The 121,896-nt window shown below is 39.0% G+C and overlaps 2 protein-coding genes across 2 annotated transcripts; both read right to left on the reverse strand.

Annotated features, from left to right (window-relative positions):
• Nucleotides 1–37,411: 37,411 nt before the first annotated feature.
• ZDHHC21 (zinc finger DHHC-type palmitoyltransferase 21) lies at nucleotides 37,412–99,051 on the reverse strand. Its single transcript, XM_056117068.1, has 9 exons — nucleotides 98,909–99,051; nucleotides 92,261–92,391; nucleotides 87,081–87,272; nucleotides 85,002–85,100; nucleotides 73,956–74,067; nucleotides 68,539–68,677; nucleotides 50,032–50,148; nucleotides 40,366–40,409; nucleotides 37,412–39,829 (listed from the first exon to the last, which is right to left on the reverse strand). Exons 3-9 carry the CDS (start codon nucleotides 87,232–87,234, stop codon nucleotides 39,697–39,699), a joined length of 798 nt encoding a protein of 265 aa, XP_055973043.1. The 5' UTR covers nucleotides 87,235–87,272; nucleotides 92,261–92,391; nucleotides 98,909–99,051; the 3' UTR covers nucleotides 37,412–39,696.
• A 19,934-nt stretch (nucleotides 99,052–118,985) lies between these two features.
• CER1 (cerberus 1, DAN family BMP antagonist) lies at nucleotides 118,986–121,543 on the reverse strand. The gene is made up of 2 exons (XM_056117402.1): nucleotides 121,037–121,543; nucleotides 118,986–119,300 (listed from the first exon to the last, which is right to left on the reverse strand). Exons 1-2 carry the CDS (start codon nucleotides 121,541–121,543, stop codon nucleotides 118,986–118,988), a joined length of 822 nt encoding a protein of 273 aa, XP_055973377.1.
• Nucleotides 121,544–121,896: the final 353 nt, after the last annotated feature.

Here is a 121,896-nt window from a genome sequence, read left to right on the forward strand (position 1 = left end):
CTATTTTGAGGTCTCTTGCCATTGTTTGTTGTTGCCTGTTGGCTTGGTGCAGCTGATCTTCCAGCTCACTGATTCTGTCTTCAGTTGTGGCCATTCTACTGTTGAGGGCACAGACTGAGTTTTTTATTTCATCTACGAAATTTTTTATTCATGACATTTCTGTGCTGTTTCTGCTCTCCTTTCTTCTCATAATTTTTCGATTGTTTCTTTCATGTCCTCCTTTAATTTACTGGATATCTGTCTCACTGTTTCATTGAGTTCATTGAATATCTTCATTCCTTCATATCTAAATTCTTACTCAGAGAGGTCCCTTGGAGTAGCACCTACTGAGGCTTCTGTACTCTTTTCATTGTCCTCCCCTCATGGTGGGGATTTGTAATGCTTCTTCATGTTGGTGTGGAGGTATGGAAACTGTGATGTTACAAAAGATTGCTGGGTATGGGTAAAGTACCCGAGGCGGTGTGAGTATTGGCCGACCCAAAATTAGACCACACACACTTCTACATAAGCCACACCCACCTCTGAAGAGGCCACGCCTCTATGGGTACCTGGTGTGTGTGTGGGGGGGGTATAACATGGGGGAGGAAGAAGACCGCCTTACCACAGCGTTGGGGGCAAACAGGAAGAGACTCAGGAATCTCTTTGTTTTTTTTCTAATGCCATGTTTTACAACACTGCAGCAGAATATACTACTCTGAACATACAGGACAAAATAATGCAAGTCCCATCAATTGTTTCTTCTTCTAGAGCACTGGCTGCGTTTTAATCTCAAAAAAAACTAAAAAAAAATTTTCATTTTTAATAGGATTGGGCATAAAATGTTTGCTTTTAAGTAAGTCCTTTTGTGGTTCACATATAAAAAGAAACTTGAAAATCACTTACATGGTACATCTTCTGGACATTTTTAATTTACTGGCAGCAAGGATGAGGTTAAGTGATTTGATATACAACTAGCTGGTAGCAAAGGAAAAATAAGAATCTGATGCAGTAATTTTAACTATTCTTCTCTGACTTGCCCCACAGTAACTCTTCAAAGTTCTGTGTTATGCTATATTTGCTAGCTCTGAGTAACACAGAGCCCAAGCACGGTCACTTAAAACAACCACCACAAGGCTCAAATTTGTTGTGTTGACAACTTAGATAGGTTTCAGTTGGATATTTGTTTTGTTTTGCTTTTTCTGATCTCAACTAAGCTCCCTTGTCGGTGTGGTCATCTGTAACTCAATTGGTGAATGTTTTTAGGAATTCATGCACTCTCAGCAAGGCAACAAGGTGGGAGTGTGTGTTTGGGGAGGGGTGACAGAAAGAGAGAGAGAGAGACAGAGTGACAGAGACAGTGACAGAGACAGAGACACAGAGAGAAAGAGAGACAGACAGAGAGTCAGAGAGACAGAGACAAAGAAACAGGCTTTTCTGTCACTCACACTCCCAGGCTGAGTCTCTTCTCAAACCACTTGGGATAAGAGAAGGAACACATGGAGGGTGCGGGATCCCGGAGGAAAAAAAAAAGAAAAAACAGGTTCCAAAAAGAGCCGAGATCACCCGCAAGTTCCAGATGGAATAGGTGCCGCATCCCGCCTCCCCCAGATGGAACCCCGGTGACCAGAAGCCTCTACAAACACAGCTCGAGTATGCGGGAACGAGGACTTTTTCTCAAAACCGCGCGGCCGCATAAGCGGCCGCGCGACATCTCTCTATATACAAAGTGATCAATGAGAAGTAAACCACCCAATCTTTCTCCCTGAAAGTCAGAGTTAAGTTGGGAGCACGGCCACAGCCCCAGAAACACAAGGACTTAATGCAGAACCCAGCAGCTTAGAGCAGAAAAGTGAACGGACGATGAGTTAACCCAGGCCATCATTTCTGCCCAATGGGGAAAGGGTGTTGCCCCATTCGCCCTCTCTTCTCTGGAAAGAAGGATGGCGGCCGCATGGGAGCCTTGTGGATAGCAGGTATGAGCCGGGGGTGTGGGGGGCGACTAAAACCTCACGAGAAGGGGGGCGTTCCAGTCCGTCCTTCACGCCCTACCGAGGTCAACAGTTGCCCCCCACGAGCGGCTCCCCAGCACGACCACAGTCCCAGAAGCACAAGGACTTAATGCAGAACCCGGCAGCTTGGAGCAGAAAAGTGAAAGGACTATGCGTTAATCCAGGCCATCAAGTCTGCCGGAGGGGAAAGGGTGTTGCCCCATTCGTCCTCTCTTCTCTGGAAAGAAGGATGGCGGCCGCATGGGAGCCTTGTGGACAGCAGGTATGAGCCGGGGGTGTGGGGGCGACTAAAACCTCATGGGAAGGGGGGCGTTCCGGTCCGTCCTTCACGCCCTACCGAGGTCACCAGTCACCCCCCACGAGCGGCTCTCCAGCACAGCCACGGCCCCAGAAGCACAAGGACTTAATGCAGAACCCAGCAGCTTGGAGCAGAAAAGTGAACGGACTATGCATTGATCCAGGCCATCAAGTCTGCCGGAGGGGAAAGGGTGTTGTCCCATTCGCCCTCTCCTCTCTGGAAAGAAAGATGGCGGCCACATGGGAGCCTTGTGGACAGCAGGTATGAGCCGGGAGTGTGGGGGCGACTAAAACCTCATGGGAAAGGGGGCGTTTCGCTCCGCCCTTCACGCCCTACCGAGGCCACCGGTTGCCCCCCGCGAGCGGCTCTCCAGCACGGCCACGACTCCAGAACACAGAAACCAATTTCTTAACTATCTGACTTTCAGTAGAAATACTTCCAGGGTCAATAGGTAAAATAGCAGAAATCCAAAACCAACATTTAATTCTTGAACCCAGCTGTAGAAAGTAAATCACTTCACAATGCTTTTTCAGCATGTCTGATTTGGGGGGGGGGGTAAACTCTAAATAATAGTGGTGAATCTTTTACTGAAACAATGAATCCAATCAAAGCAGATAGAGTGTTAACTAGAATTCATCTGCCTCACAGGGACGGGGAGGGGTGGGGGGTGGGGTTTTATTGGGGTTCTTCATGGTAAAAAATAAGTATTGGTAAAGGGAAATGTGTTTGATATTTGCATGACTGAGACATAAACCTGAAAGCTTTGTAACCTTTCCCACAGTGATTCAATAAATAAATAAAAATAAATAAATAAATTAAAAAAAAACCACTTGGGAAGGTTCCAAAACAATGAGCTGAAAATACAAGATTATTTATGGCCTAGTAAGGACTCTACATCATCACTTTTATCACAATCTGTTAACTAAAGCCATCATAAGGAAGCCCAGATTCTAGGGACTGGAGGAATGACTATATTGAAGGAGGAAGTTGCAAAGTCACATTTCAAGGAGTGTGCATATCTCAAGAGTGCAATACTTTGACTCAGTTTTGCTGTCAGGCTAACCCTGAGTCTATGTCTACTTTCCTTAGTTCCTCTATCTCCCTCACATCCAATCTTACTATAACCTATGCCTCTAAACAAATTATTATTCCCATTTACCATTCCTTCATAAATCTATTTGGGGAACCAGAGAGATATGAGAGTGCATCAACAAAGCACTTACCTTGCATACAATTCACCCCTGTTCAATTCCCAGCACCACATCATGGCCCCCAACACTGTACGGGTCACTCGTGAGTTCAGAACCAGGAAATAGTCCCTGAGTACACTGCTAGGTAGGAGCACAGTTGTTAGGTCGGTTGCTTTGCACGTGGCCAATATGGCTGACCCGAGTTTGATTCCTCTGCCCCTCTCGGAGAGCCTGGCAAGCTACCGAGAGTATCTCGCCCACACAGCAGAGCCTGGCAATCTATCTGTTACATATTCAATATGCCAAACACAATAACAATGATCACAATGGAGACGTTACTGGGCCTGCTTGAGCAAATTGATGAACAACGGGAGAACAGGACAGTGACTGCTAGGTGTGGTCCCAAACAATTTCCATACAAAAAAAGGAGGTGAAAAAAGATATTTGAATTAAAAATTCATTAATATTAACATTTTCCCTTTCCCTTCTCTTTTGCTGTTCTTGCAATGACTGAACTTTGCACAGGATCAGTTGTTGTATTCATACATGCTTAGTGACATTGTGCCAGAGATTGCACACTTTGTTATAGGGTATAACTTTGTTGTGTTGGCTATATACTTCGTTGTTTGTGAGATCCAAAACAGCAGTGCAGAGGGGCCGAAGCCAAATTCAGTGGGTAAGGTGTTTGCCTTGCATGCGGCCGACCCAGGCTTGATCCCTAGCATCCCATCTGGTTCCCTGGGCAATTCTAGAAGTAATTCCTGAGTGCAAAGACAGGAATAACCCCTGAACTTTAGAGTGTGTGGCACCCAAGCAAGAAACAAACAAACAAATGCAGCAATGCAGCTGAGATTGCACTTGGCATGTACTTGGGGAGCTAGGGGTTGAACTCTTGGCCTCATGCCTACAAAACAGAGACTCTACCACTGAGTCAACCCAGAAGTCTGTTTTTGGATTTGCCTTTTCCTTGTCCTAAAATGCCTCTTCAATTCTTGGGGAACTTCAATGCAAAGTGTATAACTTCAAGTTACAACTTCAAATTAAAAGGGACAGATATTTTAAATTAATTTTTATGAGATACCACAGTCTACAATACTATTGAAATTTCTGATTTACAGCTGTAGAATTTCTAGAGAAATCCCTCCAACAGTGTGTCAAGATGCTTCCACCATTATCCCATGGTTCCCCAATGTCCCCATCCCCACCCTCCAGCTGCAGGTTTCAACACAAAACAATTTCAAAATTTACATATAGACCAGCCCCGACCTCTGCCTTCGTTTGGGCATTTGTTGGCTTACCCTATGTGAGTTTTGCAGATCTCTCACCATTCCGACCTTCAGGCTATGTCCATCTATTATCAGGATAGCTGTGGCTCACAGCAGCAACATCATTAAAGGGGTCAGATGGAAAGAATCCCAGAGATACTGGATACCCACCTTGATAAGGCCCCTGTACAAATGTCCCCAGGCTAACAGCTCATCATGAAGCCACATGACTTGAAAGATTGCATGGCTCTCAAGGCATCCAGGGTGAGGATTCTTGTCTGCCAGCTCCTTAAAAAAATAAAAGCTCATTCATGAAAATCAGATTCTTCCTGGGTATCAACAACATCAGTGCTGCGGTACCAGGGATCAGGCTGAAAAGAGAGGACTGTCTCAATGAGGCAGATCAAAGATGCAAAAATCCGCTGCTCTGTCATGAGTAAAAGGATATAAGAGGATTTAAAAAGAAAAGATGCATAATTCCGCAAGGTCACCCAAAAGAGAAAATATAGGGAATAAAGATTGAAATTCAACTTCAGGATGTAAAATGCAAATGTACAGTGCTCAGCTCAGTAGAACTGAAAAGACTGAGCACCAAGACTGAGGGATGGAAGAGGCAGGCACCAGAGAGCATCTCACTACAAAACCCAGAGGTCTCAGGAACAAACCGTTGGATGCCTCAGATGGCAAGTTTAGAGGGAGCTGAAACATTTGTTGGACATACAAGTAACCGCCAACCCCTGGATCTACTTACTTGCTCCACACAGATGAGTAACTATCCTAGCTTGTCTGTTTAGTCCTGGAGAAGCTAAGCCTGAGGAATTGCGCAGTTAATGGAGCCGTGTAGCTCACCGCAGGAGAGCTTGTCTGAAAGGCAGGGATTTAGGAAAGTCAACGTTCCTGAAGATAAAGTTCAGCTGCAGGATCAGCTTCTGCGGAAGTTGGCAACTACATTTACACACCCCAAGAAAAAGACTGAAGGATTCTTCTTAAGAGAAATTGGCCTGTCCAAAAGAGAAGTAGAAATATTGACATTTGTGAGGAGCTCAGTAAAATGTCAAGATACTTGCCTGATTCCCCCGTAGAGAAGTCTCCAGCCACAGCGCTTTCAAACAGATTGCTCCAGGCAGTTTCATTCAAGAACAATCTGTCAAGGTCAAGAGACTGTTAAACCAAACCTCTAATATGATTTACAGCAGCAAAACCCGTTGATCGTCGATTTTGCTCGAGCGGGCCCAGTAATGTCTCCATTGGAGACTTTGTTGTTACTGTGTCTGGCATATCAAATACTCTCGGTAGCTTGCCGGGCTCTCGGAGAGGGGCGGGGGAATCGAACTCGGGTTGGCCATGTTGGCCACTTGTAAGGCGAACGCCCTACCACTGTGCTATCACTCCAGCCCCAAAACCCAAAGACATTCAAAGAGAAGGGAGAGAGAGGTGGGCGGTGGAGGTAAGGAAGTCAAGTCTGCGTTTCCATACACACAATCCTAATGGCTGGGTGGGGGATGGGGAGAAATAGTATCATATGCATTTTTTGAACGCTAAGCATTCTTAGAAATATATGAAGTATGCTTATGCATTTATTAGAATTATGTAAAGAATTTTATTTAGAAATATATTGGGGCTGCCTCTGCGTCCGGAGCGAAGCTGAGGGGCTGTCGTGGCCCTGAGCGCCCCTACCATCTTTCGGCTCCCTGTGCAGGGACACTGGGCACCTTTTCATGTGAAGATGGAGATTTTGATTGGGATATGGAACATTTTCTTCAGAATGCAGAAATGGCTGTGTGACAGACTCCTCAGGTGGCTTTGGAGGCTGAGCCTGCACCTCCTGCTGGACAGAAGGTTCATCCTCATTACTAAACTCTGTAGATATGGACAATGTCACACCCATAGCAGTGATATGGGGAAAATTTAAGCTTGGAACTTCATTCTAACTTGGAGACGGAATATTTTCTTTGGGACGCAGAGTGGTTGAGTGACAGATTCCTCAGGTGGCTCAGAAGGTTGATCCAGGATCTCCTGTGGCACTTGAGAAGGTTCAACCTCATTACTGTGTTCTGAAAGTATGGAAAATGACACACGCAAAGATTTAGCAATGACAAGAGGCAAGTTTAAATATGAAGCATCATTCTGACTTGGAAATGCAATGTTTTCCTCAAGATGCAGAAATGGTTGCGCTTCCAACTCCATAGAGGATTCAGGAGACTGAGCTAGGGATTCCTGCTGGACTGAAGATTCAGTCACCTCAGAGATCTTTGGAGCTTGAGCCACTGCCTCCAGCAGTATGGCAGAACCACCCTCAGGGCTCTCTATAGGCTGAAATTGGGCCTGAGTTTGGGCTTGAGATTGCTCATTCTCTTCAAGGCTCTCTGTAGTGTGAATTAGATTTAGGGTTTCTGCCTGGGTTGAAGTTTCACACTTATTGGTGACCCTTGGAGTTCCAGTAATCTGCAGTTGGCAGGTTTGGTGGTGAGAGTAGATGCATTTGAAAGATGGGCTTTTTTTCTGGATTGGAAACAGTTCATTTTCCTGATGATGCAGTAAAAACTTATAGTAAAAATTCACAGACCTGACTCTGAAGGCTGAACTTCCACGACCTGAGGCACTGAAGATCCCCTTTCCTCAGCAGCCAATGTGGGCTGAACTAGGGTTTCTGGCAGAACTGAAGCAGTATGACCCTCTTCAGGAGTACTTGACAGCAAATCTGAGTCTTGAACTAAAGAAGATTTCGATTCCTGGGGTGATCCTGAAGTGCAGCTGGGCTCTGTTGTGGGCTTGCTGAAACTTGAGCTTCCAGGGTCTTAAAGGGAACTTGTTCGGGGGACTGGGGCAATAGCACAGCGGGTAGGGCATTTACCTTGCATGTGACTGACCTGGGTTCAATTCCCAGCATCTCATATGGTCCCCTGAGCACCACCAGGAGTAATTTCTGAGTGCAGAGCCCTGTGCATCGCCAAGTGTGACCCAAAAGGAAAAAAAGGGGGGAAGCTTGTTCTATCTCTTCAAAGGGTTCTGGATGCTGAGGCTGGGGTGAAAAGGATTCAATCTCATGAGGGATCTGTGGATGCTGCTCTGAATCTTCCACTAAATCCAAAGGTTCACTCCCCTCGGGATAAAAGATTTGCATACTGGAATCTAATCATCCTGCATCTGTTGCAGTAGACGATGAGGTCTCAGATTTTCTGGGAGTTCCAACAACTTTAGCAATATGGTGACAGCCAACTAGACTCTTCCTCCGGTTTTCAGGTGAAATAATGAACTTTCATTAAATTTTGGAATCTGTCCACCTAGATGTGGAGTAGACACTTCAAATGAGTGATCTTCAGGTTGATCTAGAACTAGTTGGAATTGTACTTGACCCTCTAGGAGGCAAAGCTAGAGACGGACTCTGATCCTGAGTCCAATGTATCATTGGATCAACTGGGAGCCTCTGATGTGTTGCTGGCTTGTCATTCAAACCCTGTTGTTGAATGGGAAATCTATGTGGCCCAGAAGGCACTCTTTACCTGAATCCTCATCGAGAACAGATTCTTAGACAACCAAATTCTTAGACAACTTCTGAGGCGGGAACAACATCTGGGCAGCAGTCAAGGTATGCAGGTGATGAATGAAACAGGGTTGGCCTGGGGTTTAAGGGCAAGGGGTGATTCAGGTGGAAGATCAGAGGAATTTGAAGGTCAGGGCTTGGGGGGCCCTGGGGTAAGAAGGAGGACAGCAGGACTGGGTGCAGCACCCACTCCGGGGGCTAAGCTCCCTGCATAGCAGCCACATTGGTCACACCTGAAGAAACGTAGAGTCCAGAGTAGCAGCCAAGACATGACATTCGGAGGCTCCGAGGTGCTGCAATCCAGGCCCATAGGGCGCCGGTGCTCTGAGGGGAGCCGAGCCAAGCCTGAGCCGTTATGGCAGTACCATTATTGAAGCCTGCGCACCCTTCCCCCGCAGCACGTTTATGACCTTTAAGCCACCTTTATTGGGTCCCAGCTGGCACATCACAACTAGCAGGAACTAGGCTTTCCTTCATCCAGTGAAGGCACCAAAGTCATCCAGTCAGGTCCTCTTCTTCCCGCCCCTGCTCCCAGATTCCCCCCTGCCAGCCAAACAGGACTGGGACTGCAGACTAGTGTGGGCTGAGCCCTGGGGTGGGTGGGGGTGGGGAGTGGGTGTGGGGGGGAGGAACAGCGTGTCCCTGGGCTTGGGATGCTGGCGAATTCAACAGTACAAGTCCAGTTGTGACGGTCTAGGTGCTTCCTTCTCACTACTGAAATCCGAGAGACATTCTTCTCCCCTTGGCCATCCTGCTTCCAAGAAAGATAGCTGATCTGCAAAAGGACCACTACTTAGGGTAGATGGGGGTTCCCAAATGTTGTCATTTCCTTTAAACTCTTAGTTTCTCTGATTATTTATCATGCTCCTAGAGAGGGGATAGCATGGAATCACTCACCCAAAATTTTCTGAAGGAGGGCTCTGGGGCCATAAACAGTTTATTCTGGGAGACCGTTCTTAAACTGAATGAATAGCCATATGCATTCCTTTACACTGGCCTGGGGAAAATCCCACTCCTGGAGAGACCACTTAAGAGTTGAACTCAGAATGTAACAAAGCTCTTTTGCAGTACTGTAACTAGCACCCATTTTACTTTCTTCACAATCCTTCTCATCAATATCAGTTCTTATTGTCTCACTCTTCTAGAATATAAATTCCATGAGAAGGGGCTTCCTCCCACTGTCTACTTGAGTAGAGAGCTTTGAATGGAGTTGGTTCCAAGAGTGGCCTCATTTAGGGATGGATGTTAGTTTTCTTTGGCATTAATACTAAATGTCTTCTCACATTTCATAGCAAGGTGGACATTTTTGTTTGTTTGGGGGCCACACCTGAAGGTGTTTGACGTTGCATCTGGCAGTGCTCAGGAGGCCATGAAAGTGGCAGGTATCAAACCTAGGTCTCCCTCAGCTCAGTCCATGCTCCAGCCTGATGAACTATGTCTCAGGATCCTAAGCTAGTCTTGTTAAGACCCAATTGTGGATGTTCGAAATTTTCTTGGTGTGTTTGAGTTAAAATATTTTAAAAATTATTTTGCAGAACTAGATCAATAGTTCAAAAGATTGAGCCCATGCTTTGCATAAGAAAGGTTTGAATTTGATCCCTACCATCCCTTGAGCACTTCGACAAGTGATTATAACAAAGAGCCAGGCTGGGTAATTCCTGAGTACTGCCAAGTGTGAACCACGCTACCTTACCCACAAATAAAATTTATTTTACAAAGGAAAAAAAAAGATTTTCAAGAAGAGGAACAGAATCACCTTTTCTCTCTCTTTCTTGCCCTAACTCCCTAAATTTGAAAACAAATTTTCTGACTTTGGGCCAAGTTCACTATCACTATCACTATCATCCCATTGTTCATCGATTTGCTCGAGCAGGCGGCAGAAACATCTCCATTCGTCCCTTTCAGGTGCTAGTGTAGCCTGATGACATATTGGGGGCTTTTTCAGAGTCAGGGGAATGAAGACCATCATTGTTACTATTTTTGGCATAGCGAGTATGCCACAGGTTGTTTGTCAGGCTCTGCCATGCGGGCAGGATATGCTCGGTAGCTTGCCGGGCTCTCCAAGAGGGATGGACGCTTCTGGAGCAGCCTGTAATCACTTTTACAGGTGATCTCAGTCAGGCATATATGCAGGCATGATACTCTCAGTAGCATGCCAGGTTCTCTGAGAGCAAGAACTAGAGAATAAGAGGTTCGTGGCCGTGAGCTTCCAGGAGTTTGGTTTTAGAGTCTCTGGATCCTGGCCGTTGATGGGGGTTACATGGCAGTTGGTGGATGTAACTGTCTAGCTACTGGAAGATGGGGGATCAGGGTGGAGGAGGCCCAGTCCTGAACCAGTCTGCCTTGGAGATCTCAGCCTCAGGTCCCGCACACCTGGGTTCCTCTGCTGGTTCCTTCATGCATGAGGCACATTCAAGCATGTGGAAAGTGGCCTCAGCATGGCTGTGGCTAGGTTCCAGAGGTCTTCAGCTGCCGGGGCTCTGCTCGGGGCGGAGAGGGAAACTCAACCCGCCCTCCTCTATGGGGCCCCGGTGAGGACAGCCAGGTGCCAGGGCAGGAGACTCAGCCTTGTTCTGTTCCGGAATCTTGGTTTTATAGTCTCTGGATCCTGGCCGTTGACGGGGTTACAGGGTTACATGGAAGTTGCTAGGTGTAACTCTAGCTACTGGAGATGGGGGATCTGGGTAGAGGAGACCTAGTCCCGAATTGAGCAGGCTTGGAGGTCTCAGCCCCAGGTCCCGCACACCTGGGTTCCTTTGCCGGTTTCTTTATGTGTGAATCACATCCAAGCATGTGGAGAGTGGCCTCAGCATGGCTGTGGCTGGGTCCCGAGGTCTTCAGCTGCCAGGGCTCTGCTTGGGTCGGAGAGGGAAACTCAACCCGCCCTCCTCCATGGGGCCCCAGTGAGGACAGCCAGGCACGGGGGCAGGAGACTCTGCCTTGTTCTCTTCCGGGAATTTGGTTTTCTAATCTCTGGATCCTGGCCATTGATGGGGTTACATGGAAGTTGGGGGTGTAACTGTCTAGCTACTGGAAGATGGAAGATTTGGGTGATGGAGACCCAGTCCCGAACCGAGCTGGCTTGGAGATCTCATCCTCTGGGTCCCGCATACCTGGGTTCCTCTGCTGGTTCCTTCATGCTTGAGGCTTGTCCAAGCGTGTGGAAAGTGGCCTCAGCATGGCTGTGGCTGGGTACTGGAGGTCTTCAGCTGCCGGGGCTCTGCTTGGGGCGGAGAGGGAAACTCAATCCACCCTCCTCCAAGGGGCCCCGTGAGGACAGTCAGGTGTGGGGGAAGGAGACTGTGTCTTGTTCTCTTCCAGGAGCTTGGTATTATAGTCTCTGGATCCTGGCTGTTGAGGGGGTTACATGGCAGTTGTAATGTCTAGGGTGTAATGTCTAGCTACTGGAAGATGGGGGATTGGGGTGGAGGAGACCCAGTTCCGAACTAAGCAGGTTTGGAGATCTCAGCCCCGGGTACAACGTACCTGGGTTCCTCTGCCAGTTACTTCATGTGTAGGCTTGCCCAAACGTGTGAAGAGTGGCCTCAGCATGGCTGTGGCTAGGTCCCGGAGGTCTTCAGCTGCCAGGTCTCTGCTCGGGGCGGCGAGATAAACTCTACCTGCCCTCCTCCAAGGGGACCAGGTGATTACAGCCAGGTTCGAGGACAGGAGACTCTGTCTTGTTCTTGGGCAAGTTAATTACATATATCCAACTCCAAATTTGTTCCCAATGATATGAAACACATTTTGCCACCCCCCCCGCCCCGTGCCCGCTATCTCTAGAACACACATATTTAAATAGTGTATTCATATGTTCTCCTGGAAATTAGCAAATGAATTCCTAACTTGGAATACTGTGCAACTGTTGAACAGAAAGCTTCTTTCACAAACTATTTCATACGAGATATATGTGAGATCTGAGCTTTGAGTATTATATCATACTTGAAAAAAATGTAACTTTTCAAATGCTGTAACATAATCACGTTTAAGGCCCCAAATCCCTAGATCCTGTTTAAGGAGAGTTCAAAAAGTTATTTCTCTGAATCTGGACCCTGAACTAGGTTACTGATGCTGGCAAAGGGTGCTTTCCCTCCTCCTGCTTCCCCTAGGTGGCTTGTTGGCTTGTTGTCCACAGGCCTTTGGACAGTCAGGTTTGGGCCCTCAGTGACGAGATATGTGGGGCCCCATGGGGTGGGGGTAGAGCTGGCCCTTTCCTCCCCACCCCAACAAGACCCCGAGTCACCTCCCACAAATGTCCTCTCTGGCTTCTGATTAAGCTGCTTAATGGCCATGATCGCAGAGACTCAGAAACAAATCTCGGAACCCAACAGGTTTTGGAAGAAATCCCTCTAGATTTAATTGTTAAAATTTTTGAATTTCAAAATTGCATGGCGACTACTGCGGCTGCACGACATCATGTTATTCATAACCAGCAATAGAAAACAAATTGTCTATGGTTGCCTTTTCGGCAGATCTGAGTGTTGGGGTAAAATTCCAAATAATAATAGTAGGTCTGGTGTCGAAATATTGAATGTAATCAAAGTAGAGAGAGAGTAATGTAGAAATCATCTGCCCCACAGATAGGGGGAGGGCATGGGATGGGGCTATGCTGGGGTTTTTGGTGGTGGAGAATGGGCACTTGTAAAGGTATGGGTGTTTCATTATATGATCAAGACTTAAACCCGAAAGCTTTGTAATTGCTCTCATGGTGATTCAATAAATAAAATTTTGAAAAATTAAAAGAAATTAAGATGGGTTTTATGCCCAATTCAACCAGCGTAATCAGTGGATGAACAGACAGCACTACTCCTACATTTTAAAAAAAAGGTATTTATCTGATAGAACTCTGAGGGCACTCAGAACTCTCCAAATTTCAAATAAGGGTTTAGAACCAACTTCAAATAAAGTTTTAGAATTTCAAATTTTTCTGGGGATGGTAGAATTGCCTACACATGCTAAAAACTTCTAAAATCTGCTCATTATTTTGAATTACAGCCATCCTGTGTATGTAATCCTTGAGTTTTTCTCTTCACATCACTGTCACTGTCCTCCTGTTGCTCATCAATTTGCTCAAGCAGGCCCAGTATCATCTCCATTGTGAGATTTGTTGTTACTGTGTTTGACATATCGAATACATCATGGGTAGCTTGCCAGGCTCTCCGAGAGGGCAGAGGAATTGAACCTGGATCGGTCGGGTCTGCCACGTGCAAGGCAAACACCCTACCGCTGCGCTATCGCTCCAGCCTTCTCTTCACGTACTTGAATTAAATCATACAGTTCTTCGGTTCTGGCATCAGTCAGCTCCTTAAAAGGCCGATATTCCAAGTTAACAAGGATCAATTAAAAAAAATAGAAATATATTGGTAAACCAAAACCTGGATACAACTCAAGTGCCCGAGAACAGACGACCTGTTAAAAAAACTTGGTACATCTATACAGTGGAATACTATGCAGCTGTTAGGAGAGATGAAGTCATGAAATTTTCTTATAAGTGGATAGACAGGGAGAGTAATGCTAAGTGAAATAAGTCAGAAGGTGAGGGACAGATATAGAAGGACTGCACTCATTTGTGGAGTATAAAATAACATAACACGAGTCTAACACCCAAGGACAGTAGATACAAGGGCCAGGAAGATTGCTCTATAGCTGGAAGCCTCCCTCATGAGCAGGATGTGGGGGGGATGGGGAGAAGGCAGCTGGAATCGAGAAGAGATCACCAAGAAAATGATGGTTGGCGGAATCTATAAGGATGGGAGATGTGTGCTGAAAGTAGATGAAGGAGCAAGCATGATAACCTCTCAGTATCTGCACTGCAAACCATAATGCCCAAAAGAAGAGAGAGAGTATGGGGAATATTGTCTGACATGCAGGTGCCGGGGGAGGTGGTGGGAAAGTTGGGGTATACTGGGGATATTTGTGGTGGGGAATGTGCACTGGTGGAGGGATGGGTGTTCAATCATTGTGTGATTGTAACTCAAACATGAAAGCTTATAACTATATCTCATGGTGATTCAATCAAATAAAATATACATGAGTAAAAGATAAATATATTGGTAGCAGAACTAAAACCCCCAAATGCTAGAAATTGTTGTTTCAAAAAGTAGGACTCTTGGACAGAGAGAGCAGGTTTTGGCTGATGTCATAAAATGCCTTGTTAAACAAGAACACTAAACTAGGTTCTATAGAGACAGTATATAACTACATATATTTGTATATACATATATACACTGCTTCATAAAATAAGCATGTATTATTTTTAAATAAGCAAAAGCTACTTAAGAATGATTGTGTAGAGTGGATCAGATGCCAAAACATTTATGATTTAACTCAGTCATGATAATGTAGTCATGACTCCAATCACATCATATCTGCAATGTATCTGTTGAATTGTGTTTATTTCTGGGTCTCTGCTCAAAATTGTCCTGGTAGTGATCAGGGGACCATATATGGTGCCAAGGATTAGAACCAGGTAGAATGCAAGGCAAGTGTACTATCTGTCCTGTACTATCTGTCCAGCCCTCTTTGTGCTCTAAGGTCATAAGTAGAATTTAATGTGGTTCTAGGAATTCAGGAGACTACCTCTACATGTCTTTGGATGAATAAATTACAGCCAATTCATAAGGCTAAATTTCCTCTTTTTCATGATTTAATTCATCTATTTGTAATTAGCCTTTTATATAAGTTGATTTATAAAAGCACATCGAATTATGAAAGTAGGGCAAATGGAAACTTGAATTTGAAATGTTACACAAACAAATTATTTAAAGAAAGCAAGAAAAAAGTGAGAAAAGGAAAGGCAAAGAAAAGAAGAGAGGAAATAAGGGAAAGACAGAGTAAAGGAGGAAAAATATTTTTGTATTCTGAGTCACACCCAGAGGTGGTCGGGGACTCTTCCTGTACTTGTGCTCAGGAGTGAGTCCTAGTGGTCTTTGAGGGACCATACATGGTGCTGGGTATTGAACTTGGGTCAGCCAAGTGTAAGGCAAGCACTTTAACCCCTGTACTAGATCTCCAGCCTCAAAGTAGAAAATTAAAACTGTATTACACTACAATAAACTAGCACAGTTTCCTATTTTCTTTTCTCAAATGAACCATTTAAGATATTTTCATAATACCATGATAAAATTTTAGATTGTGCTTCATAATTGTATTTAGGGACAATACTTACAGGATGTCCTATTGATATGCCTTATTTTGGTGACTTATATTTTATTATTGGACTTCATTTGACAATGTTATAATGGTATTCTATTACTAATTTTATATTATTTTTCCACTTTCTAAAAATTAGCTCATAATAAAAAGCACTCAGTTAGGCAGCCATATAATTATTGGAGATTGAACAAGATCACCATGTGCAAGGTAAATGCCTCCAAACCTTCATACTGAGACCCCTTCTAATTAATTCTTCTTTCTTCCTTTTCTAGTTTCATTTATGGTAACACAACTCTTTTTAGAGATTCAGATACAGAGAACTATATTTAACACTTTGCTCCCCATGGTTTTGAACATCTGTGTAGTTATGAGGTTCTGTCAACTCTACCTAACAATGTTTTTCAGATTTCTCCCCATTCACTCTTCAGAGAGTGGTTCAATTACTCTTTATATCCCAAGAACCACTGCAAAGGCCTCCTCCTAGTCTGTGTTGTCTGCCACAATGATTTCCCTTAAAGTGTAACTTTCACTCTGACACATTCATCCCAACATTCTGCGGCTCTCTATTCTCCAGTATGTAAAGGAACACCCTTAAAATCTGCATTCATGCACCCTTGGCTTTGAGCCTTGTCTCCTAATGTTCTCTATATAGCACTGTATAGCACTGTCCTCCCGCTGTTTATCAATTTGCTCGAGCAGGCCCAGTAACGTCTTCATGGTGAGACTTGTTACTCTGTTTGGCATATTGGGTGAGATACTCTCGATAGCTTGCCAGGCCCTATATAGACTTCACTATTGCAGCAGCTTCACCAGTACTGCAGTTGCTGTCTGAACTCTCCATGTCTTTAAGCTCATTCTCTTGCAGTCATCTGAATATTCTCTCTGGTTATCTCTGTGTCTAGAAATCTTATTTATCCTTTCTTCATGAGCCTCTCAATTCTACCTGATACTTTTTTCCATCTTCTTTTCCTATTCTGCTTGTTAGTGTACATATCTTTTTTTTGTTTATACCCTTTTATTAGGTTGATCAGAAATATGCCACCAGAAAAAAATGGATGGCTTTTTAGTCTGTCTACGATACCAAGAGTAAGTTCACAATCCTTTTCGGCTTTAGTTTCCTTATTAAAAAATGCAGATGATGTTATAATACAACAAATATTAAGATTTTGGACTGCTCTGAAGGTAAAGTAACCTAAATGAGAGGAGGAAATATTCACTTGAGTGGTCTTATCTATCAAACACTTGTGTAAATAGTATAGGTATTTGAAAAGTACATATAGGTTCTATCAAGTCATAAATGAAAAGATGTGGACACTAGGGCATAAGAGACAGAACACGAATTAAGGCACTTGGATCCCTGGTACCCCATCTGGTCACCCAAACCTGGCAGGTTCCCTGAGTGCAGAGAAAAGACCGAACCCTGAGCACAGCCAGGTGGAGCAAACGGGGGAAAAAAGTAGAAACCTCATAGCAAAGACAAAAATATTTTATATGCTTCCCACATTATGATTGTTAATTTCTTCATAAGATTGCTAATGATAATCACAATGAGAAAAACACACGAAAACACTCTGTTACCATCAAGGACACCCCATATGGGTACTTATCAGTCCTGGAAGCAATATCTCACATTGCTCTGAGAACTAATGTAGAATGTGGTCATAAAAACATAAATTGCTATAAAATTTGTAGTTCGATTCTGTTGACAGTTATGCAACTATAAAGCATAATTGTTCTTAGCCTTTAAGGGTCAGATCCTGTTTCATCTTCATCTTTGTATTTTTCGAGGCAGTATGACAAAGTGGAAAGAGTAGAGCCCAAGATTTTATGAAATGCAAGGATTTGTCTATATCCATTTGTCTGTAAAAACACAGTAAATTGTATCAATCACAGATACTAAATAAGGTGAATATAAAAGTACTTTATGCCAAATATGTAGTTTAAGATAACTGAACTTAAAAAGCATGAATAGTGTGTGACTGAAATGTATGGATCACCACAGGATTGGAAATTTGTCTAGCTGGCAAGATTGACTCATGGGGAAGCCAGATATAGTCCCTTCAGAGACGGTAAACTTAATTCCTTATTAATACTGTGATCTGTAAGAATCAAAAATATGTAAGAGAGTTATGGATAAAAGCAAGCAGATGGGGCTGGAGAGGTAGTACAGTACATCAGGCAAGATAATTGCCTTGCATGCAGCTGACCTGGGTTTTTCTTTTTTTTCTTTTTTTTTTTTGCTTTTTGGGTCACACCAGGCGATGCACAAAGGTTACTCCTGGCTCATGCACTCAGGAATTACTCCTGGCAGTCTTTAGGGGACCATATGAGATGCTGGGAATTGAACCCAGGTCGACCACATGCAAGGAAAATGCTTTGAGCATTAAAGAGGAGTAAACTTTGAGCATCACCTGATGTGGTTCAAAACAATCAAACAAACAACAACAAAAAAGCAGAAATTAAAGAACAAGTCTTAGACACATCAGGTTCTTTCTATTCTTAAATATTATAATGGCTAGACAAATACAAGATAATTCTTATTCTACTAGATGCAAACAAGACAAACATCAAAAGGAATACATGGCTCTTCCCTTCCTTTCCCTTTAATTTTTTTCTTTTAAAACAACAGTGATTTACAATATTGCTAATATTGATGCTTAAGATATGCATCAGTTTCCTATTAGGAAAATAGGAAACTGAACCATACCTTAGCAATGTGTCTGCACCACACCCACTTCTGGAGTGTCACCACTGTCTCTGGGTCCCTTCTGGTCTTCCCCCATTAGCCTCGGGTTGGTGAGTAGTCACAAGCCAACACAGTTCTGTTGGCAGAATCTCAAGTCTCAATAATCAGTGGCCATTGTCTATTCCCTTGGTATGCTTTTTCATACTCTACATGAGAGAGACCATTTGGTAGTTGTCCTTCTGACTTTGCCCAGCATGGCACCTTTCATTCCGTCCGAGTAGTGGTAAACTGAAAGATTTCATACGGCCATTTAGGGGTGTGCTCTGCATACTAATTCAGCTAATCTATGTGTGCTCGGTGCCACGGTTAACCCCACATTAGAGACTATGAAAATTAAGGCATTAGAGAGTAAATGCCCAAGATGACACAGTCAATATATGGAAAAGCCAGGATTGGAATCCTGTTCTTTAAAACTTTCTTGTAACTAGTACAAAGAGTTCATTTGTATCCCCTTTGAGAAAGTTCTAAGGTTTAAACCGAGTTTTACAATGGAATCATATATGGATTGATAAAAGAATGTAGACTGCCACGCCTCATGAAGACCTTCTGACTAGAACTTTGAAAGAGGAACTATAGAGTTTTAAAGGTTATCCCTAGAAATACTTTAAGGATGAAACAGAATGGTACTAAATTTTGGCACTTGTGTCGGGGGGCGAGGGGGAGCTGGCTGGAGCGATAGTACAGCGGTAGGGCGTTTGCCTTGCATGCAGCCAGCCTGGCCGAGTCGGGTTCAATTCCTCCGCCCCTCTCGGAGAGCCTGGCAAGCTACCGAGAGTATTCAATATGCCAAACACAGTAACAAGAAGTCTCACAATGGAGACGTTACTGGGCCCACTCGAGCAAATCGACGAACAACGGGAGGACAGTGTGACAGTGTGTGTGTGTGGGGGGGAGGGTGTCTGAAAAAGTAATTATCATAGAGGTGACTGAGTTTTAGTTCCTGTTGCAGAGCAAGCCCTAAAATACTCATTATGTATTAACCCATATTTTTAAACATGCAAATGACAGAAGTTCCTGCACACAGAGGGAAAGGTTATGGTGTGCCCTTGCTGTGTCTACAGGAACCTCAGGAGAGCTGTACCAGACAGAGGTAAAGCCGGATCTCTTCGTAATGCCCCCAATGCAGAAATGGATCACTCCAGGTGCTATGGGACATGGTGCTAGGAAACTCTGTCATCCTCTTTCTCTTGACTGCATTTCCAGTTATAATATGTGAGTGCTTTTCTCTTGGTTGGGTTTGTTTCTTGGGGGTGGAGAGCAGGATGGCAAAGGATACTCATTTCTATAGAAACCTGTTGCTATAAAAAAAAGACAAAGTTGAGATCACTGCCAACAGCTTCTTTCTCTTTTCAATCATTTGATCTGTCTGGACCAATACATTCAGAAGAAAAGGCAAACAAAATGGCCCTCCGGAAGTTATGCTCTGTGTCAAAACTGATAAAGGATGTGTTTCCCACTGCTCAGGAGAGAACTATATTACAATGTGTCTGAATAATTAAATAAATGTTATTTGCAAACATCTGCCATCCAGGGCCTATGTTCAAACAAAGCCTCACAGTGTCTTTGGCAAACCTGAGTGCGAAAAGCTGGGTGCCATTTGCTAAATGAACTCTTCCAGATTACAATCCTGTAGCCTAAGGGAATCGATTTAAATCCACATGGGGAAATTAATTGGCAAAGTAGTGATTTCCTAAGGGAACCAAAGAAACTAGGACCAAGTATAAAGTGGGCAGTGAGTCAATGTGTGTCTTATTAACTTCTGCAAACTAGATTATCTATGTCACAATCACAGGATCCTAAAGTGACCAAGGCTCCCAGGGAAAACATGGCTTTCGGATACCTGACCTCCAAGATCTAGCTGATACTTAGGAAGACTTCCCTGGGATCAAAGCTCTCAGAAATACTGCAAAGGTGCTGAAAGATCAACTGCACAATCTAGAAAGAAAATTGCCTAATTCCTAAAAGTTATAAACTTGAGGCCTGAGATTTGGCTTCACTATTTTACAGTCAAATCACCTTAATTGTTTTACCCATAAAGTGGAGTTTTTAATAGGAACAGTTTTATGGACTTGTCCTGAGCATTGGAGAAGACAGAGCCCGCAAAGATCTTGGCAATAAGTTTAAATGCTCATGCTGAATTAATCTGGGCAGATTTGTGACTCGTCAAGTCCAGTTCAGCAAAGGTGACAGAGCTTCTGCATAGCTATCTTGGGTCATTCTCACCCGGAACCAGTTGCCTTGCTGGAGTGAAGTCTAACAGTCACAGAAAGATGTTACTGTAGGGGTTCTGATGACAGCCAGCTCTGATATCCATGCTAAAGTCGGGCTCAACCCTCAGACCTCTGAGAAGATGAGGTTTTAGTAATTGCAGTACAATTAACAAACTCTCAAAGTTTAGGGATTTTAAGACTTTCTAGCTGACCTTTCTTTCACATACCATGGCATGGAGAAAAAGTAATGTGCCCCTTCTGCATTACTTATTTATAGGTTCTGTGATCATTACAAAAGAAGTGTATTTTTCACTAGGTTTGGGCTGAACTCTTACCTGAACACTGCTCACCAGAAAAATGAACAATAAAAACTGATTAAATTTTATAAAAACATTTAATAAATTTTTTTAAGTTCAAGAAACACTGTGCTACCAACATTCAATGAGAAATAATTCACATGCCATAAACAAGAAATTTGGAAATGAGAAAGTATTTTGATTTGAAAAATTAGAAGAATTAGAAAACGAATAGTGTTATATGAAGTTATATATAAATGAAATGATATTGGAAAATTATTTGGTAAAACAATGAGGTCCCAGAGAACTCATTTTGTCATCTTGAAATGATTTTCATTCAAAATAAACATAAAAGGGGTTCTCATTTTTTATTCAATCACTGTGAGATACACTTATAAAGCTTTCATGTCTGAATTTCAGCAATACAATGATTGGACACCCATCCCTCCACCAGTGTACATTTTCCACCACCAATGTCCCCAGTATCCCTCCCTGCCCCTGCCCACCTCTCCTGCCTCTATAGCAGACAATTTTCCTCTTACTCTCTCTCTACTTATGGGCATTTATGGTTTGCAATACAGATACTGAGAGGCCCTCTTTAAGGGTTTAAGGCCTTTGCTTTCCATACAGCTAGGACCCATATGCATATTGGTCCCTGTGTCCCACCAGGGGTCATTTCTAAGCTCAGACTCAGGAAGAGCTCCTGCATACTGCCTGAATGCATATTAAAATTATGCACAGCACTTAATTTATCAGTTTTACATCTAGAACACTACCTCACTGAGATATTAGTAAATGAGCAGAAAGTTTTTAAAAAATTTTTATTAGTGAAACACCATGAGGTACAGTTACAGACTTACAAATTTTTGTGCTTGGGTTTCAGTTATACAATGATCAAGTACCCATCCCTCCACCAGTGCTCATTTTCTACCATCATGGGTCCCCAGTATCCCTCCCACCCCCCATCCCACCCTGTCTCTGTGGCAAGGTGTTCCCTTTTGTTCTCTCTCTCCTTTTGGGTGTTGTGGTTTGCGAAAGAGGCATTGAGTGGCAATCATGTTTGGTCTATAGTCTACTTTCAGCATGCTTCTCCCATCCTGGGAGGATCCTCCCAACATCCTTCATTTGGTGCTCCCTTCTCTATCCGAGCTCCCTTCTCCCCTAGCATGTGTGGCTGGCCTCCAAGCCATGGAGCAAAATTCCTGGTACTAATCTCAGCCACTCCTCGGTGTTAGTCTCCCATTTTTTTGCTTTATGTTCCCCAGATGAATGCAATCTTTCTGTGTCTATCCCACTCTTTCTGACTCATTTCGTTTAACATGATACTTTCCATGTAGTACCACTTGTATGTAAATTTCAAGACTTCATCTTTTCTAACAGCTACATAGTACTTCATTGTGTAAATGTACCAAAGTTTCTTTAACCAGTCATCTGTTCTCAGGCACTCAGGTTTTTTCCAGATTCTGCCTATTGTAAACAGTGCATGAGCAGAAAGATTTTTGCACCAGAGTATTTACTGTAGCATTACTACTAATAGCAAAATGAAAAAGAAAAATAGAGGCAGAAGAATCTATTTGCTACCCACTACAGAGACGTAAATTATAAGATAGTAGCCAGAAACAAAATACAGTGTGTAGGGCACTTGTCTTGCATGCAGTCAACCATAAAGTAACAAAATAGGAGACTAACACCCAAGAGTGGCCGAGATTAGTACCAGGAATTTTGCTCCATGGCTTGGAGGCCAGCCACACATGCTAGGGGAAAAGGGAGCTTGAATAGAGAAGGGAGCACCAAATAAAGGATGTTGGGAGTACAATCCCCAAGACTTCATGTGGTCACCAAAGCCCTGCCAGGAGTGATCCCTGCAAGAGTAAGCCCTTGGTGTAGTCCCTAAGACAAAATAAACTCTTGAAAAATATTAAATGTATAAAAAGTTTGAAAGAAATCAATTATTATGTCTTGGTATGAATAATCTATATTGAGTTAAAAATTTAAAAGCACAGTTTCATGCATGTTATATATATATACTTATGTGTATTATATATATGCAGATATTTCTTTTTTATCATGTGAAGACAGGGGTAGAATGAGGCACAATAAATTACTGGAAATAGCTAATTTGGGGGAGGACAGTATGAGTGGGGATTTTTCATTTTTAGATGGTGATAAGTGCTATGAAGAGAAAAAACAGTAGAGATGATATACAAGTGATTACTGCGAAGGTTTATGTACACCTAAAAAAATTGGACCAAGGAAAGCTGGAGAGAGTTCAGAGGGTAAGTCACTTGCCTTGCACGTGGCCAATCCATTTGAATCTGGGCACTGCATGTTTACCCAGAGGACCAGAAGTGATCCCTGAGCACTGAGCCAGGAGTAAGTGCTGAGCAATGGTGGGTATTTCCCCTCTCCAAGAAAAAAAAATTGGACCAAGGAAATAGTTTGAAAGGTTGGAGGGCATGCTTTGCATGCATGAGACCTGGGTTCAGTACTCAGAACATCTGGTATGCCAGGCACTGCCAGGAGCAGCCTCTGAAAACAACTGACTGTTGCTATCCACTCCAACAAAAAGCTTATCAAAATAGTTCTATGTACTCCAAAACATTTATTACAGTATTTTCTATTTTGTTTAAAACAAATTGTATGCAAATGATACACTCCAAATTTAGAATAGTGACCCTTTTATTTAATTTTTTTTGGCCACACTTAGCTATGCTCAGGGTTTATTCCTGGCTCTGAGCTCAAGGGTCACTCCTGGCAGTGTTCAGGGAGACCTAAATGGGGGCCAGGGATCAAACTCAGGTCAGCAACATGCAAGGCAAGTGCCTTGCCCACTGTTTTATCTCTCTGGCCCCAACAGTGCCTATTTTTGATGGGAGAAAAGGAGAAAATATTATAAAGGCTTGAATAACAGGAGGCAGGGATCTCTGATGATTTACTTAGTGGTTATCAATCACAGTGATCACGGTCACGGCCCACGGTCCTCCCGTTGTTCATCGATTTGCTCGAGCAGGCCCAGTAACGTCTCCATCATGAGACTTGTTGTTACTGTGTTTGGCATATCAAATACGTCACAGGTAGCTTGCCAGGCTCTGCTGTGTGGGCGAGATACTCTCGGTAACTTGCTGGGCTCTCCGAGAGGGGCGGAGGAATCGAACTTGGGTCGGCCATGTTGGCCACTTGTAAGGCGAACGCCCTACCGCTGTGCTATCGCTCCAGTCCACAGTGATCATTCAAGTTAAAATTATTTTCAAATATAAAAAAACAATTAAAAATGCAAGCAAAATATAGAAAGCAAAGAGCATCTTCACAGTCATATATGTATTTTAGTGAAACAAATAGTTTTATTTAATAAATGTGAGAAAGGAGATTGAGAAAGAGCACAAACATATATGGATGAATTAGAATTTTCTACATTCTGCATTTGGTAACACTCATAATTCTCTAAATCAGTCATCGACATTACAAGTGTGCATCACACACAAAAAAACCCTCTCCAATATTATTTACTTCCAATTTTCATTAAGATATGAATCTCTTCAAAAGAATGCATGTGGTTGGCTGCAGCTACATTTTATGTAACTTATAAAACAGACTTTATTAACTTGATGATTAATACTCACCAGGGATTCTCAAAGTTATCCATAGTTTCAGTGTAGAAATATAAAATCTCCACACCACACTAAATCTTCAATCATCCAGTTTTTACTAAAAATTATGACATTTTAATAATTAGGTGATTCTAATAAGTTGGTAAATTATAGTACTAAGGATAAATATCATCTAGACCATGCCACTGTAAAATAACTAATAATACATTTATGAGCTTATCTACAGTAGCAGAATGTTTGGATTTCTACATTCTCAATTCCTTGTTTCTGTAATTATGACTTTTTCAAACACGCAAAACACAATGCTATTTTGGTGTTTGATCTTTAGGCAGAGGCATATTTTTGTTTGGAGGGCTAATTTGAAAAAAACTAGGCAACCAGAGAAATATAAAGAATGTGCTGTGACTGATACAAATATTTTTTTAAGTAAGCTTAGATGTTTTCTTTTTAAAACCAACACACATCCTCTATCCTTCCTTAGTCCTGTTTGCTCAGCTGGATGTCCACAGGGTCCAATTTTCCCTCCAATTGCCCTTGCACGGTAATATAATTGCTGCTCATATGGTTAATTGGTCAGCCTAGAGCAGCATCTGTATACATTTGTTCATCTACATTATATGGAAGCTTCTCGAGTGATTTTGCAGGATTATAATGTAATCATGTATTTTTATTTTTTGTTTCTATATAATAAAATTATATAGATGATTCTTCAAGGAAGCTACATGTTTAATGCTCCAAACACAGAAATAAACATACAATTCTTGTTTAGCAATTAAGATTTCTTTTTTACTTATTAAATATAGAGTAATGAAGTTAACGGACTTGTGGCAAATACATAAATCTTGTCCTATTTCCCCTATTGTTTTTTTCCCCAAACCTAAAATATACCTTGACAAACTTAAGGTAAAATAGGCCAAGTATAGCACTAAACAATGCCTGTGATGAGCCAGTAAAATGGTTAAAAAAACATGGCCTATGAGTCCATTGTAAATATGGACAAGATAGGAAGTAAACTTACATCTTTACTTCATCTGCATTTCGAAGTATGATTTTTAATTCTTTAGGAAATGTACTTTTGTGACTGCTTGAGTTGCAAGCTGAACTAGCCACTAGTTTTTATGTGCTTTTTAAAGGGAACTTTCTTTTTTTCTTCTTCTTCTTTTTATAGGAATATTGCTTTTTACATGAAAGAATAACTGAAGGAAGTCAGGGAACTGAAGGAGTCTTAGAAAAATCTGGGCTCTTCCTTTTCTCTTCCCAATGAGCAATTTCATTTGGATTTGTCTGTTATATTGAATTTAATGTACTTCTTGGATTTTTTAAAGACTCTGCTGCTATATTAAAAAAATAAACAAAAAACAAAACCCTAAAACTTATTAGGACTTGAGTTGTAGTACAAGAAGTAGGACGATTGCCTTACACACAACTGGATTTGATCTGCCAAGTCCTGCCAGAAAAATTCCTGAACACAGAGTCACTTGCAAACCCTGAGCACCGTGGAATGTGGTCCCAAAACCAAAACCCCAAACCAAAAACTTCTAAAATTAAAAAATAAAATAAATTTAAAATAAACTATGGTTTTTGAATGGGGTGTTTGGCAAACATCTTCAGAAAAATGAAACTGTCATTTCAAAGTGAGATAGTTTGTGGTTACCAGTGATAAAATTTGAAATTCAAGCTGTTGAATGAAAATTATAATTAGAAAGTAGTCATTAAAAACTTTCAAGATTATGTGTCACATTGAAAGATTAGTGGTAATATTTTATGTTTAGTTCTATAGAATAAATATGTCAATACTTTGAAGAACTGATTACCATAATATTTTTCACTGACCAAATGAATAATGTCACAAAATCATATGTGGAATAAAAAACTTTTCAAAATGAAAAAAAAAGAGACAAACAGATTTCAACATGAATACAAAAGTTCTTTGATGTTTTTGTTTACATATTGGGACCAAACTCTAGAAAGTTATCATTTGTTGAGTTTTATTTATTTTAAGAATATCCGAATGACTTGAAAGGCCAGTGGTTCCTCAAAAAATACCTTCTAATCTCACAATTATATATCTAAGTATCAATCCAAGGAAGAAATTAAGATCTCACTATTCGCAGATTATATGATACTATACTTAGAAAACCCTAAAACCTCTACCAAGAAACTCCTAGAAACAATAGAATTGTATAGTAAAGTTGCAGGCAATAAAATCAATACCCAAAAGTCCACGGCTTACCTATATGCAAATAGTGAAAGAGAAGAAAGTGATATGAAGAAAACAATCCCGTTCACAATTATGCCCCATAAAATCAAGTACCTAGGAATCAGCTTAACTGAGGAAGTGAAGGACCTGTACAAAGAAAACTACAAAATGCTACTTCAGGAAATAAAAGAGGACATGAGGAAATGGAAAAATATCCCCTGTTCATGGATGGGGAGAATTAACACTGTCAAAATGGCAGTACTTCCCAAACCACTGTACAAATTCAATGTGATCCCTATTAGGACACCCATGACATTCTTCAAAGAAATGGAGCAAACACTCCTGAAATTTATATGGAACAATAAGCCCCCACGAATAGCTAAAGCCATTCTTGGGAAAAAGAAAATGGGAGGAATCAACCTCCCTCACTTCAAACTGTACTACAAGGGAGTAATAATTAAAGCAGCATGGTACTGGAACCAAGGCAGAGCTGTAGACCAATGGCACAGGGTTGAATATACCGACATCTCCACCCAAGCATACAAACATCTAATCTTCGATAAGGGGGCAAGAAAAGTGAAGTGGAGCAGGGAAAGTCTCTTTAACAAATTATGCTGGCAAAACTGGACGGCTACATGCAAAAAAAATGGGCTCAGATCTCTGCCTAACTCCATGTACAAAAGTAAGATCAAAGTGAATTAAAGACCTCAACATCAGATTGGAATCTATAAGGTACATTGAGGAAAACGTTGGCAAAACCCTGCATGACATAGACGCTAATGGTGTCTTCAAAAATGTCACACTGCTGGCCAAACAAGTGAAAACAGAGATAGACAAATGGGACTATCTTAAACTAAGAAGCTTCTGCACCTCAAAAGAAACAGTGACCAAAATACAAAGACAGTCTACAGAATGGGAAAGAATATTCGCCAAATACACATCCAACAAGGTGTTGATATCCAGGATATACAAAGTACTGGTTGAACTCCACAAGAAGAAAACAACCAACCCCATCAAAAAATGGGGCAATGAAACGAACAGAAACTTTCTCAAAGAAGAAATCTGAATGGCTAAAAGGCACACGAGAAAATGCTCCACATCACTAATCATCAGGGAGATGCAGATCAAAACAATGAGATATCATTTCACACCACAGAGACTGGTCCACATCCACAAGAACAAAAGCAACCGGTGCTGGCGCGGATGTGGCGAGAAAGGGACCCTCCTTCACGCTGGTGGGAATGCCGACTGATTCAGCCCTTTTGGAAAATAGTATGGACGATTCTCAAAAAATTAGAAATTGAGCTCCCACTTGACCCAGCAATACCACTCCTGGGAATATATCCCAGAAAAGCAAAAAAGTATAGTCGAAGTGACATCTGCACTTGTTTGTTCATTGCAGCACTCTTTACAATAGCCAGAATCTGAAAAAAACCTGAGTGCCTGAGACCAGATGACTGGTACATTTATACAATGGAGTACTATGTAGCGGTTAGAAAAGATGAAGTCATGAAATTTACATACAAGTGGTACCACATAGAAAGTATCATGTTAAGTGAAATGAGTCAGAATGAGAGGGATAGACATAGAAAGATGCATTCATATAGGGAACATAAAGTAAAAAAATAGGAGACTAACACTCAAGAATGGCCTGGTACTAATGTACCAGGAATTTTGCTCCATGGCTTGGAGGCCAGCCACACATGCTAGGGGAAAAGGGAGCTCATATAGAGAAGGGAGCACCAAATAAAGGGTGTTGGGAGGATCCTTCCAGGATGGGAGAAGCATGCTGAAAGTAGACTATAGACCAAACATGATTGCCACTCAATGCCCCTTTTGCAAACCACAACACCCAAAAGGAGAGAGATAACAAAGGGGAATGTCCTGCCACAGAAGCAGGGTGGGATGGGGGAATGGGGGGTGGGAGGGATACTGGGATCCGTGGTGGTGGGAAATGGGCACTGGTGGAGGGATGGGTATTTGATCATTGTATAATTGAAACCCAGGCACAAAATTTGTAAGTGTACAACTGTACCTCATGGTGTCTCACTAATAAAAATTTCAAAAAAATTTCCTTAAAAAAATGAAGACACTAAAAAAGATATAAGCACCCCTATGTTCACTGCAGCATATTTGCAATTTTGCTATTGTCAAGTTAAAGCAAATCAAAATACATATATGTCTATATATACATATATGTACTCATACAATATAATATTTACAAATCCATAAGAGGATAAAATCTTGATGTCTGCAATGACATGGATAAAACTGGAACAAATTATGCTAAGTAAAATAAAAGGCAAAGACAATACCAGATGATCTCATTTATGTGGAATATAAAAGCAAAGGATCAGACAAAACAAAATAAAAATTCTTAGATTCTGGCAAATGGTAAGAGGGGCTCAATGGACCATTAGAACTTTGTGGTGGGAGTGGTGTGGTAACATATACTTGAAATGTGGACTATATGCTAAAACATACAGTATTGTTTGCCAATGTTACTTTTTAAAAAACTGCTCTTTTCCCACATCCATCAAATGCTGCCAAGTCAACTTACTCATTGGCCTTCTTCCACAGATTCAAGATGCAAAACAAACTGCTAAAAGTCATGTTTACACCGGTCTCGCAGCTGAAAATCTCTGAGGTGCCTTTGGGAGTGGGACAGGTCAAGTCCTTTCCCTGCTGAAGCCCCAGGAGTTGCACCCATACCCCACAGCTGCTGGCCATACCAATGGTCCAAATTCCATTGCTTCAGAACGAATTCTGCAGACACCAAAGCAAGAAAATTCCAAATACCAGCAGATACACCCACATCACACATCCACCATCATGTCAACTCATCGACCCAGTTCTACAGATTCTGATGTTTCTGGAGCAAGACCTTCAAATTCCACAATACTGGCATCTCAGTAAGAACACACCAAATTAAATAAGTGAAACAGAAGCCAACTAAACTCAACAAACCAAAACAATAACATAGAAGGACCAACTTGCAAGAAAAAGCTTAGTTGGGGGCCAGAGTGATAGTACAGCGGATAGGGTGTTTGCCTTGCACGCGGCCGACCCGGGTTTGATCCCCGGCATCCATATGGTCCCCCAGCACTTCCAGGAGTGATTCCTGAGTGCAGCGCCAGGAGTAACCCCTGAGCATCACTGGATGTGACCCAAAAAGCAAAACAAAACAAAAAAATACCCCAGCTTAGTAAATAGTCAAACACCAACTTAAAGACTCCATGGTAAGATATTATAATTTTCACACAAAAGCTATCCAAGATACTCAATTAAAATATAGCTTTATAAGAGAAAAGGCTTCAAGCAATTCAGTATTCCTGGATCTCAAATCGTTTCTAGTTATACTTAAGCTCTGCATATTTTATGAAATTTACTCCCCCAAAGATAAAAATTTCCCATTAAGTAGGATGTGGTCAATACATTAAACAAATTAGGTAAACTATATGATGGAATTAGCCATTACCATCATCTCTAAAATTATGCTGAACTATGAGATCTGTTTGTCAGTTTAATTTCTAGTACATATACCTGATTATGAATATGTAATGAATTCTTGAGATTATGGTAGAACAGCCCAGGGAGCTGTTCTCACCGGGGCCCCTTGGAGGGTGGAGGGTTGAGTTTCTCCCCCCCCCCCCCGCCCCGAGCAGAGCCCCAGCAGCTGAGGACCTCCAGAGCCAGCCACAGCCATGCTGGGACCACTCTCCACATGTCCGGATGGGCCTCATGCATGAAAGAACCGGCAGAGGAACCCAGGCATGCGGGTCCCGGGGCTGAGGTCTCCAAGCCTACTCGGATTGGGACTGGGCCTTCTCCACCCAGACCCCCCATCTTCCAGTAGATAGGCATCACACCCACCAGCTGCCACCAGTGCCAGGTTGGTCCCATCAACGGCCAAGATGCAGAGACTATAAAACCTAGCTCCTGGAAGCGTGCGGCCGCATTTGCGGCCGCACGACATCTTCTTATCTTTTTTTCCTTTGGAGAACCTGGCGGGCTACCAAAAGTATCCTGCCCACACGGTAGAGTCTAGCAAACTTCCCGTGTCATATTCAATATGCCAAATACCAGTAACAATGATGGGTCTCATTTTCCTAATCCTAAGAGAACATTGAAATGGCTCTTTTAAAATCTCAGGGCTAGGAAGAAGGAGACGTTACTGGTGCCTGCTCGAGGAATCGACAAACAACAGGATGATCGTGATCATGATGGTAGAACAAACAATACCTTAGTCAGCTGAGGGCGAATGCCCAAATTCTGCAAAACTAAAACAAGTGATCTGTCATATTGGTGATGATGAAATCTAAAGTTCAAATTGATTTAAGTAAAGAAGAGAAAAGCCGTCCTGTTTTTAAAAAATATTTATTTAAAAATAAAATTTCTAAAAATACAGTACATAATACATTTCAGGTGAAGTAAAAATTCAACAATTTAAATTAAAAACAATCTCCAAATAAAAATAGCAATATTACATGAATAAAACTAAATCACTAAAATAAATTAAAAAACAACAACAGTGTTCTTAAGGTTGATAATGTTTTTCTTTTTTTTCTCACTTTAAGAACCAGTGTAGACTTTGTATCTTAGTAAGTTCATCTCAGATGTATGGCTCCCAGCTGTCGTTTTCCTTCTTCTTCTTCTTCTCATTCTACCTTCAATCTTTAAACTACTTTCCTGTTTAGTTTAAAGTTAAACACTAGAAATGTTTGTAAGGATTTACTTTACATGCTCTCAGTGGAATAGACAAGACAATATAAAAGACAATGTAAGAAAACACAGATTTAAACATATGTACTGAATGCAAAAAAAAGGTCTGATAAAACAGGATCTTCGTATGGCATTCAGAGCATGCCATTATTAAAATACTTTTACTTTGGAAGTATAATATTAGACAGAATTTGAAGCTGACACAAAAATTAAGGAGTCTCAAAATAACAGATTTTGCTTAGTCATTAAACTTGCCTATCAGATGTTTTTAAAAGACTAATGCTACAAACACAAATACAATATGATCGTCACAGTCTTCCCAAAAGTCCCTGTTCCCTCCCATGCTAGAGTTATAACACATCTGTCTGAATAATTCTGAATGGGTAAAAATTATTTCTATCATATCATTTATTTTTTAAATCTAAGAGAGAGTATACGTTTGTTTTTACTATTCATCACTTGGGGACAAAGGACAGTGGAGAGCTCTCTACTAACCAATAATTTGAGCAAATAATTACAATCAGACAACTTAATTTAACACACCAATAAGTCAAACAATCAGAATCAGTATGTGGCCACAAACTCTTAAGAAATATTTTGATGACAGATTAGAGGCATAAACTTGCTTTGTCCCATTTTGCTTTCAAATAAATTTTGCTTTTACTACTGATGACATATATACACGGCAGACTCTGGCAAACTCCCCGTGGCGTATTCAATATGCCAAAAACCAGTAACAATGATGGGTCTCATTCTCCTGACCCTGAAAGAGCCTTGGATATGGCACTTTTTGAAATCTCAGGGCTAGGACGAAGGAGACGTTACTGGGGCCTGCTCAAGGCAATCAATGAACAACAGGATGACAGTGACAATGACATATATAGCTGTATTTCTATATAACTTTCTAATGATATGGGAGTCACATTTCATGGAAATTTCAGGCTTGATTTTTTTTCCCTTTGGAATACACAGCAAAACTATGTACTCTATCTATATTTAAGGAGAGATTGATTTTTAATTAACTAAAAAGATGCAATTAATTCCTAAATATTATTGTCTACTTTTCTAATAATGTACACATCTATCTTTTTGCCGAAATTTTTAGCCATTTCAGCTATTGTGTGAAATAATAAATGAATGTTTTGAAAGTTTGTGGGAAAAAAATAAGGAACCAGAATAGTATGGATATCAATACAGTATCCGGATAATTACAAGTGTTTTTACTAAGGGTATTTTCTTATTGTCTTCTTTTTTGTTAAATGAATCACTCACAGAATTGTTTGTAAAATAACCTTACTCTAATTTTTATGTGGAAAAAATACTTTTGAAAGAACAAAAACAAGTTCAATTTTCTATTAGCAGTTTTGCTTAAATCAATGTGTATTTGTATTTTACCTTGGGAAAGTTTACATATACACATGTGTATTTTGGGTTCTTATATTTTATCTTTATTTGCAAAATAGACAAATGGTAATAATCTTTAATGCCACTGAGAGTTAAATACACATACACACAGAGATGCAGAATTCTTTTGCAATCAGAACAGGCCTTTACCTTTTCCTTTTAGAACTTTGTTTTAATATTCATAAATAGGGATCAATAAATGAGACAATTCACATTTAAAAATAAAGGTAGTTACTATTCTTACAACAATCAAACAAGACAAAATTCTTCCAAAAAGTGCTTCAATAATCTTTTATAAATTCAACCCATTAAACTATTCTTTAAAGTAGCCAATTTATCTTAAAATATAAAATGAAAAACCATGCTAATTTGCTTAAATAAAAATATCTAAATGAGAGATAATTTAAACCAATAAAACTGAGGCAGCAGTGTGCAAAAACTAAGACCTGTTAATAAAAAAAAAAACTGTCTTAGTAACATTAGATTCTACTTTTAAAAACTCAAGTATGTGAGAAAAAAACTCTCAGCCAACCAAAAAGAAAATTAACTCTTTGGTACCAGAATTTAAAATGTCACTCAATGCTAAAGTGAGCAGCACCAGGATATTCTAGTTTTTGAGGTTGTAAAACACTAACTTCAGGCACCAGAAGGTTAAAATATCTTCCAATGCACACTGGTAAGAACACAGAGCTTTGCATTACGCAGACAAGCTTTCCTTTTAGTGTACAGCCAACTCAGCTAAACCCTGTACTTAAATGGCAGGCAAAAGCCACAAAAGGAAACATACCTTTTGTTCTTATTCTGTCCATATTTTTGTTAATATATAAAGCTATCAATACCAAAAAGATCAGAGTGTTGAACTGTAAGCATTATATTACAGGTTACAGGTATTCAGGACACCAAAAGACATGGAAATCTTCAAGGAAACAGTACTCCAAAATAGTCCAAAAGTTAATGTTAACTCATCTTTTCTATACAAATAGATTTTTTCCTTTAGTGACAATACTTGCTATAATATGAAACACAGTCTTTCTTTGCACTAGGAGATATAAAAAACTGTCTCAGAGTTTTCAAACTTTGGACAACCTATCCATTTCTCCTTGGCATTAAATAGCTACACCCTTCACATTATTCTTAGCACTTCAAATTAGAATGCTCCACAACTACAATATTTAAATTTTAAAATAATTTCCCAAAGGCATCTGACCAGCTTAAAAAAAACTGGCAACACAAATTCCTTGAATAAAGTAACTCAACCAAATGCTTACATGCATTAACAACTTTTACAGTAGAATGGTACAAACAAGAGACGAGGCTTAAACATTAGGAAGCTTTTCTGGTATAACAGAAAACCTTCCAGTCTACCTTGTTTTGCTAAAATGCTATGTTACTCGTACTCTATTTCGTACTCTGTTTAGCTTTCTCTTCACCTTAGTAAGATTCCCTATTCTCTTTATCTTTATTTTTTTTTTATATGAGGATGCTTCTCATTTCAACCTGATCTCTATGGTGGGCAAGAGGAAAAGAACGTAACAATTGCAAAAGTTATAGTAATAATGAGAAACACTGGCAATAGCAATAACATACAGATTTTAAATAATGTTTTGTTATTTCTGCTTTAAATGAGCACTGGTAGACAGATTTGCAAAATCTGAAGAAGAAATATGCAGCAAAAATTCTGTTAAAATTGAACAAAAATAATGAAACAGTACAAAAAAATGAAACAGTATGTCTGAGACAGTTAACTACTTTCCTGAAGTTAAATCACCATCAAAGATACAAAAATGCTAATACTGTGTGATATTTAGAAGAACAACATTGGTTCAAAAATACCTTAAGCAAATTGATTCTATTACTTTCCTACATTTTACTGAAGGACACTCTAGAAGTCAATCAAGAAAGACTAAAAGAGAATAATGAAATCAGTGATTTACAGGAAATTTCAAAGGGCTATAACAGAAAATATATGTGGGCTTTAAAAAATGTACTCTCTCTGGGCTAGAGCGATAGCACAGCGGGTAGGGCGTTTGCCTTGTACGTAGCTGACCCGGGTTCCATTCCCAGCATCCCATATGGTCCCCCTGGCACCACCAGGAGTGACTCCTGAGTGCAGAGCCAGGAGTAACCCCATGTGCATCACCAGGTATGATCCCAAAAGCAAAAAATTTAAAAAAATTTTAAAAAGTACTCTCTCATAAATTAAATATGTGGTTAATAATACTAACAAGTTAAAACACACTAAATATATCTAACCCACTACAACACTTGCAAATACTTAAGTTTTTAAAAGGAATGCTAGCAGGGCTGGACAGCTCAACAGCTAAGTATGTGCAAAGCATGCTTTGCATGTGGGAGGCCCAGGTTCGATCCAAAGCACCACATGGTCCCCTGAGCACTGCTAGGAGAGATCCTGAGCAGAGAGCCAGGAGCAGCCCCTGAGCACCACCAGGTCTGGTCCTCCCCAAAGAAAATAATAATAATAGAGCAATGATATTGGAATGAACAAAAAAAGTCTTATTCCTTGTACTATTAATAATTTTGTATGTGTAAACTTTACCGAAAAAATTCTAGAAACATCTATGTATACTGAAGGTCATGTCAAGCTTTAATAAAGAAACTAGGTCAATAAACTTGAGCTACGTAATATATTCACACATGAAGCACAGGGAAGTAGAGAACAAAGTTCAAAGAGATTAACATAGTCATCTTAATGACTACTGATGTCCTTGTGAACTGGGGATAAAGACAATGAAACTCCAAAGCAAGACATATAAAAACACTTGAATAGGCCCTGATCTAACACACAGAAAACTGAGTATAGTCTCAACTAACTTCTTAAACTGTGGGTCAAAAGCCCAGTGGACTTATATAACTGAATGTGAGGGTTGAGAAAATTAAAAATTTGTTTTAAAACTAATTTATTTATTATAGTAAATCTTTGATTTGTATAGCCAGTTTATAAATCTATATACCTAGGTTTACATAAATTTTTTCAAGCAAAATGGGTTGCAAGTAGAAACAGTTTAAGTGGTATGGCCTAAATTACTTTATGATCCCATTTGAAAGTATTGTCCAAACATAAGTTTTCAGGATTATCCATTCAGAATTAATATAGCCTTTTGAGTAAAACATTCATCTTGTGTATATGTTAGCTAATTACTTGTGTGGAAGTGAATTGAAAAACTCTAATAAAGAATAGTTAAAATTAGCTGCTATTCTTGGACAATATCATTAAGCACTAGAAGAAATTCACTGAAAATTACGTTCGAAAAAGTGTTGTCAATTATTAAGCTATACTCTAGGCTTATAGTTCTCTACTATTACTATTATAGGTATATAATGCTTTCTTTTGTTCAAAGAGGTTAATACATTAATGATAATTTTTAATATAACTACTGCCTGTGTTAATCACAAATATTTTTAGTACAACTCTTAAGTGAAATATTGATTTTTTTTACTATGGAATAGCACTTAATGTAAATAAACTGTTTAATGGTTACAAAAAACAAAAGTTCTTTAACTGAATGTCTACTGTCTGAAGGATTCTGAATTCTGTCAATTTTTGCCTGTAATCATTAGCTTATAAACAGTTTTGTTCACAAAAAAAAAAAAAGAATATACCTATTCAAGATGTAGAAGTTACAAATTTCTAAGTGAAAATTTTTAACTTCCAGGGGCTGGGGAGATAGCGGGGAAGAGCTGGCGCACAAACTTTGCATGCAGGAGACATTCACGCTCCCCTAAACACCTCCAGGCTTCCCAGACACAGAGCCAGGTATAGCCCTTAAACACTGCTAGATGCCGTTCCCCATGTCCCCCACCCCCCTACGCCCACCAAATAACTCTCACTTCAAGAAGCCCAATAAACGACTGATGTAAAACATCCTTGAACCTAAAATTTGCTCATAATAAAAATGGAATATTTACAAAGAAACACTTCATCCAATATGAAGTTCGTATCGGAACTCTCATTGCTCAGACTTATTTGCTAATACCCAACATCAGTTACCCAGAATACATAATAAACTGGATGCTAAAGCTACAGCTATAACCCTGTCTAGGAAAATTTAAAAAAGAAAAAGCCGTGGGAAGAATTTTTACTCCCTAATTTATTATTATTTTAATGCAATAATCAGTTTTTAAAACTGAGAATTATAAAACTAAGTTATTTGGGGGGATATACAAGAAAGAGGTTAATGTGCTTACCATTATAACTACAAAGCATTTTTCTGAATTTTAATAAGTGGGCAATTTTAATGTAGTATCTTTTCTAATTTATAGAGCTTAATCTTTCAAAATAAGTTTTGAAATAAAATTCAAACTATGGTTTACATTTGCTACCCTTCCATGATATAAATTTATACTCAATACTAAAAACAGTACGAATAGCTACAAAGTATAGTGATTATATTTGCATGAATCTGACAATGACACAGAAAAAAGAAAGCATCAATTTTCAAAAAGTTTACACTTTTTCATATTTTCTTTGTACCTCGGACACAACTCAGAATTTAGTTATACAATAGTTATACAATATACAATTTCGTATAACTAAATTCTGGGGAAGTAAATCTCTAAAATCACTATAATTGCATCAATTAGCCAAAAGAGGGCGTAGAGGGAACACTAGTTTATGCATCCCTAGGAAACTACCAGTTGATTTCTCTCAAGTTGTCTAACAAGAAATCCGAAACCCAGATAAGCTAACTGGGGAACACTGAAAATCATAGCACAAGTTAATGGAGACTCTTATATAAGTATGTTGATAGGCAGCAGTTCTGCCATTCAAACAAATTAAATGCATTATCTAGCGTAATGTTTATACCCTAGTAATTTAGAGGAATCAGGTACACAGGGATCAGTTTGCGGTTGGGTAAAGAAAAAGGGGCAAAGAAAATGTGCCCTGAAAGCAGCAAATTCAAGGAACAGAAAAACCAAAGTCCTCAAAGAGGGAAAGGGACAACTTCTGGCTTTCATCGCTGAAGCAGAGGTTAATACTGAGTACTTTCCTAGTACTTTTTAAGGTACTAATGACTATGATACAAAATATAAACTTGCCCATAATGTTCCTTACGGGGTCTTTTTCACTTGGCTCTGATATTGTGCCAAGTTCTTCATCTGAAAGGAATGCAAACATCATAAGGCATTCAACTGATCTATCTACAGTATCTACATATTACTTCCCCATAGCATTTCTGACACAAGGCCCCATTTAGCCCGCATTAGCTCACACTAAACCCAACCCATAACCTGACACAAACATACTAATTTTCTGGTTCCTTAAGCTTTATAAACAGATTTCTTGTATTAAACTTACTATGCATCTTATCAGCACCAATAAATATCTTCATCTGCTACATCTAAATAGATTTTATTTGGGGAAGGGAGGATCGGGGGAGTCAGGGATTAGAACCCTGGACTTCATATATGCAAAGCATGCGCTCTCTCACCGAACTACAGCCCTGAACCTAAGCTTTTAAATAATAAAGTGTTCTGACCAAACATGAAAACATAGTACTTATGTCTCTAAGAGATCAATTATTTTAAAAGATATTTACAACTTCTGAAAGCACTAATCACAGTATTATTAACTGGTTGACAATGGTAACCATCCATTTCATGATTTCACAGGTATAAGTCAAAATTAACTAAAAGAATAACACTAATATGCTCAAGATAGCAGACCTCTTCAGCCTTCCTCTCAAGGGAAACTAGTATATATTTTTTTCAAAGACCAATACATTTTAGTATTCTAATGGAAAAATACGTAAAAGCTGAATTATTTTCAAAGCATGCTACATGTCTTTTCACACAAATGGTCTATGCTTTCCAAGAGACCGTCACTATTAGCAATTTAATCTGTATAAGGCAAGTGATAAATATATCAGTATATTTTCTATTTCAAGATCATTTCCTAACATTAGCTCATAGCAAATAAATCGATCAAACTAAATTATAGTTGGCCAACTCCAATTTAATTTCAATTTCGATGATTACAAGAATACAAAAGTTGCTTACTTTTACTAGTAATCCTTATAAATAAAATTTAAATATAATTGGCCAATATTTGCTATATATAAACCTTCATTGTATAATTTTTGACCTACTAATAGGTAAATAAAAGTGAAAGTATATATATTTTTCAAAAGCACAATACTCCTCTTTATACTGTACATTATATTCTATCTAGTTATACTAGCACTTTTAAAACATATGCGTTCTAATATAACTGCACTAGAAAAGATATCTATGTATTATTGCAAATTCTCTGCCCTTCTTATTCATCAAAATCTTAGGATAAAATAGGTATACATGCCCACTGGTCACAATTTTCTCCTTGAAGTCTATAACTTAACAATGATCACTTGTATCAATGTTGTAGCAGTAGGAGAAAAAGAGCTAATGGGAAAAATTAATTGTTCCTTTAAAATAAGGTAGGTAGTTGGTATTTTAATTTTGTTTTCATTGAAGAGGAATGAAGAACTAGTAGAAAGCTACTTTTAATAAAACACTGTCCTTTTTGTTATTATTTTTGTTCTTCAATTCTATGCTGCATTTAAAAAATCTTGCAGCACATATGAAAGCAAGTGTTATATACTTTCAAGTTGCAACTCAGAAAAGAAAAATCTATATTTAAGGTATGTAAACTTCTGTAGAAACTTAAAAATTAATTTAGATTTGGTTAGCACTACTTAAGAGTGAAAAAATTAAATGAACATCTTAAATTTCCCACAAATTGAAATCTGTAATATTGTCAGTACTAAAAGAAATTATGTACAATTATTTTATCCCAATCACTGCCTTTTGAATTTAATAACAAAAGCATTTAAAAAAAATCCCCGTGGAAACCTAATTTGAAAGTAAACATGCTTTAAAACTTAAATATAGATCTTGTATTAGTCCCACAACAGGATCAAGATCACTATTAAAATAAAGCCTGGGGCACATTATGATGTCTAAGATTGGTGGGTGGATTTTAATTGACTTGAAGACTGTCATAGTTCTATTATCAGAAAACCTGTAACGCATTTCCAGCATGGAGGACCCATCTGTGCCCACCATCCATCTGTTTAGACATGATTGGCAAAGTGGTAGGGAACTCGCAGTGGTTGCCTCTGCCTGAAAGGAATAAACCACAGGATCTTCCAACGAGTGCCAAAAACTTCTGAGAAGGTCTGCTGCCATGGCTTTCGGGGCCTCGATCTACAGAAGACAGCATTATTAGTGAGAGACAGCACTCCCATGGTGTACTTCAGTCAGCTGAAACAATACATTTTGGCTGGGGATCCATTACTGGACTCTGATGAATTGTGTCCCAGCATCACAAATACAGCTTTGCTTTCATTATGGCACGCAGCTGAGTTTTAACTCTGGATAGCAGATATTGTATCTGTGTCGTCAATCAAGCAAGGCCAACATGTGAAGCAGAAGAGAATCTCGGGATTAACAGAATGTGTGTCAACTCCACAGTTGCAACCTCTTTTGATGGACTTTCAAGACAAATAATTTAACTTACTTTAGTCAGACAAGAAACAAGAATGATCAGTACTTATTTTGTCTGAAAACCCATCATGGCCTGAAGAACCCCTCTGTAAGCCTGACAATGCCTCCCTAGTTCAGACCCTAGATAAGGCACCAAGCAAAAATTACCAAATTGTCTCTCCGTTAGATACCCAAAGGTTCAAATGTGGCCAGTTTTTTCATTTTAATATAAGAGCACTAAACACTTTTATACTTACATTTCTTCACAACAGTTTGACATCTTTTCAATAGATGTTGTATCCTATCAAAAATTAAAAATAAATACTTTGTAACAAAATTCTCAAGGTTTATTTCCATATTTGTGATAGTGTAAATCAAGTTCCCAGCTTCTTCTGAAGACTTAAACACAGAGTTTATATATGGCAACTGGAAAGTCTAAATTATCAATACAGATTGCTAAGACTCCCTTGGAGAGGGGGAAATGGAGCTACATAAAAAATGCCAATTTTTAAAAATACTTAATCTAAAAACTTTTAGCAGTCACCTCATTAAAATAGAACATTTCATTATGCTTACCTTTGCAAAAAGTTTGAAAGTCCACTTTATTTTTAATTACTTGACTATGCAATAAAAATTATGGAAAAGACAAATTAAAGACATAAAATTCTAAGACCCAAAGAATGCTGATGGTCATGGACTTCTGTACACAAGCCGCAATTAATTATTTGGCAGGATATACCCCCATATATATAAAACACTTCAATATCTACTACCCTAAAAAGTAAAGTTAAATGAAGTGTTCTTTATTAATAACTATTTACTTTTTGTTCAATAGAAAAACCAGTCATCACACACTCAACATTATGTATGTATACGTTTACAATGTATCAATTAGAAATGATTTTATTTCCATGTCTGAATTGCTTCAGTTCTATCAAATTGCCTCATAATATAATTGTTTTTCATAAAGGCTCTATTTGCACAAATATATAAGAGAAAAAAATTTAACAATCACAAGATAGCTTATAGACACACTGATTAGTATCACAGAAAATCTATCATTAAATTGAAAGAAACTGTGATTGATCTGACTCCAAGAAATAAACTTTCCAGTTCAGTCTAGGAAACATATTTGATCGTGCAAGAAAGTTTTAACTAGCAGAGATAAAACTGGAATGAGAAAATAAAACTAAGGAACAGAAAGAGAAAAGGAAGTATTTGTTATCTATGAGGAAAAAATGGGTGGAGGAGGGCAAAAAGCAAAAATTTAACAGACTCGTGCTTTGTTAACAGGTCTGAGAATCTAGGCCTTCGGCAGACTGATGGATCAACACATCCAGTTTTGAGTTCTTACTCACCAAGCACTCGGCCATATACACTGCTGTATGAGAAGGAAAAAATGTACTGAAAAGCGCTCTGGCACACCTGACAACTGTACATAAAGGAAGGGAAAGTGTGGTTTTGAAACATTTTCCACTTGAGGCCCCTTTTTACCTGAGAAATTCTTATGCAACTCCAGGTATGGAGGCATAAAAAATAGGTACATAAATCAAACATTTACATAAAATCATTAAAAAACCATTTTAAAACAAAATTTTAAGATTTTTCATAACCTCACAACTGGTTTTATAACCCCATAAAAGGTTATGATCCACAGCTAGGGTTCATCATCACTGCATTTATATGTCTACTGCATTTGAGTCTTGATTTAGCTGTTATTGACAATGGCCTGATCAACCCTGGGGTAAAGCAAGTCAAATATAACTTTTCTAGAGTTTCTAAGATCTGACCAACTGAAGACAAAAAAGGGTAAAGGTAAAGGTAAAGGCCCTCCCGTTGATTGTCGATTTGCTCGAGCGGGCCCAGTAACGTCTCCATTGGAGACTTTGTTGTTACTGTGTCTGGCATATCCAATACTCTCGGTAGCTTGCCGGGCTCTCCGAGAGGGGCGGAGGAATCGAACTCGGGTGGGCCATGTTGGCCGCTTGTAAGGCGAACGCCCTACCGCTGTGCTATCGCTCCAGCCCATTTCACTAATAAAAGATCCCTGAAGACTGTTCAATTTAATAATAATCATCAGATTGCCTGCACTCTTTATTTTTATCATATAGCGAGGCATACGTTCACATTCAATCCAATAACTGTTGATTTAATCTCGAGTAAAAACTACTGTTTGGGTAAATTTTCCACAACTAGATTATGCCTGTTTTATTTATCAAAATTTCTTTTATATCCGGTGCATGGAAGTTTGACATTCTAAGCACTTCAGATCAGGAGCCATGGCTCATTTTAACTCTGAGATACAGAGTAAGATAAAGCCCTGGTGGCTGTGAGCACTACTGGGTTGCCCTGGTAGCTCCCAGTGTTCCCAAGATGTATTTTATACTAAGCAAAGTGAGATTTTTCACATAGGAATATGTGAATATGTTAAAGAGAAATCCAATTTCATACTTCTGTATTTTTGTTTATTTATTTATTTTGGTTTTGGGTTAACACCTGGCAGTGTTCAAGGCTTTTTACCGTCTCTTTGCACAGGAAACACTTAATGGGTTTTGGGGATCGCATGGGGTGTCAAGGATCAAACCTGGGTCTACCACATGTAAGGACACCTTACCTGCTGTGTTATTTTTCCAGCTCCCCATCAAAGTTTTGAAGTTAGCAAGAAATTTAAGTATAATTTAGCATGCACATAAGCTAAATTCCTTGGCAAGAAGAGCCTAGTTTCTATGAAATTCACTACTATACTCAAGTTCAGAGAAGTATTATAGCCAATATTAGTGTATAATAAAGCACATAAAAGACATTATTTTAAATCTTAATGACCTCCATAGGGCTTAAATGCTGACAAGATATTTTATATAACACAACATAAATACTTAAAAGGAAATATATTTTGTCTTTATAAAAAACATAATTCAGAAAGGATACAATGCTGAAAAGCTTCCATTAAAAATATGAAGTGGGGGTGTAAATATATTGTCCAGCATGTAAGGTGCTTGCCATGCACATAGCTGACCCCAGTTCAATTCCTCCATGGAGTCCCTGAGCACTGCCAGGAATGATCCCTTAGCACAGAGCCACACTGAGTTCCTGAGCCCAGTCAGGTGTGGCCCAGTCACCACCCTCCCCACCTCCACCCCCCTCAAAAAAAAAAAAAAGAAAAAAAGTGTGAGTGAACTGGATTAATACTATATTTAGCAATGATGTTCATATTGGCAAAGCTGATTTAAGGTAAAGAAGGTCAAATATAATTTATATTGAGCTGAATGCTGCTGACACTGAATCGATAGGATATGAGAAAAAACATACTAAGGATTAACAATCTAAAGACTACATTTTGGGGTATGCATTAAAAACCAATTAAGTCCAATAACTGAATAATAAGAATGTTATTTAATAATAACATTTTAAAAGAATTTAACAAACTGAAAATATGATTTCTTTCACTGAATAAAATAACCAAGTTAAAATCAAATCATCTCTATATGAATTTGAACTCTTTATGAATTTGTTTTAACATCCATAAGGCAGTATTATAGAGGCAAAAACTTTCTTCTTTTAATTGGAAAAGCTTTGCTTTAAGCTATCTTATTCATTCATGTACAGTCCCAACAATAGCATCTATGGAGCTGATGCAAAAATCTTTGAGAATTTAAAGCTGCTCTGAAATACATCATTCCCCCCTATCTCTCAATCTCACCACAACTGAGAAAAGCACTAAGCTCCAGAGACACCATCAAAAGCTTACACTATTATACAAACTCCACGGTGTCCAGAAAACAAAAATGCTTGTATACAAATTTAGATAAACTGTCAAGAGCAGTGTCATGGTATACAATAGCTCACTGTCAGAACCTCACCAGAAGGCACTGTACCAGCTGTTACAACACTTCTTGATTAAGTCTCTCCAAGCTTACTCACTGAAAACATGACTAATACAATCAACCAGAACTATTAGTATTGGTGCTCATCAGAATGGACATCATTTTGCGCTATGTGCGAACTTCTGCACAATAAGAAATTCTTGACATCAATTACATTAATAACAACATCACTATCCATTTCATTCAGAAAGAAACAAACAAACCAAAAAAAGGCTTAGTAGACTACAGAATACTTAGAATAATCTGTTTCCCTAAATAACGAATGCTCTCCAAGCGAACTGCTTTGAAAACATTTTAATATTAATGCTAATAAAAATGCACCTATCACTTAAATCCTGTTTAAAAGTTAATCTAAAAATAATCAAATATGATCCTTATAAAAATGGGTCTTAGAATAGTTTATTCCACATAAACATCTGGTTGTTTCTCAAAACATCTCAATGCTGAGATCGCTTAACCATGAAAATGAGATTACAAATCCACTATTTTTAAGTTTAAGCAATTTCTAATTATTTTATTTGGGTCAGAGATAATCTGGTCTTGCTAGGTCTAAAACATCATCAGATTATCACTACCATGATTAATTACCCTGTTACCTCCTTGTAACAATAGGAACTTGAAATAGGAATTTTCCTTGAAAAAGTGATTTAAAATCATATGGGGCCTGCTCAAAATCTTCAACTAAACCTAAAAAGAAGTAACACTTGCTTCGCATGTTTGTTATCTACTAGGCCTATATTCAATCTGTGTAAATAACTCAATTGTATAATGAAATGATACTCCTGAAAGTAGTCTGCCAAAACGCTTCTTGGTCTTTGTGGTACGGGGATAAAGGAAAAAGGAAGACAGGGAAGAATGAAATTTACTATGATTTCTCTCCCCCTTTTTCACCTTCCTCTTATTATTTTCCCCTGACCAATCTATCATTTCTTTCACACTGAATAGACAGCCATGAATTTAAATTATGACATAATCTACTCCAGGTATGAAATTTCCTACAGGTAGTCGTTTTTTCCACAAAACGAAAAAGAAAGAATATCATATAAAGTAAAATATGTATTTTAATTTTTAAAATACAAGACAATTTAAATATTATTAGTTAATTAGAATAAAAAAATTCAATACCAATGCATGACAACTTTAAGCCTTAATTTTTTTTAATCCAGAAAGGGTGGTGTTGGTACAGAATTTAAGAGAGCCTAACAGAATATACTCTTTACTCTCTCCTCAATACTTGCATTATTTTTAAATGTCTCCACAAATGGATAGCAGTATTCTGAGGGTACTTATGTTTACAAAAGAGATCAAACTTTTGGAGAGCACATTATTTAACAAACATGGTTTCTACTCCGTTTTAGGAATATAACATAATACCATATCTTAATACAATGAAAAGTTCAATATTTAGCAAAAAAATAATGTTTAAAACATTATATTTAAAAACATTATGTTGGTAGCCTGTCATTGAATTGGTATGTAACCTCATATAATAAATCATTTGAAAAACAACAAATATGATAAATAACTTAAGTCTGATTCAAAACTGAAAGTTAAAATTTTTGAGGAGGGCTATTAAAAGATTTTGCATTAAAGTTTTGCTGCCAAATCCCTTTCTCTGAATCTACTAGAGCTGCTAGGTCAAAAGGAGATCATTACTTGTTCGGTATAAAATCAATGGCTTTTACAAATAACTTGAATTGTTAGGAGCAATATTCATAATGCTAATTTTACTTTCAGGGTTTAGGAGAAAATCTAAGAAATCTTGTCCCAGGGGATATACATATGTACCAAATATTTTGGTAAATTCAAAATGCAAGCATAGTCTGATAATTTTGACTTGACTTACAAACAAATGATACAATAATTAGCAACAATTACAGAAGCAGAAAAATGGGTTTTAGAAGAAAACCTATTTGTACTATTGGCATTATTATCAATATTATCTGACATAATTATCAGAGAAACCAGAAGAGATACAAGGTTTGCTAAGCTGAATAATAGAAAATGTTTATTTTAAACATTTTTGTTTGTGGGCCATGCATGTGGTACTTGGGGATGGTACTCCTAGGTCAGTGCTCAGGATGGTTCCCTGCAATGCTCAGTGTCTAAACCCAGGGCTTCTACATGCAAACAAAGCATGCACTCCAGCTCTTTAAGGTATTTCCCCGTAGACACACTTAGACACTTAAATAAAAACTAATATTAGCTTTTTGTTACTTATGACTTTATTATGATATCATTCATAAATATATAATTCATATTTTGGGGGGAAGGAAGCACAACCCAGGGGTGCTCAGGGCTTACTCCTAGGTCCGTGCTCAGGGATCATATCTGGCAGGCTTAGGGGACCATATCGACCGCTGGGATCAAGCTCACGGTTGCTGCATGCAAGGCAAGCACCTGAACTGCTATGCTATAAATCCAGTCCCAATTCACAAATTTATGTGTGCATACCCATAGACACATTCAAAGTGAAGGGTTAGATAAATTAGTAGCATATTAACAGAGCTTTTATCTATATAATAAATTATGGATATGTTCATCACCTCACATAAGAAGTCATTTAATACCTTTGACTATTATCACCTGCTTCCAAACTGGTAATTAAGCACTGTGAACTTTTTTTTTTTTTGGTCCACATCTGACAATGCTCAGGGGTTACTCCTGGCTCTGCACTCAAGAATTACTCTGGTGGAGCTTGGGGAAACATATGAGATGCAGGGGATTGAACCATGTCGGCCACACGCAAGGCAAACTCCGTATCCGCTGTACTGTCCCTACAGCCCCAGCACCGTAAACTTTTTATCTCTAAACACTAGCATACCTACCATGCTGCAGCATGTGTCAGCACTTCAGTTCTTTGTATGGTCAAGTAAGATGCCCGTTATTAACAGATATAACATATTGCATGTATCTATTAACAATTGATGAACAAGTTTGACTGCACTCAGTTTGGGGCTGTAATGCATTATGGTACCATAAATATCTATGTGCAAAGTTTTGTGTAGAGGCAAGTTTTTGGAGAACAGCCAGAATGCTTTATAAAAGAGCTGCACCATTTTTCATTCCCTTTAACAGTGCATAATGAATGTTGTGATTTATTGTTTGTTATAGTCTGTGTTTTTTATTAAGCTATCCAAGTGAGAATGAAGTGATACCTCATTATGATCTTGATTTGTATTTCCATAATAACTAACAATGTTCAGCGTCTTTCCAAGTACTAATTATCCACTTGTATCTCTTGTTTTTTGTTGCTATTGTTTTATTTTGCACTGTTGGGAACTGAACCCAGGCCCTCACAAAAGAATGACCAGAATAAAAAGAAAACTCACAGACTGGCAGAAAAAAAATTGCCAACCACTCACTGAATAAAGGGTTAATATACAAGATATATATAATACTTAGTAAAACTGAATAAAAAACAAAAACAATCGATTCCATCAAAAAATGGGGAAAAGAAATAAACAGAAACTTGCTTAAAGAAGACATACAGAAGGCCAAGGAAATATATGTAAAATGCTCCGCATCACTGGATTATCAGGGAAATGCAAATCAAAACAAGAATGAGATATCACCTCACATAACTGAGACTGGCACACATCACAAAGAAAAACAACAACAATAACAACAAAAACCAGTGCTGGTGAGGATGTGTGGAAAAAAAAAACCTTTCAACCACTGCTGCTGGGAATGTTAACTGGTTCCACATTTTTTGTGAACAATATGGACACTTGTCAAAAATGTAAGAACTGAGCTTCCACTTGACCCAGAAATACCACTTCTGGAATCAACCCCAAAAAGTCCAAAAACTCTACTTAGAAAAGGCATTTGTGCTCCTATGTTCACTGCAGCATTACTCACAATAACCAAAATCTAGAAACAACCTTTGACCATGTTTTAAAGAGAGCGTCTTTTTATTACTAAAGCTTTTTTTTTCTTTAGTGTTTGAAGATTTTGGGGTTTATTTTGGATTTTGCTGTGCCATGAAATAAAACCAGGATCTTACACAGCAAGGCAGGCACTCTAAACTAAGAAACATTCCTAATTTATAAGCTCTTTATATATTCTGGATTCAAGTCTCATATCAGCTGTAGGATTTGCAAATATTCTCTCCCATCCTGGGAGTTGTCTTTTGGCTTTCTTGATAAAAGTCCTGAAGCACAAAAATGCATAATTTAGTGGTGAGGTGACAGATCAATGAGCTGGAGAGCATTCTTTGCATGCTACAGGCCTGAGCTCAATCCTTGGCACCACACATTCCTATGAACATAGGGGCAACAAGAGCATGGCCAATTGTGGTCCCCAAATAACAAAAAAAATCACAGATTTTTAAGTCCAATGTACTTATTTTTAATTTGTCTGTGCTTTTATATTTATATCTAAGATACCCCTATATCATATACATATATATATATATCCTATGTCCAATATCTACTCCTTTGCTTTTTGTAAGCATCTTATCATTTTATATATTATATGTAGGACAATGATCTATATTGAATTAATTTATATATATAGTATGTAGTACTGGTCCAAATTTATTCTTTTGTTTGCTGTCATTTTTTTCTCCCAGGTGGAAAGATTATTCTATCCCTTAGTGAATAGTTTCATTGAAAAATGACTGTCCATGGGTCCAGGAGATAATATAGTGGTTAGGGTACATGCTAGGTGAACCTAGGTTTGATTCTTGGCATCACAAGTATCTCCTACACATAACCAGGTGCAGTTCTGGAGTTTCCTTGCACTGAGGGGGTGGCCCAGGTATCCCGGGCACCTCAGGCCTGAGCAACACTGCGTCCTCTCTCCCTTGCATTGAACTGACAGCCCATTTGTGTGACCCCAGAGCTCCCTGGGCACAGCCTGGGAGGTTCTCCTCCAAAATAAGAAAAATGAAAGGAAAAATCACTAATCGTTCATAGATATAAGTAATACTTGTAAATGCTCAACCCTAATTCATTTTATATGTCTATCTTTTTATATCAGTATCACATGTTTTTTGACAAATGTTGTTCTATAGTAATTCTTGACTATACTTTTTTCTTACTATATTTTTTTCTACTGAGTAGGGTAAAGGTAAAGGTAAAGGCCCTCCCGTTGTTCATCGATTTGCTCGAGCGGGCCCAGTAACGTCTCCATTGGAGATTTTGTTGTTACTGTGTTTGGCATATCGAATACATCACGGGTGGCTTGCCAGGCTCTGCTCAATATTCTACTGATTATATTCTGATAATACAATATACCTGTCCTACTATAAAAGCAGACTTGATGTGATAAATAATAATTTTGTAATGATAGGTCAAAGTAAGTGCACATTTATAATTTTTCATATACAATGATATTGACAACCTGTCCTTCAAAAAAGATTAAACCTGATAATTGGCACTTACAACCTACCAATCTGTTTACTCCACAATTATGCAATGCAGTGTATTTAAATTAAGGATTTATTATATATGCAGTGTACTTTTAAATTAAGTATCAAACTTTTAAGTCCAAATCAAAGTAAAGTGACATTTCTCACATCTTGATGTTTTTAAGGTCAAAATTCCACTTGGCTAATAGATATATGCAAAACCAATTTAATCACTAGTATTATAATGTTTCTACCAGCAACTCTATTTAGATGAATTTACCCTAAACAATTTAAATAGGAAAAGGAGATGCACAAAATGTTATTTTTAATATAGAGAAAATTATTGCTACTAGAGGCCTGATCAACAGGAACATGCTTAATTAAAAATTCAATGAACAAAGTACATGCATACATTAAAAGCTAAAGTGTAGTCATAAAAACACTTTATGTTAACACTTTATGCTAATTTTTAAAGCAGGAAATAAAACTATATATAAACTTTATACTCAGATTATAACTAATTTAAAATTAGACTGGCATATGAAAATGGGAATATATAAATAACTAAGAAGTAATTTTCTCCTTTAATTTCTAAACTTCCTGTAACTTTTTAAAATTACGTTTAGAGTTAGGGATTTATATTCATTTAAAAAAAGTATATTACTTTATATTACAAATATACTTACTGTGATGATGCCAATAAGTTGCGTATAAAAAAGTCCAGTGATTCCAATCAACATAGTGATGCCCATAAATGCAGCTAGTCGCATTATGGCCAACTCATGTCTAACAACGAAGAGGTCCTACAGAGAGAAAATGTAATGGTCTTTAGAACAACCCCAAGAGTTACTTATAGCTGTCACAATAATTGAAACTGTCTGATATGATAACCTCTAAATTATTTTAAAAGAACTACTCCGTAGCTAGACACAAGCTTTACTTGAGTCTTTACACACATGCTTTACTTAAGATGACTAAGTCTTACAGATACCCACGTGCTTTATTTAATACAAATGACTAAGTCTTACAGGTAGCATGACAATAAAACCCAAAACCCAAAGGTCACTGAACATATGCAATTGCTTGAAACAAAAGAACTTGTGCTCTTCTGTGTAGCACAGTGATTACCAAACTCAAACAAGTGTCTGACTGCACACCCCTAAATCACTCATTCAGTTGCCTAGAAAAATTCAGCAAGACAGTTAAGATGTTAGAGTGCAATCAAGTGTCACACTGTTATTCAGAACTTCAGCTAAAAAAAGGTCTGATTCAGAATCTGTATAAAACATGCAAAGATAGGGCAGTGAATGACATGTAAAAATTAAGTACAGTAAGTACTCTTATGCCATTTATAAACACAGTCTGTTCTAACATGATTGATGCATTAAGCAAAAAACTGAGCATAGCAATAATATTATGTGCACTTGCACATGATTTATTCTGCAAGAAACTCTAAAGTAATTAACACAGAAAACTGTATTTAGCTAAACCAAACTATATAGGAATACACAAATCACATAAGGAGCCATGGGACAAGATGGAGGAACTCTGCCACTGGGGGTTAGTTTGGAGTGGGAACATTGTATTCTTGAAGCTCTATTATGAACAGTTTTGTAGATCATTGTGATTAAATGAAAAATGTGGGGGCTGGAGCGATAGCACAGCGACAGGGCGTTTGTCTTGAACGCAGCTTACCCCGCCGGCCCGAGTTCAATTCCTCCACCCCTCTCGGAGAGCCCGGCAAGCTACCAAGAGTATCTCGCCTGCACGGCAAAGGCTGGCAAGCTATCCGTGCCATATTCGATATGCCAAACACAGTAACAAGAAGTCTCACACATGCTTTACTTACAGATACCCACATGCTTTATTTAATACAAATGACTAAGTCTTACAGGTAGCATGACAATAAAACCCAAAACCCAAAGGTCACTGAACATATGCAATTGCTTGAAACAAAAGAACTTGTGCTCTTCTGTGTAGCACAGTGATTACCAAACTCAAACAAGTGTCTGACTGCACACCCCTAAATCACTCATTCAGTTGCCTAGAAAAATGGAGACATTACTGGGGCCGCTCGAGCAAATCGATGAACAACGGGAGGACAGTGCTACAGTGTAGAAAAATGGGGAAGGGTGCCAACAGGGGTAAAAAAAACCACCCTGAAGAACATCTGAAATAGCACCGAACTACTGACATTGTTTTCTTATTAAAGATTTCTGATTCATCCTTCATTCATTCTGAATACTACCATTTTTCAAATGCATACTGCAAAAATCTCTTCTGAGTCAGGGTTTGATTGCTGGCAGCCTGTGCTCCACCAAGAGTGGGTCCTGAGTACAGGGCCGGAAGACCTGAGCACTGCTGGGTGTGGCCTCCCAAAACAGAACAAAAATCTCTGCTGAGTCTATACCTTTATACTGTCGTCATAAATTTTTTTTTTATTAACTGTGCATTCAGTGTTGTCCAACTCTACCAAATCTTCCTTTAGTGCTTTTTATAAGCTGTTTAAGAAGTAATTTCCAACTCTGAGGAATTGATATTCTCCGAAGTCTTTTCTAAAGCCTTTAAAATCTTTATAGTTTGCCATTTACATTTAAGTTTTTAATTCTGGAGTAGAGGCTTATTTTTTGTCCAAGTAAAACACAGGGGTCTGGATTTACTTTTACTAAATGAACTCCGACTGTTTCAAGATCGTTTATTTTAAAAGCTCAGTGGTCAGAAATTAAGTACACATCCATGTTTAAATCTGAGATGGGCTCTCTAGTCTGTTTCCCTGGTCTAATTATTTATCCTGATACCAGTCACACATCTTAGTATATACGGCTTTATACCTGGTACCAGGAAGGCCAAGTCATCCAATCTTGTTATAATTTTTCTTTTGTTTTTGGGTCAGAGGGCTTACTCCTGGCACAGTGCTCAGGACCACTCCTCGCAGGCTTGGGAGATCATATAGGGTTCAGGGGATCAAACCCAGGTCCACAGTGTGTAAGGCACCTTACATGCTGTTCTATCTCGTTAGACCCAATCATGTTTTTAAGAATGCCTGTGGTATTCTAGATTATTTTACTTTTTTTAAATTTTTTTTGCTTTTTGGGTGACACCCGGCGATTCTCAGGTATTTACTCCTGACTGCACTCAGAAATTACTCCTGGTGGTGCTCGGGAGACGATATGGGATGTTGGGAATCGAACCCGGGTCGGCCGCATGCCAAGCAAATGCCCTACCCACTGTGCTGTTGCTCCAGCTCCCTTAAAAAAAATTTTAAATTAGATGGGGTCAGAGAAAGTACTGTGGGTAAGGAGCTTTCTTTGTATGTGGCTGACCTGAGTTTAACCTGTGGAACCTCCATCTGGTTTCCCTGACCTCACCAGGAATGATCGCTGAGCATAGAGCAGGAGCAAGCCCTAAATACCACCCAGTTTAGCCCAAAACACAAAAAGTAAATAAATTAATTTTTCAATTTATAATACACAGTCACTCATACTATACATGCAACATAGTTTCCTCAGTATGACTCCCAATTCCCCCAGTCCCTAGCGGTCTTCCATTTTCTAGGTCAGATTTAATTCAGGAAATTCCAGGTTTTTAATTCTATTCTCAGTTCTGTAAATTGCTTGGCAATACATGTCACTGTCTGAAACCAAAATATTGGTTTTTACTCCAAATTATTGAAATTTTAAATTTTAAAATATTGCAAAATTTTAGAATTTTAAAATTTTAAATAATTTTTTTTAAATTTTCCAAAATATTCAAAATGGAAGAGAGAGTCTAGGGGCTTGGGAGCGTGACTTGCACATGGACCGATAGGTTTGATTCCCTATACCATATGGGGAGTCAAGCATGCCTCCTCCACAAAATTCAAAACAACCTATAAATCACACAACCATGTGCCGTAGCGGTAAGGACACCTCTATTTCTCTCAGCAGTTCTTGCTTCACTGCTTTGACTCCAGCACTGTGTCTAATAGCAATGGTTATACTGGGCACAGTGGGGTATCAGTGGTTTCTCCCCCAACTTGAAAGAGTTCACATGCAATTAGTTATCACACAATAGCTGTATTTCATTTGTTCTGGGAAAGTTAAAAAAAGTTTCCTGCATCTAAAGAAGGAATGAGTTCAAGCTTATTAAGAAACTGTAACATTATAATGTTCTTTGTAAGTACAATTTTGTTCTAATTTATTAATATCCTCCCGTTTTCATCGATTTGCTTGAGCGGGCCCAGTAACATCTCCATTTTTGAGACTTGTTGTTACTGTGTTTGGCATGCTCTCCGAGAGGGGCAGAGGAATCGAACCCGGCTCAGCCGGGATGACTGCGCACAAGGCAAACATCCTACCGCTGTGCTGTCGCTCCAGCATGTGGTAAACGAAAACAACTTTATGCTAGACTCAACTTGATCAGCAGGTTATATGTAAACAGATTTGTCTGTCTATATTTTTTAGGCAGTTATTTACCTTTGCAAATGTAAATTTGGAGCAATAGCACAGCGAGTAGGGCGTTCGCCTTACATGCGGCCAACATGGCCGACCCGAGTTCGATTCCTCCGCCCCTCTCGGAGAGCCCAGCAAGCTACCGAGAGTATTCGAGATGCCAGACACAGTAACAACAAAGTCTCCAATGGAGACGTTACTGGGCCCGCTCGAGCAAATCGACGATCAACGGGAGGGCCTTTACCTTTTACCTTTACCTATTTACCTTTGCAACCACACTGATCTATAAAGTTCATTCTTTCTCTTACTATCCTTGATAGTTTATATACTAAATACACACTGTATATATAGAATAATTGCAAAAGTACCCATTCCTTTTTAATTATTTTAAAGAGTTTATGGAGGGCTGAAATTACTGTTTTCCTTCATATTTTATAAAGCAAGGAGTCACTGGTAAATCTGTGGATATTCTTGGAGAAAAAAACTTTACTCACTCATGATTAAGTAATTAGTCATGTGTCTGACTTCTTCGGGAAATTTTTTTTCTAAAAGCTTTATTGCTTTTGAGACAAAAAACTCAGTATGATCATGCACTGCTTAACACATATTCTAACACATGTACAACCAAGGCTGTTTTGCCATAGTGTGAACATTACATCCTTAATTACACAAATCTAGACGGTACAGTCAACTATGCATCTAGGTGATTAGGTAGTCTATTAGGATTAAAGTATATCACTGACAGCAGTGAAATTTAGCCAGGTGTGACTAATGTAAAGGTGTCAACTCTCTAAGTTGCTACACATAATTCAAATAAAAATGATCTACGAGGGCCATCTCTAATTTATTGATGGGAGTTTTTATTTTACTTTGACTTGATTTGTAGACTACAAAGACTAGCATACCATCACTGTTTTGTTTTTTTTTTAAAAAAGAGCACCACAGTAAGAGGAGTTGTTCTAAGTGCATATTTTCAATAGGCTACTATCATCCCCAGAGGGGAAAAATACTGATTCCTGAAGAAGAAAAAAACCCAGCTCTTTCAATGGTTTGTGGCTATGTGCAAATCAATCCTACCTGACAAATTCCTATTGCTCAGTATTTCACTTATGGAGGAAAAGAGAAAAAAAACATTAATTTCTCCTTGAGGGGGAGGTAATAATAAAAAAAAAAAGTTGAGAAGCAGTTTTCTGTTGCATATCAAGATTTATTATAAAACCATAGTTATGAAGTGTGGCGCAAGCAAGAATAGATAGAGGGGCTAGAAAAGCAACGCAGGCAGATACATATACTGGGACCCTGGTTTGTGAGAATGGTGGAACTGCAGAGCAGAAGGGGAAGAATTATCTTCTAAATACAGAGCACTAAATCAACTGGACATCCATCTGTGAAAAGCTGAAACTCTGACTCCCACACTCCATAAAAATAATAAAAACCAATTCCAGGTAGGCATGAGAAAGAAGAAACTTCTAATATCTGGAGGACAATATAGGAGAATTCTACTGATGACTTGGGAATAGAAAAAGACTTCTTAAATTGAAACCAAAATGGGAAAGACTAATAAGTTGGAGTATATTAAAATTAAAAACTGCTGTCCATCAAAAAAATACCACAAAGAGTGCAAAATGGCCAGCCACAGAAGATATTTACATCACATACAATAATAAAAAATGACTCAAACATAAAACATTTTACAATTACTCCACTCCCCCCCCTGCAAAAAAAAAAAAAGTAGGAAAAATTTTTGAAAGAGAGACAGTGGAGCACATGTTTCGCTTGCTGGAGACCCTGGTGTTGGAGACACAAGGAACAAACGGCACATGTGAGATCACGAGAACATGGAGAGGAAGGATAATAGATCGTTCAGCCGTGAAGCTCCAAACAAGGCACCAATCTTAACTTATGGGAGCAAAAATGTGCAGTAAAATCTGGGGGAGCAATCCCTGGTCGGTCCTCTGTGACCAATGAGAAAAAAATCGAGCTCATTTCATGCTCACTAAAATAACTTTATCAAAACCATGCCATTAGCTCCCAGTGCATAGTTACCACGGCAAACGATGAATATGGCAAAATATGGCTAAAGCCTCACTCAGACCCCAGGTAGCTGGTAGGAGAAAGGCAGAGAACAGGAAAGGCAGGAAGTCTGAAACTATGAAAAGAAGTGAAACAAAGAGAACTTTGGTATTCTCCTTGGACTCTGACTCCCTGCTGTTTTTGCTATTTTCTCTTGTCCACACTTCATTCAGCTGATACTTGTTTCCTTCACTTGCCTCTTCTAAGGTTTAAATAAATGTTTGCCTTAACTATTTCATGTTGTCATTGAAATTTTTCTTATGGAGACGCAAGAATCTGGGACTAAGGGGATGTACATGCTGGTGTCCTGGTCCACTTCCATGTGGACCCAGGAACAAATGCAAGGAGCAAATTTCAGAACCACTGAGGGAGGGAAGGAAGGAAGGGAGGAAGAGAAAAAGAGGAAACGGGAGATGGTGAAAGGGAGGGAGGGAGGAAGGAAGGAAGGAAGGAAGGAAGGAAGGAAGGAAGGAAGGAAGGAAGGAAGGAAGGAAGGAAAAAAGGAGGGAAGGAGGGAAGGAGGGAAGGAGGGAGGAAGGGTACAATACCACAGTCATTAGAACAATGCAAATAAAAACAGAGTGATATACTGTTCATCCCCATACAAAGAATACTTTTAAGAAAACTTCAGAAAGTATTAATGAAGCATGTACTTCACTAATAGGAAACTAAGTAAGATCACTTTGGAAAGCTGTTTAACAGAATCTAATGAAACATACAGTTAACCTTTTACGACTTCCACTTCTGTACACATCCAAGTAAAACAGATAATTTTGGACAGCTAAAGACATGAAAAACTTGATATATGGCAGTATTACTTATGGCATTCCAAAACTGAAAACAAGATAAATGTTCAAGAGCAGAATAGTTTTTCATTAAATGAAATATTATGACCAAGAGCCATGAGGATATTCAATAAAAAACTACAAAGATACACTGCAACAAAAAAAAAAAGTATAAAAGTTGTGCAAACCATGCCAGAATTCACTGAACTTAATGTTTATTTTTATGTAGCTGGGGCTGGAGCGATAGCACAGCGGGTAGGGCGTTTGCCTTACAAGCGGCCAACATGGCCGACCCGAGTTGGATTCCTCCGCCCCTCTCGGAGAGCCCGGCAAGCTACCGAGAGTATTCGATATGCCAGACACAGTAACAACAAAGTCTCCAATGGAGACGTTACTGGGCCCGCTCGAGCAAATCGACGATCAACGGGAGGGCCTTTACCTTTACCTTTACCTTTATGTAGCTTTATTTTGAGGGCCACACCTGGCTGTGCTCAGGCTTACTCCTGGCTGAGCTCAGTGGCAGTCCTCAGGGGCCAAATGGGGTGCCGATAAAGGACCAAGGATCAAGCCTGTGTGTCAGAGGCATATAAGACAAATGCCCTGCTGGCTGTATTATATCTCTGGCCTCTTAATTGTTGATTTGTGAGCTCTTCTGCAAGTAGTCCATTTTGTTTTTGTTCTGGGCCACACCCAGTGGTGCTCAGGGCTTACTCCTGGCTCTGCGCTCAGGATTAATCACTCCTATCAATATATGGGACCATATAGGGTGTCAGGGATCAAACCCAGGTCAGTCACGAGAAGGCAAGCACCTTACTTGTTCATAATACCAATCTGACTTTTTTTGATGTTTTAAAGTATATGTCTCAAGACAGCTGTCTATGCATTATTTATCTAGCATTTATCTGGCTCTTTGTACTGAAAAAGTTCTTGTTCTTATTAGGGTACTGGTTCCATACAAACTCTTTTCTCAAAGACTCAATGGTAGTAGGAGTTGCTTATAAAAATTTCTTCTAAGGGGCTGGAACTGGAGCAATAGTAGAGCAGGTAAGGTTTTGCACTGCATGCAGTCAACTGGTATTCAACTGGTGTTTGACCCAAATGGTGCCCTAAGCACTGCCAGGAGCAATCCCTTAGCACAGAGCCAGGAGTAAGTCCTGAGCACAGCCAGGTGTGGCCCTAAACCAATAAGCACACACACACACACACACACACACATATGTATATATACATATATATGTATATAAAACGCATATACATGTGTGTATGTGTGCATATAATCTGGGTGATTTTAGCTGTGTTGCCTCACTGAAGACACCAAGAAGTAGTAGCATTTACACTAGAGCCTCTAGAAACAGTATCCTCTAAAGGGGAATAGACAGAGCATCTGTAGCCAAAAATTTGATACTGTTGTACTATAGTAGTAGCACTGTCCTCCCCTTGTTCACAGATTTGCTTGAGCGGGCACCAGAAATGTCTCCATTGTGAGACTTGTTACTATTTTTGGCATATCAAATACGCCAGGAGGAGCCGTGCAGACGGGATACTCTCGGCAGCTTGCCGGGCTCTCCAAAAGGAACGGAGGAATTGAACCCGGGTAAGCCACGTGCAAGGCAAACGCCCTACCTGCTGAGCTATGGCTGCACCCACTGTTGTACTCTAGGGAATGAAACTTGTGATGGACTTTAGAGTAAAGACAGATTTCGATGTAATTTCATTGTCGAGTAGAGGTTGAGATTGACCAGGTGGAAAACTGAAGGAAGCTCTTGCTGGAGATGAACAAAACCTTAAGGCAGTAATTGGAATAACTGGTTTTAAGGTCACATCTGTTCTAAAATATAAAGATTATTAGCTATTTTGTTTAACTTCTCTTGCTCCAAATTTTAAAAAAGCTTACAACAATTTAATCCATTATTTGGTGACCACGATAAATGACCTTATAGATATTTAAAAGAGAAGGTTACTAAGTGAAGCCTAAAATACCTTTTTAAGTAACGATAAATAAGAGAAGTACTCAGCATACTGTACAATTGATTCTATAAAAAGCTACCTGAAACAAAGTATTCTATTCTTTGTTAGTCAAAACACTAGGACAATAATTCTGTGCATAGTTATATCCAACACCAAATCCCTAGCAACACTATTAGACATGAGCCAATTGGAATAATAAGAATGTCTCTTACTAGCTGAGGAGGTGGTCAGACTGCCAAACATTATTTATTCTTTTCTAAATACTGAAAGCATTTGTCCTTGACAGAAATTCTCTCCCTTCTTTTTCTGCTTCTGCCACCCTCCCGTAAATGCAGTTAGTATGTTTATGCCCCCTTCACATAATTGTTTTAAAATAAATTAGGAAATATCTGAATATGGTTCATCTAAAACAAATGTAAAGAAATTGGTTTGTCACAAATGGGTAGTTGCATAATCTTCTTTATTGAGAGCCACAAATTATTTATTCAAAAAAGAAAACCTCTTATTTTCTCATGTAGATGTAGCGTCTACAATATCTGATTACCAGCAGTTATGTATTTTAAAAATAATTTAACCTACTATAGCACTGTAGTACTATAAAAATGTAAGATGCATTTGGACAACTTTATACTAGACAGACTACAAAAAATGAAATGCCTTAATGAAAAATAAAAACAATTCAAGGATGTATTTACCATCAGAGATTTGCACACTTTCTCTGAAGAGCAGATTTTGTGATATGCATATATTTCTAAACTAATTTTTAAGATAAGTAATATTACTACACTGTTATAAAATTTCCCCTGAGAAAAACGCAAGAAGAGTTTGGTATTATACAACGAGTATAAATTAGAAACAGAGAGAAATGGGCACAAATCACACTCTTAACCAGCAAATCTATGATTAGAGAATTTTAGACCCTTGCTGAAACTCAGCTACCTTATCTCAAAAATTTGAATTATATCCGTCCAGAATATATTAAATGATTGGCATTCTCAACTAAACAAAGGCTTTCAAGTTCAGAATATTATCAAATAAAAATCATAAAATATATGACTAATGAAATATGCATGATTAACAAAGAAACGACTCTGAATATGATAATATAGGATCTTTCGCATCTAATTAAGATTTTGAAAGCCTTAAAAGAATTAAAGCAAGATATTAGTCACAGAGGGGATTAAAATTAAATTCAATATTATGTTGGCATGATAAATAAAAATAATTGTGGCATAAATGTCCAACATGAAAAACTTACCAAAGTATATTAATGTCTACAATCTACAGACTTCGGATCCTCTAATTTTAAGAAAAGTTTTACTTATCCCAATTAAGTAAACTATTATTCAAGTTGCTGTTATTTTTCGAAATATGCATTTCATTTTAATATTGGGAATATGGGGATTTTAAGTGATTATATTCCTAGATGATAACAATAATAATTCATTTTAGGTTTATAGCTATCTTTAGCATAAGACGTAGAAGATCAGTTTTAAACTCTAAAATTAAAACCCTAAATTTGGGCAATCATTGATCATAACCTTCTACTCTTTTTAGTACACATCCCTCCCTTATTAGATGATATATTAAAATATTCCCTCAAATAGTTAAAAAACATACGAAACATTAAGTCTTTGTCAGATGAATATTTTGAAAGTAAAGATTAAGTAGAAATCTAAAACCCAGACTTAATCTTAAAAAGCAATGGGCAATTGCAAAACAATGAAAACAATATAGCTCAGAGAGACCTCCCCTGAAAAAAGAAAGCTAGGAAAAGAGCCACAGAATAAAAATCAGAATCCCCAAACAGTTTCTAAATAGTCGGCTTTCTCTCAACTCTCCTTTGCCCAAGTGCATAACCATTATGCAGCAGTTTTCTACTGAATAACAGGTTAAGTGTCTTTATAACAAAGTTTAAAGGGCAATCCATTTTTTTTTAATAAATATAAACACTATCACTTTAAAAACAAAAAGCTTAAGCAAATGTTGTTAACACTTTGTTTTCCACTCTGAGAACAAGCAGCCCAGCTTCAGCATTTAAAGAATGGCTAGGAAAGAGATACTATGCTGCCATCTACCTATCTGACAGGGTATAAAGAAAAATTCAAGCTAACGCTTTTACTTGGGTCTGGCAGAGAGACTGAATATAGAGAGAGAGCAAATCTAAGGGATAACTGAATTATATTGTCCCATAGAAACATGAACAATTATCATATATATATATAATCCCCAAAGATAATTAGAGACCTTTAGAGGTACTACATATTTTTTTTAAAGTAAGTATAAAAAGTAAGTCGCTAAAGTGATAGCCCAGTGGGTAGTGCGTTTGCCTTGCCAACCTGACCGATCCGGGTTCAATTCCTCTGCCCCTTTCGGAGAGCCCTGCAAGCTACCAAGAGTATCTCGCCCACACAGCAAAGCCTGGCAAACTACCTATGATGTATTCAATATGCCAAAGACAGTAACCACAAGTGTCACAACGGAGACATTACTGGGCCTGCTTAAGCAAATCAATGTACAACGGGAGGACAGTGACAGTGACAGTGAAGTATAATAAGCTGAATAAGTTCTAACATGCCCTGGCTAGCATAATACATAATCAAGAGTTGGGTATAGCGGGTAGGGTGTTCGCCTTACAAGCGGCCAACATGGCCGACCCGAGTTCGATTCCTCCGCCCCTCTCGGAGAGCCCGGCAAGCTACCGAGAGTATTCGATATGCCAGACACAGTAACAACAAAGTCTCCAATGGAGACGTTACTGGGCCCGCTCGAGCAAATCGACGATCTACGGGAGGGCAAGGAAAGACTTATGAAACACAGCGACAGGATTATTTTTGTTTCTTTGGGGGTGACATCGAGCAGTGCAGTCCTTAGGAGACCATATTGGGTCCTGGGGATCAAACCTGGAACACTCCATGCAAGGCAACTGCCCTACCTGGCCCCAAGGAACAGGATTATTTTTAAAACTTTCCACTGTAAATATTTTTTTTTGCCAAAGGTAATAATAATGACTTTTGTACTGATATACTAGCAAGTTTTTTATCCATGTAGAAAAACATTACAATAAATGTCATCATCAAAAGAACTGCTATGAACCACCACACCCAAAAGGAGAGAGAGAACAAAAGGGAATGCCCTGCCACAGAGGCAGGGTGGGGTGGGGGGGTGGGGGGTGGGAGGAATACTGGGACCCGTGGTGGTGGAAAATGGGCACTGGTGGAGGGATGGGTATTTGATCATTGTATAATTGAAACCCAAGCACAAAAATTTGTAAGTCTACAACTGTACCTCATGGTGTCTCACTAATAAAAATTTTTAAAAAAGAACTGCTATGGTATGGGGTCCAAGAGACAGTACAGTGGGTAAATCACCTACCTTGCATGCCACTGAACTGGGGGTAAATCACTGACACCACATGTGGTACCTAAGCACCGCCAGGAGAGACCCCTGAGCAGAGAGGCAGTTGAGCCCTTCCCCAGTATAAAACTACTAGAGTAGAAACAATGTTCTATTATGGAACCTTAGAAATATTTACAATATAGTATATTAGCGTGTTGGAACAGATGTGACCTTAGAACCAATTATTCCTGAAGGCTTTGTTCTCCAGCAAGACTTCTTTCACTTCTCCATCTGGTCAATTTCAGCCTCTACTCAGACAGTGAAATTCCATCACAATCTGCCTTTGCTCTAAGCCCATCACAAGTCTCATTTCCTACAATACAACAATTATCTCGCCTTTCAGCTACAGGTGCTCTGCCCGCTCCACTCCAGGGGTACCATTTCCAGAGCCTGTAGAGAGGGCTGCCTTCTGGCTCCTATGGTGTGGCAGTGTTGCCACATAAACTCACACACTAGACTCACATATGCCAAGATTTTTTTAACCAACTCCTACTGCCATTGAAGCTATAAGGAAAGAGTGTGTAGGGACCAGTACCCCAAAGAGAACACGAATAAGAAACAGATAAAATCTGATTAACTGGTAAACAAATCACTCACTAGAAAAACTGGAAGGTAACCAAACTCGTCAGGGATTAAAGGGCCAAAATTTCAGAAAGTAAGAAATGCACAAAGGTGAGTTCTGCACTCTGCACTGCTTTTTACCTTGCCGATTCATAGGTAGTACCATAAAAAAGGTCAAGGAAAGCTGAGGCTGTCCATTTCTGGAGTCCCAGTGGGGAGAGTTTTCATTTCTATTTCAAGTTTCTTACTTATAATTGGCTTGTTCAGGTTTGCTACTTCCCCTGATTCAACCATAATGGCTGTAGATGGCTAAGAATTCATCTTTTTTCTCCAGTTCAGCATTAGAGCTGTTCAGAGTAAGGATCTCATGATCGTTTCTTTTGGAAGTGTCTATTGTCATTTCCCTCCTTTCAACTGTGATGTGATTTAGCTGGATTTTCATTTGTTCTTCACAAGTCTAGCTAAGGGCTTGGCGATCTTGTTTATTCTTCTGGTTTCAGTGACCCTTTGTACTGTTTTCTTGAAAATCACAAATGTTTAAGACACAATCAAAAGTTCAAACAGGCCAAACAATAAGGTTCACCTCTTACAAAAGACCACTTTCAAGACTATGAGAGGAGATTGTTTTATCCACTGCAATAGAAACCAAGAGGAAGAGTCTAAAATAAATAGATTTAAATCACTGTCACTGTCCTCCCGTTGTTCAGTGATTTTGCTCGAGCGGGCCCAGTAACATTGTGAGACTTGTTCTGCGTTTGACATATTGAATACATCAAGGGTAGCTTGCCAGGCTTTGCCGTGCAGGCAAATACTCTCGGTGTCTTGCCGGGCTCTCCGAGAGGGGAAGAGGAATCCAATTCAGGTTGGCCGTGTCGGACACATGCAAGGCAAATGCCCTACACGCTATGCTATCGCTCCAGCCCAGATTTAAATAAATGGATTTAAATAGTGGAATATGGGGCCAGAGAGAAAGTACAGAGGTTCAGGTATTTGCCTTGCATGCTGCTAATATAAGACACCCCCACCAACACTTCCAGAAGGGAATAAAGTATTTAGAACAGCCCTTGAGTAGCACATATGGAACAACCCCACTCTCCAGCCCCCACAGAAAACTGAGGCCATAGAGTCAGTACAGGGGTTTAGGCACGCCTGTATTACAATTGGCCTCCTAGTTCAATACTGGCTCAAGACATGCACCTCTAAGGCTCAATCCTGAAACAGAGACAGGAATTCCCCTGAACACGTCCAAACACTAGGGAAGGGGGTGAAGTGGGCGAGGAGCACAGGGCACCCCACAGACGAATGTGATCCAAGCAAGAAATAAAGGCACCACTATGTAACAGATAAGTGATTTTAAAAGAATGTAAAGAAGATCACTGTGGTCAGATATATTATTAACAATTTTTCAGAAATTTTTCAAAAAATGAAGGGATCACAAGAAAAATCATTCTATGAGGTCAAAGTAGCCATATTGCCCCAAACAATTAATAAATCAATACAATCTCTATTAAAATTGTATTAGCATTCTTTGAGGCTAGAAAACATCATTAAAGTGTCTACAGATCATGAAATATCTTAAATAATCAAATTAATCTTTGGGGAAAAAAGGAAATGATCACACTAACAGGCACAAAATATACTACATATAGTAAACAAACCTGCATCACATTGAAGAAGAAAACAAAATAAGACAAACAGATCAACAGAACAGACTGGAGAGCACAGAAATAATTTCACACATAAATATAGACAGTAAATTTTAGACAATGTAATCAAGAGGATACAACAGAGAAAAGCACTCCCTTCAACATATGTTGCTGGGAAAACTATACAGCAACAAGCAAAAGAATGAAACTAGACAATTATACACGAAAATAAACACAAAATAGGGCTAAAAATTTTTATCGGGAGGGACCTGAAAGCATGACATATATAAAATAAAACACACAATATATTCCATGACAACTGCCTCAGTAATATCTTTGAGGACTTGATTCCAACACTAAAGAAACAAAAGCAAAAAGCTTTTTAAATGTGACTGTATCAAACAAACAATAAAACCCTGCTACACAGCAAAAAAAAAAAAAAACTTCAATAAAAGTGAAGAGTCATTCCACTGAATCTGAGAAAATATTAGTATGTCATACATATGAAAGGAGTTAAGAACAAAGACATATAGAGCACTCAGAAAGCTCAACAACAGCAACAAAAAATAACCCCCAGAATCAAAAGAAATAGAAACTTCTCTGCAGACAACATCCAGATGGCCAACAGGCACATAAAATAAAAAGTTTATCATCACTTATTAACAGAGAAACATGAATAAAATCACAAAGAGCTACAACCTTAAATCTATGAGAATAACTGATACCAAAAAGACCTGAAACTATAGCGTGTCGACAGGTGCAGAGACAAGGGAAACATGCTGTTGGCTCTATGGAAAACAATATGGAGGTGCCTCAAAATAACAGAAATATATCTGCCATATCTGCCATGTGACTTCACAAATTCATTCTTCACTATCAATCCCAAGAATATAAGAATAATGTTTTTGAAGTACGTGTGTGTGTAGGCATGGGGCTGAAAGCTTAATGCCTAGCACAACCCCATAAGCTGAACGTGCCACAACGAAACTTATTGTAATCGTCAGCAAACCACAACTAACTGTGCAAGCATGGGCACCAAATTTTAGTATGTGATTCCTGGTAAGCTCTGAAACCAAAATGTGTACAAGCATCATAGGGCATGCGATGCCCACTCTCCCCACAAAACACTACAAATAAATGCATGAATATTGCAATCAAGTGAGTAATCCCTAGTCACTGTAAGAACAACAGAGGGGTGCTAATGGGGATGTGGGTGATGAAAAAGATGCACTTTGTTCTTTGCACCAATATACACAATAGCCAAGTCATGGAAACAACCAAAGTGTCCCAAAACAGATGACTGGAATGAAAAAAAAATACAACAGAATATTGCACAGTTTGACCACAGACCATGATCAATCAAGTGGGATTTATTCCAGGAATGCAAAGATGGTTTGATATCTACAAAATCAAAGTGATATGTCACATTAACAAAATGGATGAAAGAAAATAATGATTATCTCAGTAGATGGCTGGAAAAAAATCATTTGACAAAATTCATTCATTCATGATAAAAGTTCTTAATAACCTGAGTACAGAGGAAGCATACCTCAACATAATAAAGGGCCTGTAAGACAAGCCCCCAGAAATATTGTATTATATACAACAGTGAAAAGTTTTCCCTTTAATACCAGCAATAAGACAAGGATATCTGTTTATGCTACTACTTATTCAACACAGACTTGACAGTCCTGGTCAGAGCAATTACATAAGAAAAGGAAATAAAAGGCATACATATCAGGAAGAAGTGAAACTGTTGGGACTGGAGTGATAGCATAGCAGGTAGGGTGCTTGCCTTGCATGCAGCCAACCCGGTTTGATTCCCAGCATCCCATATGGTCCCCCAAGCACTGCCAGGAGTAATTCCTGAGTGAAGAGCCAGGAGTAACCCCTGTGCATCAAGGGTGTGACCCCCCCCAAAAAGAAGTGAAACTGTCTCTTGTAGATGATATAGTATATATAGAAAATCATAAAGACTGCACAGCAAGAAATTGTTAGAATAAGATTATGTGAAACTGGAAGGAAAAAAATCAATATACAAAAATCAGTTGCATGTCAATGTAATTTCAATGAACTAAACAAAAGAGAAAATTTTTTAGAACATTTATAACTGCATCAAAAACAATGAGATATCCAGGAATATATCTGGCCAACAACATTAAAAATCTATACACTAGGGCTAGAGCGATATCACAGCGGGTAGGGCGCTTGCCTTGCACACGGCCGACCCGGGTTCGATTCCCAGCATCTCATATGGTCCCGAGTCCTGCCAGGAGTAATTCCTAAGTGCAGAGCCAGGAATAATACCTGTGCATTGCCGGGTGTGACCCAAAAAAAAATGTATACACTAAAAATCCTGACAATAGAAACCAGAAACAAATGAATGGAAATATTTCTAAAACACTATTACTAATAGACACTAAAGTGTCAGTGTAAAGATGTCAAAATGCCTTTAAGTTTTTATTTTTTTTAAATACACCTAATTTTAATTGCTCAATTGTTAATTAGCACACTCACCACAAAACCCCACTAATACATACAGAGCCAAGCAACGAATTGTATAAAATAATGTATAAAATTGTATAAAATAATGTATAAAATAATGTATAAAAATGTATAAAATAATTGTATAAAATAATGAAGTATTCAAAAAAATCTAAACATAGAGAACTTTAAAAATCTAAGTAACTAAATAGAACCTTAAAATTTTCCTCACTTTCTCCTCTATTTCAAAATTTAACTGTATGTATTATCACTGAATTTATTTTTAGTAAAAGGATTTACACAGTAACAACAGTTCTAAAATATCCCCCAAACTTCTCTATAAGTCACTCTATACTTTTTCTGACCTCTTTTCCAATAATGCTTTCTCACATTTACTCTTGTGATTGTTCATGCTCTCCTTCCATCCCTCTCTCATATACACACTCACATACAAAAAGTGTTTTAAAAATACAATTCAAACCCAAAGATAACACATGATCAGGATCCTATACCAAAGCTACACAGAAATTATACAAACAAGGTCAGAAACACACACACACACACACACACACACACACACACGCATGCGCGCACATGTGCGCATGCACGCACACACGAGCACACAGGTGCAGGAGATATCAAGTTCATTTCTAAAGCTAAAACCAGTTGAATAATCATTTCCTCGATTTGTGAACTCAGTAACTTTAACCTCAGAAAATAACCTGTTTCCTCCTCTATGAATGTATTAGGGGAGAGGGAATGAAGTGGAGGATAATCATATCTATCTTAGATGATTGCTGTGAGCACAAAAGAAAGAGTTAGAACAAGACACCCATAGCACAGTGTTGACAGCCAGATTCCAAAATTCCTGATAATATAATTGTCACCACTACCACTACTTGTCACCATTTTGAGCAAGTTTTATTAATATCTAATGTAGCTCCACAATAAAGAAGAAAAGTGGGGCCTGGAAGAACACTCAAAGGGTGGGATGCAGCATCACTGAGTCTGGATTGCTACTCCAAGCACTAAACTGCCAAACCCCCAATGCTACACTGAGTCTGGGTGGAAGTAGCCCTTGGTCCCATCCTTTACCAAGCACCACTTGAGAAGTCACCCAAAAATAAATGGGAAATCTATGTCACAAATTATAAACATATATGTGTGTGTATCTATACACATATATAAAAAATTTTCAATCTTCCTGAAAATCCCTCTCAGAGAGCCGGGCAAGCTACCAAGAGTACCTCTCCCGCACAGCAAAGTCCGGCAAGGTACCCATGACTATGCCAAACACAGTAACAACAAGTCTCACAATGGGGACATTACTGGACCTGCTCGAGCAAATCGATGAATAACGGGAGGACAGTGCAGTGCTACAGTGCATCCTGAAAATGCATCTGGTCATTATTTTTGAAATCAAAGGAGGGGGAATTTATTTGTTCTGAAGTACTTTTTTTTTTGAGTACTTTTTTTGAGTACTCTCCATTTGAGAACCATTCCTGAAAATACATAGTAAATAGACACGTTTCCCTTTTCCAACATGGCAGATGTTTAGATGTTTTTAAAACAAAATATACATATTGCACTATGTATATAAAACACTGTTTTTCAAAGGTTATGTAATACTCCTATATAATCATAGTGGATTTGATTAAAAGAAAATGTCAACGAGAGATTTCTTTCTTAATACCAAGATATTCTTTCACCAGTGTGGGAGGTTTATTTTTTTGTTTTGTTTTGTTTTGTTTTCAATATTATGCCCTTAAAGGAATCAATGTATGTTAATTAACTGTAATAATTGTGCTACAGCTGCTCTAACATTAGTGGATATAAACATTTCTTACCAAGTTACGCTTTTTCAGTGGAAGAAAGTAGTAATAATGGCAGAAAGAAAACATCAGTGCATAACAAGTAAGAAGTTCAGTGTAGAAACACAACTGCAGAAAAAGCCAATGATTATCTTCACCAACACAATTGTTAATCCTAAAGAAAAGAATAAAAAAGAAACAATATTTTAAGCTGTAGGAAGACTGTAATTTGGGAATTGGTAAACTAAAAACAATTTCATAGATGCTTAATTTCATGAAATTCTGCTAAAGCTATTCAAATAAAGAATACGTAGGAAAAGATAAACATAAATTCTCCCTCACATTTGTAAAGGACTTTTTTCTATTTGACTAAGAAAGCCAGTGTAGATGATCCCCCTCCAACTAACAGTAACTGACAATGTGAGGGAGGAAGTGTCAGCCTCCCTGTTTCACTGATAGGGAAACAGAAGCAAAGGAGTGGGATCACTTTGCCAGAGTATGTACAGTGAGAAAACACAATATCCCAGACAATAAAATCCTCTCCTGTGTATAACGACTACAACATTCTAGTCATGAAGAGCAATAATCTGAATGATTCAGTGAAATCACATAAATGTGCCCCTCTGACATAACTGCTAAGTATCCACTATTTTTTTTTTTTTTGCTTTTGGGATCACATCTGGCAATGCTCAGGGATTACTCCTGGCTCTGCACTCAGGAATCACTCCTGGCAGTGCTCAGAGGATCATATGGGATGTGGGGGATCTACCCGAGGTTGGCTGTGTGCAAGGCAAATGTCCGATCTACTGAAATATCGCTCCGGCCCTCTACTAGTTTTCTGACTTAAAACTTATCCTTAGATATAGAACGTAAAGGTACATCGACATGATTTACAAATCCTTTAGAGACAGCCAGGAAGACGGTAAAGAAGATAAGATGTGGCGCATCTGCTGCCATGTGCTGCCTGCGTTCATGTGGTCAAGCCATGAGGTGCCTGAGCACCTGTGTCGCCCGCATCTCCCCTCTTGAGATGTGGACTTTCATGCTTTCCTATCTAATGCTGGAGTGTGTGAAGGGGCTCTCTCCACCCTTGGAGAAGACCATGCTCTCTCTTGAGCGTGTTACTCTTTCTCTTTCTCACTCGCTCCTCCTTCACACCTTCAAAAACCCTCCAAATAAAATCTGTTTTACTTCATAAAAAAAAAAAGAAGAAGAAGAAGATAAGATCGTTGCCTTGCACATGCCTGAAGCTAATTTGAATCCCTCTGTGTATGGTGCCCTGAGCACCAGCAGGAGAAATTCCTGAGCATGGAGGAACCATGGGTAAGCCCTGGCCACCATCAATATGATCCAAACAACAGATCCTCCTTCTGCAAACAAACAAATTCTTGGAGCTACACTAAAACAATGGAGAATCCTAGCTAGGGAAGAAAGGATTAATGTTATAATTTCAAAATTTTCAGGGTTAATGCAAGCTGAATATTTTCTTCTTCCAAATCTATTCACACAAGCTTAAAACACTTTACAATACAGCAGAAACTCCTACTTCAAATTTCTAATTTCTTTGCATAAGGTTTGCATTTTAAAATGTTGTCAGTTTTTGTAGTTATTGGGGGGGATTGTTTGTTTTTGTTTTTGGCTTTTTGGGTCACACCTGGTGATACACAGGGGTTACTCCTGGCTTTGCACTCAGCAGGAATTACTCCTGGCGGTGCTCAGGGGATCATATGAGATGCCGGGAATCGAACCCACGTCAGCCGTGTGTAAGGCAAACATCCTACCCGCTGTACTACTGCTCCAGCCCCAGTTGTGTTTGTTTTGGAGTTACTCTTGGCTCTGCACTCAGGAAACGATTCTTGGTAGTGCTTGGGGAACCATATGGGATGCCGGGGATCAAACCCGGGTTGGCCACACCCTACGAGTGTGTACATCAGTGTGACAGCACAGTGGGTCAGCAAGGCAAGCACCCTACCCACTGCACCAACTCTCGTCAGTTTTATTAGTATATTGTCATTATTATTTTAAAGTTATAACAACTTTTTGGAAAGTATAATAAAGAACTGAACTGAAAAAAATTTAAAGGTATGTCTTAGGCTTAAGAAAGAGCTCGTGTGTTTTAAACTACAATTTTTCCTGTGCTTTATTATTTACAATCAGGGTTTTCAAAGAAGTATGCTTATGTATGAGTTCAGAAATAAACTTCAAAAGATGCTGCTGGAAAAAATGGGCATCCTAATCCCATCCTTCCTGCTCCTAAAACTTGATTTTAAGAAAACTTGTCATAATCATGGATAATCATGGAATTTTCACCCCCACCCCCATCTCCAATTTAGAAAAAAAACCCATATATTTATGTATATATATATATATATATATACATACATACATACATAGCACAGCAGGTAGAGCATTTGCCTTGCATGCAATGACCCGAGTTCAATTCCTCCGTGCCTCTCGGAGAGCCTGGCAAGCTACCGAGAGCATCCCACCCACATGGTAGAGCCTGGCAAGCTCCCTGTGCCGCATCTGATATGCCAAACACAGTAACAAGTCTCACAATGGAGACGTTACTCGTGCTCACGTGAGCAAATCAATGAACAATGGGACGACAGTGCTAAGGTGCTCTCTCTCTCTCTCTCTCTATATATATATATATATATGTACATGTATATGCATATATACATGTACATATATATACATATATATTTATGTTTTGTTTTGTTTTTAGAAAAGGCAAAAAGGAAAAAGGGCAGGAAACTTCTCATTATACAAGAGGGGCTCACCGAAACAGGGTTCCTCCTGGCATTCCTAATCAGAGGGCGTTAAGGAAAATAAACCTATTTAATTTAGATGTAAGACATTTTCGCCTAACAAACTATTTAGCATCAGAAACACAGAATCTCTGACAGTGATGTTAGGCAGTTAAGATATGATTCGTGAGTCTATCAGAAATTCTCTGCTGGCAGTTTACATTGTACATCTCTTCACTCTCAGAATCTCTCTGCCGTACTCTATTAGAAAGTGCTCTTTTAGGGAGTGACCATGCTAATTCCCAAATCAATTAAGCCTCCTAGCCTATCCTCTTTGAGTATACTCCAACCCTACCTACTTTCCCTCGTGCTTCCACCATCATTCTAAGAAACCAATGAAATCTATGGAAGCAAGAGGCCAAGAAACAAAGGAATCACCCCAATGTAAAATTTATGTTAAAATATATAGGTACCAACTTAGTCTTTAGTCCTTAAAAATAATATTAATGATCTCTAAAATACTAAGCATTTCCTAGTTGACTACTTATATATATTTTTGTTTTTTTAAAAGGAAAAAGGGCAGGAAGCTTCTTTATTCTTAGATTAGTAGATTACCGCATTAGTTTCAAAGGAACTACTGATCTTCAACAATAGTGAAAACATATATTTTTATTATTTTAATTTATTTTCCACTTCAAACACTGTGGTTTACAAAGCTGCTCATGATGATTAGTTACAGGCATTTCAATATTCCAACACCAATCCCACAACCACTGTCACCTTCCCTCCACCATTGACTCCATTTTCCCAACCACCCCTCAAGCCTGCCCTATGGGAGGCCCACAATAACTTATTTATATTACTAAAGAGAACATATATTTTTAATAAAAAAATTACTGTAGGGCAAGGGAGATGGCACAAATGACTGGAATGCATGGTTTGCACACAGGATCCCTCGATTTGCTCCCCAGCATGGCATGGTCCAAGCCACCAAAAGTGACGCTTGACGCTTCATAAAAACAAAAATATTACTCATAAGAACATAAAAAATTTGGGTTTTCGGTGTGATCACCACTTACCTAAATACAACTTTCACCTAACTATTTAAAAAAAATTGTACTTGAGCATGGGTCAGGGAGATGGCTCAACTAGCTAAATAAAGGCTTTGTATGATGTAGGACTGGGTTTGAGCCCCCCCCACTACAGTCCCCCAAGCACCCTTAGGAGTGACCCCTCCAATCACATATATATATATATATATAGTGATTAGGAACAGCCCCCAAGCATCACCAGATGTAACCCCGCCCCCCAAAACCCCCACAAGAGTACTTTCTACTTCTATTGCAACTATAAGCAGATCTTTGATATTTAGAATAATCACTTATGAACCAAACTGTTTAAATTCAAGGTACAATTTTAAAACATCAACTATAGGTGTACATGATACTATTCTGTTAATAGAATTAGACATATCAAAAATGATATATAGTAACAAAGTGATACTATCCAAAATGTTAATTCCAGAAACTACATTCTATTCAAAAAGTCCTCTTATAATAAAAGCTAAATTTCCACTAAGTTTGCCAATATTAACTTGTGCTATCAAAATGTTACCAAAAATAAGGAAAACTCTACATTGATTAACAGTCTAAGGCAAAGCTAAACTCTACCCTTGAGTCAACTTTAGAAAAATGCAACTATGAATTTACAAAGTCCATTGTGTAATTAACTTTGTATATATGCATGCATGTGTGTACAAACATAAATATATGTATGTAGATATTTATAAAGTGCCACATTATACCAGTTTAAATATTTATACAGCAATCCCATGCTAGGAAAACAGAATTAAATACAATATCTTGTTCACAGATTTTTGTGACAGCTTTGAAATGAGATACAATGCAGAGTTTTCACAGCATTTGTTTTCAGAATTCTATTTTTCAACTGAATGTTTTCTTTAAATATTACAAGAGAGCCCCCTATTGACAAAAAAAGTTGGCAATTCAGTAGAACCGTCTAACTACACCAATGACACACCCGACATAAATGTAAGGGTTATTCCTATTGTTAACACAAATACTAAGAGGTTCTAAGCAGGAGAAAGATATCAGGGTATGTGGGTTATCTTTCTGTGTTAATTTTTATTTAAGTGACTAAAAACAGAAACACATCCCAAGCAACATATGTAGTTTATTACAAGTAGGAACTTTAATTTTTAATTGCTTTTTAAGTGTCAGATACTGCACTATCTTATATACATTGTCTTATTTAGTATGCCCACTTTAGAATTCTTATACACTTATGAACATTTTTTTTTGTTTTGTATGCACACATGTTTCAGAAAAGATTATGATAACTCATGAAAAATTACTTCGGGGGGCCAGAGCAATAATACGGCGGGTAGGGCATTTGCCTTGCATGTGGCCGACCTGGGTTCAATTCCTGGCATCCCATATGATCCCTAAAACCGCCAGGAATAACTCCTGAGTGTAGAGCCAGGAGTAACCCCTGAGCATCGCTGGGCGTGACCCAAAAAAGCAAAAAAAAAATTATTGTTTAAAATGTTAGTTGGGGAATAAATAGAACCGTATGACCAAATAAAGGTACCTTTAGTAGTCACTTATTAACCAGTATAGAATAACTTTTGATTGAAACTTAAGTAATCAGCTCCATTTTTTACAATTTTCTTAAATTTCTTACCATGGACAGTGATGATCCATTCTCCTAACACAGTGGCCACAGCGGCTGCAGTGATGGGAACGCTTTGGTCTCATCAAATTACACTTGTTACATAATTCCCAGAACTCCCTTTCTAAAAAAAGAAATCAAAATTCATTAGTGAAGGCAAATAAGTATGCTGAAATTTAGCAACTTTAAAATATCAGATAGGCAGGGACAGAGAGACAGTACAGTGGGCAGGGTTGCTTGCCTTGAAGTGGGAGAGCCAGGTTTGACCCCTGGCATCCCATATGGTGCCCCAAACCTCCAGGGATCACCGAGCACAAAGCCAGAAATAAGACCAGAGCACTGACTATGGCCCCAAAACCAAGAATTTAAAAAAATATATTGTATAGGAAATGTTTGATATCTAAGCAATGCTGCTGCTTCTCAATCTCCAGCATAAATGTGTTTGCCAAAAATGGTGTTGCCCTTGCCTATGGATGTTTTATTTTGTAATTTTAAACTTTGCAATTTCTCATTTTAAACTTTGCAAAAACAAGACACTATTGATAATGGACGGAACACAAGCCAAAGGACAAAACACAACATATTTGGGGATGGGACATACTGCTAAAATGTTAAGTAAAATTTTATGACAAAACCATAAATTATTTTGTTAAAAACAAATTAAATGATAAGTTTCTATAATTTTACTACCCAAACATTTTTATTCCTTTTTTGGATCACACCCAGCGATACTCAGGGGTTACTCCTGGCTATGCACTCAGTGCTTGGTGACCATATGGGATGCCAGGGATTGAACCCGGATCAGCTGCACATAAGGCAAATGCCCTACCCGCTGTACTATTGCTCTGGCCCCTACCCAATCATATTTAAAGAATGTGTGCGCCCTGAAGAATAGGGGCAGGGCACTTTCCTTGCATGCAGCCAACCCGGGTTTGATCCCTGGTACCCCTTATGATAGATAACCTGAGCCCCACCAGAAATGCAAAGCCAAGAGTAAGCCCTAAGAACCACTGGGAATGGCATTCCCCATCCCCATTATTTTAAACAACAAAAAGAGAACAATATTGAGACATGATTTCATAAATTAGTAAGTTAAAATAAATCCTATAGACTTGTAAGTAAATAGAGATGGAACTCCTCATGCCCCAAAAGTTATTTGGATGGGGGTTCACACCTGGCAGAGCTCAGGAAAAATGAAATGCCAATGATCAAACTTGGGGCTCCCCGCATGCAAAGCGTTCACTTCAGCTCTTTGAGACCTCTCCCATGGTCCCAAATTTTCTATCTTAGTAGCAGTCAATCAATTGGGAGTATGTGTAAGATAAGATTGGAGAAAGATACCAAATGGGTTTAAAGGTATCAGAATAGTCTCAGAAATGACGATTACAAGAATTTGCGAGGAGGTGAAAGAAACCTGGCAATGCTCAGGAGTTATTCCTGGCCTCTGAGCTCAGGGATCATTCTAACAGGTTCAGGGGACCATATGGGATGGCAGGAATTGACTCTGAGTCAGCAGCATGCAAGGCAAGTGTCCTACCACTCCCAATAAGAATCTTTTTAAAATTTTTTTTATTTTTATTTTTATTAGTGAGGCTCTGGTTTCTCTTCAGATCGTATACATCTTTCGCCTTTTATCAATAAGAATCTTTAATGAAAACAAATGAGTGTTTAAAAAAAAAAAAACTAAGGGGTATGGTGCCGCCAGCAGGTCAATCTGTACCTGTGAGGTGAGTGCATCAGCAGCCTGATGGCACATTCAGACTTCCAGATACCGCAAAATTGCTGCTGTGCCTTTGGCCAGACCCCAAAAACTTGGGTCAAAGTTTACCAAGAAAGTAAACGGCCAAAAGTTAGGTATGTGGGAGAAACACCCACAAACCACCTCTGGCTTAAATAATTGGAGGCATGGCCTCTCTGGTTCCTGATTGAACTGCTTAATTGCCATGATCCCAGAGACTCAGAAGCAAATCTCGGAACCAAAAGGCTTTTGGCAGAAATGCATCCTGTTCCTGCAGTAGGTTACTGGTGCTGGGCCACTCCAGGTGGGAATAGGTTTTGTGCCTTGGCCTGTCCACCCTGGCCGCCTGGTGACGACCATCCTCCAGAGACCACTGAAAAGTCAGGTTTGGGCCTGCAGTGACGAGATACATGGGGCCTCACCACATGGGGGTGGAGCCGACTCTTTCTCCCCATCCCAACAAGACCCCGAGTCACCACCTATAAATGGCCTCTCTGGCTCCTGATCAAGCTGATTAATGGCCATGATATAGGAGACTCAGAAACAAATCTTGAAACCCAGCGGCTTTTGGCAGAAATGCATCTGAACTGCATACAAGGTGGCCGCCAGCTCAGAGCTTATTGGAAAGTCAGGTATGAGCCGGCAGTGACAGGGCAATCGCAGTCTCATGGGAAGGGAGACGGTACTGGCTTGTCCTTCACGCCCTACCGAGGTCACGAGTTGCCCCCCCACAAGCGGCTCTCTGGCATGGCCATGGCTCCAGAGGCAAAAGGACTTAATCCAGAACCCGGCATCTTGCAGCAGAAAAGTGAATGGACCATGAGTTAAACTACGGCGCCATGCCTCCCTGGGAGGGAAAGGGCGCTGCTCCCTTCCACCTTTTTCCCCCTGGCAACAAGGTGGCCGCCACCTCAGAGCTTATTGGAAAGCCAGGTATGAACCGGTGGTGAGGGGGCAACTGCAGTCTCATGGGAAGGGGGACGGTACCGGCTCATCCTTCACACCCTACCGAGGTCACAAGTGGCCCCCCACAAGTGGCTCTCTGGCACGGCCATGGCTCCAGAGGAAAAAGGACTTAGTCCAGAGCCCAGCAGCTTGCAGAAAAAAAGTGAATAGACCATGTGTTAAACTAGGACACCATGCCTCCCCGGGAGGGAAAGGGTGTTGCTCCCTTCCGCCTTTTCCCCCCTGGCAGCAAGGTGGCAACCGCCTCAGAGCTTACTGGAAAGCCAAGTATGAGCTGGCAGTGACAGGGCAAGTACAGTCTCATGGAAGGGGGGGAGGTACCAGCTCATCTTTCACACCCTACCGAGGTCACAAGTTGCCCCCCACGAGCGGCTCTCCAGCACGGCTATAACACCAGACACACCGAAACCAATCTCATAATTATCTGGCTCTTTGCAGAAATTCAAAACCGTGACCATGTGACATTATATGATTCTCATTACCAGCTATAAAAAACAAAATATTTCACAATGCCTTTTCAGCAATTCTGATTGTTTGGGGGGGCGGATTCTAAACAATAATGGTGCATCTTTTGTCGAAATAATGAATGTAATCAATGTAGAGAAGAGTTAAGTAGAAACCAACTGCCTCACAGGCATTTGGAGGGGTGGGAGGGGGGGGTATACTGGGGTTCTTGGTGGTGAAAAATGAGTACTGGTGAAGGGAGAGGTGTTTGATCATTGTATGACCGAGACTTAAACCTGGAAGCTTTGTTACTTTTCCCACAGTGATGCAATAAATAAATATAAAAAGAAAAAATAAATAAAATTTTAAAAAATTAAGGTGGAGTTCATGCCCAATTTAATCAGCTAATCAGTGGCTGAATAAATAGCAGTACTCCTACAAAAAAAAAAAAAAAAGAAAAAACTGTCTGACCACCAAGGAGCCATATCTTCTAGCCCATGTTAAAAGAAAATACAATTTAGTTCTGTGGTTAAAAAAAGTTTTCAGAAATAAGCGAAAAGCTTTTTGTTTCCACTATAGATTATTCTAAATAAATCCACTGAAACTACCTTGGTAGAATGGAAGAGACACCTACCAAAATTTTTCTCTTACTATCTTTTTAATTTAAAACTTTCATTTTAATTAGTTTATTTTCTTTGTATTACTGGAGATTGAATTCAGGGCCTCATCCATGCAAGAGCTCCAACACTACAGTATAACCCAACCCTAAAACTTCATTTTAAAATAAAATTCTCTTTCATTTCTAACTTACTCTTTTCATTTAAATGAAAAAAATCATATGAAAGAGTAGCAATATTAAAGCTTATCGTAAATACAGTTATGCAAGTCTTGACATAAGAGAAATGAAAACTCATTTAATACAAAACACAACACAATGTCAAATGCATGTAAGTTTTCTTTCCACATCCCAGATGTGAAAAGTTAGATGTGTCCACATCCCCAGGTCAAAAAAAAATTGAATTTACAGTCAATCCTGTGTTACTTAATAAAGGGACTACTTCCAGGAACTGTACCATTAGGCAATTTCTTCATTGTGTGCATGTCATCAAACTGAAGTTATTCTCCAAACAGTACTTCTCCATTTCTTTGGCACAGCAATTCAGAAGACTAACTTAGAAGAAGAAGGAATTAGGTCGTCCATGACTCCTTATTGCTCCTGTAGTACCCTTGCTGTGTGCACAGTGTTATGCTTGAAGGCTTCTGTATTCTCACAGTGCCAGATAACAAAGGGTTTTAATTTGTAGCCTGAAACACTGTCTCCAGGCAAGGCTGTTATCCTGTGCTTAATGCCTGGAGAGCTGGCATTAACATAGCCACCTCACCGAGTAAAGTCTTTGTGGGCATCCCTTGCCAGAAGAGAAAGGTTCCATCCACAATGAGGATTTGCTTGCTAAGTACTTCTCCACAAAGAGCTATCCAGAGTTTCCAAGTATTTTACATTAGCACTCACAAATATACCATTCATTTTCACATTATGCAATAAATCATAACCGATAAATTTGTAAAACCCAGAACTAGCAGTAAAATAAACACTGTCATCAGGTTCAGCCTTTTCCTTCGATTATCACAAACTTTCTCTTTTGATCATAATTGTTACGGTGCTTAAAGACATTCTCTCTGATCTGAAATCTATGTCATTGAAAGTTTCGCTACATCTCTATAAGCTGTTCTCAAATTATTGTTAAGTCTTGCTGCTTTCAACAAAGTAAACTGTTTAACAGGCTCTGTCATTTGGTCCTTTATTTCTTCAAGATCACAATTATGGTGGATGGGACACGCTTGACTGGCCAGAAATATCACCCCTGATTTTCCACCTCCTACAGTCTTTGATCACCTTTGATTTCACTTCCAGGTCAGTCAGGTGACCTCTTACTAGCAACGTTGAGGGTATTATATATGCTTAGGGGGCACCAATGAAAAAAACACAACCCAAAATTAAATGAAGGGCAAGAGACAACGATGACATCAAGAGGCAGTGAATGAGAGGTAGACAGGGCTGCTGCTGCAGCTACAGAAACACTGACTGTAGGCCACCCACACCCGGGGGGAGAGTACAGCGACTCCAAGCACTGCTGAGACTATTGTCACATCTCTGGCCCACGCTGACTCAAACATTATCACCAGGCACAAGACTGCGTTGCAAAGAGCAGTCAGGAAGCAATTCTCCTTGGTGAGTCAATTTTCATTAGCAGACAACATGAAAAAAAAAATCCACTACATTATGTTCTTAAACAAGAGACTTAAAATATAAATATATTCTATTCATTTTAGGCCATTTTAGAGAAATCAGCAGATAATTTCCTAGAGAATCAATGACTTTATTTCATACCTAGAATGCAGCATCTTCAGAGAAAAGATTTTTTTCTATCATCAGAGAAAGCCTCTAATTTTATAGTCTGTACTAGCGACTGGTACAGCAAATTTAGTCCACCACCTGTGTTTTTATATGCCCTGTGAGCTAGGAATGGTTTTTATAATTTATAAAAATTTATATGATTGGGGAAAAACAGTAAAAATAATTATCATAATCATAGTCATCATTTTATTTGTGGCATATAAAAATCTCAGTATTCAAATTTTAGTGTTTATAAAGTTTTGTTTGAAGGCAACTGTGCCCATTCATTTAAAGCCATTATTGATAACTGCTCTTGTCTTACAATGGCAGAGTTGAGGGGTTTTAACGGAGACACTATAACCAAAAATATGGTTCATAAAACTGAAAATATTTACCATCTGGCCCATTTAACAATCAAGAGTTTGCTGATGACTTGTCTGAATCATAAATTTATTTAAATTATCAGCAAGATGCTGATATTCAGCAAGATGCCCTGGCAACCTTCATGACTAAAGAGTGTGAGAGTCAATCCTTCAGTTGAATATCAAGATACTATACAAGTATCAAAAACAAGAAATAAATATAAAACACACATTTTACAGACACACACTACTTCTCACACACACACACACACACACACACACACACACACATACACCTATGTGTTTAGAGAAAAAAAGAAAAAGCTATGGCAAATACCTAGAAATTCAAAGTATCATATGTGATTTTCCCTTGTGTAGAAAGAAAAACATCCACTCATAGTAACTTATTCTACATAACTATAAAACAAGTCTTAGTCTTTTCCTATCCCTCGTGGGGTTTACTCATGCGCATATACAATCTTGGAGATTGATACATTCTCCAGGACATGTCTTACAGATGTCTGAGGAGCATCTCTAAGACTCAGCATTAGCAATCCAACAATATAAAATAAATGCTTGTGGGAGAGAAAGCCCAACGAAATTATAGTTGCTACAAAAAAAGGGGGGGGGGCATTTTTCTAAAGGGAGAAATAATCAACATATTAAAAAAAAAACTACAAACCTAACTGAAGTTGTTTACAATATAAGCAAATACCATCATATTGTTTATAGTATTTTTTAGTTTTGGGTCCACATCCAGTGGTTCTTGGGGGTGTTCCTGGCTTTGTATTCAGGGGTGAATTTAGGCAATGCTCAATCGTCTGAATGCAGTTTCTGGAATCATGACTTAACATCTGAAATAGGTATTTTATTAATGCTATAAAAATCCAATTAAAAGTAAAGTCAGATCGGGGCTGGAGCAATAGCACAGCAGGTAGGGCGTTTGCCTTGCACGCAGCCGACCTGGGTTCGATTCCCAGCATCCCATATGGTCCCCAGAGCACCACCAGGAGTAATTCCTGAGAATTACTCAGAGCCACGAGTAAACCCTGAGCATTGCTGGGTGTGACCCAAACCCAAAAACCAAAAAAAAAAAAAAAAAAAAAAAAAGTAAAGTCAGATATGGCTAGTTTGGTTTCTCCCTCAGAAAGGAAGGAACCACCTACTTGAGTCTTTTAACAGACTTGCATGCAAAGAGGTCCTTTCTCAAATACTATACTTTAAATCAGTAAATAATTTTTTAAAGAAAAATTAGAAGTTAAAAATACCAAAACCAATATAAGGTTTTCTAATCTAGGGAATTAATACCAGTGTCTCTTGCAGATCAACTACTTTCCAGAACCTGATCACTAGTAAAACAACCATCTTTACAATTTAGGATAAAATTTCAAGGGATGGTATGAGATCATTTTAAAATGTAGGATAGTTTTAAAAACCAGGAGATTCTTCATAACATCAGTTTGAGTGACTCCAGTAATGACAAAAATGATGAGGTAACACAAGACATTGAAAATGAAAGTAATATTTACTTATTTCAAACACGCAAGTGAATCATCTGAGTGCTCTAGACATTAATTAATCTGAACAAAGTCACCGATACAAAAGTTACTGTTTCGTTAGAGAATAGAATGACATAAAAATTTCCCAGTAATTCAGTAAAAATGATTAGAAATGAAAGTAGAGCTGAGAGACATTCAAAGGAATGACACATAGGGAGAAGCTACTAACAGTCCCCTAAGCACCACCTGGTATGGGCGTAAACCCCAAGGACCACAAGAAATGGCATCAAAACCTAAAAGTCCAAAATACAAAATAAAATATGAAAGATTAGGGTTTATCCCTAATATCATTATTTCCTTTTTTGAATAAATATATGAAATGATTCTACCTTAAAAAAATGTGATTATTCTGTAATTATAATTCTTTAGTCATGCTGCATTACTTTTCATTAATTTAAAAAAGAAAAAGAAAAATTGGGGGTTTCTCAAGCAGTACTCAGAGGCCCAGAGTCACTCACAGCAATACCTGGCCATCCTGGGCAGACAGTTCAATTCTAGGGTCCAGCAGTGCTGGTGACTACTAGGACACTACTGGTAGAGTTCGGAGAACTCCAATGCCTCACCTAGACTTAAACGGGAGCCACGCAATGACAAAGATCAAACTCGGACCCTGTGCATCCAGTTCATACACCATTAACTCCTGAGCTACTGCCAAGGCCAAAAATAATTAGAGAAATAGTAGCAAAAAGTACATGACAACAATTTTCCCCAAATCAAAACTCAAAAAATGAAGTTAAAATTACATAGAGCCATGGTAAACAATACGGGAAAGGATTTGGTCTTACTCTAGCATTATGGCAACTTTGTGATGTATTTTTTTTAAAAAAAAAAAAAAACCTCTAAATGTCAGCTAAAACCAGACATAGTAACTGACATCCAAATACTCAGCAAGATGCCCTGGCAACCTGCATCACTAAAGTCTATTAGCTAAGGTCACACATAGTTTTCATGCAAGCAACCGGATCCATAGACATAATCTGTTTGCTACTCTTTGATATTCTTCCATTCTCACCCTACCCCCCAAGTCTTTGGACCAGACCCAAAAACTGGCTCTGAGCTCAGGAATAATCTCTGGTGGCAGTACCCGGGGATCACACGTGGTATCAGTGATGAAACAGGGTTCAGTCAGGTAAGATGGCGCCCTCACCCCTGTACAGGTTCTCTGAACCCGATACTATTAGGATATTCCCCACACACACACAAAAAGTTAATGTTTTTAAATTTTTCAATTAATTGCCATATTTTTTTAAATCATAACATTTTTCATTAAAAAAAGTGGAAATAATATCCCTTGAAAAAATGGTAAGAGCTAAAACTACCAGGACTGCTTTATAATTTCGTTGTATTTGTGCAGTGAGTGACCACCCCCTTTAGGTAAGACATGAGATTTTCCATATTAAATAGTTCCCAACTGGTTCCTCACTGATTTGCAGTTCTGACACATGGAGTCATTTGAGCATCTGACAACCACAAACCAAGCAGATATCAGAACTGGGTCCTAAGGTTACAAAAAGTCCGCTTCTTTGATTTTCTGGGATAGTGAGTTTTAGAACTGAAGCCGATAAAGTGTTTACAAATTTCACAGAACCTTTGCTTTAGGTAAGTTGTGAATAAAGATTCTATGAGAACTGCAGAATGCCACCTTTGCCTGCCCAGGCACATGTGAAATCCCATACAGTATCTACTAAAGGACAGTGATGCTCCCTCCGTCCCCTAAGAAAAACCCAACGGTCAACAAAAATTTCAGAAATTTCTACAGCCTTCTAGACATTGTATCCTACTATTCCCACTTAATTTCTAGACCTACAAGGTCAGGAAAGCTCTTAAATAATTGGTCTCAAAAACAATAATCAGGAATAGAAGGAAGGTTCTGTAGGAATCTTGTCACTTAACCTAATTTCAGAAGGAATTACTACACTGATCCTCAGACTTTGCTACACACTGGAATTATCTAGGATCTTTCCAAAATAGTGATACTTGGCTCCCGCCCCCAGGCACTCTGATTTAATTATTAGGTGAGTCTACTGTGCTGCCAACTTGAAAACCAGTGAGCTACTATTAAAAGCATTCTGGTTCTATCATGTACAAAAGTCTTTCTCAAAGTGGGCGATACCACCCCAACCCTGGGGCTGCTGGAACAACCCTGTGTTGGGGGCTGGCTAGTAGTGTTTTCTGTTTGTTCAATTGAAGGGCACAGGTTTGCAGTAAGGTGCTTAATAATATATTTCTGGGAAAAAAGGGCAATAGGCCAAATGAGTTTGGGAACCACTGACATCATAAAAAACAAACTCTTCTTTAGAAGAAGGTACATAGAGTCCTATAAGCTTATATGGCAAATGATCAAAAAGGGAAATTCAGGAAAGAGAATAACTGTATCTGGCATGTAATAAACCAAACACTACATTTTTTAGTTTTGTGGTTTGAATAGTTATGCAGTAAGGTCATTAAAGATTACTTTCAAGTGACACTAGATTAAAGACTTTCAAAATGTTAGCACCTGGAGAATAATATCCATAATACTCTATTTACTGCTAATTCATTTATAAAATCATAAGTAAGGTGGTCTGGAGCGATAACACAGCGGTAGGGCGTTTGCCTTTCACGTAGCCGGCCCGGCCGAGCCGTGTTCGATTCCTCTGCCCCTCTCAGAGAGCCCGGCAAGCTACCCAGAGTATTTTGCCCTCATGGCAAAGCCTGGCAAGCTACTCGTGAGTTATTCAATATGCCAAACACAGTAACAACGAGTCTCACGATGGAGACGTTACTGGGCCCGCTCGAGCAAGTAAGGTAGTACCAGCAAGAAAATTGCTTTTTAAAATAAAAAGGCAATTTCCTAAGCCAGGGATGTGTCTTAGTGATACAGTGTCTGCTTCATATGTGTGAGGCTCTCAGCTTCGCTCTGGCACCACTTCAAAAGAAAATACTCAGATGAACAACAAATAACTACCTAATAACTATTAAGTGATAGACACTGTTCTGCTGTATCCAGGTGACACAGTGCTGAGCAAATGAAAAACAAAATAACAAACTAACAAAAAAAACCCAATGTACATGATCACAGGGAGTGATAGCACAGTGGGTAGGGTGTTTGCCTTGCATGCAGCTGACCCAGATTTGATTCCTCTGTCCCTCTCGGAGAGCCCAGCAAGCTACTGAAAGTATCCCGCCCACATGGCAGAGCCTGGCAAGCTCCCCGTGGCGGATCAATATACTAAAAACAGTAACAGCAAGTCTCACAATGGAGACATTACTGGTGCCCGCTGGAGCAAATCAATGAACAATGGGAGGACAGTGCTACATGATCACAGATCTAGGGAGACAGGAGGAGAGACAACTAACAAACATGAAAATCCAGAAGGGGGAAGTCAGAGAGTGAGGGATGCAAGGTGTCATTTGAGATTTGCAACTTTAAATAAAGTCTCAAAATCAATAATTTTAGAATGCTTCAAAATGACATAATATATATGTATATATATATGGGATATAGACATATCATACCATACATATTTACCAAACTCATATGTCAAGGTAATAAAATACATTCAAGGTAACAAGTGTGTCATAGTAAAAATGATCAATCTACAGATACCATACCTCCATGTGGGATCTTAGGGTTCTCTGGGAGTCTTCCTGGATCAGTTATTGACGCCCTCACTAAGGCCACCAGACAAAATATGGAAATTCCATAGAATACTTAAAAGAAATAAACAAAATAAATTAACATAAACCCATTCAAATACTGTCAACACTGAACATTTTAATACGATCAAGATAATTTTCAAAAACACATGGTTAAGTAATTTTCACTCATCAAATAACACCACCAAAAGGACTATATTAAAGTACTCTTTTTTAAATATGATTTTGCATGCCACTGACATAAACTAATTATAGATAAGGTCCTGTGTGTTTGTTTTTGGGATAACTGGGAGCAAACGAAGAGCTTCACACATGGCAGGAGCATGCTCTACTCTCAGCCACATCCTTGGCCCTAGGACAGAGATTCCCCATCAATGGTGGTCTAAACAAAACTTTTAAAAAAAACATTTTCTAAATCCACTAATAACAGCAACAAAAACAAAAACTGTTTTGTTAGCTCTAACTGGTTATCTTCAAATTTCAACTTTAAGTTAGTAACGTTTGATTGCTCCTTTACATGAATTTGAAAATAAAGAACTGGGTCGGAGAGACAGTCTGGTAGATAGGGTGCTTGCCATGCACATGGTCAACCCATGCTTGATTCCCAACAGCCCGTATGGCTCCAGGAGCACCACCAGGAGTAATTTCTGAGTGCAGAGGCAGGAAAAATTCCTGAGCATTACCAGGTGTCACCCCAAAACCAAAAAAATCTATAAACATTTGCGTGTGAAAAGGAAAAACCAGAACCAGGAGATGGTATAGCCATTCGGGCACATGGTTACTCCCCACCCCGGTTTGACCCCCAGGACCACATGACCTCTGAGCGCTACCTGGTATAGCCCTTGTACACTTAAGCACTGCCAACTATTGCCCTAGAGGTTCCTGAGCCCCACTGGGCTGGCCTGACGGTGCCCAGAGTCACAGGGCACAAGCAGTAACACACCTTCAAGCCCTAGCATTGAACCACCAGGTTAGCTGGACAAGGATCTCCAGGGTGGTCCCAGAACCCTTAGGCACCACTCAGGAAGGTCCCTTAAAAATAATTTTAATGAATAATTAGAAAAATAATAAAATACAGCAGATCAGTCAAGACCATCTAACTTCTGGGGACCTAGGGAGGTATGAGCCACATCCAGTGGTACTCAGGAGCTATGCCTGGCTCTGTGGCCCAGGAATATGGCTCCAGAGGACAGGAGCAGAGCAAATGCCTAGCACGCTCTAGGTTTTGAGTTCGATTCTCAGTACCATATAGTCTTGCTGTCCTCTTAACCCCCAGCACTGCCAGGGTGTCTCCCAGAACAATGGGGCTCAGGCACTGAGGCCCCAAACTGTTGGGAATGTGTAGGGATTGATCCCTGGGAGACCTGTGAACCGCTGGGGGTGGTCATTACATAACAGAAATGTGAGACGGAGAGAAAAGCAGAGAAGATAGCATGGTGTATATAACAGGCAAGTTGGTACTGAAGCTAACTCTGGGCTAATTGCATGGCAAGGGTCAGTTTATCACTTGTGCAGAAATTACATTTCCCACAATTCCTGCCAGGTCAAAATGATATACTGTACATAAAAACTATAAAATGTCATGTACGTATAAAATATATCATTTTACTCTTATTCATTCTTTAAGCCATAAGCTATACATCACCAATAAACTATATTAAAAACTATCCATCCAGTTTAAATATTATTATCATCAATATCACACTCAACAATTTTTACATGGTAAAATTCACATTTCTCAATAATATATACCATCCAAATTCTTAAAACTCCTTACAGGGCAGAGGATGTAGCTCAAATGGTAGAGCACATGCTCTGGCATTTGTGAGTCCCTGAGTTTAATTCCGGGCATCACAGGGCCCCCAAGTGTCACTAAGTGTTGTCCCCACAATAATTAAGAACAATCATAATTCAGTAAACAGCAATATTACCAACACTGATAATAGTAACATCAAGAATACCATAGTGGCATAATATTCAAATACATTAAAAATGAGAAAAACAACTACATAAAAAATAAAAATTGATACTTACTTATTATTAATATGCCTGGAATATGTCCTTCTTCATAATGAGGAAAGAGGACAATTTTGGGGATTATAACAATATTGTATAACCAGACAAAGACAATCAAACCCATGCAGCACCAACCATGTGGGTCAACAACAAAGTGAATCCGGAGACCCATTCTGCAGCGCTACAACTGCCTGCCAAGGAAAGACAGTCCTGAGAGGAGAAAGAGAAAAAAAAATCACTGACAAAGGGAAAAAGCAGCTGAGTGAAATAAAACAAAGTTGCTGGTGACTATAAAACAATACTGTTTTCTTTGTAGAGTTTTTTATTTAGTTTCTCTGAAATAAAATACTTTGGAAAACAAAGTTTCAGGGTAGCTTCACCATAAACTTTCAGGGACTTCACCATAAACTTCTAGTAATTTATATCAATTTTCATAGTGAACTAGTCTCATCAAGCATAAAATGGCATTACCTCCTGAAGTTAAATGTACGTTTATCTTTAACACAATAAATTCATCCGTGAACCCAAGAGACATGAGTGCACATCCCCATCAAAAAGAATAAATTCACATGTGAACCCAGGATAAATGAGTGTGCATCCCCATCAAAAAGAGACAGAATGTTTTAGTAGTATTAATCAAAAAACTACTATGGTCACACAAATCAAAACAGTTTATTAACCGGAAAGAGATATGAAGAAAGCTTGGAGGGGGGTTTCACTTTGACCTTTATGGTTGCAAACATCTATAAAATTTCACTGAGCACTGAAAATTTCTGAAATTGGGCCGAAGAAATAGAGCTCAAATTTTGCACATGAGCTGCACGCACAAAGCCCAAAGTTCAGACCCATACATCCAGGCTACCTATGACTAGGACTGACCCCCAGAGACCACTAGGGAAGCTATCCCCCAATATTTTTGCAAAACATTTAGCTTGGTTGTAAGCCATACAATCTATTTTTTTTTAATTTTGAAAAGAGAATTACACATTTCCCCAAACTTAGAGTTCACGGAATGAAACGAATTAATCTTATTATTGTCAACTTAAGAGGTCTATTTTTGAAATAGGGCTTTTTTTTCCAGTTGAGTGTTTAAAAAATATCATCAAAATTCCCAAAGAGACACAATAAGTTAAGATACTGTTACACAGATGATACAAAAAAAGTGATTTAAAATATATCTATACTTCAGTAAATGTATCAATTACAAAGTTTAAAAAATAAATCAGTATATAAGGTCTCGGTACATCTCTTACATAAAACACAATGGAATAACACAGTAAGAAACCAGCCAATGTTCCTCAAATCTGTAAGCAAGCCAGAATCAGAGAAGCTTAATAAAAGTACTGTCCGTAGGCCAATTCCAGATCTACTGAATCATAATTATTTATGGAGTAAAATGGAAAAAAAACCAATAAAATGTTTTAAAATGCTCCCCAGGTATCTCTGATCCAGCTGACTGATATCCAGCAAGCACTGATCCATGGAGCTTACTAAAATACTTCAGTGTGAGAGCAATGAGTTGAATTCAATTCAACAAATATTCATCGAAACCCCTCTATAATACCAGCTACTTGCAAGACGTTATAAATACAATAGTGAATAAGACGGATCTTTGCCTAAAGGATAGCTAATAGCCTTATGGGAAAAGAGCAATAAAATGAGTTTAATATGATAAGTTCCAGAGATGTGGGTAAGATGTGAATAAAAGGCATTTTTAAATGTGAAACTGTGAAAAAAATGAAGAATCGTTTAATTGGGTAAGACTTATTGTAAAGGTGAAAGCTGAGTTTAGTCTTAAGTAAAAGTTATCCTGGCAAAGAAAAGTGACAATGATACCGCAAACAAAGGGAGAGTGAGAGGTACGTAAGATTAAATTTTGTGGGAGGTATTAAAAACTGCTTTCATAAATCATGAGTGCTAAGAAATGTGGGATTATATCATAAAAGACACAAAGATGTCACGTTAAAATGCTAAGACTTTATTATTAACAGAAATCAGTTAAAAATGGGGGCTAATGAAATAAGAGTTAAACTTCTTTGAACAAAGTATTCAAGTTCTAAGATGTAGCAGATAAAATTAAAGGCAAATTAAGTCAGCGAATAAAAATTCTATTTAGAGAAGAGATCAACTGAAGAAATATTAAACTTGACAAGTAATCTCATATTAGGGATCCCAAAGGGGAAAAAAGTTAAGGATTACCCCTGGATTTTCACTTTATATCTGAGATTTCATCATCACTTGAAGAGTCTCAGGGTACCAATCCTTACAAGAGAGGCTCCAAAAAATTTCTGATTTACACCTGCTCCTTTTCTAAAATAAATATTACTCAGCATCCTCTACAAATCTACCCTTTTTCAAGTGATCAACCAGAAAACAGCCCTCTAACTGCACTCAGATCTGCTGCCAATTCCGGGGAAAGGTATCACTAACTTTGGGAAAATCTGCTTTAGAGGCCTTGCCAACTTACTTTAAAGCCAAAAAGTTAACAAAACAAGGCGGGCAGGGGTAAGGTTAAGAATTACTAAATTTTAAAGAAATCCACTACCCTATCTTACCTGGAAGTTGCAAATAGTAACACAACAGGGAAAAAAAAAAGACAAATACTCAAATGCAGTACCACCCAATGCCCAATGTTAAAGCAGAAAATGTTCTAAATTTGCAGTTTTGTGTAAAATCTAAACTAGAGGTAATGCCTAGGCCTCGGGGAGACGGGGGAATCAAAGTTAATTCAATTACTTCTAGTGGAAAAAAAAACTATTACTATAGTGAAAAAAATCACAGAAGGCATGTAATTTCATTAGCTTGAAATCATTATTTCAAAAAAAAGTGTTCAAATACAAAAGATAAACTATCTACATAGCTAAAGAGCAAAACACTAAAAAGATGGCTTATTTTTACAGTCTTGCCATCAAGTGTTAAAAAGAAATTATGGTTCTGTCCATATGTTCAATATTAACTTCATGTACCTTTCTTTCTTCCTTCAATATTTCACACTACGCAGGACTCAAAAATGTGAATTTCAATAATATTATAGAACACACTAATTTCATTAGTTATTTCAAAATGCATTACTATTAGAAACAAACATACAGTAAAACACATAGCAAAACTAGCAAATGTTCATTCATTTTTGAACTCCATTTTTATTTTCCTTTATGAAAAATAGTATAGTTTTCTTATAAGATTACTCACTACAAAAAATAATGGTTTAGAAATAGTTAAACATGTGTACTTTTCCTGGATATAAATAAATATATACAGACTACAAACTTTAAAAGAACATACATCTCCAAGGAAAATGAAGCAGAGGATAGAAAAGTAATAATCAAAGAAAATGCTGAAATTTAAAAAAAATACCTGATTAGTGACAATTAGTGACACATAATCCTTATGACTGAATTGTAGAGAAGAAAATGGTAGTCTCCCAAGAGCTCCACACAGATTACAACCAGAAACACATAACTGGTAGAGTTGTAGGATGGTCACACTCAGTTAATACCTACCAGGCGTGGCTATGGCCGAACAGAAACTATTACACATCTTGAGCAACAAATGAACTGAGTACAAGGCTGCTACTTGGTCTTAGAGGTGGCATTTGTAAAATACTTTCATTAGCTGGAGATTCCAACATGTTAATATGCATATTAAATGGTGAGCTCATAACTCAAACTTTGATTTAACTAGTGGACAAACCAGTTCTTCAACATATTTTAAGATTGCTATCTGGTAACTATACTTGAGTGCTGTGACTAACTTCATTAATGATGCAAATTACTACATCACAAGCTTTTTTTGAAAAGAAATTATAATTCAGCTGCAATAAATGAGACCACATACATATTTACTATGTTCAAAGTATTCAGGCAGGAGGTTTCCTTTCCTTTTCCTACCTCTTCAGAAAATTATGTTTCATTACATGTTTTCCTCAGGAAGAATATATGAGTCATTATGAAGGGAAAACTGTTATATGACAGAAAACTACTAATATCAGAATGCAGATTTCAGAAAATGATAAAAATAGGTCAAAATGATTTCCAGGTAATATGCAAACAGACATTTCTAAACTTGGTTTCATACAACTACATCTCAGCTAATGTGGTCTTATTACTGTTCGTGAATATGAAAAATAGACTTCCTTTTCCATTCTTCCTAACTGAAATGGCCCTGCCATTCTGCTTATTCAGTTCAAGGGACTAAGAGAACCTTTCTGAGATGCTGATACAAATCTCCACCTTGACATCTCTTGGAGAAACACAGGTGAATGAATCTGGCAGAGCTCAGCAAACATATACTTTTGATAGGTACATTCCATGATATGCAAATTTACCTTTAAAAACTCCAGTACACTAATATTGAACTCTACTTAATCATATGTATGCTGAATATTACGGGGATGGGGAGGAAGTATACTGATGTCTGCAATTTATACTTTGAAATAGATCCAAAAATATCAATAAACTGGGTTGATGGATAGACAGAGATGGATGATTATGTTATGAAGTCTAGTTCAATATTAGCTGTAGAATCTACGCGATAAGCATGCAGGGTAGAATGAAATTTTTTCCACTCCTGCTTGAAATATTTCACAATTAAATGTGGAAGGAGAAAGTGAATCAGAGAGAGTCTGCATTCCTTCTCAGGAAAAAAGTACATATGTACCAGTAACTCTGCTATACACATGAACAGGAATAAAATATAGAACAAAACATATCAAACTATTGATCTGTCTATTAGTAGAAAGGGAGAGGGAAAAATAGAAAAGGTTTTTATATAACAAGTATGTATTTACGTGTTCTTACAAGTTTAATAATTTAGATTAACAACTGAGAAAGAGACAGTCTAAAGGGGTCTGATAGTACAAACAAAAGTGACAAAATTATTTTATTTCAGTTTCTCTATCACCATGTATTATACTTACTTTAAATGTGGTCAGAATTAATATATTTAAAAATGCAGAAAAGAAATATCTGTTCTGAGATTTTAAAATCTATAATTCAGCAAAATGCTTCTCAAATTCATAACATACTTTTCCTCTGGAAAAAAAAGCCTGAGAATGTTTATCAAAGAGTTCCAAATAAGAACAAAGTAACTACAATGATTTTTGATAATAATTATTAAATTTATATAAATATAACACTAAGAATCTAAGCCTCATGATACAGAAATAAATTCAAATATAAAATTAAATGCACGCTTACCACTTGAAAGTTCACTGAGATGTGTTGCAATCTTTCTGGTACTTGCATTTAGAGGTTTTACTTTGAGTCATTCTTTTGTCATTACTTCCCAACACACAGATCTCTTCTTAATAAAAGTTCTTCATGAGAATCTATTAGTAGTCAAACAAAAAAGTATCTCATACTTTTGTAAATAATTATCTTAACTATAATAAATCTAAAACATTAAAATAGGTGTGAAGAGATAATATAACAGATAAGGCGCTTGCCTTGCATATGGCCAATGAGGTTCAATTTCTAGCACCACATATGGTCTCCTGAGCACCATCAGGAGTGATGCTTGAACATAGAACAAGGAGAAAGTCCCAAGCACTGCAAACAAACAAATGTGTGGCCCAAACAAAAAATAAAATAAAAATACACTTCAGACCTAAAAATTCCCCAAAATATGCACCTGATTATCATTAACCGTGAAAACTGTTTTAAAACCACCAGTTCTCGTAAAATTAAATTTGAATTACACATTTAACATTTGTGATTCATCAAATTTTCTTGACCACAAGTCATGAAATTACAATACATTCTGGGATCACTGAACGCAATATAATGTTTAATAAGACACGAAGCTCCACAACTATTTAATAATAAGCAATAAAGAATTCAAAGAAGAAACTAATTTTACATTAAAATTTACATTAACATAAAGGTTATCCTTAATAATAAAATAATTAAGGTAATAAACCAGAACATTTCCAACAACTGCATCTTAAACGACAATAACATAGGGGCCAGGAAGACAGCGCAAAGGGCTGGAATACATGCTGTGCTGGTGGGAACCTCAGGTCCAATCCACAGCACTCAGGGTCCTGAAGCATAATCAGATGTGACCCCAAAACAACAATATAAAAAATGTGGTAAAGAATTATAGTGTGTATTCTCTAGATTTTAGTATCTTCAATATTTCACTAACTCAATTCAAATCTATCAACTATATGCTCTGGGCTGGAGCGATAGCACAGCGGGTAGGGTGTTTGCCTGGCACGCAGTCAACCTGGTCAACCAGAGTTCGATTCCTCCGCCCCTCTCGGAGAGCCCAGCAAGCTACCGAGAGTATCTAGCCCAAATGGCAAAGCCTGGCAAGCTAACCATGACGTATTCGATATGCCAAACACAGTAACAATAAGTCTCACAATGTTACTGGGCCTGCTCGAGCAAATGGATGAACAACAGGAGGACAGTGACAGTGACAGTGACAACTATATGCTCTATTGTGACACTGAACATAGAAGAGAAAGAAATAGGGTGATTCTTAAAGGAGACAGACTAATAAATACACAAATTAATACCAGCTAAAGCAAACTAATAAAAGATGGCATGGGAGCAAGAACGTATCTTGTTTTGTCAAAGTACTAGTTCATGAAACTATTTCAGTTATCAAAAAGCTTTGATACTGAATTGCATTGCAAAACGTATCTCTCACAGTAAAATGCCATCAAGAAATGACTTCAAGGAGGGGGGGCTAGAGCAATAGCACTGCAGGTGGGGCATTTGCCTTGCATGTGACTGAACTGGGTTAGATTCCCAGTATCCCATATGGTCCCCCAAACACCACCAGGAGTAATTCCTGAGTGCAAAGCCAGGATTAATCCCTGTGCATCGCCGGGTGTGGCCTAAAAAGCAAAAAAAAAAAAAAAGAGAGAGAGAGAGAGAGAGACTTTTGGGAGAATAAAGTATGAGTTAGCAAAAGATAATGTCATAGAAATAATGACATTTCTGAACAAGGAAGGGGAATACGCCATGGTACAAAAGCAACAGAGAATATGATGATATCCAAGGAAACTGACATGATTAGACTCAACACACATAGAAATACATAGACATATGAGGTCACATGTTGCCTACCCTTTTGACAGCAATCAAATCTAAGAAATAAATTTTATAAGGTTACCAACACACACATAATTCAAGAGCATATACAACTGAAAATATTTAATGAAATATTTACCCTTAGTCCATGTATTGCACTATGATGCTTTATACTATAATACAAATATAACATGCTGATCACAGCCTACTAAACTGATTTCATGAACCACACATAACGTGATCCTCAAAATCAAAGCCTCTGTTAAACCATTCCAGTGAGTCTGAACTTCACCTTGAACACAGTGTGGAAACCATTTAAGGATTTTACGTACAAGTATGATGTTAAAATCTACATTCGGCGAAGAAAAGCAACACTCTGAAGAACTGTCTTGGCTGCACAAAGCTCTGAAACTGACTACTTAAAATAATGAATAAAATGGCTATGGCTTATTGGATAGCCAGGTAAGAAAGAATGGAACAAAAGTGTATGCCAAAAGTGGCATCGAAAAGGATGCCTAAAGTGGCAATTCCAAGGAAAGGGATGGGGTGACACCTGAGGAACACTTAAGTCTGGAGACATGCTAGAAAAGTACATTATCAATAACTGAATGGGTAAAAGGTACAGGTCTTAGTGCTCAATAGGAAATATAGAGCAGGACCTAGGATAACCCCTAAGTTCATCGCTTAGGAAATAGGTGGTGGTACCATATCGCTTAGGAACAGTGGTACCACTCCCCAAGACAGAAATAAAAGGACAGCTCTAAGTTTATTGTGTATACTGCTTAGCATAGCAACATAAACTATTGTATACTGAGGATGTTAAAAAAATCCTTTAAAAGCATAATAATTGTATTTCCATTACTTTATAGGATATTTATAGACCTCTAATTCCAACTAGGGTCAGTTTTCCTATGGTCCAGGATTGTAAGATGGTCAGATGTAATTTTCTTCTACTAACTAAGTATATTTAAAGTGTTCTCCTTGGCTGCCCCTTTTATTTCTAGACTCCAAACACAGAATAACAAAACAAAGAACTTCACTCCAGTAGCAGGTAAATGAATTCATTTTTCAAAAAAATATCTCAAGCAAAATTGAATACATATAAACAAAACATTTTGAGATATGGCCAAATATTGATGCTGAAAGTATGACTCTAGAGTGACTTATTGATGTTTCAGCAAAACAATAGTCTCTATCAGTAACATTATTAGGTAATAGCACAGGTCAACTGGTTATCCATGAGTCAAACTCCAGTCAGTTGCTGGCTGAAATAAAAGAGAAAAAAGTCTTAACTTTCTCTATTGTTCTTAGAGTTACACTGCAACCACAGCATTCAAACAGCAATTAAAGGACTGGAGTTAAAAAGTAGGGTAAGTGAGGGCAGGAGTAAAGCTGGTAGCCTTGCACGTAGCTGACCCAGGCTCAATCTCCGGCAATACAGACTGTCGCCCAAGTGCTACTAATGAGAGATCCCTCTGAACCGAGCCATAAAAAAGTCCTGGATGCCACTGGGTATTGCTCAACAAAACGGAATAATAAAAAATAAATAAAAGTGAGTAGATAAAAGACAAAAAATAACCCTTGCTCAGAAAGCAGCACAAGGGAAAATCTATGCACGCACTAAAAAGTAACAAAGAGGGTGTGGCACTTCCTACATCAGATATGTTCTGTCAACAGAAGCAAGCTACTTATTTCTACTCCTCACTACATCAACACAGATTTTTTCAAAAATCAGAATTAAAATCAGTGAATGTTAAGATACAAATTTTTACCAAACCCTGCCCTTTTTTGGAAGTAATAAGAGAACAGATGAAGATAGCAGATACACTTCAGTCTCTTAAACGAAGGGGGTTAATCTAATTGAGGGGGTAGACACAGAAAGAGGACGCCTGAAAGGTAAAAGACAAACTTTTAAAATATTATATTTAGCCAAGATGACTAAGGGAATAACCATCATACTAAGGAAGTTTCCCATTAGCAAGCTACCAATGAGAAAGCAAGCAATATCAGCCTGCATCTATGAAGATCTGCCTTTTAAGACAGACTGATTCAATTTACTATACCAAGGATCATGGGATCTCCAAATCACAGTTCCAACAATAGGAATGCTTGGTGTTGTACTGTTTATACTTCTCTAGATATCTGCACTGGTTCAATAGAGTTCAAATAGTATTAATGGTTGTGCCACTTTAAACTGTACTAGTTTAAACTGCCATTTGCATCTACATCATTTGAAAAGTTGCATCTGAGATCTAATGGTTTATAAAAGCAACATAAAAGTGTACAACTGAGCTTTGGAACAACTTTCAAGCCTCCTGGGCCACCTCTTAGACATAGTGGTGTTGAGACCACCACATCAGATCTTCGCTTTATTCCAACTACTGGGCTGAAACAGATATCACTGATTCATACACAATACAGCCCCAGAAAAGAAAGGCTCATGACCACTTTCCTAGACTTCTCAATCTATGGCTTCACAAATCCATGACAATATTTTATGAAGGTGGTTTTCCACAAATTCTGAGTCAATTCCCATGAACGAAAGAGATCAGGCAGTGATCTTATATTCCATAAGAGGTAAACACTTCTGACTGACTGATCACTTCATGCTTTAAAGCCTAACTACTGAGCCAATTTTATAGATGATTTTTGTTGGTTGGTTGGTTTTGGTTTGGAGGCCACTTCTGGCAGTGTCAGGGGCTACTACCCTCAGCTCTGTGCTCAGGGGTTCTATAGGTTGTGCTCTATGCTGGGGGTGGGGGAGGGAGGTACAGACCCCGAAGGAGATACAACCCTAAATTCCTGCATGCAAAGCATGTGCTCCGTCCCTTGCGCTCTCTGACCTTATGCATGCAGTTTGGGGTTGTTTCAGAGTTTTTTTTGCTTTGTTTGGGGGCCACAAACCTAGCCTTGTGCTCAAGCCAGTCCTGACGGTGCTAGGGGCATTGATGTGGCGTTTGGCAATAGAAGTGGGGTCCGTTTCTCTGGCCCCTACGCACGCATTCTGAATGTGCAAATTTTATTAAATAATATGTCCCTGAAGACAATGTGACACAGGCATCATCATTTTATTTAAGATACACTTAGGTATATCTTATATACTCCAAAATAGTTAAGAAATATTCCACTATTCCAACTACGGTTTGAAAGCTTCTAATTTGGAAGATTCTAAAACTTGTTAACAGAAATCATAGCAATTTGAAAGGACCTGATTATAAACTTACTGTTTTACATCCACTGTGTGAAATTTTGGAATATCAAAAATTATTGCGAATGTATAGAATTACACATTGTTTATATTTTTTTATTACCAATAGTTCTTCAGGTAACTCCTTTAAACGTACTTTTCGCAGGGTAAGAGGTCTAAAGTGATTCACAAATATAGCATAAGCCAAATAAGCATAGAAAAGGTAAACTGAGCCTAACAGTACTGAACCTGATTTCCTGACTGTAAAGGGGGAGAGGCTTGGTTCTTTGATCCTCCCACGAGAGCTCAACTAGATAGAGCAGCGGGGCTCCTTCTAGTTTTTCCCTCTATAATTCAAAAGTCACTTGGTTCTCCTTAAAATAATTTCTCATATCCTCTTTTTCAAAACCTCTTTACTGAAAGGAGAACATAACTAAGATTGATAGCATCTCTCTGAACTTCATCTTTAAAACAAGCTCTGCTGAGATGGGAGACCTTAACAAGTTACTACTCGGGAGTCTTTCCAAAAGGGATCAAGCAGATGAGCAGCAAGACTGCTACTCTCATCACTATTACCACCAGTTCTAGTACTGTTACTGCGAGTAGCGCTCAAAAAGTCTTTGATTCCTACCATTACTCAAGGACTTTCTGAGTAGGCACATTAATTAGCACAGTAGGCCAAGGAGTCTTTTGATACACCTTTCAACTTGCATTTCATTATCCTTAGCCTAAATTCTAGCTTTAGGTGATCATTTATAACCCTCCCACAATGCCCATTTTTAAAAACTCCCCTCTTGGTCAGTATGTTCATGTAATAAGCAATCGTGTGCTCTTAGCCCTGGAGATACAGACATCCTCCACTGACTCACCGGGACTCTTTAAAATGTGACCCAAATAGAGCTTGAGAAAGACCACAACTTTTAAAGGCGCTCTCCAGTGAAAACATCCAATGACCTGGTGCAGTGAACGGTAGTAAGAGCCAAGCCAGGGCTGCCCTACATACGCTCTTTTCGCAAAACCCCTCGAGGATGTGGGAGTGGGAAGAGGCTTGAAGCGTGGGGTGCACAGGGGCACACTCCATCTCCTGGTGCCAGTCTCCCGCAGCCTCACAGGAACGAACGAGCCCCGTCAATGAATGAAAGACGTCGGTAAAGCCGGGCTCCCTGCACCCGTCTCCAGGTGGGGATGCAGCGAGGAAATCTGTAGCTTTCCGGAGAGGCGGTGGAGGGGTGCAATGATCAACAACAACAACAAAACAACAACAACAACAAATCTTCCCCCAAATCACCTCCGAGGCAGCGAGAACCCACCCAGCCAGCCCCACTTAGGGGAGGGGCGAGGTGGGGGTGGGGGGCGGGCAGCGGCAAATCTAGCTCAAGATGCTGAGCCAGGCCAGGCCGGGCGCGAGCGAGGCGCAGGGGAGAGGCGTGCGGAGCAGGGGCAGGAAGCAGGTGCAGAGAGAGAGGAGAGAGAGAGAGAAAGGGAGCAGGGCGCGGGCCGGGCCGGGGCCAGGTGAGGGCGGCGGGGCCCCCGCGGAGGCGCGGGCCGGGGGCCGAGGGGACCGGGGGGCGGGGGTGGGGGGCGGCCGCAGCGTCCCCGCGCCAACGCACACTCACCGGCGCCGGCGGGCTGGCCTCTCGCCGCGCTGTCTGACTGCCACCAGTGGCTCTTCCCCCTCCTCCTCCTCCTCCTCCTTTTCCTCCTCCTCCTCCTCGCCCTCCTCCACCTCCAGCGCTGCCGCCGCCTAGCCCGGGCCGCGCACCCCTTCCGCTTCCGGGAGCCGGAACGCCGCGGCGGCGAGGTGGGTGCCCGCCCGCCCAGCGGCGCCGGCTTCTCGGTGTCGCCACTTCGCGCCCCGGGGCCGCGATGGCAGCCGCCGAGGGCCGAAACACCAGCAATCGCGCCGCGGGAAAGCCCAGGCACGCGGGCGTCCCGATCGCGCGGGTTCCCGGACCCTCCGGGACCTGACGCCCCGGGGAGGGAGGCTGATCCGCCCTCCCCTGCCCTGCCCTGCCGTCCCCTTCCTCGTCCTGTGCAGGGTGCTCGCCCCCACATCCTCCCTCCGTCGCGGCACGGGCAAAGCGCTTTCCTTCAACGCTTCGTGGCTCTTTCTGCCGTCCGGGGAGCTGGCCAGCACGCTTTCTGGAGGCCTGAGGGACCTTGCATCAAAGGGCGACATCAGCATGCATCAGCACCCTTTGGGAACTTGTTAGAAACCCACGGTCTCGGGCCTGCAGGAGCTGTATCTGCATTTCACGAAGAGCTCTAGGTGACTCCTCCAAGTGCGTGGCAAGGTTGAAATGCACTGTAATGGAAAGCAATGTCTTGCCCATTTCTGGTCCTCCATGAGGCAAAACCTGGTTGTTCCAGCTAGCCAGGATTTTTCCTTCTTCCTGACAACCACCTAAATCCATACCCAAACAGATTTCGGTAGACTTCAGAGTTACATCTTTCTTTTCCCTGCAATCTAGGGGGAAAAAAGAACTATAAACTCTCCACCTTTCCTCATGAACTATATTTTGGGAAGGTTCAAGCGTTTGCAGTAACATGGAGCAAAAGCTATGTTCCTGCACATCGTGGGAAGAAATAGCGTGAGAATAAAGGAAATGTCTTTGGCTCAATAAAATCTGAGCTCCTTATAGGATGACACTGAAAGTACTCTTCAGAGTGCTCCCTCAGTAGTTCTCAGCTTTAGCTAATTTGGTCCCTATCCTAGAAAGCCCTCCGTCTCTGGTGACATTACTTCTATCTAACTCGGAAGACAATTCAAATGCTTCAACCAAGAGCTTTCTTTCACCTATAGTCTTCTTTCATATACCTTGAAACTTGATTTAGGGCCCTCATGTTACCTTGAGGGGGTATTTTAAAATGTGTTACCACTGGGGTCCTGAATTAATTACAAATATCTTGCAGTGGTTATCATAATAAGGTCCCTACACCAGCGGCATCAATACTACATGGAAATTTGGAAGAAAAAAATATCTACCCCAAAGCCACTATATTACAAATTTGGGTAGGGGGAGGCAAATAAAAATATGTTTTGACTAGCCCTCCAGATAATTCTAATGCATGGTTAAGTATTTTTAATTACTCACCCAAAATATTGTCTCTTATCCACAAAGTATTTTGGTGGTTGGGATTCATTTGACTGTATGCAAGTTTTATTGCTTTTTGTTTTTTAATGTCAAGAAATAAATTCCTCCATTCACACATAACTAGGTCATAAGACTGTCATAATTGTTTTTGGAAGAATTTGCTTTGCATAATGCATTTGATTAAGATTTCTGCGACTTGGTTTGCTTGGGGAGTAAGTAACTCTAATAATTAATAAACTTCGGGGAAATAAAATATGTGGAATACCCCTCACCCCAATCCAGGTACCCAAATTGCAACTTATTTTGCTCTTCTTATATTCCTAGCATATACTGAGGAGATAGAATAATCTGTGCCAAATGATTTCCACAAACACCAAAATGATATTTAGTTGATTGGGACATGAAATGTAACACAATACTTGGAAGTTTGTGTGTTTTCTCATGCTTTTTCCTTTTTTGTCAGTTAGTGTCTCATCAGTCAAATCAATTCCACAGAGAATTTTTCTAAAGCAGACATGCAAGGAAAGGTGTGGCAGAGAAAACATTGGAAAATTATGATTCTTTTTTATTATGAGCAGGTAAGTATAATCAAGGGCCTATCTGTCCTTTCACTGACGGCCATTGATGTTAAACATTGACAATATGGTGTTGCAATGCATGTACATAGACAACTATCTCATTAGAAGTAAGGGAGAAATGCCACCTTGTAAATTTGTTTTGAGGAGCTTTTTTCTTGACTATCAGGGTGAAAAGAAGAAACATGTTATGATTTTTTTCCTCCCAGAATTCTGGTCCCTTCATTGTGGCTGGCTGAGTGAGATGTGATTATTAATCAGTCTCATATTAATTTGGGTATAGAAAAAGTAGACATGGACAAGTAGACTCATTGCCATTGCCAACTTAGCTTCTCAACAAAGGCACAGTCAGGGCATTTATGCGGATTAACTCAGCCAAATACTGTGCTTCTGTGCAGTGACGGGGGAGAACTGGATTTTACTGCAATTTCCAAAAGTCAATGCAAGTGCAGTCCAGAGTTTAATCAGCACTGGCTAATAGCCCTTGGCAGCTTTGGGTGGATGGCGTTCTCCACCTGCCCAGCTGGGTACCATGCCCTAAGCACCCACATTTGATGCACACTCATGATTCTTGGTTGCTTATAGTCATCTCTCCCATCTGTTTGAGTGGCAGAGTGCCCGTTCCACAACAGTCTAATATTCTAATAGTTGTGCTTAACCTCCTTCGGGTTTTACACCTCTTTGAACATCAAATGAAAATTGTAGACCCTTTTCCCAACAAAGTGTACACACACACATGCGCGCGCGCGCACGCGCACAATTATATAAACTCACACAGTTTACATATAAAGTTTCAACGCTACTCAGCTTTCCATACATCCAAAAACCAGAAGGAGCTTATAAAATTCAGCTTAAAATTTGCCCTAGGATATATAGACAGAATAATGTTTTTTATATTAAATAGCACCAGCTCTTTAAAAAAAATCTTTTTTTTTTTTTACTTAGGAGACAGAACAAAAACATGGTTAAACATAGTTGTGAGGAAAATGCACAAGAATGCCAAGGAAGAAGCTGGTAGCTTCTGCTGTGTGATTCACGGATGGCTTTTTGAAAGGTTCATGTATCAGGAGCATAAGTGTAGGATTTTGGTTGGGACAAGTAACTCCTTCAAGATAAGAAAGACATGGGGACATGAAAATAAATTATGTGGTTTAAGTGTGAAATAGATGGGAAGAGCAGGGGGGAAATGGAAAAATAGAAGTCAAATAATTGTGTGCTTCAATTATAATGCTCTGTTTAGTAAGGATCCATTAAATTATTGGAGTAGGACAAAGGGTAGCTGTAATCTTGAAAGACTTTATCAGTGAGGGTAGTGGCATTATAGCAAGGCAGACTGAAGGGGCATTTGGAAAAGGTTTAAATAATCTTAAATTGGAACGCTGTAAAGCGGAATGAGTTTGTCTCAGCTTTTCGGGATTGCTTGATATCTCCAGAGATAGCTCCAGAGATATCTCTTAAGCTAAATCAAGATAAATCTGAGAGTATTGCAGTTGATAAGTACTCGTGTGAAAATATACCTAGCAAATGCTCAGATGAATTTAGAGCCCAGATGATGAAAGAGTTAAAGTCTGATCAGAATCGAAAGGATGCAAATCAACTTGGAAAAAAGAAAGAATGCCTACCACTATTAGACTCAGAGGCCACCAATAAAGCCAGCTGCAACTTTAATAGGAAACATGGTTTTTGCCAAGGTCATGTAGTAATTATAAATCATGATAATGACCCCTGCTTTCGGTGATTACTGTCCATCAATGCCCCAGATTGCCTGTTATTTTTATTTGTTACTAGAGATACTCTGTTGCCCAGCCACCATTACCTCATGGTCAAACTTAGTCCCTTCCTATTCTCATCCCACCTCAAAACAACAACCAATCTAAAACAATTTTTTCCTTCCTTAAGTACCAGGAGCCCAATTAAAGAATAAATCCTTACTCCTCCATCGTATCTAGTGTCACTTCTCCAGAGTTTCTTTCCTCCTTGTCAAGCAACACAGCTGATTTCAGCCAGTTACAGTCTTGTTCCTGGGAATCTTTGGCTGATACGTTTCCCAAACCCCTTATATAAGGAAACCACCAGTTACCAGGACTCATAAACAAGTTTATTCAGGAAATAGGTCTCCCTTTGTGTGCCAATGATCCCTGAAATAAGGCTAAACATGGGAGGGAGTGATCAGGTCATCTGATTCTTGAGCTTGTGGAAAAATGTAAAGTGATATCGAAGGTAGCACTGTAGCACTGTCCTTAGCACTGTCCTCCCATTGTTCATAGATTTGCTCAAGTGGGCACCAGTAACGTTTCACAACAAATTGTGAGACTTGTTGTTACCGTTTCTGGCATATCGAATACGTCACTGGGAGCTTGCAAGGCTTTGCTGTCTGGGACAGGCTCTCCGAGAGAGGCAGAGGAATCACCCGGGTCTGCCGCGTGCAAGGCAAACACCCTACCCACTGTGCTACCGCTCCAGCCCCGATATAGAAGGTAAAAAGAGAAAATGATGTTAAAAACACTTTTTATGGGGCCAGAGACAGTTTGATGCTCAAGGCCACGTGCCTTGCATACACAATGACCCAGGTTTGATCCCCAGTAATGCATGATCCCTGCATGCTGTATTGTGTAGTCCTGGAAGTCACCAAGCACTGTTGGAGTTTTCTTGGTGGTCCCCAAAAGCACTTGGAGTAAGCAGCACTTTATCACAGGGTTCAAGCGTTGAAATGCCCGGCCCAGTTTGTTGAGGATTTCCAGCGGGGGGGAAATGGATTATTAGAATTCCAAAACAGAAGAATTGGGTCGAAAAAGATGATGAAAAGTTCTTCCTGGTCTGGAGTGATATTAGCAACATAGTGAAAACAGGACAATTTTGGTGATGCCGCTGAATGCGAGGAGATTGGCATTTTCATTGAGTGATTCAACTATGAAGAAAATAGTGAAAATGTATTGAGGAAAAGCTGAGTTTGGCTCCAAACACAAAACCAAGAAATACGGAAAAGAGAAAAAAATGTATTAGAATTGAAAATTTAAACAAAATGTGGTGCGGAAGCACAATAAAATCAAGCAAAAGAGTAGGGTTATCTTTGCTAGTGCTGCTAACCTCAAAGTCAGAAGCAAAAGAAGAGCCACGGAATCAGCAAGTGGGCGATTTAAAGGAGATGATGAAAGAAAGAGTTCTGGAACTCTTCTAAAAAGAAAGAAAATGGAATGAAGGATGTACTCAGGACCAGAAAGGGAACAAAGTGTGGAAGGGGGCAACCCACCAGGCTCACGAGACTTCATCTTGCTTTGGGAAGCAAGAGAGTCACAGAAGACCTAGGTGCCAGAGGTCATGAAATGACTCTTTCTGCTATACCTGATATTTCTAGAGCACTGGAAAATGGATTCTTGCTGTTTTCTAAATATACTAATTCAACAGAATTGCTTTCGGCTTATTGTATCTACAATAAGCAGATATAGAAATTTAGGTTATTTATACATCACCTTCAACGTGGGCTATGTCACAGCAGGAAGCCTCAGCCTTCACTGGTAAAAATGGCACTGCCATAGGCACAACAGTAAATATAAATGCCTAAAAAAATTTCAGACAAATATATGAAGGATATCAGTACAGGGCGACAAAACATGCGACTGATGAATTTAATATTATAAATGATGTATAAGCCTGTAAAATTTCACTGGCCATAGAGTTTTACTAAATGTCTGTACTGCTTTGCATATCAGTACAGTATTCACCACACTTAGGCATTCAACATATATGCACACACACACACACACACACACATAAACACACACTCACACAGACACCCATATTTTCTATTGCTATCATTGTTCTTTACCCACTTTCTCAGGTATCAGTGACTTTCAACTAAGCTTGCATCATGAAGATTTTTTTTAAAAGTCACTAAAGCTCCAGTCCCTTTCTAGCAAGCAATCCCTTTGTTCATTCCCCCTATTCCATTTTTGGTATTTGGGAAGAACCTGGCAATATCACCCTACCCACCATGTAGGCGAGATGGAAAGGGGCTGACCTTAGGTTTAGAAAATCCTGCACCCAGGAATGAGTCCCAGGCCTGGATTTGTAAGAAACAGCATTCTGTGACTCTTCTGAAGCGATCTGATCACCGTTGTGCTGTCTTCCTTAATTGCCACAGGAATCACCAGCTGTCATCATGAAATTTTTTTACAGGCATGCTGTAAATATTAAAAGAGCATGTTAAAATTACACCGTGTGCGGCAGCAGCTGATGCTGTTTTATGAAGACAATATTAGAGAGCAGGCAGAAGTATCACACTACAACTCCCATGATCCCTGCTTCTTACAGCTCTCCTGGAGAGTGATGCTGGGCTACAATTTTAACTCTTTCATCACAGGAATCATTCAACTGATCATTTACACTCAAGCAAATCTTATACTTCCTGAAGTCAGATGGAGCAGATAATGTAAAAGATGCCATTTTACACATTCCCCAGACCACTTTCTATTGTAAAAATGAGAGCAGGCAGCTTTCCTTTGAAGTTTCCCAGAACCTGAAAAAGCACTTTACCTTACTGGTAGTTAATAGCAGTGTGTGTGGGAGTGCATCCTGGGAGCCATTGGACTTGTCTGGCTTCTTTTGAGCTCTTTGTCAAGTGAAATAGACTTGGTGATGAGATGGGACTCTTGTCTATTCTAATTTGTGAAATCTATCCATTGATAATGCAGAAGCTATTTTGTTTGTTCATCATCTTATTTATGTCCCCAGCAATCTCTTCTATCCCACCATAAAGTTTAAAACTTGGTCTTTGTAGTTGAGAGTGAGAAAACTAGGTTCATAAGGCATCTGTTATTTTTTTTTTAAAAAAAAAGCAAACTATGGGACCGGACCAATAGTACAGCAGGTAGGGTGCTTGCTTTGCATGCAGCCAACCTATGTTCCATCCTATATGGTCCCCTAACACCTTCAGGAGTAATTCCCAGAGCACAAAAACAGGAGTTACCCCTGAAAATAGCCAATGTGGCCCAAATAGCAAACAAAAAATGAAGCAATTAGATGGTATTTTGAAAATGCTTTAAATTTTCTTTAGGCACAACAATGCTATTATGCTTGCCATGTGGGAGAATATCCTAGTTCTTAGAAGTTACCTGCTGGATTCAGAAATGGTGAAGTATTATAGTATACGAAATTTTCTCTCAAATGGTTCAATAAAATAAACATAGTCATACACATACATACATTCATTCAAATTGAAAGATAACACAAATTTATCAGCTGGTGCTGAATGAAGGTAGAAATTATACAGGATTTGTGGTATCTTTTCAACTTTTCTGTACTTTTGAAAATATTCATAGTGAAGATGTAGAAAATGTCGATGCCTGAGAACATAACTATGAAAGTTCAGTTCCACAGTCACTCAAGGCTAATCAAACAAGAGACATGGTGATGGGTCAAAAAAAAAAAAAGAGCTTTGTTGGAACATGTCAGCAGGTTGGAAAATGGTAGATTTATGGCCCAATGAAATATCTTGTCCACAGAGTCCCATGATTGTTGGGGTTTTATATAGAAAGAGTACAGAGAAGCACATTTTTAAGAAGGATGGGTTTTAGGTACCGGGGTGATCAATAAATGTATTGTTCTGATTCCCTGAGGCATATTTTCAATGATGTGACTGTAAATAACAGTTTCTAATAAGGGTAACTTTCTCAATCTTTTCAGCCATTCTTAACCAGATAAGTCTTCTGGTTTCTAATATCAAATTTCTAATTTCTAATTTCTTTTAACCAGCCTTAAGAAATACCTTAAATTGAGGTGCGAAATCAATAGAGCGCTTCTCTGAACAGTCATAGTCCCTAGTTTTAGACACACTGATATCTAGGAGTTACTGAATGACAGTGCTGAATAAATACAACAGAAGGAATAAGGGCCATAGGTATGTAGTAGAGGAATCAACTTATCTGGGGGAGAAAAAAATCAACCCAATTAAATCCTCCCATTTCCTCTGAGGGAAAAGAATAGAATTTTGTTAATTAGGCAGGCATAGTGTTCCTTATGCATTGTACAGACATAAAATTTTAAAAACATAGAAATATAACAAGAACAGCACAGTAACAAAAAGGGATTGGTAGTACAACATAAAGTTCTCACTGTAGAAGAAATATGACCAAGTGTGCAAAATTACTTTGATCACAGTTGTTTAATGACTCACATCCATCTCCACTGTCTGGTGTGACAAAATCAACTGTAGGACTTTAAAAAATATGTTTTGTGTTGGCTCAACCTCTACCTCCACCCACTGACTCAGTATTCATATTTTAAAAACTTATAGGTAAAATTAAGGCTAAGCTTAAGTAGCAGTTATTGTGGGTCCAGAGAGATAGTACAGGGAATAAGATTCTTTCCTGTGACAGACCCTAGTTTGATTCCATTCATTGCATATAGTTCCCCCACATCCATGAACAGAGCCAGGAATAGCCTATGAGCACTGCCAGGTATGACCTTCCCCCCAAAATAAGAATTAGCAGTCACTTGTACCCAAACTTCCTTCACTTGTATCACTTGTCATCCCATTGCTCACGATTTGCTCAAGCAGGCACCAGTAACGTCTCCATTCGTCCCTGTCGTGTGCTAGTGTAGCCCAATGGCATCTGCTTGCTCTAGGAACACGAAGAGCCTCAAACATTTCATTCAGGATCTTGATGAAGAAGTCTGACCATCTGGTAGGTGGGCAGCCAGGAGTTCTTTTGATGTCCCATGGAATCCAGTCGGTAATGGTTCTAGTCCAGCCATCTCTCCAATTCTCATTATGTGTCCAGCCCATCTGATTTTTGACACCTTGGCAAAGGAGAGGGCGTCCCTGATTCTTGATCATAGAGGAGGTCAGAACTCCGGATTCTTTCTCTCATTTGAGTGAAATGTGATACTCCAAGCATTGCTCTTTGGATTCCTCCTTGGGAGACCCGAATAAGGATTCTCTTCCTGTTTTTGTAGGGCCCAGGTCTCTAAGGCATATGTTAATGCAGGAAGAACAGTGGAGTCGAAAAGATGTTCCCAGAGCCGAAGGTCTTTGTCCTCTCAACAACTTCTTCGTTGCTCTTGAAGGCATTCCACACCATTCTCTTCCTCCTGTGCAGTTCTGGCACCAAGTCGTTCATCATGTTGAGTTCTCGACCCAGGTACATGTAACTGCTGCATTCGGAGGTGTTCATTCCATTGAGAGCAAATGGAATGTCAGGGACTAGTTCGTTTCTTATGAACATTGTCTAGGAACCCAAACTTCCTACCACATAAATACTGACCTTCCAATACCAAGAAGTTCTCATAGACATCTTGATATTTCAATGGGTAAACACAATGCCTTACCCTTAAAAGATTTTAAATAAAAGTTTCCTAAATTTATTTGGTCTACCAAAAAAAAATCATTCAGAACCCCACCCCTACCCCAGAAATCTACCTTCTTTAATGAACAGACAGAAAATGCTCCCTACACTTGCAGCCCCGGCTACAAACACACACCCTCAATACCTCATACTTGAAAAAAAAATATGTTTCAAACAACTCTTTATTGATTGAACACATTGGAGGGCTAGATCAGTGAATGGATGTGAATTAGAAGGCCTGGAGGCTTACAGATAATTTGAATATCCTGAAAAGGTCAGAGGAATTAGTGAGCTTAAGGAGTAGATCATAGGCAGAAAGCTGTAAAAGTAGACACCAAATTGAATTAGCTGCTTTGCACTTTTCTGAGGATGCCAGGACTCCAAATACTTTTGCAGACAGACAAAATGATGTAAACATATTTTCACTTTGGGGAACAACTGCATACTTGGGAGCCCTTAAATCAGGTTCATGCTATGTTCTCATAGTCCTCAAAAGCTCCAATAAATCCTAATTGATAATATATCACGGTCCTCCCATTGTTCACCGATTTGCTCGAGCAGGCCCAGTAACGTCTCCATCCTGAGACTTCTTGTTACTGTGTTTGGCATATAGAATACATCACGGGTAGCTTGCCAGGCTTTGCCGTGCGGGTGAGATACTCTCGGTAGCTTGCCGGGCTCTCCAAGAGGGGCGGAGGAATCGAACTTGGGTCGGCCATGTTGGCTGCGTGCAAGGCAAATGCCCTGCCGCTGTGCTATCACTCCAGCCCTGATAATATATATACATATATATACACCCCCATATATACTCTAAAGTATATACATAGATATCCTAATTGATATTATATATGTATAATACTTTAAAGTATATATACATACATATACACATATGCATACACACACAAACACACACACACACACATTTTATTTTTTTTTTTTTTTTATAATTTATTTATTGGATCACTGTGGGAAAAGTTACAGAGCTTTCGGGTTTAGGTCTCAGTCATGTAGATACCAAACATATTTCCCTTTACCAATACTCATTTTTAACCCCGAGCCCCAATAGACCCCCACCTCCCACCCCTCCCAATTCTTGTGAGGCAGATGTGTTCTAGTTAATACTCTATCTACTTTGTTCAGATTTTATTAAATGACCAGAATCCCAGATTTCCTACAGAGGCATCCTTGAAGTGTCATATTTGTGCTGGAAATCCATAGTGAAACCTGTCCATTAAAGTTTTCATGAATTTCTTGTTTTAGGTTTGTCAGGGTGCAGGTTTCCTTGTAGTCATGAGCCATGACTTCTAAAAAAATGCTGACCGGAAATTCTTGTTCTTTGGCCCTTGTACTAAATAGGTGTTTTCCTTCACTGATAGACAAGAGGAAGTGGTAATAATTCCTTGAAAAATATTAACCAAATCCCCACCCACTGTGGGTCACTGTTGAGAGTTTCTGTTGGGAGATGGGCGGAGAAACACAACAGAATAAGAGGGAGGACTGCAATAAAATAAAAGTGGGACCCAGACTTGGAAAACTCGTCTTACAGGAAGGGCCATTCTTTGTTGCTCAGGAGCTTTATTACTCACTCCTGTGATGAATCTTCCGTGTAAGCATCACACTAAACAAGGTAAAATGAACCCGTGGATGTGTATTTAAAATTTGCTTCCTGTTCCCAGAATGGGGGGCTGGAAGCATTTGTCACATGATTTCCAGGACTCTCCCTGCTCTTCTGGCCGCCAGGTGTTCCCTCCATTCCAATTTATCTTCCCTTCCTCTGTTGTTAAGATGATCAGTCAGCTCGTGGAAGTCTTTGAAAAGCTCATGAAAATGTTAGACTTTCTTCCCGGATATGTTTTCCCTGGTTCACGACATTTGTACACATATTAGGGAGTTCACAAGCTCTGCAGAAGCTGCTGTTATAAACCCATATCGTCCTGCCATTCTGACCTCTTTAAAACTTTCAAAAACTCTCCATCACCTAAGAGATATTCTTTCTTTCTCCCTTCCTTCCTTCCTTCCTTCCTTCCTTCCTTCCTTCCTTCCTTCCCTCCCTCCCTCCCTCCCTCCCTCCCTCCCTCCCTCCCTCCTTCCTTCCTTCCTTCCTTCCTTCCTTCCTTCCTTCCTTCCTTCCTTCCTTCCTTCCTTCCTTCCTTTCCTCCTAACAATGCTGGGTCATGGCGGGGACATTGCCTGCTGGACTGGAGGTAGGGGAAGAGTATGGATATCACCAAGGATACATACCTCAGTGGTGGAGGTAGGTGGGGGGTTGGTACTGAAGATGTACTCAGGGATGTCTGAGTAATGACAGGCATTTTTTAATTATTCTCAGTATAGCTAAGTATAGCTCAATATAGCAGAATGATAGCACAGCGTGTAAGGCATTTTCCTTGCACACGGCCAACCCATGTTCAATTTCTTTGTCCCTCTTGGAGAGCCCGTAGAGCTATCGAGAGTATATCCCCCGCACGGCAGAGCCTGGCAAGTTCCCTGTGGCATATTCGATATGCCAAAAACAGTAACAAGTCTCACAATGGAGATGTTACTGGTGTCCGCTCAAGCAAATCAATGAACAGCGGGAGGACAGTGCTACCGTGCTACATAGCCAATTTTATTCAGCTCTTTAAAAGAGGTCAGAGAGCAAATTCCTGGTACTAATCTCAGCCATTCCTGGGTGTTAGTCTCCCTTTTTGTTGCTTTATGTTCCCCAGATGAATCCAATCTTTCTGTGTCTATCCCGCTCTTTCTGACTCATTTCGCTTAACATGATACTTTCCATGTAGTACCACTTGTATGTAAATTTCATAACTTCATCTTTTCTAACAGCTACATAGTACCCCATTGTGTAAATGTACCAAAGTTTCTTTAACCAGTCCTCTGTTCTTGGGCACTCAGGTTTTTTCCAGATTCTGGCTATTGTAAAGAGTGCTGCAATGAACAAACAATTGCAGATGTCACTTCGACTATACCTTTTTGCCTCTCTGGGATATATTCCCAGGAGTGCTATAGCTGGGTCAAATGGAGATCAGATTCTAATTTTTTGAGAATTGTCCATAATGTTTTCCAAAAGGGTTGGACCAGCCGGCATTCCCACCAGCAGTGAAGGACTTGAAGGCCAGCCACATGTGCTAGGTGAAAAGGAAGCTCAGATAGAGAAAAGAGCACCAAATAAAGTGTGTTCTGAGGACCCTCCCAGGGTGGGAGAAGCATGCTAAAAGTAGTCTATAGACCAAACATGATTGCCACTCAATGCCTCTCTTGCAAAAAACAGTACCCAAAAGAAGAGAGAGAGAACAAGGGGGAATGCCCTGCCACAGAGGCAGGGTGGAACAGGGGGGATGGGGGGTGGGGGGGATGCTGGGACCCGTGGTGGTGGAGGATGGGCATTGGTGGAGGGATGGGTACTTGATCATTGTATAACTGAAATCCAAGCACAAAAATTTGTAAGTCTATAACTGTACCTCATGGTGTTTCACTAATAAAAAAATAAATAAAAATAAATAAATAAATAAATAAATAAATAAAAAGAGGTCAGAGAGAGTGAGAGAGAAAGGATGGATGGACAAGGATGTGTAAACATTGAGACATGTCTGGAACTTCAGTAGCCATGTAGTAACCGAGGGAAGGTTTGGTTTGTAAAGAACATGATGCGAACCAAGGTGGAGAAAGATGAAAGGAACTGAGTTCTTTCTGAAATGCAAAACTTCTGACTCTACCAATCAGGGAACTAGTTGTCCTTAGTCTTTTTTGTGCAAAGAATAAATCTGTATTTATAATTTAATACGTTCTTAGTTGTGTTTTCTGGTTCTTCTATCCAGACTTAAGCATCCTCACTTAAGAACAAGCATGGAGGGAACAAAGAGTAAGGCATTTACCTTGCATGCGACCAATACTGATTCATTCCCCAGCATCACTGTGGTCTCCTGAGAACCACCAGAAGTATTCCCTAAGCACACAGCCAGGAATAAGGTGTCAGTAACACCAATGAAGAATAGTGCCCCTTTCCTACCTTAAAGAAAGACATGGAGGGATTGAAAAATATCTCATAGGGCTAGAGCACATTTTGCATGCAGAAGGCCAAGGTTTGATTCCCAGTACTGCATGAATCCCATATACCATCGGGGATGGACCCTCCATGCTGCTGAGGAAAGTACTGGGAATATCCTTGAATATTGACAGAATGTGGCCGTGAGACAAAAAAAAAAAAAAAGAGCAGAGAATGAATGAAAGGTGTGGATGATTTTTCTCAGGCAGAGAGAGAAGAAATAGTCTAGCAAACAAAGCAAATACTTGATTCTGACCACATATTTGTATTGCATATATAACATTTATATGTGTTTAATTATACATATATTTATATGTAAATCCTATCAGTGATACTTTAGGAATTTTTAAGTTTATATGTCAGAGTATCCTCAATTGCAAAATAACACAATATTCTTTGTCTCATAGGAAATAATTCTGAAAACAAAGATTAAATGAAAAAATAGATAGAAAGTTCTTGCCACAGTCCCTGACACATGATGTCGCTTGATATCATTTTTATGCAGATAAAATTTATTTATTGAATAATATCTATTATGTGCAAAACTGTATATAGGCATTTGTTATCATGGTGAAAGAAACCACAATGTAATCCTGTTCTCATGAGCTTATGATTTGATAAGTGATAGCAAAAATAAAGGTATAATTATAAATTGAGATGAGTGCTACGAAGTGAGCATACACAGAACTATAAAATCATCTAAGAATTGAGTCTGAAACCTTTGGATTAAGAAAGACTTCACTGGGAAATTGGGGTTTGAGGTTGCAGGCATGGTCATGGGGATCATCATTTGCTTTGCATAAGCAAATGCATTTAGTTGTTTGTCTTTCTTAAGGTCAGAAATCACAGTCAGATAATCACATGCCTTTTTATCAATATTATATTGACTCAGTTTATCAGTGACTAGGCTCATCAGCAATCCCTGATAAATAATTGTAGACAGAATAAACTCTGGAGTCTCACTCCTTTGTCAAAACATTGTCATCAAATGTCTACTGAAAGAAGATGAAGTAAATAAAGTACATGAACACATAGAGAGGATTCAATTACTAGATATTATTGTTACTATTATTATTGTTTCATAACTTACATATATTTTCTGCCACCCTATAATATTGGAAGCTCTACTGGTTATCCCAGGTTTCTCAGAATAGTTAGAATCAGAGACTAAAATGTAAGCACGAAAGTTTGTAAGTCTGTAACTGTATCTCACAGTGATTCATTGAAAAATAAAAAATTTAAAGAAAAACAGAGGCTACATAAGAATTACACTGAATAGTTAAAGAAACTCTAGATTGTGATCAAAATAAGTTACCAGTTAAGTTAACTATTCTCTGTAGGGAATACTTAAAGTCATGTTTCTGGAATAAAGATTCTGTGGGGAGAAAGAATAAGTGTAGAAAAATGTATAGAGGCTGCATGCATGTAATTAATAACTCTGATTTTTAAAATATTTATTATAATACTACAATTTATCAAGTTTCTTATAATACATTTGTTTCGGGCATTAAGTGTTCCAGCATGAGTCCCACCACCAATAGTGACCTTCCCTCCATCAGTGTCCCCAGTCTCCCACCCACCAACCCAGCATGCCCCTTTGCGGACACAAACAGATGTATTTCATATTGTTAGTTACAACACAAAGGCAAATGGAATTATCAAAACTTTTATTAATAAGAGTCGATTTGTGGTAATTGTCATATTTCACAATGATGTTACTAAAGTCATTGTCTGAGGATCTACTGTGCTGGTTGGTGACAGCTGAGCCTTCTGTGCTATTGTTCAGGCTCATTGAACTTGGTGCATTTCTACGCAACTTTCCCATCAGATTTTCTGTGATCCTACTGGGCTGACGGTAGTATGAAATTTGAAGGGGTCACACAGCTGCATACACGGCCACACAGTTCAGGAGCTATCATTCTGAAACAATGTGGTGGATTGGCCGTTTGATGAGGTTCAGTTGTGGAGTTTCGCCATTTCTATGTCAAAATTTCAAGTGTCAAGTATGACTACAGACTACTGAGCCTTCAGGCAGAGAGGGGAATCTGCTTACCCCCATTCTGAGAAGGCCCCGGGGTTTTCAGTCTGGAACAGTGTACCTGGGAAGATTCTGGGGGTATCATATTCTTTTGGAGATGTCAAAACTCAGATTTAATGTCAGCCTTTTAAAGGTTCCTCAATCTAAACTAACCTCTAACACATTTCCTATGTTAGTTTTTTGCAAACCACTATAGCCACCTGATATTTTTAATTTTCAGATGACTGATTAATTGATTGGTTTTCACACTGCCCATCTCCTTCTCACTGAAATGTAAGGTTTTGGGGGTCATGAGGAGGGGGGTAGGATTTTATCTGACTTGCTAGGCATGTTTACAGCACTGAATGCTCTACTTTGCTAATAGCTGGTGAGCAAAAAAAATATCTTTTGAATAACAAAATATCACTGTCACTGTATCCCTGTCATCCCATTGTTCATCAGTTTGCTCTAGTGGGCCCCATTAGTCCCGGTAAAGTCTCCATTAGTCCCAGTCCTGAGATTTTAGCAGCCTCTCCTTCCCAACTCGTCCTTCCCAATGGTGCCATATTGGAGGGTCTTTTAGGTTCCGGGGGATGAGACCCGTTATTGTTACTGTTTTGGGCATATTGAATACACCACGGGAAGCTTACTAGGCTCTGCTGTGTGGGCAGGATACTCTCAGTAGCTTGCTGGACTCTCCGAGAGGGACGGGAAATGTATATAAGAGAATACAAGCAAGTATGTTAAAACCAAACACATTTGTGCTGCTTTAGCTACTTTAGACTGGAGCAACAGTACAGCAGGTAGGGCGTTTGCCTTGCACATGGCCACCTGGGTTCGATTCCCAGCATCCCATATGGTTCCAAGCACCGCCAGGAGTAATTCCTGAGTGCAAAGCCAGGAGTAACCCCTGTGCATCGCCAGGTATGACCCAAAGTAAAGTAAAGTATAAGTAAAGGCCCTCCTGTTGATCATCGATTTACTCGAGCAGGCCCAGTAACGTCTCCATTGGAGACTTTGTTGTTACTGTGTTTGGCATATTGAATACGTCAAGGGGAGCTTGCCAGGCTCTGCCGTGCGGGCGAGATACGCTCGGTAGCTTGCTGGGCTCTCCGAGAGGGGCGGAGGAATCGAACTCGGGTCAGCCATGTTGGCTGTGTGCAAGGCAAACGCCCTACCGCTATGTTATCGCTCCAGCTTGTGAGACTTCTTGTTTCTGTGTTTGGCATTTTGAATACTCTCGGTAGCTTGCCAGGCTCTCCAAGAGAGGCAGAGGAATCGAACCTGGCTCGGCCGGGCTGGCTGTGCACAAGGTAAACGCCCTACCCGCTGTACTGTTGCTCCAGTCTAAAGTAGCGCAAACGCCCATGGGCTGGAGCGATAGCACAGCGGTAGGGCATTTGCCTTGCACACAGCCAACATATGACCCAAAAAGCAGTTAAATAACAAAATATATATTTAAACAATACTGTATTATTTTTTGATATGTATAAACCTTTTAAAAAAATTTAAAAGGGCATTGGAAGTATAAATAGAAATCTTGGTGAGAGTACTGATGAGGGATCGGGGACTTGGGAGATGAGATTAAGCCTGGTGGTTAGACTCAGCAAGGTATTTACAAGCAATTAGTGAAATGGCATGTTTCTTTAAAAACAGTAGACAAGAAGCAGAGAAGGCAAAAATGTTAGTTATGCTGCTGATAAGATTATAGACACATTATATGTAAGTGTGTGTGTGTATAGCACTTCACTATGTGTTTCAAAATTTTGAAAACAAATTAAAAAGAAAAGTACTAATGGAGAAGGGTGAATTAATCCCTTGCAGTTTTACAGGACCTAAATTTCTCTGAAGTGCTGTGACCTACCCTTGATCAGCACAATAATTTTTTAACAATTACTGTCACTTTGATTTTATATGGGAGGAAAATGAGGTCAAGATTGGTGAAGATTATGCCAGTCAGGCCAATGCTTGGTTGAAGCCCTAACCTGTGGTCAATGTTCTTCAAACATGAGAAATAAAAAAAGAGGTAAAAATTAATTAATTTTGAAATTTATAGGCAAAAGAACTAGAACTTTCCATTGAAACACAGCGAATATTTTATAACAATTGAAAAATAAGTTCCAGAGGCTAGAGAGATAGTGTAGCAGGGTGCTTGCTTTGCACATGTTCAACCCCCGGTTCAACTGGCATCCCATATTGTTCCCTGAGCACCTTACCAGGAGTAATTCTTTAGTGCAGAACCAAATGTAACCCCTGAATATCCCCAGGTGTGACCCAACAATAACAATAAAAAAATAAACTCCAAAGAAACTCAGGAACGTTGCTAAAACATAGCTCATGTTTTTGTAAAGATTGCATAATTTATATATTTTATAATTAGTATAATTTATGTAATAGTCCGAGTATAGTATCTGACACTTAATGGATGTTTGGTATTTGTGTTTTCTTTGCTTTTTTGTATCCATGTATTATGTTGCATCATTAGAAACTGTTTTTTCTTAAATAAATATGGTTGAATAAGAAACTTTTATGAGGTTTGTTGTTATTCCATGAGTGTGAGCTCTGATATGCCAGTTAGATAGCCCATCTTAAATTTACATGAGAGAAGGCAGACCATGAGTCTGAATAAAAATGATGATTGCTTGGGACTTGAGCTTGAGTGTCTATTTGCAGGAATAGATGAAAGGGGTTTGCAAGTGTTTAAAAGGGGGTAGGATAGTCCAATTGGCAGAGATAGGCTTACATAATCAGGGTTAGGCAACTGAAAACTAGACAGCTGCTCAATAGCTTTTGGCACCAAAATGTATAGACCAGCTGGGATATCATTAACGTTTAACAGTTTTATTCTTATGACCATATCTTGGCAATTATGTTGTATTTGACCACCAAGGGGTATAAAATATTCTGATGTCATTGTCACATCTGCATAGTATACAGGTATATTCTATTATGTTGGTATTCTAAAGAATATAATAAATTTAAATGCATTTAAATTAAAATTAAATTTGCTTCTTTACAGTACCATGTTAGATGGAAATACAAATTTAAGCTTTTTAAAATCATTATTTAGGAAATACTTTTGTGTGTATGTGTGTTCACTGAAAAATAAAGGCACCCAAGCAATTCAAGCAACTTAAGATAAAAATTTTAGACTTTATAAAAATAAAAACGGTTATGAAAATTCTTTCCTGCACAATATGTGCATACAAACTAATATAGAAAAATATCCTCATCACTAAAAGACAGTGATTGAATAAACTTTAATAGCAAATTGTTTGCAGCAACTTGGGATATAGTCAGTAGACTGTGTAGTCAGAAACACACCAGAATTGATGTAATGCCTAGCAGTGACTTTAAATAAATTATGGCAGTGAAACTAACAAAGAAAATTTTAAAAATTACCAGATAACTGGATACAAGAAAATTTCCCAGAATGCTTCATACACCAAAGTTTAATGCATTTAGTAATAAAAATGTTTCAGAACTTGCTATTATAATATTTCCAGAATGAAATTTGTAATACAGAGTTTTTCCATAACTGCAAAAAATAATCATCAAAATCCAGGTCTTATATATGCCATGTAATCTGAGAAGCATGTAGATAATAAAATATTTCACCTGTAAATTGTCTCAATTTAAAATTCTTGGAAATTAATTCAATATTTACTGAAGTTCCTACTTGACTTTCATTATCATCTTTGAACTTTAAACCTACTATTGGTCATATATTTTTCCTTCCACATAATATAATACTTGTTTATCTACCAGTGATTTTTTCCCCTCTTCCCTATGTAAACCAGAAGTAACATCAGCTTGTTCTGTGTCTTCAAAACTAGAGACCTGACATTAAGGGTTTATATGCAGAGTATCAAAAATTAGTAGGCAAGCAAAAGAGTTACTCCTTTCATCTATAGGACTCCTCAATCATCTGGTAGAAGTCAAATAAAACATTGCCTGAAAGGCAAAGGCAGTTAGCTATATTCTCTCTCGTTCTCTCTCCCTCCCTCTCCCTTCCTTCCTTCCTCGCTCCCTCCCTCCCTCTTTTCCTCCCTCTCTCCCATTCACATCTGAGAGTGTTCAAAGGTTACTGTGGGGGTGGAGGTGAGGGATGTGGGAGAGGGCTAAGGTATCAAAACTGGGCCTCCTGTATGCGAAGCATGTGCGTCATTCCCTTGAGCTATGTGTTTAACCCATCTTTTCTTTTCCTGGTGCTTTGGAAAATTATTAAAGAAGCCATTTTTATAGTCTAATTATTTTCCTTCCTTCTTCAAGTGGAAGAATCTTTACCAAAGCCTGAAGACAATAGATGGTGATATATTCGTAGTGGAAAGGACTTTAGCAATCAACGAGTTCAAATCTCTCATATATCGATAGAATTTTTGAGGTGGAGAAAGCTTCTGCAACTGAGTAGCATTCTAAAGAGAGTGGGTGACAGGCAGAGTCGGGACTCTGTTCCAAGTGTTCAGATACCTAGACAAATACCATATTCTCCAATTTTTTTAATCTTACAATCATTCTTTCTTTACAATATTATACACCCACTTAACAGTTCCAGATTGAATCATAAAAACCTGACTACTGTGGTCTTGTTTTTTTAAAAAAGAAAAATTTACATTGCATTTTAAGAGGAAATACCTGGGATAAAAGGGTCTTGGGCATGAATTTCTGCCTGGGATCCAGCCTGGAGGAGGTGTCCGTGTTCATGCTCTGTCTTCACCTTGCACTGACACTCCTCTACCACCATGACCACCTTGACCACAGGAGCAATGTCGGTGCAGTTCAGCTGTAAGCGCACCGTGGTGAACTTGGCTGGTGAGCAGTGGAAGCAGAAGGCATGAGGGTGCTGGGCTGCTCCGGGGAATTGGACAGACCCACATTTCCCAAAGCAAAGATTGTTCTGTACAATTACTTTCTCACAGTCTTCATGGGTGACACTCTGAAAGGCAAATATGTCTTCATTAAATTATCTTTCCATTTTTTAAAAAAATTATCTTTCCATTTTCCATCCACACATGATTCAGACACAAGACACTTTAAATCTGACGGTAATTTAGATTAAAACTTCAAAGCTTCCCAATTCTTCATATATTTTGTAATACCAAAGTCATGGTATCTATAAGGGTTTTGAGCTCTCTCAATTAAATTAATTTTTTGAGTAAATTAATAGGTCTTCAGAGAATCTCTAGTTAATAGGGTAACACTTTATTCTACAGTTTAAATTCCAAACTTGATGAAATTTTGTCTAATTCGACATTACTATTTGGGGGAAAAATCTAACAGCTGGATTTTTAAAATCAACGTAATATGCCGAACTTTCTACTCCTCACTACATTGTGCATAATAGAATATCAAGACATGTTTGCTAAGTTGTCCATAGGATATATTATAATACTATGAGTTTATTCTATTTTACAGAGACTATAAAATTCAAAAATGTAAATTTGTATGTACTCAAGTAGCAACACATATGCTAGAATTCATGGCTTTGCCCCTTCTGTAACCCCATACACCTAACTTTATGTGCCTTGTAAGATATGAGTCAAACATCTTATTTTAACTTAGCAATAGATTTCAAAATAAGAGTTTAACAGAAAATTTGATTGCCTGCTTCTTAGTAGTAATTTTCTAATTGCACATGGACCAACAAGGCTGTCACTATTATTTGATAATTGACTTGTCATTGCTACATATCCTTGCTTTTCAGGAAGAATACTTAATGGCTGTGCATAGTCAATTACCTTATAATACAGCCTGGTAATTGGGCATTATTGGACTGTAAAATTTTACTCTACCCTGCATTGCTTTTGGTTCTGTATCTTCATACTTAAAGACCTGGTAATTTCTCCATTTTAACTTAACATTTGGAATGTGGTGGTTGGCAGGACAGTCTGGAGGAAATAAATTATAGAATGTCTGTCTCTTCATCTTAATAGTATGGAATCAGTAAAAATAATCACAAATCAGTGAACACCGTGTGGATAAATACAGATGATTCTAAAAAAAACAGGAAATGTGATTTCATATCAAAATTACTTTTTAAATTCTCATGAAATTTATTTAAACCAAATTATTATATTGCTTTGCTCTGATATGGTAACTACCGACAAGCCTAATGTATTTGATAAATCTATAGAGTTCTTCGGTGTGAAATCCAGGGAATCAGATAGCCATAAATGGAAGAGAGTGCTTTCAGATATGAATGGAATCAGATATATTCACTATATGTACAGATGAGTAGCCTTTTCATCATGTTGTAACATTGTATAGAAATATGGAGAGAAGTTCTGGCCGCTGCTCTAAATTCCCAGGTTTGTAACTAAGTATGCAGTCTTATCTTTCTAGCTAGAACAATGTCAAAAATAAACAGAAATAAAACACTGTAAAACAAACATTTAAAATTGATATGGATTATTCCTAATATTGATAGCTCTATAATGCCATTCTTGTAGCATTTCAGAATACCAAGAAGCAATGGACAGGTTTAATGGAAGTTTAGGAAATATCATTATGTTTTGCCAAATCTTATTTATGATAGATGCCCAAGAGCCAAATCTGGGAATTAGATGAAATGAGGACAAGTGACAGCCTCTTTTGTTACACTCACAAGTCTTAGCCATCCACCCTCTCCTGTAAACCCCAGTTTTTTCCCTCCTCACCACCGAGAACAAATACCTGGCTGAAGGGCACTGTCCTACAGGTCTCATGATGCACTTCATGACTTTTGATGGGCAAGACGATCCCCTGAGAAGCTGGGCTCATCCTGAACATGAAGTGGTGCCAGAATTTCTTGGCTTCTTCCCGAAGGGGTGACTTCTCCATTTGCATCTCAGGCAATAGTTGAGTGTGGGCCTGTGTCCTAGGAGAGAAGTGCTCACTGCCCAAGTATGGAGATGAGCTCAGTTCTCTCTCAGGCTTCTTCCAGAACCTGCCGAACTTGGATACCATCTTCTCTCTCTGCCTCTGGCTTGCCCTGGCTGGAGCAGCCCCTATCAGGTGTGGCATTGCTACAAACAGATCAGGCTTCTCCTCAGCTTCCTCGTGGTTGCCTCTGAGGAAATCTCTGCGATGCCTTTGAAGACGCACAAGAGAAATAGAACTCTGACCCTGCTGGCCATACCCACGCTCCGCAGCCTTCACAAGTGGCAATAGCACTGGCAGATGAAGTAGAAAGAGGTACATACTGTGTGAAAAGTTTCTTTGCAGCCTCACAGATGTCCGGATCGAAAGTAGAGATAGGCTCTCTACAGGATTAGGAAGAGCAGAGCCTCTATATAGGAACCTGACTGCGGGATAGGAAGGTGGGTGGTCAGTTGCCAGGCAAAGAAAGCACATCAACTGTTTGCTTGAATGATGGGGTGCTAATGGTGTCTTGCCTCCACTGGACTTTGTGTATTTTAGAAGGTCCCAGTGAAAGCCAGGAGCCCAGGGGGTCATTAGCTGACACTTGACTGTCTGACTTTTTAAAAAAGATTTTTAAATTAAAGAACAATGATTTACAAAGTTATTAATAATTGGCTTTGGGTACATAATAT

This window comes from Sorex fumeus, unplaced genomic scaffold (genome assembly GCF_029834395.1).
Source record: "Sorex fumeus unplaced genomic scaffold, SorFum_2.1 ptg000034l, whole genome shotgun sequence".
Taxonomy (NCBI): Eukaryota; Metazoa; Chordata; class Mammalia; order Eulipotyphla; family Soricidae; genus Sorex; species Sorex fumeus.

What these genes read in the sequence shown, in the direction of transcription:
- ZDHHC21 (XM_056117068.1), bottom strand. Translation starts at nt 87,234, where the DNA reads ATGGGTCTCCGGATTCACTTTGTTGTTGACCCACATGGTTGGTGCTGC. An exon ending in TCCAGGCATATTAATAATAA is followed by an intron (nt 85,101 to 87,080) that starts GTAAGTATCAAT and finishes ATTTCTTTTAAG; the next exon opens with TATTCTATGGAATTTCCATA. An exon ending in ATGGATCATCACTGTCCATG is followed by an intron (nt 68,678 to 73,955) that starts GTAAGAAATTTA and finishes TCTTTTCTTTAG; the next exon opens with GATTAACAATTGTGTTGGTG.
- CER1 (XM_056117402.1), bottom strand. Translation starts at nt 121,543, where the DNA reads ATGTACCTCTTTCTACTTCATCTGCCAGTGCTATTGCCACTTGTGAAG. An exon ending in GGACAGTGCCCTTCAGCCAG is followed by an intron (nt 119,301 to 121,036) that starts GTATTTGTTCTC and finishes TTTGCCTTTCAG; the next exon opens with AGTGTCACCCATGAAGACTG.